General features: G+C 40.9%; 5 protein-coding genes and 1 long non-coding RNA gene across 18 annotated transcripts; 3 read left to right on the top strand and 3 right to left on the bottom strand.

Annotated features, from left to right (window-relative positions):
• Positions 1 to 2,612: 2,612 nt before the first annotated feature.
• On the bottom strand, positions 2,613 to 24,203 carry CNN3 (calponin 3). Its single transcript, XM_042820226.1, has 7 exons — positions 24,075 to 24,203; positions 7,561 to 7,682; positions 7,040 to 7,106; positions 5,595 to 5,732; positions 5,025 to 5,141; positions 4,220 to 4,366; positions 2,613 to 3,722 (listed from the first exon to the last, which is right to left on the bottom strand). Exons 1-7 carry the CDS (start codon positions 24,129 to 24,131, stop codon positions 3,375 to 3,377), a joined length of 996 nt encoding a protein of 331 aa, XP_042676160.1. The 5' UTR covers positions 24,132 to 24,203; the 3' UTR covers positions 2,613 to 3,374.
• Positions 24,204 to 37,179: 12,976 nt separating this feature from the next.
• On the bottom strand, positions 37,180 to 58,137 carry ALG14 (ALG14 UDP-N-acetylglucosaminyltransferase subunit). Its single transcript, XM_042819832.1, has 4 exons — positions 57,987 to 58,137; positions 56,318 to 56,469; positions 52,040 to 52,162; positions 37,180 to 37,556 (listed from the first exon to the last, which is right to left on the bottom strand). Exons 1-4 carry the CDS (start codon positions 58,135 to 58,137, stop codon positions 37,326 to 37,328), a joined length of 657 nt encoding a protein of 218 aa, XP_042675766.1. The 3' UTR covers positions 37,180 to 37,325.
• Positions 58,138 to 58,411: 274 nt separating this feature from the next.
• Positions 58,412 to 101,501, top strand: LOC122161060 (TLC domain-containing protein 4-B-like). 9 transcript variants are annotated; one of them, XM_042820168.1, is made up of 9 exons: positions 58,412 to 58,481; positions 67,104 to 67,268; positions 68,958 to 69,178; positions 79,491 to 79,656; positions 83,672 to 83,761; positions 87,922 to 87,980; positions 89,715 to 89,809; positions 91,911 to 91,984; positions 95,437 to 101,501. In XM_042820168.1, the coding sequence occupies exons 4-9, from the start codon at positions 79,502 to 79,504 to the stop codon at positions 95,750 to 95,752; spliced, it is 789 nt and encodes a 262-aa protein (XP_042676102.1). In that variant the 5' UTR covers positions 58,412 to 58,481; positions 67,104 to 67,268; positions 68,958 to 69,178; positions 79,491 to 79,501; the 3' UTR covers positions 95,753 to 101,501. The 9 variants fall into 9 exon arrangements, with proteins under 9 accessions (XP_042676102.1, XP_042676096.1, XP_042676100.1 ...); XM_042820162.1 differs by lacking the exon at positions 68,958 to 69,178; XM_042820166.1 differs by lacking the exons at positions 58,412 to 58,481; positions 68,958 to 69,178 and having other exon boundaries at positions 66,931 to 67,268.
• LOC122161061 lies at positions 71,986 to 74,503 on the bottom strand. 2 transcript variants are annotated; one of them, XR_006169069.1, is made up of 3 exons: positions 73,644 to 74,503; positions 72,290 to 72,436; positions 71,986 to 72,188 (listed from the first exon to the last, which is right to left on the bottom strand). It is a non-coding gene; the product is annotated as an uncharacterized LOC122161061 (long non-coding RNA). The 2 variants fall into 2 exon arrangements; XR_006169068.1 differs by having other exon boundaries at positions 72,290 to 74,503.
• Positions 101,502 to 103,297: 1,796 nt separating the features above from the next.
• On the top strand, positions 103,298 to 110,510 carry LOC122160799 (holocytochrome c-type synthase). 4 transcript variants are annotated; one of them, XM_042819694.1, is made up of 7 exons: positions 103,298 to 103,319; positions 103,881 to 104,031; positions 104,720 to 104,868; positions 105,498 to 105,646; positions 106,752 to 106,871; positions 107,786 to 107,872; positions 108,144 to 110,510. In XM_042819694.1, exons 2-7 carry the CDS (start codon positions 103,914 to 103,916, stop codon positions 108,340 to 108,342), a joined length of 822 nt encoding a protein of 273 aa, XP_042675628.1. In that variant the 5' UTR covers positions 103,298 to 103,319; positions 103,881 to 103,913; the 3' UTR covers positions 108,343 to 110,510. The 4 variants fall into 4 exon arrangements, with proteins under 4 accessions (XP_042675628.1, XP_042675625.1, XP_042675626.1 ...); XM_042819691.1 differs by lacking the exon at positions 103,298 to 103,319 and adding an exon at positions 103,407 to 103,502; XM_042819692.1 differs by lacking the exon at positions 103,298 to 103,319 and adding an exon at positions 103,642 to 103,728.
• Positions 110,511 to 114,963: 4,453 nt separating this feature from the next.
• On the top strand, positions 114,964 to 122,216 carry RWDD3 (RWD domain containing 3). The gene is made up of 4 exons (XM_042819695.1): positions 114,964 to 115,048; positions 118,929 to 119,413; positions 120,101 to 120,216; positions 120,315 to 122,216. The coding sequence occupies exons 1-4, from the start codon at positions 114,964 to 114,966 to the stop codon at positions 120,427 to 120,429; spliced, it is 801 nt and encodes a 266-aa protein (XP_042675629.1). The 3' UTR covers positions 120,430 to 122,216.
• The last annotated feature ends 10,902 nt before the right edge of the window (positions 122,217 to 133,118 follow it).

The following is a 133,118-nucleotide window of genomic DNA, read 5'->3' as shown; positions in this document are numbered from 1 at the left end:
ATACAGAAAATCAAAGCTCATTGGTGCTCTGAATGCCAGATCTGTTTTCATCTGGATACTTCGTCTGATCTGCTGCTGAAAAGAGTTGCCTGCCAGGAGATGCTCAGAAATACTTGCTTCTGATTCCTCTAATATGAGCCGCTTCAACAAGTCAAAGGATAAGTGATAGATGATGAGAAGGGAAAAGGAACATTAATTAATTTCTAGCTGGTAGGTGAAGTTGGATGGGACCCTGGACAATCTGAACTAGTACTCGATCTAGGGGCTGGCAGCCCTGCTGGCTGGTGCAAGGGGGTTGGAACATGGTGATCCTTGAGGTCAGGCCATACTACGATTCTGTGATTTTAAACACTTGGGTATTTCTGGTGCTTGGGATGCTGAATGAACAACAACTCTCCGTTGTTGAGAAAGCACCACAGACAAGGTACTGCAGAGGGACAAAACCTTTCTTCTTCCACACTAAGATTGTTTCCAGGTAACAGCGTCTGCACAGTGTAAAAATTTTATCAATATACAAAGCAGGGCTTTGAAGTTTCAATTACTACAGAATGGAGTCTTCTTCTGTTTGTATTCATGCTTATGCTGCATGTCTTAGCCCCTGACTTGGGAACTTGCTGAATGGTGGAAGGAGGGGACATTTTTAGAAGTGTATCCCCATTTATAGATAATCTGTACGTTGGACAATCTCTAAATGATTTCCAGTCTCAGAGGTTCTTTGGTTCATTGCAATTATTGATTCAGTATCACTGCCCCCAGTGCAGCTGCTGGGTGGAGAAAGGACTTCTAGATGATTACTAAGTTCGTTTTGCTTTTTAAAGAAGGAAGTTAATGAATTTCCCAGTTAAATTATATTTGAGTGTATTTCATGTAAGCAATGTTGTAGCCAAAGAGTTACAGCTGTGACAATCTCATGGTTTCAGAGGATAGTTCAGAGTGCATACCTTTTAACTAAGTTAGTCCTTTTAACTAAAATAGCTTTCAGGTGTGACGTGAGACTTCCTAATCATACACATGCTGCTAGTCATTATGTCAACAGCCTCCAAATGAAGCATTCCTGCCTGCCACAAATCCTCACCTGAGCTTGAAGAATAAATTACCCTTACAGAAACTGGTTGCTGTTCTGCTTCCCTATAGGATACCATGGTCAGGCAACTAAAGCAGGCTGAAAGTAGAGCTCTTGTGAATGCCATCAGATAATTGTCCAAGCTGCTTTAGGTATTTGCAGTGCCTACCTGGAGAGCAGCCCAATAGTGTGTGGAGCCTTGGAGTGATCGATGCAGTTTCCTGCAGCTACAGGTGACTGGATTTGGAGGAATTGAAGGTATGGTTGTAATTCCCTTAAAAAAACAGGAGCTGGGGCTATTTGAATATCAAGAGAAAACTACATATTGCAGCAGGTTTTAAGCAAGGCAGTTTGTATTTGTTTGGTGTCGTCTTCAAACTCTTAGGTACCCCTGGTGAGTGACAGAAATGGGCACACGGAACTGTTTGTGTGCCTTGTGCCTCCTTTCAGGTACATATAAAATAAATGCGGGCAAGTAGTTCAAAGCATGTTCTGGCTTCAGGAAGAGCAGGAAGGCTTTCAGAAGAGATCCTGCCTTTACCCAAACTACTGAAGTGTTTTGTTGTTAATCACAGTACTGCTTTTCAGCATCTAATACCCTAGGTGTAAGTTGCTGAATACCAGTATCTTGAAGGGGACAACAGCATAGCTCAGGAAGAGCAGGTCTAAACAGACATCTTGGTCACTCCTTCGCCTAAGGCGCAGGGCTTGGACTGACGATCACCAGAGCTCCTTTCCAACTTAAAATTCTATGAAGTAAATAAGCTAAGTCTTATTTCAACAAGTCATGTGAAAGTCAAATCACTACACCCTAAGATAATATGAAGAAATGGACTAATATTTCTAGTCTTGAGGGAAGAATCCTTTTCAAGTCCACTGCTTGCAGGTACAAAACATATCAATATAAATAACTTTAAAATACACAGCAAGTAACTTTAAGATATCTTCTATTCAGTGACAGTACTCCCCACCCTCCAGCAGAACCTTGTTGGTTTTTTTTTTTCTCCTGTTGCAAGAGCCCAGGTGAATTAGTACAGCCTAGCTGCACTCTGGCAAGAAAGAGTTTCCCACTTAGGAATAAAGTTCTGCTATTAGTATCTAATGAACTCAGACCAGCAGACATGCGGATCTGGGTATCTCATTACATACTCTGTCTTGTGAATTCTGCAAGTGATGGTATGAAGGTTATAGGCCAAAGGAGAGGCAGAGTTAAATATCTGTAGTTCCTCATTTGCCTTGAGAAAGGGGCAGGGATTTTGTGAACTTTGAAGGATCTCTAGTCATAATCTCACAGTCACGTAGAGGGGAAGTGAACTCTGCTATGAAGGAGCTACATTCCTTTCTTGTTAAGTCACTGTCACTCACTCCCAGGACATTTTTACTAGGCTGTTAGATTAAATCCTGCAGAAAAGAAAGAACTTGGATTGCAACAGACAGCAGTCCTACATTACCCTTAACACAGGCAATGATGGTGATGATTTGGGAGTAACTTCTATGCTATCTCTTCTTTAATTATGGTAGCATAACAAATGAGACGGGGTCTTCAACATACCTTTAAGAAAAAATATTTATTTATAAAAATACACTGGGATCAGTTTGAGAAGTGTGGCAATAAATACAGTTCAAGGAAGAAAAAGCACTTCTACATGGATATATTATGGCACAATATAAGGTAAATGCACCATCAGACATGGGACTTCCATTGGCTCAAGACTTTGTACAAGCTCCCTTTTTAGTAAGACAACTATTTCTAAGAGTTTGGTCAGTGTGAGTAATGGAATGAATTTGAAATCACAAATGCACACATCTAATGCGGGACTTACCATTAGCAAACAATACTTTAAAAACATAGTAATGAGATTTAAATCACTCACGTGATGCCTTAGGCTTAATTGGCCAAGACCACATTTAACTTTGAGCATTAAATTCTTTGATTTCATCTGGAAAACAGAAAAGCTGTAAATATGTAAAATGAAGGCTTAATGTGGTATGTAAAAACCTACTTAAGTAGATTGTAAAAATGCATAGCTCCTTATTAGAAGACCTGGCTGTACAAGAGCACTCCCCCTTTCACAGTATTCCTTTTTACTTCATATGCAGTTATTGGTTATGCTGTAGACTACAACTGTTACAGCACTAAAGGCAACTAGACAGGGAAAGGGCAGAGAAAGAAAAGAGGAATGTATGTAAGGCAGTATTTCTTTAGGTACATTAAGTATAGTCTGTAGGAAAGACAGGTAACAATTCCACAAGGCTAGTTTCGTTCTTACTGAATAAAATAATGGACTAATACTGAGCTTCAGATGCAAATCTAGTAATCAATGCCTTGGTCACTGTACTGACCATGGTAATCTCTTTGATAGTCATCTTGGTACTCTCCATGATAGTCATCTGGGTATTCTGCCTGATAATCGCTATCGCTGATTTCTGACCCGTTAGTTCCTGTTCCTTGGCTGCCATTATGAATGACGGGTTCTGTAGGTGCAGCACAGTACTTGGGGTCGTACACTTGCCGTCCAAGCCCATACACACTCATTCCCTTCTGTGAAGCTACTTTGTTGGTGCCCATTTGTAATGAAATAGTTGAGTTATCCACAGGTTGCAATATGTGCTTCTGATCATAGATGTCTCTTCTGGTACCTGGTGCCAGCATACCAGCCTAGTAAAACAGGATTGTAGAGGTTCAGTAAGGTCACGAGCTGTGATTACGAGGCCTGTTATTACAAGTTGTACAACTCACTGGAAGCGCTAGAAACTACAAGCACAACTGAACAGCAGCAAGCGTTCACTAGTAAAAAAGACCCTGCTGAAAGATCGATTTAATCTCTCTCTTTAAAAAGAAAATGCTTTGAGGTGCTGCCCAAGATGTGATTCTAGTGCTTAGTTAATGCTGGAAACACAGCTGTGGTTTTCTTCTGACGCAACACAGCCAGGTGAAAATTCTGAAAGTACAGCGTCATTTTTATGCCTGAAGATTTCCAGCACAGAACATACCAGTTAACGATGAAAAATTTAAGTTGTTCAATTACTGCACAGAAGTACGTTTGAATTGTACTTTCTTGCTGTTGTCAGCAAGACACTTCTGCTGCACTCTCCTCGCTTGCCCAGGCTGAGTGCTCAATCTTTTCTGGAAATGTCACACATAGTCCTCCTTACCTGACTGGCTCCTTTATTAGTGCCCATCTGTAGGCTGATTGTTGTCTGGTCAAATGGCTTATCAGTTTGCATTTTTGGATCGTAGAGATGTCTTCTAGTTCCATAAGCAGTCATGCCTGCCTGACTGGCACACTTATTGGTGCCCATCTTTATTGGGAGAAGCAAGAGGTGGACAGAAAAAGTGATTTATCTGTACAACAAGACAGTGTAAGGAAACAAGTACAGTTGCTAGCTGTGATAGCTGACAGAAGAAGTAATTCCCACGTGTGTTTTTCTCATCTAGCTTGATCACTACTTATAATAAGTTACCACTTCTCCATAATGAGCTTAGAAAGAGAAAGTAAAATTAACAGTCATCCCAAGGCATTTCATGACTGGCATTTGTCCAACTGCATATACAGTAAGAAATAGATGTGTGTATCAAAATACAATCATCAGCTTCTACCCTGGACAGTACAGACTCAGTGTCACTGCCAGAACTTGTCTACCCCAAGAATTGTACAATTTTGTTCAGCCTCCTTTTAAAGCCACTGTCAGGGACCAAGATGATACAGCTAATATTAGCTAATCTTTTCCTCCTTATTGCTCTTACTACAGATTTAAAACAAACACAAAAACCTCGGTGGTCACATGAGCATATAAACTCAATCAGCTGTGTACAGGAATTAAAACACCACACCTCCTTCCATGACAAGAATATACTGTAACAGTGCTGGTTTTGTTTTTTTTTTGCATTAGAAATATCCCTGTTAATTAAAACAAAGTTGTTGTGAAATGTAACTGCAAACAAGAATTTCACACTTACCTGTAGGCCGATTACACTTTGACCAGCTTTTAGTTTTCCTGCATCAAAACTTCGTGCTTGTTTCTCAGCATATTTGACACCAATATCAATTGTAGTATGAAAGCCTTTGGTTTTTGCCTATTTAGGGAGAAGGAAAATAGAGTCTTCAGCATTGAGCAGAGTTTCTGTGACTGGAACGCTTTCTTTATAGCGGGTATGGAGACCTAGGCTGACAGATAAGCTGCCTTTGTACCTGTCCTTGGTCTTTCAAGTGATGCCATAAGCAGGATTATCTCATGAGAAAATGTGGTGTCAGGGGTGGGAGGAGAGAACCATTTCTGTCACCATTTGAACGTGCACTCTGAAGCTAAGATACCTAAGGATCTTTGTCAGAGTGAGAAGGATAATCTGTAGGGATTAATGTTCTCTTGTGAGCCTCCCTAGTTCAGGTCAAAAATCCTAACTCTTAATTCCAAGCTTTTGCTCAAGGAATGACTCAGGAGCAATTTCTGCAGTTTCTCAGACTCCCAATACTATTATCCCCTCTTGATAGGTTGGACTTCTGCCAGCGCCAGAGGTACAAATACTTACCAGACCTGCTAGTGCCACGAGAGTAGTCTGTACTTGAGTCATATTTCCATTTTCAAAAAGATCATTGGCTTCAAAAATATCATGTGGCTTCATGCCGTAGACTTGGATCGCTTTGATAAAATTCCCAATGTTCTCCAGCTAAACAGAAACAAAAAAGCCCTTTTTTTATTCAGTGTTTTGATTTGAAAACTAAGTAATTAGTTTAAAATGGAACTTCTTGGTATTGGCTTCGTTTCGCTTTTTTACACACATTCTTTGCCTTGTGGGAATGGAACACCTCAGTTGGCATGGTTAAGAGTAACTACTCAAGAGTTTGAGATTACTTTTGTTAGTTTTAATGTGGACTTCAGAAATCACACTGAGTTTGTCTATCCAGCATCTCTCTATCAGTATCTGTTATTTTGATGACAAAACTCAACTGTGTCCATTTCCAGAGAAATCCTAATTCAGAACTTCAAGAATTGATTGTAAGATAATTAAAACATAGTTATGCGAGTAGTAAGAACATTTACTCTAGTCTGAAGGTGCTGTCCTGCTCACCTACTTGGACAAATTCAGAGAAGCTTTTGGGTTTTACTAGCAGTGTATGCTGTAGAAACTGGGAAGTAACATGGAGTATGTGAGTAAAGACAATCTTGCCTTTCCTTCAGGAGTCATGAGAGAGATTAAAATCCTCCACTGCATTTCTTAGCGTTCAAGACAATAAAAACAAGACACTGATACAGCAGCAGTAAGTTAGACTCAATGATAGTAAAGGCAAAAACCCTTCAAGTACATGTTCTAAAGGCACGTTGGTTTTGATAGTCACAAAGGGGATTTAAAAAAAAAAAAAGTGCAAGATACATTAGCCACAAAGACCAAACCTGGATGTACTGAAGTCCAATAGCTAGTGTATTTATTTGTATTTTCTGAGTTCTGTTGCAAAACATGTCCTCAAAGACTGTTCCCCATGACCCCTAGGGGTTTCTCAGGAGGATGCTGCGCAACAGTGACCTCGTATATCCAGGTAGAGGCAAGCTGCTGACCTGCAGAACTGCCCAGATGGAATATGCTAGCCGTCTGGCGTTAGTTAGGTGTTCTTGTTTGGTTGTTTGTTTTGATTTCATTGTATTTTCTTTAAACTTGGAAAAGACCTTGCTATATGGCTCTGTGTTCTTCCTCCACCTGAAACTTCATTTGTTAGCTAAAGCATTATTATGAAATATGTACAGTCAGCTGCCATTTACGAGCCATCTTAGCTGTTAGAATTGCTTTCTATGAAATGATGTTCACATATGCAGTAACCTCACTCAACTGTTGGTGCATGTATCTTGTTACACACGTACAAAACTTGATGCTATCAGGATTTAAAGCATAGACATTCACAGAAAATTTGTTAATGGAAAAGAACCATTTGGGAGTTGGAGGGGTTAGAGGTATAGTTTTGGGTTGTTTTTTTGTTTTACCTGGTGCCAATTTAGTTTTGATTGATTAATTTTCTTCACTGATCCTGGCTGCAGCTTATTTATAAGCCTAGGGAGTGAAAAAAAGGGAAATTCTTAAACAATATATCTCATCCATACACCATCTTTGTAGGCATTATATAATATTTTCAGTGACACTCTGTTAGTTGCATTAGTTTAATCAGAATGCTTAGGCTTTTTATTTATACAGCGTGCCTCGCTTAGACCTCGGTCTGATACACCTAACAGACAAGTCACAAGAATTGTTAGAATTGTTGTGTGCCATTTCATTATTATAAAAAAGAGCCTCATCATTACATTCAGATATATTTAGAAATCTTTGCAGAAATATAAAGGAGGTTTGAGTTAAATTCTGATTCTTCTCCACAGTTTTAAAAAAGCTGTCTCCCACCCTCTACTGCCAGCTATCTTTGACTCCCATTGTTGATGTGTTTGAAGGAAATCCATCTGCATTCTGCAAATGTAGAAAACTGCTGAAATAAGGTTACTTGATAAATGCTTACTCGCATAAAATGATGCCATCTTTCAGTCCCAGCTGAAAGTTTGCACCAATGCTCAGGCCTGTAACCTCTTCTATCCAGTTACGCAGGTCTTCTTCTATCTGGGGATCATACTTCAGGGCAATCTGTAACACAAGCAGTCACAAAGTTACTTCACAAGAAAAAACTGCAAGTCCTTCCCTAAGTGTTTCAGAGAGTACGTTCTAGCATCTATCCAGTACTGTATTTCAGTATCAGGGTACAGTTTTTGTTCCTTTTACTGTAATGGTTACGCCTTTACTAAATGTTTATTTGTAAGTACTCCTTTGAAGCACTTGACCAGTTCTCCCTACTGTAAGATTTGTTAGAACTTAAGCATAGTCTTTGGACAGCTGCAGAGGAATAATGACACTGTTGAAGAAGTATTTTACACATAAGTTGCACTTCAGCAGCAAGTAAAAACTGAAACAGTAGTTTATAAAAATAAAAATTCCAGACTTCCAAACCATCAGCACTACTGCTCCAACACAGATTTCCAGACAGGAACTTATACTTAATAGGTTTGATGTTATTTATGAGAAGATTATAGTGGATTTTCTGCTTTAGCTAGATTATGACTAATGGAGATGGATTGTTAGGTTTTCTCCATCACCACAACACCAGCAGTTACCTTTTTGGGGACTTGGGTGGTTGTGTGTGGTGACAGGGTCTTTTGTTGGTTTGTTGTTGTTTTTCTTCAATTGAAGAGTCAGAATCCCTAATGTATCTCTTTTGTTTGGGTTTGCTGGGAGACTCAAATGGAACAAGCAGAGATCTGGTGTCTTAATTGCAAGGTTGTTGCAAAGCACTGTTATGTTACAGAGAAAACCTGCAACAGTCCTTGGAATTCAAGGCATCAAACAGAGGCCAAGAGTTGTCAGCAAGGTGACTCTAAAAACTCCTTTCCCAGACACTCAGTCTTCACCAGTCAGTGTCAGTTGGTGCTGCACGTGCTGCAAGTCAGTGGGAAGCAGCACGCTCGAATCAGGCCAGCGGGGGCCAAGTTCAGCTCTGCCCTTTGTTCCCTGCTCCACTCAAAGGATGCTGAAAAGCAGCTCAAACTTCCTTTGGCTAAATCTGTTACTTCTTGCAATGCTCCCAACATAGGCAATTTGGAGAAAAGGGTTCACATCATTGAAAGCAATCTTAGTCCTACATAACTTGCTCCTTTTTGTGCAAACAGAACAAGTTATCCAAGCACATGATTTTATGTCACAACTAACCTCCACTGGTGCACAGGTTGGCAGCGCTTCTCTGTGTGCAATACAGGCTGTCCCACCTGGCACAGCAAGCAAGGCTGGGGATGAGCGAGCTGCCCCACCAAGGCTGAGCAGCACCTGCACTGCTGCTTGCTGACAGCCCTGCTGGCCACCGCTTAATTCCTTGTGGGAAACCTGGCCAAACCAGTCACATGCAGACCTGAAGTTTCACACTTGATGCAGACTGTCTTAGACTTGGGCTCAGAAAAGCTAGGTATCAGCAACCATTTTATACTGCAGGAGATTGCAGTTCCAACCTACGTGAATTACTTGGATTGAGGCAAGTACTACATCTTGGCTAGCATTGCTCTCCCCAACTCCAAACCGACCACACTAGAAATCACACAGTATGCCATTCTCTTCTTTCTTCTAAGGGAATGGAAAATTCCTATATCTCTGGCTTTACTTCAGAAATTTATGTGAGGAATATCTATTTTCCTTTTCCTTAACTGTTTGTAGTAGTGCTGCTGTGGTGCCTAAGTTACAGGTCAGGAGAATTCCCTCATTGATCACTGTGTAGAACTCTGGGCAGCGTTCTGCAAAAGCTCTGAGTAGCTCGGTGCTCAGGCCAGTGGTGGTCTGCCATCCTCGTGCTCTCTTTTCTCATGGCAGAGAAGAAAGCTCGAGTAATAAATACTGCCCAGGATAAGGAAAGTGATTTTTTTTTTTTTTTTTTTTTTTAATATCTTTCTGAAGTTAGAAGGTGAGAAATGGACTGGAAAAGTGAATTGTTAAGTTCACAGCTCCACAGGGAAAGCCTCCACACCTTTGTGTCTTTCTTTTTTAATTAATTTTAAAGAAGATAGTCATCTTGTCCTTTAGTTTAATGCCAGAAGCAGCACTGCTGTGTTTTTAGTGATTGTAGTAACAGTACAGAGCAGGCAGCCCCTTTTGCAAGGGGCCCCAGCCAGAAAGATTCATTGCCTCAAAAATGGCGATGAGGAAGCTGGTTATTGTCCTTCTCCTTCCTAACCTGGCAGTCAGCTCACAAACTAGTTTCATGGTTATTTTTGTTTCCTATGGAAACACGGCGCGTGTGATCACACCCTGAATCTGTCTTCCTGGTAACATCAGAACAAGCTACTCAAGTTCTGCCAAACTCACAGAAGAGCTGCAGTCATGGATGTAACTGAGGACGTAGCTGAGATTTTGTTTCTTTGTTTTTTGAAGTATTTTGGGCAATGGAAAAAGATCCCCAAAGTCTAAAACATAGCATCATATCATTATTCCACACTGAAGAATACACAGAGACCTTACTAAAGTGCCCAGGCAAAATCTGAAGTTACAGGCACAAAAACAGGCAAGTTTAGAAAAAGAACCTGCATGAAGGTCAGAGCATGGTATGCTCTGATATTCCACTGAGCAGAGAGCAGGCAGTTGGGACTGGCTGTGTGGATGGAGACAGTTTGTGCCACATTAAGATCACAGTTCTAACATGCACACCGTTCAGAGAGGGGCCAGAGCAAGTCTCTTCCTCTATTCTTCAGTAATACAAATACAATGTTATGCTAGCTGAACATTCAGGTGATTTGTTTCGCATTGGCTTAAAGACAATGCTAAGTGATAGTTTAGCCATCCTGCAGCTGAACTTATTGTCTCTTCCTCTTTGTAAGTAAGGAAATAACCAGGGCACAAACTGATCTTGCAGAAAAGTGGTGATTCCACCAAGGGACATGCTTTAAAGATCACTCGTCTCCTCCTTCCCCCAGTTTACAGTCAATGAAAATGGCAGTCAGACTAGAGTGAGTCCCACCAGCACTTGTGTGTTTGTGGCTGTCTTTGCAAGTATATAAAGGGAAACAATGGCAAAAATTTTCTCATTTAATATCCATTCCATATTTGAGATCACAAATGAGATGAACACTAAATAACTAACTAAAGGTACTTGAAAGGGATCGGATGGAATTTCATCCTGTCTCTTGAAAGATATTTACTTTGTTGGAATACTTTACATCATTTAAGTCCTCAGTTTCTCAAGAGGTTTTAAAGTATGTTGGGGTATCGTTACTGTGCTTATCTACAGATGGGGAAAAAAATCATATGAAGAAACTTGCATTTTTGGCACCAAAAGCATTACTATTAAGTCTACTCATTTTCTGAGTTGTCTTCAGTAAGGTACTGAAACTTGTTTGACTTAAACATGGCAAAGGGTTTGATGTCTTTAACAGGCAGGCAACTAGGTTACTGAATGTCAGGTGGCGGTGGCAGGTTTTGTGAATTATACTTGATCTATCTGAAAAGATAAAAGATGTGGAAATGCAGAACTCAGGCTAAGCAAGAGGGGTAAGTTAAGCTGGGCGGGCGCTGGGTCAGTGCTACTGGAGGGGAGGTGTTCTGCTTGCTTTGGGTTGAGCTCTGTTTTACTCCTGGTGTCACAGTTAGAAGTTACATAACACTAAACAAGGGAATACTTCATATTTTCCATGTATCTATCAGTTGTTCCAGCCTTTCTTTGATTGCTATCTGTGAGGGGAAAGTTGGAAGCTTTGTTATAAATGAAATATTATGGCTTTTTCCATTACTACAATTCTACATGCCATCATTTGATCCTTTTTAATGCTGAACTTTCATGGCCAATACTTAAATCTTGTATGTCCACAGAAGAAGACACCTTCTAGTAAGATGAAAGTGGTAGCTAAGCAGCTCATTTCAAAGAATTCATCATCAGTGCCATTAGAAAAAGCTGCTGTTTCAGAACCCTGTAGAAAAGATGAAATTGAAGCAATGGATATAAACACTAAAATGTGATTTAAAACCAGATAACAGGATGCCAACTGAAAATTTCTTTGTTTTGTTCTGATAAATCTTGAAGGATTCATAAAGCTATAAATGCTGCCGCTTTTGTAGACACTTCTGAGGTACAGATGTAGTTAGAAATCTCTCTGAGATGGAAGTCTATGCAAGTGGTCAAAGCCAGAAATGCTGTGTGGTTGTGGGAAGAAGCAAGCAGGTGTCACTTGCCTGTTAACAAGCTCCTGACTGCTAGGCCAGTTTGTAGTGTGAAGAGTTGGCTTCTGTTTCAATACAGAAAAAGCTATGTAAAATTTGGAAATTAACAAAATACAAAGTTTTTTTTTTCCATTAATTTTAAATAGAAATGGGATAGCTTCATAATAGGTAGCCTTCAGAAGACTGACATTATATATTACCTTGCTACTGGAAGTCACAAGAAGAGGCTGCAGAAAAATTAGGCTCAAAGCTGTCCTTTTGGACTGTGTTCACTTAATATACAAAATAAATTAAAATTACCCACTCATTTTTAACTCAAGCTGTACAAAATACTTCAGTTACATCTCTGCAAAACACTCCCACTGTGTCTGAATTGTTGGGAAGGGAGGTTGAAATTTGGAAAATTTCTGCGTGCTTTACAAGAACATTCTGAGCTTGACTCTTTTGCACCAGATGAGATCACAGACACTACCTCTGACTTTTTCCTGAGCTTCACATACCTTTAATAATACATTAAAGTTGTATTAAGAATATAAATTTTAATTCACCAGAAGCTGTTTCAGATGCTTATGTGCTTCTGCTGCTGTAGTGTCTGTCCTGTAGAACCAGGATAGAAGAGTGCCTCATCAATGATGCAGAGGAACAAGCAAAACCCAGGTTTATTAATGCAGTATGAAATTAAACTAAAATCTCTTCTGCCATCTTTTCTTACAGATCAATTAAAGAAAGCACTTTACTAACAAAGTGATGTGCTTCAGTCTTACAGGTGGAAGTCTTTTGGCTTTTGTTTCCTAGATTTGTTTTTTCCTTTGTGGAGTGGAAGGAGGGGAGGGGCAGAACTGGCTTTAGAACTTAGGACACCAGTAAGTCGGTCCTTCCTGCCTTTTACTAGGCAATTCCTGTTTCCAATGCCAAGTTTCATCTTGGAATGTCACACACAGATAACGCTAAGCAATCTGATACACATACATTTATGCCAATATCCACATTAGGCTTGAGTCCTCGAGTAAAACCTGATTCCTCTACAGCCTTCACAATTCCTTAGATGTGGGATGAAAGATTTCCCGGTGATAGTTTACACTGACTCTTCTTGCAGCATTTGATACTATCCATGCCTTCTTGTAATATATTTATTTTGGCAAATGGAGAATTCGGGATTCTTGGAACTCTGATCTTCCTGTCTTGTGCTGTGCAGGTAGGACTGATCTTAAAGCATACAAACCCTCCCCCCAAGTTTAATACAAGACTAGTAATCATCGCCTTATTTGTCAAGCGTATGGATTCCTTGTGAAGGTAACTTTGCCTTTGTTTCAAAGTTCAAGGGCCACAGGCAGATCATTAGAATTGCTCAGTGTGCCGTAGCGTGCTGAGTTGGAGAGATGTTAGCCAGTATTTCGCACCATAAATGATCTCATATGGACTTTCAGTTGTCCTTTCATACTAATCTTTTCCAAATTACACAGTACACACTGTACATTAAAAGCTACACCTGTGCCAAATCTCCAGTTTAAGAGTTCAGCTATCTTGCTGCTACTCTGGAAAAACACTGTAACACTTTTTCAAGATTAAGTTTAAACACGCTCCGCAGCTTTTACAAGTCACTGAGGCTAACAAACACACAACTCAGTAACTAGAAAGCAGTTATAAAGGATAAAGTCACCCATTGCCTTACAACAGCCGGCAACTGGTAGTGCTCCTGAAGCTTTCCCTTATGCCGCAGGCTGCGTGCCCGCGCTGCAGGGCTCACACGGCCAGCATGTGGCACATATGGCACATATGGCAGGAGGCACACTGCGTTCCAGGACCAGGCAGCACCTGAAGAAACTGATTTTTGTTAAAGTTGGAACAAAAGAAATGGGTGCCTGCCCAAGTGGGAGTGAGGCACGCTACAGCACTGATCCCAAATGATTCTCCAGCATTCCAGCTCTTTGCATCTGAGCTCCCTGTTCTGTTCTTTGTTTATTGTTCCATAACGCGTTGCCAAATCTCTCTTTTTCTAAAGATTGTCTAAATTTACTTTTTTTTTTTTTTTAATTATACACCTGAGTTGCAGTTGAAATTCTGAAATGTAAATAGGTCACCCTATATACTTAGACTTCAGATTCAAAGGTGAAGGAGTGTAATACTTCTTGTTGGAGCCAGTAAGTTTGCCAACAGAGCTTTAGTCATAGAATACAAAAGAGCATGATCTTTAAACTGAGACACAGAACCAACGGCACTGGGAAAATAGAGTTATGATTTTATGGAAAGTGGGGCAGAAGAGGCAGTGAAAGGAACTCACCATCGAGTGCAGCTTTTTGCCATCTGAGCTTCCAGCAACTCAGTGAACATTCACCATAAGTACAAATTAAAATTCCCTATTAATTGCATGTACATTGATCAGAACTACATGTGAAAATAGATATCGCAGGATTGTACATAAGAAACCCAAAGGTGAAAAGAAATGCAGGAATCCAGATAAAAACTGAAGAGAAACTTGAAAAAATGAAAGCTGCCGTTAAGTATGCCCGGCTAGTTGAGCATTTTTCTGTCATTATGGATTGTTTACAGAAAAGCAAGAAATCCACCCTGTTAACACTAATGCCATTGTATCCCACCACTACCCTACCTAGTACAATTTTTTTTACAACTGGATCCATTTTGCTTCATGGTAATCTTGTTATTTGTAGCATAGTTGATAACTCAGCAACATTTCCTCTGTAAATCAGAACAATCTTTAAAAGAGAGATGGATGAGAATTAATCCAAATTCCCCGGCATTACTTCCACGTGCACCAGCTTAAGCTCTGCAAAGTAGAAGCAAGCCATGCCACACGGTTTCCATTCCTCTCCTGCCCAAGGCACCTGAGGGCACGCAGGGCTTCTGTTGCCAGAGCAGCAGGTGGGAAGAACGCGGTGTTCTGCTCCATGGCTGAGCAGGAGGACTTTGGGACTGCTCGCAAACCAGTCAAGGTGTTCCCACGTCTTCCCTCTATTGCTCTAACAATTCAGATTTGTGCCTGCCCTCAGACTGAACTGGTTCCCAGTTGTGCTGTGCTGTTGGATTACTGCAGCTCTCTCTCGCATTCCCATTTGTTTTCAGTTTTTCCTCACATTCACATTATCTTTTCTTGTCACAGCCACAGGCCTCTGTGCCTCCTTAGCCATCAGCTCTGCTTCCAACTGCAGCAACATCTGCTCCTGTCATCACACATTCTTCTTGATACTGAGGCCCTTTGTGTTGCATTATTTACTCTGTATCTCGCTGAATACTTAAACTGTGTTCTGCAAAGAAACTCTGAGTAATATTCACTACCCATTATTTGAAATAATTTGAAATAATGGGTAGATTCAGGATGGATGTTAGGAAAAATTTCAAGTGTTGAAGAAACGTTCAGATGTTCTACTAAGGGATATGGTGTAGTGAGGAAATGGTGGTGGGAGATGGAGGGTTGGAGTGGATGATTTTGGAGGTCTGTCCACCTTTGGTGATGCTATGATTTTATGAAATCACTGCACAATCATTACACAAAAAGCTTAAGAATATAAAGTTTCTTCTCCACCAGGGCAGCACTGATTCCACACGATGCATAAAGCCTGTTACTTCTTGAGAAAAGGTTCTCCTTGCTTTTGAGCCCTGTCCAGTATTACTGAACTGATACAACACAGATCAGAGCACAGCATGCTATCAGTAACAGGAACAACTGTGTGGTTGCTGTTAGGCTGCTGAAATTTAGGTCCAGGCAGTCCCAGCGTGCTTCTGAGTGGGCTCACTGAGGCACCCACAACAAATATTTGTCAGGAAAATATGTGTTTCTCTACAGTCTGGGACAAAGATCCCAGCAGGTGACAGCCTGTCACCTGTTATACCTTAGGCATCTAACTGAATTTGCATCTCTATCTAAATCCATCTCTACTCACATCATACATACAGAACACAGCATAAAAAGATTGGAATCGGCTAAGAATCTAAAAGAAGATTAAGCTAGACACATGCTTAATTAATCACACAAAATGCATGACTACTGTACAAAGAAGCGTTATAAAGTTCAAGACTGCACTTTTACAGCAGCCGAAGTCCTTACAAAAATACCTACAGATTTGTTTGTATAAGCAAAACACATCCCTTGACTTATTTCTGCAGTTTCTTCCTGGCCAACTGACGTAAATCTGCCGTGAGCAGAGAGATTTTGCACCAAAACCAGTTACTGGTCCTTCCCTGCCACATAACAGATTGCATTTTACAGTTACTGTCAGCCTCCTGCTAAGTCCTTTTGCCCAGAGTGACTGGCACAGATCATACAATCTCGTTACTGCCACTGGATATCAGTAGTTAGTGCTGCTGGGGGTGTGCACAGCATCCAGAACTCTGGGTTACCACTACATAAGCTGTGGAATTCAACTGCAGTGAATTCAGGAACACAAGAAGCAGTAAGTGCAGGGCAATGCCGTATTAAAATGATGTGTAAGAGAGATCCCAACCCTGAAATATTTGAAGTTCCATCCTTCTTCTGTAGAACAAAACGCTCAGGTGCCATGACTGACCTCTCCCTTTGCTGGTCATGTTTGGTGCTAATTCTTTCCTATCCATCAGAAAAACAGCTCTTTGTCTCTGATTTTTAATCTTATTGTTTTTTTATTATTACTGAAACCTGCTGTGTTTTTTCAACATTATTGAAACCATTTCCATGCCATCGTTTGTTAACAATAAAAGGCTGCTCTCAGGACAGGCCATAGGAAAGGGACAACAGTCTTCTATTTTCTGAGAAAGTTAAGTGTACTCTTTACTTTTCTTTGGAAGTGATCTCTATGGTGATTCTGCAAGGTAAAGAGACAGTTTCTTGCAAAAACAAGCAAGCGTTTGGTGACATAGGTCTGAATTACACATACTTCATTGGTTCAACACACATGTTATGACCCAACTTCAGGCAGCAGCAGTGTGGCATTACAGGAGCTGTGGCAGCTCCCGGCTCTCCAGGCAGCAGGAACTGCAGCGTGCAGCCGCCTGCCCTGTGTGCTGCAGGGAGGGCTCTGTGGGGCTCCCCGCTCACTGCCAGGGCAGAGCTGCCTCTGTCTGAGCACCTGGGAGCAAGCAAATGCTGCCTGCATCTGTTCGCCTTCTGCGCCTTGTTTCTTGCTTGCAAGACTTGTTGTGTTCAGTCAACTGATTGGAGACAACAGGAAAGTGCTTTTCAAGGAAGTTAGTCTCATTCAGGCATAACCAGGAATAAATTCAAACTATCTGCCTGCAAATAGGAGGCTGTAGCTGTGGAAATATTGACAGGAAAACAGAGGGAGATCTTTCTTATCAGGGAAGCTGTGTGAAGCGTTCGTAGGAGCGGTGTCCAAGCTGGGTGAGCTGGGGAGGTTTGTCTGGAATCACACTGTGCTCCTCCAGCCCTCAGCACAGCAGCTCAGATCCCACCCTCATAAAAGCCTTTCAGAACAGCAAGAAAACTAAGGCAAGGAGATGCCAGAACAGTGTCTGCCTCGGGGGAGAGAAGGCTTTATAAAGGCAGCAGGGAGCTGTCGTTAGGTCTGCTCATAGCTACTCAACTCAGCACTGCTCTAAGAAAAAACAAGAGGTTGGCAGAGTTTGGCATTTATCTGTTTGTTCATTTTAAGAAAACAAGAACCCAGAACTGCCTACCTGAAGGAAGTCACAACCACTGAGGAAGAACACTGAGTGATTCAAGCTAAATAGAGACAACATACATTACTGAGGCAATGCTGCAAAACCAAAAATATTTACCAGAAGAGAACGCTGCTGCTGGATATGGCCATACAAGTTAACAGTTGTTTAGAATCAAAGAGTTACGAAAGGCATTTTTAAGCAAAAGAGTCCCTCTTACAGAGAAAAGAAGGATTTTCACATGATCTCACTTAGAAAAAATCTGTTTCAAATTGCCCTACGTGTCCTGGCCTCGGGCCCACTTTTACTGAAGGCTTTTCCTGTACCATTCCGTAGGGGATGGGAATCTCTAAAAAGTTTTCCTTAAAAGGATGTGTCAGATGCACAGTGTATATGGTGTTACGGAGCTACAGAAGCCAGCAGCTCTGAATACAGAGAAGTTTCTATCCTTTACTCTCCAAGGCAAATCACAGCCCTCTACATTCCCTCTGAATTAATATTCTTACAGAAGGAGGCGAGGTGAAAAACCCACCGATGTGCCATTGTCCTGAAACAACGCACGCACGCATCCATCTGCCTCCTACCGGTACTGACTGAGCATGGGGAATGTAACAGGGTCACTTTCTCCAAATTTCAAACTAGCCCTGAAACCACACAAAAAGAAACCAAAATCATTTGTACGATTTAAACAAGGATGTGTCATTGAAATGCAACTTAAATTTTCTATTTTCTGAGACTGCTAATCGTATTTAATCATCATGACTTCAGGCAGATTTGATTTGCTGTCCTCAGAGGTTTTCTGGCTGTAGAAGGATGCAGAATTTAAACATTAACCACAGCAAGTGATGTATTTTTCTACCGCTAATGAAAGTTATACTAAGAAGTTGATGAATCCAGCAGAAATAAGGTTGCTGTAATTCATTCTGTAAATGTACAGAGCTTTGACACTGAAGGCACAGCCAAAGTGCTGCCTCAGCTTCAGCAGGACGCGATCTCCCAGTGAGAATCCCCGCTGCTGCTTCCTGCAGCCTGCCCGGCTCCACCTCAGCCCTGCTGCTCAGGAGTTGAGCCCCAGCTGTGTGCTGCCAGTCATTGCCTTCCTCCCTGAAATGATGCGGTAAGCCAAGACATGCTTGTGAAATCACAGCCGTGGCTTGGGCTTTACTTGCAAAATCACAGCCATGGCGTGGGGCTTTACACCCGACAGCGATACCAGGCTTGTGGTTCAAGAGCTCCTGCTTGAGACCATTCCAGGCAAGCTGTAAAATGTGCCAGGGCTCCAACTGTCAACGTGACGACAACATGCCAAGGATCACTGGGGACTTACACCACTAAGAAGAAAATGACCCTCATGTCATCATTTACAGCAATCACTGCTGGCCATCACCAGGCAGCCGCCTGCTGGCCTGTCTGCACAGCCGGCAGCAATGCCGCATGCAGGGCGGCTTGGGGGCAGAGACCAGATGCTGGGTGGCAGGTGCTCACATCCTGGTCAGTGAGCAAGGAAAATGCTTCAGTGCCAAAGCATGTGCTTCTGCTATCAGAAAGAGATGTAAGTACGGACTGACCGTCAGCTACACAGGTGTCACTGCTATCAGTTTGTGCCTGTTAGCAGGCTTGCTTATTGCTGTGTCAGTATTAAAGCTGCTGTGAGAAACCTTCACTTGATACGTGCTCAGGAGAGCAGCACTGAGCAAGGGAACAGCCAGAGGGTCAGACACACGGAGACAGTGCCACGGACAGACAGCAAAGGGTGCAAATAAATACTGAGAGCGCAGTGAAGACTCCCAACTGCCAGAAGGCCTTCCTACTTTAAAACATCTAAACCAAGCACATACCTATTGATGGGCACTGATGCCGCCATAACTGGTGTGAGAACTGTGCACAGCCAGGATGCTCAGATACGTGAGGGTTTCTGTCCAGAAAGGGGCAAATGTGTGACTTGGAAGCAAAGGGAAGAATGCCATCATGTATTTTGTGGTACTTAGAGCTGTTGCGCCAAACGTGGACTGAAGGCAAGTTTGGCTACCCAACAGCCACAGAACAGCTATGGCTTGTAAACAGTTTTGTGTTGACTGTTATCAAAACCATACCGTTAAGTGCCATTTTCTTCTTACTTTGAGTACTTTCAATGTATCTGGTTTACAGATTTCTTCTCTAAATCTGTCGTGGAAATGTTCAGTGTTCCTTTTATCTTTGTACATCATAATTGTAAAGGAAGCTTGGGAACAGATATTAAAAAAAAAAACAACAAAACCAGAGATGTTTGAAGATTAGCACTCTGAGATTTCTGGAAGAAAACCAATAAAGAAGAAAGTTATGAGTAGAGAATTTGAATGGGAGATCTGTTACTAAAGCCTGAAGGCAGCTGGAAAAATTTCACAGTTCTTTGGAAAAGCAAGCAGAGATCGGGCACAAAGAGAAACTCTGCAGTCCTACGCATGGTGAGCCTGATAGCTAGCCAGTAAGTATTCACCTCAAGATCTAGAAGCAATTATCAGAAAGCATGAATTAATTGGAAAAAAATGGAGTTTGGTGCTTGATCCCTTAAAGCCCTTTTGCTGTTTCCTCATTCTCAGCATATCTATTTCTACTGAAGTATTTCTGAGATCATCAAAATACTGGACTTTTCATTTACTCTCCAGGCAACAAATTGTGAAAATATATATAAAGGTGATAGAGTCTGATTTTATTTTAAACTAAACACCTATATTTAATTCAGAGCTTGCACATTAAAGCTATTATTTAAAAAGGATTTAAGAATAGAATAAAAGTCAGACTGTCCCATACAAGAGGATGGGAATGCAGAAACCTTATGCTCTGTTATCACCACCTGTGCTCTGACAGCTAAGTGCTCATTGCCCTGATACTCATTACTGCCTTATCCTTCATTTTTATTATGTCATTCTAGATAATGTGAGTAGAAAAACACTTCAGCAGAAGCAAATATGCTTACAGAAGGTTTCTAAAAGAAACTCAGTGAGCAAAACTAGAGGTTTCCTAAAGGAAAATACCAAATACAAAGCGTGGAAGGGGAAAACTAAGTGTGCAGTTGAAACAGTTTATTCTAATGGTTACTTTTTAAGAAGGAAAGTGGTATTATTTCTATGTTGAAAGGAAGGAAGAAAGTGAAGAGGAAGGAGAGGACCTTGCAGACCAACTACACTCAGCACTTCACCTAGCTATCACTGAATCCCAAGGAGGTTGTGGATGCCCCATCCCTGGAGGCATTCAAGGCCAGGCTGGATGTGGCTCTGAGCAGCCTGCTCTAGAAGTTGGTGACCCTGGCCATGGCAGGGGGATTAAAACTATATGATCTTTGAGGTCCTTTTCAACCCAGGCCATTCTATGACTCCATGATTCTATGAATCACTGAGGTAAAGAACCTGAAAGGCATAGTCATCTGAACCTGGTTCCCAGTCAAATGTCTGTTAAAATGTAACTCCTGGACTAAGAAATTAAATGTGATTTTGTCCTATAGCAAGCAAAACACCATAAAAGAATTTTCTCCTCAGCAGTTTCAGGAAGAACACAGTCATGCACCTAGGCCTGGCTGGTCTCATGGAGCACAGACAATGCTCTATACCAGGCAGCTTCTGTTTGCCCTGAGAAGGAGAGCAGGATGGCATTTTGTTCCCAGGGTTCCCCTGCCTGCTGGCCTCCAGTTACAAGGCTGCCCCCTTCCTCTCCTGCACTGCCAGCAGGTCACTGCTGCAGTGACTCCCTCCAGCTACTCTGGTCATCAAACATGCAGGAAGCAGTCCTGACCTGGGCTGGTTTCCTGACTGCAACAGTGCAGAAGGAATGATGGAGACCAGAGACAGCCAGTTGCCAGGACAAGTTTAACTCTGCACACACCTTACTGTGCCCATCCTCCCTCACACACGAACAGTGATGGAGCTGGCAGAGTACCAGAGGTGACAGGAGGGCGCAGATAAGCAGTGCCCCGCTGTGTGCTCACAGGAAGGGCAGAGCGGGAAGAAGCAGCTGAGCAACTCCGCACCTGCCCCCGTTGCTGTTTGCTCCCAGCCTTGCCCAGCAAGACAGTGCCATGAAACCTTCCACCACCCCCTCCCCATTTCCTCTGTTAGCCATAAGCAGCTAACACCAGCCTACAGCTCTACTTCATGCTATCATCTCAAGCTACGCTAACTGTGGAGTACTGCAGACACTGCCCTGTTTCTTAGTAAGAAAACTATTTATTGCTACTACTATCCATTTAAATCAGCTTAAAAGGCTCCTTGCTGATTATCTGTTTGGGATCAAGTATCCTCTGTGATCTCACGTAAATAGGGAGTCAACTTCAAAGGGCTCACCCTGCTCTGCCCGCTCCTGCAGACAGCTTCCTCCTGGCGGGCTCCCAGTGCAGATCCCATCTGCATGAGTGGAGGGGAAGGAGAGTGGAGCAGGCAACTGGAAGTAAGGAGCCCAGGTAAGGAGCAAAACAACAAAGGGGTGGAGCCTCCAGAGGGAAAAAAAATGCAAAAAAGACCTGAAAGCCAAACTGAGCGAGGGTTTGAAGCTAGATGGAATCTGGGGTATAAATTTAAAAAATGTCTTACACAGCATCAGGATGTGTTATATTCATCTATTCAAATACCACACCAAACAAAGGTCGCTCTCAACACCAACACAATGCCAAATGGGAAAATGAAAAACAGCAACTAAAACCAAGACAGCTTTTTGCTCAGCCCAGCTATCAAGCATGTCTGCCTTCTGCAGGGGAAACTGCCAGGGCTGGCACCAAATGCTTCTGACATGGGCATCTGATACGGGCAGCGTTCAGCAGGGAGCACTGCAGCTCTGTGCACTGCACCAACACCATCAATAGCAGCACGGTGGTCTTCACCAAGGTCAATGTTTCAGAAATCCCAGTAAGACCAGTGCCAAAAAGGGTCCACTAGGAGCTGGAAAATGGATGTCCTTCTTCCAGTGTTTGATTTACGACACTGCAGGAGGTGAAAAATGGAACTTCTGGTCTTCACAGAGCTATTCTTGTCTGGTCCTCTGGACTGGGGGAAACAACAGAGTCAGGCACAGAGCTATGCAACTCCAGCTAGGAGGGATGCAGTGTATCTGTTCATATCATGATGCTTTGAAATGTGATTTGTTATGGTAAGAACAACATTCTCAGAGTTCCAAGCTATTTTTTTCTAGATTGTTTTTTAAGGGATGAATTCATGTCTTTGGAGTGCATGAACAACTTTTGAGGCTGTTCTGCACTGATATTTCCAGGACTGAAGAAGCCTACACAGAAACGGGAGCTGCCCACAGAGCCTGCCTCCCTACACCTGCACCGAGGGGAGTGATGAAAGCCTGCAGCTGACACCCTGCAGGGTGAAGCGTGAGGCTCTTCCACCAGTGGCAAGGCGGCTTTGAGTCCTCCATCAGCATCACGCTCTGGGAGCCCCTCTTGGGAGGCCCTACGGAAGCTACTGACAATAAGAAATTGTAAGGAAAGACAAAGAACTTCCCACCCTGTCTTCCTACAGGCATCGCTGTTAGGCCAATGTGATTCTGTCAGTGTGTTTTCAAAGCAGAACATTTCCATTCTTCCCAACTCAGGGGCAGAAGCACACACCTTGCTGTCTCTTTGTGCCACACAAGTGTGGTGGGGCAGCACCACAGGGCCCTCTGGCAGACATTCCCCACACAGCAGCAACCGGCTGTGCAGGCACAGCCCCGCAGTGCGTTGGGAATGGCCTCAGCACAGCCACCTGGGCACTCTGCACACATTTTGATGCTGCAGGTGGTATTTTCTGCTGTCCTCCCGCTTCTGCTCAGCCACCAGCAGAGCAGGGGCAGGGAGCCGCCGAGGCCTGAGCCAGCCGTGTGGGAGGTAAGTGGTTACTGAGCATCACGCTGAGGGCTGCTGCCTGGAGCAGACACACAGCACAGCTCATCCTGGGATGGCCACCGGTGTTTTTCTTACTGCTTCCCAACGGGCGGCTGTTCAGCGCAAGGCAGCGGTCTGCACAGCCGGGTACCGACATCAGCACCTTCTGATCCGTAGGACGTGACAGAAACAAATCAAAGCGACTCCGTGCAGCAACGCACAAAGGTGCGCACATCTACGCGCAGAACCGCGGCCAAAGGGAGCAGGGCAGGGCGGGCTCTCTGTTACGTTTTTTAAACCACAGCGCTGCCCACGACGCGCCGGGGCCCGGCCCGGTGGACCCTCACACGGCACGGACCCATCGCCGCCGCCGCCGCCACCCCCGCGCCTTTGTGCCCCGCGGGCGGGGCGGGGCGGCGCGGGCAGACAATGCGCGATCTGTGCGGCGCCCCGCCGATTGGCCCGCGCCGCCCGTGCCCATGATGTCATGCGGGTGGAATGCGCGGCGCGGGGGGCGGCACGGCACGGCTGCGCCCACCGTCCGCCGCCTTCGGCCCGGGTTTGTTCCGAGGGCCGGGGCGCGGCGCTCCGCGTCAGGGCGCTGGGAGCCGGGGCGGTCGCCCCGTACTCTGTGGCGGCCCGGCCCCGACGACGCCCCGTCGCGCTCCGAGCGACGCGCCGAGGACGGCGCCGATCCGGTGGCGGCGGGAGCGGCCCTCGTGCCTCGCCGCGGGGTGCCGGGCCAGTCCCGCTGCCCGCGATCTCCCCGCGCGCAGCCGCGCGTCGCGCCCCGTCCCGCCGCGGACAAAGGCGGGCTCGCCCCGCGCCGGCGGCGCCGCCCGTACCTTGTTCTTGACCTCGGCGGAGAGCCCATAAGAGGGCCCCTTGTTGAAGTGGGTCATGTCCGCGGTCTCCCCGCTGCCTGGGGGCGCTGGCGGCGGGCGCTCGCTGCGGCGGGCTGAGGCGAGAGTCCGCCCGCGGCCGCGGAAAGTTCTAGTCCCTCCCTCGCGGCCCGGCCCCGCGGCCGTTGGGGCCGCCCGCGCGCCAATCGCGGCGCGAGGTGAAGGAGCCCCTCCCGGGACGGCCGGGGAGGGGGCGCCGGGCCCGCCCCGCCACCGACACGCCGCTGGCGGGCGCCGTTCGGGGGGAGCGGGCCGCGAGCGGAGGGGTCGGGAGACGTCAACGGGAAGGAATCCGCCGCCGCCGCCGCCGCCGCCGAGGGCAGCGGCGCGGCCGGTAATGCCTACCACGTGTGGGTCGGGGGCCGCGGTGCGGCCGGGCCGCCGAAGCGAGGCCGCTCCCGGTCAGGGGAAGCGGAGCTCCCCGTGGGGAAAGGAAGAGGACGGGCTGAGGAAAAGGGGGGCTCGCGGACGCACCGTGAAAGCCGATCGGCGCTTCGGCGCTGCCGGGACGGCGCCGTCCTCGCGGCCCCGAGCGACGCGTGAGCGAGAGCCCCGAGCCTGCGGCCGGCGGGCACGGCGCCGCGGGCTGCAGCTGGAGCCGGGCTGCGGCTCGCGAGCTCCCAGGCATTCGCGGCGTGCCGCTCCCCAGAAATTACACATCTCATCCGTTCCAAAATAAAACGTTCCGATTAGAGCGGGGTAGTATTTTCTCGTTGGACCATCGGGTTTAAATTACGCGCATGTGAATCACGTTCAGTTTTTACTTTTACCTCATCTGATCGCGGCACGACTGCCGTTTGATGCGGTTCTTCTGACAGCCACGGGCCGCCAGAAGAGCTCCCAGCCTTTGGGCGGCCGCTGCCGTACTAGCAGTGAGCTCAAACCCCGCGGGAGGATCGAAAAGGGAAAAGCGCGTTCTGCGTGGCTTCCCTCTGACCGCACAAAGCCAACGTCGGCGCTCGGACAAAGCAGCTGGGGCGTGCGGGGCAATCCGGCTCATTATGTGGAAATCTCTTATCTTTGCCCTATTTTTCCACATTCTTTATTACCGGGGCTGTTTGTATGGAAAGAGGATTTGTACGAGAATTATTCCCCACCTGAAATGGTAATCCTCTTTGTGACATTGTAATAACTTCTTCAACAACCACATGTAATATCATAAACGTGTGCTGATGACTTCAGCTGGAAACCGGCAGAAACGAGCCACAAGGAGACACAATCTGTTTTCTTGGAAACATGGACTATAATCTTGCAAACATTCTTGCACATGAATTATTGTAAGCATATGTGTAGTCGTATTAAACTTCCCAAGCCTAAATTATCCCTTGTGTAATTCCACCACAATCTTATGGAATTAATGTGGCTCAATGGAAAACTATCAAATACACATTTCTATTTGCACTCGGATCAGTGGCAGAGGCCGTGTAATGGGGCGACTCTGCAACCGGGCCTGGCCTGGGAGGGATCTTCTCTTTCCTACCCATCTGATCCTGATGAAGTGCCTGGGTTTAATTATCAGGCTCAGCTGGGAAGGAGCTGGATGGTTTCTCTGAAGGTTGCTGGGTAGAGCCACACAGCATGTAAGAAGTTCATCTGGCAGTATGGCTCTTCTGGTGGGTTTCATCCTGGGAAGAGCAGAGCCCTTTGATGGGAGAGGGTGCTGCTAGCCACAGGGCTGGGAGAGAAGGTCCTTGGGGAGCGTGCACAGTTCTACCTGGAAAACTGGTATCTTCCTGTGTGGGAGCGACCCTGCTTGGGAGTTGCACAGCTTGGGAGTGCTGCAGTGGGATCTGTGCCCCTTAGTGAAGGCAATGGAGAGCTGTGCTGCTGTATGACTGATGGAGCTTGCTGGTCTGCAGGTAACAGACTGCGAGCTGGTGAAAGAACGTGTTTTCCAGTAACTCAGTGCTTTAAGACAGGGAATAAACTCTTAAGTTTTCTGAGTCACAATTGTTCATCTTTGAGCATTGGAGGCAAAAAAATACTGAATTCTGAGCTGGTGAGGCAAAGGACAAGGCTGTGCTCCTGCTTCCCTCTGATGTGCTTAACTGAAAGGAAAGGTGCAGTCCCCCTGAACTTGGTGGTGACTCTCCTGGGCTGCCCTGTCCCCTCTCAGTGCTGGTATTGTCAAATGGCTTGTCCTGTCCCATGGTGCTGGAGATGCAGCTGCTTGCTGAAATTTTAGCCTGATTAACTGAGGTGGGGGATTGAAGCTATTAAAAGTGCTGCAGATAGATACAGCTGGTGGCTGCAGCAAGGCTCACATCTCCCTGCTGGTTGATTCCTGTTCACAACAGCATGCAGTAGCAAACATTAAAAACTGCCTAATAAGAACTCTACAGAACAGGTAGTGGTGAACTCTATCAATAACCAGAACTGTCCTTCACCTTTCATTTATGAGGATTCCTTTTGAAAACAATCAGTGGTAAGTTATATAACATCTGCTGACCTCAAAGATCTATTTAAAACAGTGCTGTATTCATACAGCTAATTGTAACTATTCTGGAGGCTCTCAAGGGGCATGAAGTCCTGACCTCTGTGCTGTAATGAAGCACGGCACACTGTATGTATGCCTGTGTGTCTGTTTTAACACACTGTTCTCATCCCACCTGGGACTCATTTGCCTTGTAGAACAATTACAGATGCTATGAGGTGTTTGTAGCCCACTCCTCTTTCCTCTAGAGCAACTGTAGAAGACAACATTTTCTTGGTAGTCTTTACCTAAGAGGCTGGCATTTACAAGTGTTCCAAAGTCAACAGCAAGAAAATTAAATTTGCTCCCTTCTTGCACGTACTACAAACTGAAACATGGGGTCAGATCTAGCCTTGACAGAGTTCTCATCTGACATCTATATTCTGTGTTTTGCCTATATTGTTTTTGTAAATTCCCTTATATGGAGATGTCTTCAGTGATGCATGCAATGCCAAAATGTTCTGAGAATTGTAAAGGACCAAACCTAAAATACCACAGTAGAAAAAAGAAACCAAGACTCCCTTGAGAGGGAGTGGTGGTGAAAATCCCTGTTTTGGGAAGGGATTTTAACCATGGCTTTTGGAAGTTGTAAGAAAGACGGAACCCTAAATCTTCTCATTGGGAAAGATTCTCCTCTGTATGTAACTTTTTACAACGTAAATGTTATCCATGTATATGAGAAAGTAACTTTCTGAAGTGAAAGACTTACACACATTTGTACCTGTAGAGAATTGGCTTTTTTTAAGGTATTCAGTTTTAACATCTAAATGTTTGGTTCTTAATTCTTTGCTGTTTTTTTTTTCATTGAGACTAATGCTGAAATCCTTTTCTGTCCTCTTATGAAAATACTGTTTTATTTTGCTTTGCATCAAGTGTGGAGAGCTGCTGACCAATAAGCTTAAGGTGGATGTTTGTGCTTTTATTTTTGAGATTCACAACCTTCTCTTAAAATGTAACAGTTGCACTCTTATCAGTGGGAGGATAGCTTGACATTAGTGTAATGCCATATTACATTCCTGGATAGAGTTAATATTAAGAAAAATATATAAAAACAACAACAAAACCAAAGCTCATCTGCAACCCATTTGGTGTTACGGATTTCCTCCCCTCTACCCCACTCCTACATGTGAATGACAGGTTTGCTTCTTGTGTTGTTTTTTAATTCAATAAAACTAATACACAATTAGAAGGTAAAGGAGGACTTCAGACTGCTTGCTAAGCAAAATCACTGAAATCTCAGTTTCCTTCTCTATGGATCGTAACAGCAAGTAGGTTTGCTAGCTTACAGCAGATGGGAGGGATAAGTGAGTATCTTACCTATTTGGCAGCCTTCGTTTCTTGATCAGCAAGACCTAAAGCACTCCCAGACAACCTGTGACATCAGCATAAGTGTACTCGACTGTTTTATTCCATTTGTCAACAAACTGAAGGATAACAAACATCTGCTTCATTTCAGGGATATTTACCTACAAGAACACGGTAGCGAAGCACGCAAAGGAAATGCATGCATGAGTGGATAATATGTTACCATTATTTACCTTTGTGACTTTGTAACAGAGATGACAAACGTATCTTCCTTTTTCCTTTATGCTTGTGAAGGAGAGGAGTGCACTTCGACATGTCTCCATAAAGCAGGCTTTGGTAGGCAAAGTCTTGGCGCTGTCTTCAGGCTCTTGTTATAGAGCACACTAGACCCATTAAGAAACAGTGCCCATTTTCTCTTAATTATTTTGTTTCTGATGGCTCTTCTGACAACTTTCCGTGTGGAATGTACTTTCAGTTGCCCTCTTGCTCCCGAAACTCAGCAGGCAGCTCCTGGCAGCCATCAGAAGGCTGAGCTCCGCGCCTGCTGAGCAGCACACACAAGGACCCTTCCTCCCTGTGACAGGGAGCAGAGAACTTGTGCATACCCAGCAGAGGGAAACATCAGGTAGCTTTGAGATAAATTAATTGATCTAATGCTAGTACAGAATCCCTTTGAAAAGTGCTCCTGTGGCTGTGATGCATGTGAAGTGTACAGTGAACGTGTGTGCCTTAACTTGCTGTAGCCTGGAACTTTCCTTATTTTTTCTATTAACAAACTCCTGACTATTTCCTGACTATTGATTTTCATGAGTGAGTTTTCAGTCCAGTTTCTGCGGGGATCATCCTTCTAGGGAGTTAGGGGATATTTTGTGCCTCCATAGTTTTTGGCACTTAGCTACCGCTTAAACTTTCCATACGTGTAACAAGAGGCAATTGCTGGCTCTTCAGGATGTGGACAGACGTTTCACATTTACTACTTGGCTCCTGCCTGCTCAACATGACCTAAGCTTGATCCGAACACTTGATCTCCCTCTTCCAAACCCAATACTTGGTTTCCCTGCCACCTGAGCATATTGTCCTTACTTTTGTTTGTGTACAGCTCTTATTAGGGTCTGGACGAAGTGGTCAACGAGCTCTTAATTTAATTAAACTATATTGACCTATGAATAGGGTGGTATTTTAATAGTTGAAATCTTCACATTCGCTCACTGAAAACAAGGCTACACCTGAGCAGTGTTGATATTTTAAGGAGATGTTAAACTACACAGCAGTGCTGTTGTTTTCCTTGTCGAAATCTGAATGAGGAAAACAGAAATGGAAAACCTTTTCCTTGTTGTCTAGTTCTGTGACTTCTTTCAATTTTAATTATCTAGGCTGTATTTTCTAGGTGAGACTAATTTCAAATGAGAAGAACTTCCCACCCCTGGCACAGTGCACCTAAAAACTTGAGGAAATCTGCTTTCTTTTAACCTTAGTTCATAATGCTTCTTCAAACTTCCGTGGGAAGGCTTTACTGAGCAGAAGTTAGTATAAACAGCACACAAATAACATCCAGAGTCCTTACACAGACTGACATGGTGCAAAGGAGAAAAGGCTGACGAGTGCTGCACATGATGAGTGAATGGCTGAGACAGAGTGGCATTTAGCCAGGGGCTTACTGCTACAGAGAGGAGACTCAGTTAGCACAATGGTAAGGATCCCAAATCTGTTTGGATAGGAGAGCTTTCAAATAATCGATGTCACTGTTAATGTACTTCAGTAGATGTCAGAGGATGTGATTCAGACTTTGGGGGGAAAAAAGGGAATTTGCAATAGCTGATGTTCAGATAACTGAGACTGTACCGGAACACAGGATCATGAGGTTTTTAGCTGCTTCATCCCAGATCATCAATCTTGTCCATTTTATGCTTGTATTGCATCCCACAAAACTTCAGAATTTCCAGGAGATGTTGATTGTGGGTGGTTTGGGGATTTTTTTTTTTTTTTTTTTTTTGGTGTGTCTGTGTATGTGTGGTGAGGAGAACTCTTTTCCTTCCCAAACTGTTAAGAGAAGCTTAGTATATGAGTATGAAGTAGTGAACTTTAAATGAAACAGGTACTGAGTTTTAAACAATAGGTGATATTAATACCATGTACTTTGTGCTAGGTGTGCTCGCTCAGTAGGAAATGCAGAACTGGAGCCGCTTCTGTTCTGTACATGCAGTTCTCCTGTGTGTTTTGCCTGTTGACCTGCCTCCAAAAGGGGGTGGGAGGGAAGAGCTGAATGCAAGCAGAAAATATGGGTAGTGTTTATGTGCAAATACAAAGGAAGCTTCTAGTTACGAAGATTAAAAATGTTAAGTAAATAGCTTTATTTTGTATCTTCATTCTGGTAATATACTTCCTTTAGATAAAAAAGCTTGGAAAACAAGCATGGTATTCTAGAAGTATGACATCATAGCCAGCACAGCTCAGTGTTACAGACTGGTCATAAATTCAGCCTGCAAGGTATGAAAATCTTAATTGCTTTGTGTTACACATCCTGAATTTTTGAAAAACAAAACTAAAAGAAGAGGGGGAGGAAGGCGGCAAGGTGGCAGTAATAATTTATTTCTCTCCAGAATTATCTGTTAAATCTCCCCTTAAGTAGTTCTTTACCTAGAAACTGCTCTCTGTATTTCCTCAAGATTGATATTCCACCCCTATTCTTATTAAACCACGGTAAAAGCTAGATGGAGTTTGTCAGGAATTCTCTTCTAGTCTGGAGATAAATTAAAAATATGCTCAGCATTGTGATCTTGTTCTTAGATAATTATCTTAGCAAAGTAATGGAAAACTTCTAAACCTGTGACAGAAAAGCAGAGTAGTTTATCATGGAATCTGTTATATACCTAACTACACTGAGAAATCTGACCTGTATCCTTTCACAGACGTTGCTTAATGAATTCTTACAAATGTTAATGTAGAGCTGTTAAGATACCACTTAAAGAGCTGCATTATAATATTGCAGCATTATTTCTAGCATCTTGCTTTTCAACATAATTATTAAAAAAAAAATTAATGATTTCCAGCTTTGTCTTTTTTTTTTTTTTTTTTTGATGGTTGCCTGCAAAAACAGACCCTGTTTGCTTCCACTGAACAGTAATCTCTGGACTCCATCTTGGCAATGAATATTAGGGAGGTATCTTTTAAGCCATTGGATTTGAGGTTAGGACATTCATTTCTGTGTCAGCTAACATCCCAAGCTGGATCATAAATGAAAAGCAGTGGAGTTCAATTGGGCTGTATAACAATAAAGCAGGAAACAGTAATTGCCAAACTATTGGCAACACAAACTAGAATTTACAGTAATGCTAACTGAGCAGATCACACTGATGTAACACTGCAAATAGCCATGCTTTCTGAAATGAAAGAGAGGGGTTTTGTTTTTAAGAATACTGTGCACCAAAGCATGGAAGAGGCAGAATACTGCACAACAGTACAACCAGTTCTAGCTATCTACTCTCTTTAATTCTGAAATTATTTATGACTATTCTGATACCTGCAACTTCATGGCTGGGATTAAAATACTTCCAAAATCTTTATCTTGATTAAAAAACAGTAACAATAAAGGAGTAATGCAATGATCTGATGGATAGTGCAAGAACAAATTCATCTATGACTATTACCTCTTTCTCTCTTTAAGTCCATACAAAATCTGCTATAGTACAATTAAATCTAAACTAAGTACTTGAACCCTGTTCCAGAGGACCACTGTGTTGCGGTCATCAGTATCTGATCTCTGTGGTTTGAGAGAAATTCAAATGAAATACTCTGGGTGGAACAGTGACAAGAATATGGCCGTTCTGGATGGAGAGAACTGGAATGGTTCAGTCTTGAGAAGAGGAGGCTCAGGGGAGACCTTATCACTCTTTCCAGCTCCTGAAAGGAAGCTGTAGCAGGGCTGGCCTTTTCTCCCAAGTAACAGAGACAAGATGAGAGATGATGGCCTTAAGTTGTGCCAGGGGAGGCTCATGTTGGATATTAGGAGAAACTTACTATTGGAAAGACTGGTGAGATATTGGAGCAGGCTGCCTAGGGAAGTGATGCAGTCACAGAAAAGGGCAGATGTGAGGTTTAGTGGGCCTTAATGATTCTGTGATTAGTGTTCGTGCTACTGTTATTAAAGCACTCACTTGCAATAGACTTGTTGAATATGTATATTGTTTAAACTGATGAAGAAGTGGTGCAACTTGTTTGAAACAGGAAACGTAAATTGCAGAGATCCCCTCACTTTCCCCATTTTTGTCTGTTTAGTATTATTCTTGCTTCAAGACTCTTTCTGTTTGGATAATAAATGCCAAACATCTCCTTTAGCTTTGCTCCTTGGGTATGGGCAAAGATAGCAAAAGCATGTACAAAACCAATGCTATCAGTCAACAAATAAATCTTCTTAGATACGTGCAAAGTTAAAGCCTATTACTTGACTAAATGTGGAATTGCTTATTTTTGTTACATGCATATTTTGGTCTTGTCCACTAACTGGACTGCAGAATGTGCTAAACATTCTTTTATTGAGTATGGAGAGGTAGGGAAAAGAAGGCAAGACATTAATTGTAAAATTTTGCACTGTGAAACATAGTATTTAAATAACCATGTCAGCAAAGGCCCGTTTTTCTGTATCACATGACACTTTCTCTTTGTTCTCTATTACCCTGCAGTGCAAGGTGGAAATGCAGATGAAAAATGCTGTCCAAAGCCATTCCAGTGAAAGCTACTGGTGTGCCTGTCCCTTATTAAGCTGTTTTCTGCAAGATGACTTACCTTCTATTGACTTCAACAGTACTGGTCATGAGACTATCATTATGCTATAGGGAAGTCTGGTGATAAAAAGGAAGTTGCATCCAACTTCCAGAAAGGCCTAGGTTCAAATTGCCTTGCAGATAACCAGAATGTTTTGCTGCTTTCTTTCCTGGATCTCCACCTGTCTTCTGGAACAATCATTTATTGGCGTCGTGTCCAGCCTCAGCATGGGCCAGCAACAAGAGAGGAGTAGCAAAGTGCAGAATGAGCCAATGTTTCTTCAAACACTTTACATGGTGCTTTCTTGTGCTCTGGCTGACCGTGGGCAAGTATTAGCAGTCTTCCAAATTGTGACCGCCAGATGTAGAGTAAGGATATAGCTTAGTTTTGTTTAAATGTGAAAGGCCTTGCTTTCTGCTGTAAAATCTCAGGGTTTTTTTTCCTGTCCCAAAATATAGACACTCCCCAGTGCCATACTCAGCTGACAAATAAGCTTCATTTAAGTTGTCTGTGTTCATCACATGTAGGCCATCCTTTGTTCACGCGGCATTATTAAATGAATGAAAGCTGGAATGATAACTAAAAACGAATGTCCTAGGGAACGGCTATCTTAAACTCTACATTCAACAGCCAGTTCATAATTACTTTCAGATTCATTTCAGGAAATCAGGTGTAGATTAAGTGTTGTACAGTTATTCCTAGAGCTGAGAAGTCTCTAATACATACCTCAGTGATCAAAACTCTTGCTTCGTGGCTGGTGATGTCCCTTGTTTGACTGAAAGGGAAGACTGCCTGTGTCCAGAATAACAGCAAATACAATACAGGGATGGCATTAACTCATTCTGCTCTGATCTTCACAACTCAGAGAGCAGTTCTACAACCAACTGCAGGAAATGCACACGAAAAGAATTGCATTGTTTATCCCTGATATACCGCATTAGGTTTTTATCTAACATTGGCTATTTTACATTTCAAATCTGCAAAATAAGTTGTAAAGACATAATCTTTTAAGCTTCTTTTCTAATCTAGAATCAACTCTTCCCCCATATAATTATTTTATTGCAGTCCAACTGGTTCTCCTCTTTCATTTTCCCCCCTTTCTTTCTAAAATAAAATTAACCTGTTTTTAATGCATATACAATATATGTTCTCCCTTAGAAGACAACCAGGTAAAAAGTGAAACAACTCTGAGTATTTAATGCTTATCAACTAATGCATATCTAGATCAAACTATCTGATAACTGAAACTCATTTTGAATTTGGCTTCTAGGCTAGGACTCAGAGAAGGAATTTTTGGATGCCTTCTGTTCTCTTCTGAATTTTTGCCAGTTTTGATGATGATATTTCCATAAAGTCATATTTGTTTTCTTTGAAGAATGTATTTGTTCCCTATTTTGCTTTAGATCCACAAGATACTGCTTTCCTCTTTCAGAAATAGGGAAAGAAGAGATAATAGATTTTACTTCAAACTCTGTCATGTATGTAACATGAACATATTTGCCTCGAAGTTAGTATTTAAGGGAAAAAATGATACACAGCAAAACCTCAGAAGTTAAGCATTAGGAATTCAGTCAGGTACTTCTAAGTTTTTGGAGCAGGCCATCAGATGTGTTTTTTTTTGTGTGTGTGTGCTTCACTGTTAGGAGCAGGAAGAATGCAGTTTTCCTTCAGAACAATGACAGTTTGACTGTACCCACCTACTACAAACAAAAGATAAGAGCTATTCAATAACAAAACCATGGCTTGCTTGCTCTCTGCTGTGCTTTTGCAGAGAACTAGAGGTTACATGAGATGATCTTTTCAAGGAAAAGTTAATCTGGTTGATAACAGACTTTTCCTTACTAGAATTAAAGCCAGGAACTCTTTTCTACATTCTGTCCTCTATAGTTAGAAATGCAGTCTCTTGTTGCAGGCTTTCATCAAAGTTAGGTTGTGATGCATTCAGTTCTGAGCTGTCCTAAGTAGTTCTAGCTGCCTTAACTTTACAAAGTGCTGCACCATTCCTAACACAAGTTCTTACTCTGACTGATTATAACTTGCAGAAGTTTCCTTAACTCAAGTTGGCAACTGATTCTATAAGGAAAATAGTGACAAATACAAGGAAGTACTATCCCCCTCTCTCATACCCTCATATGTGAGCTGATTATTCAGGTTAAAAACTAGTTTAAATTCTCTATTTTGACTAGAATTTCCAGATTGACCGAACTGAGTAAATAACATGATTTTGGGCGAACATAGGCAGAGATCCTTCTGGCTTTGCTCTCCTAAAGGCTGTCAGTGAAATTAGGGGAACAGTGTCTTCCCAAGGCTGAAGATGAGACAGCTCCACATCACAAGGCATGAAGCAGTTCAGTTTTTCAGAAGGCACTCTTGTGAAGAGATCAACTCCTACTTTCTGAGCTTTTACAAGGGAGGTAACGAGTCCAAGCAGGCAAGTAATCCTCAAAGTAGTTGCTGTACAGGTGACAGGTGAAAGAAAATCTTTGGAACTCTCTGGTGTTCAACGCCATGAAGTTTATAAACCCATGGTTTGGAAGCACACCAAATCCCCAAATCCTGCACCAAGCAGGGCTGCTGTAAGGGGCAGTAGAGCAGCTGGAGTTGCTCCCACCCAGAGCTAAATCCAGAGCAGAGTGAAGGATGGGATCTGTTCTGCCCTACTCTAACAGAAGCAGCCTGTGAATGCGGAGCTGCCTGAGCCGGGCCTGTGTTTGTGTGCTTGGCCCGGGAGCCTGCCTTGCTGCCAGGCCAGCGGGCGGCTTGGGGCGGATGTAGAACATGAATGGGAGCATTCATTGCCTTTCTCTTCTCGTGCTTCTCTAAGCCTTGGGGCGTGATGCTGCACCGCTGCCCCAACCAGGGATAGAGGAGTGGGCTGCCTCTATCCTCCTTCCCCTCTACTCCAGTTCCCTTGCAAAACTAAAAGCAAGGTTCAGCCCAGAGAGCGCTAATCAAAAATAAAGTACCATTAGTCATAATAAATTCCAGCATATCTCAAATTTACTGAACTATCTGCAACTAGGCAGAAAGTCCTGATAAGGTTTCCAGTTTGGGAGAGGAAAAAAAGACATTAAGCAGGTCAAAATCACTTTAGTGGGGTCATTTTCAAGGACCCGAGTATGTACTGCACATAGATTCCTTCACACATGTTCTTAAGCTATTAACTGCTCCTTAATGTCAGACACAATCTGGGGTAAAACCCACATAAAGTGTCTGTTCTGAGCTCACATGTGCCCACATCAATGGACTCTCATCGTGCCTCTCCCACTGCTAAGGAGCTTGTTGGACAGGTTGTAAGGGCTGGTTTCCCCGCAGGGCCTCGCAATAGCAATTTTCAGCATAATGTCTTCCAAAAAGCAAAACATTCCTATAACTCCTGTTTCCTGACATCGGACATACATTTTCTCTTCAGCTAAATGCCATTCCCTGCCCAAGTAATGGCTGCAGCTTTTCTGACATGCGACTGAGATGGGGTTCCTTCCATCTGTGGTGGTGTGAGGGCCTTGCTACAATGGCTCTGTGAGGCAGCCTTGTTTTTCCCTGAGATTTTTGCTTTGTGTATGTTTCTGTAGCCAGACACATAGCTCTGTGTGTGCACAGATGACAGATGTGTTTATATTGCTTCAGAGGTAGAACAGTGTGTAGAGCTACATTTTGTTGGACTAATGTGAAATACTGAAGTAGGTTTTCACACACTTAGCTCCAACAAAACGTGTTTTAAAAATAGTTCCTATGTATAGTACCATTTTCCGTAACAAAATGTTAGGAGCATTTCATACTGATAAAAGTAAGGTGCTTAAAACATGAAAACAGAATATTCTGAAAGACAAATTCACTGTGTGAGGTAAAGGGAAGAGAATCTCTCTTCCTCTCCCTACAACAGACAGTAATATGTTTTTCCTCTATATATTAGAACCCAAACCAGTTAAATTCTCCCAAGTGATGGTCTGTTCTCTGTGATATAAACCTGATAGGGACTTTGTTGTGTAGGCTTTGAAGAAAGCGCTTCTTACGTCCATAAGTGCTGTGCCTGTAGCATGACACTTGTTACCTTTTTATTTAAGGGCCGGGCAAAAAATTTTCAGAAGGTGTGCTACAGATTATAAAGGACAGTTTTGACAGGCCCAGAGGAAAAATGATACTGGTTGAATGCTTTGGGGGGGGAGAGCTTGGAAGACTGTAGAGCACAAACTGTCAAGAAGCCAACTTAATATAACTGTTTCCTTTATACTCTAAGGATTCACAAGGGACTTCACTGCTAGCATACAGGAAATCAAGTCTGTTGTGCTAGAACAAGACTTTGTTTCTTACAATTTAGAAAACTACACAAAGTTTCCTTACAGGAAATGTTACAATTCATACAAATTCCCATATTTATTTGTAGACAAAAATTGCTATTCACATAGCAGGAAAACTAGATGAAAGCAGAAACAGCATAGACTTACTGCCATTATGGGTATTGGTGCACAGAACTTCATGATGGCAATAAATACAACTACACAAGTGTACTAAAACATAGAGATATCTTTATTACCGTCTGTTTTTCCAGTACTGGCCTAATTTTTAACAGGAATCCTTGAAAACAAATTATGTTACACTAATGAATTTTTTCAGTGAGGAACTTTAAGAGTTTATTTTAGGTAAAGCCTGTCCTGTTATACTATTCGACCAAGATAAACTGACTTAGGATATTTTTCCTTCAGAGCAGGCCATTGAACAATGAAGTAATCCGAAAAATAGTAAAGAATTTTTCCAGACAGGGATAAAGTTTCCACGCGGCAGATGCTTTCTACGTACACAATGATTGCTCTTTTCATTCCTAGAAGCCCAAGAAGAAGAGCAGATATACAGACAGGAACACATGTTCCTGGTCCGTTGCACAATATCTAAAAGAGATGAAACATTTTACAAAAGTGAAACATTATTTTGTTCATACAGTTAAGAATTGAAACTGTACGCATTCTTGTAATACTACGTTTACACCCCCATCCCCTGTAAAATAAATAAATAAATGAATAAATCCCAAAGATATTTAAAATAAACAGAAGAGGCAATTGAATACATTAAAAAAAGGGGGGGAGGATGGGGGGAAGTGCAATCCAAAGGCATTATTTCTAAGTAGCTGCCAAAAAAGATCTTCTTTCATTACATGTCAAGGAAGAGGAGAAGAGTTCTGAAATGGTACAGCCTATTTCTAGGAAGGAAGCAAAAAGAACTGCTGGACTTGGATATATACTTACAGCTTTGTGCTGTATCACTCATAAGATTTGTTCCAGATTAAGGCGTAATAAGGCCAACCAAATTTGAGTAATATTATTAAACCTTGCATTCAGTTATGAACTTCTTGAACTTTGGCTTAAGTCAGCAAAACACTTAAAAGAGTTCCGAAAAAAATGTGCTAATAAATTAGGATCTTCATCAAAACCTGCTAGCTCGTAGGCACAACCAGATTATTTATTTATTTATTTATTTTATTTTATTTATGTTAGTATTCACCTATTGGCCTTTTTTATGTATACCTATTTCTAGGTATATGCTGCATATTTGTAGCAGAGGATCTCAAATTCACTTATAAATATTAACAACAAAAAAAACTGGTCTTTCAAACTTAGACATTAGTAAATTGACAAAAATCTTGCTTAAAACAAAAAGCTTTAAACCAGGGTATGCATTATGTGCACTACTTGAGAACCAAAATTGATCTCAGGCAAGGAATTTCTTACTAAATTTAACAGCTACCATGTAATCAACACTTTTCTGCACAGCTGGGGGTTATGTGGAAATAAAGAGCTCTTTTACAAATCATGGCCCTATATCCTATGTACTTACATTTTTGTTCCAAGTTCACCAGCTTGTGAAAAATATTATATTAGTAGGGAGGGAAAAGAAAAACATCAGAATTTCTGTATCAGGGCTGTAGCGAATATTTCAGAACGCTTCCTTTCCTGCTTTGTGGCAAGATCCCAGTGACAGGCTGGCTGACAGCACCTTGCCTCAGTGAAATGCAGGCACTTCTGATACTGCCGAGTTCCAGACCTGACAGCAAATACTGTCCTTTGCCTTGGAGATGGCCCCAGAAATTTAGCCTGGGGATGTGATAACCATAATGTAATGTTTTCTTATCCGAATCAACAGAACTGAATATTGTATGTGAAGTTATTCTGATTTTATTGTTGCTCTTAATTGAACTACTTATTCACCCAAGACTTGCTGAGTTGCCCGGCAGTCCCTTTGAAACAACACACTGTCTACTATTTTAATCTTGAAATACTTGTATAAGAAAATCACAAATACTTGCATAAGAAAATTCCAACAGTGTAACTTTTATGTCAACAATTATATAGCTAAGAAGTGAACAAGCTGAACACATCCAATTTGCATACAACATTTCTGAAATGAGAATAATAAACTGGTTTCAAATCTCCCCTGCTGAACGTGCTTTCAAGTAAATCCATGCTGGAGTTTAAAAGCATACTCTACCATCTGCTGAGAATGAAAATCTGGGTCTTATATATTTGGCATGGCAAATAAGGACATGAACCAACCACACTCTGCCTTTTAGCATTTCAAAGAAACTGTTCCATACCTGTGAACTAAACCATGCATTTTGCCCTATTTCTTGCCAACTTTGATTAATTTGCTCTGATGTTGATCCTGTTACTGGTATACAGCTACTGATATCTAAATTTAAGCATGTTTGGGTAATAGCATTTGTTAATAATCGCATTCTTTAGTAATAGTATTTATTACTGTAGACATAGGCACATGAATCAACCTGGAGTGTTTTTGGGAGTTCACAGAGCAAGAAAAAACATCAGGGTTTTTGCTGCAGAACCACACTGTTTCAGGCAAATATATGAGAAACACGGAAACAGTTAAAAAAAAAAAAAGTGTTTACTGCTTTTTCTTGTAAGTTAAATATTCTGTCTGACTATTGTTTTCACATTCAAGATTCTACTTTAAATAGACAGATAAAAATGCATACCACTGCTAAACAGAAAATCCCTTATCCTTTCCTTGAGTAGAGCTACGTGCAGTACCATCACTGGCTTGTTCTTGCTGCTGCCCCACACCTTTCCCTGCTGCATTACACTCCCATTCCCTCCCTTGCCCTTCCCTCACTGTCTGCCATTTCAGCAACTCTGCACTCTGCTCAGCCCACGGAGATGCCTCCACCCATTCTTTCTTCCCTCATCTTTTTGCTTTCCATGCTCTTCTCCCTCTGCAGCCCTGCTCTCAGGCAGACTATCTCCTGGGCTTGCGCTGGCTCAGCCTGCTGTCTAAAGCAACAGTAGTTTCCCATTGCTCCCTTACTTTCCATCGTCTGACACAAAAAGTAACATTAGGATTCAGGTCTGGTAGAAATTCTAACATCCTCCTTGTCTCAGAAGCTGAGGGTGGGTAAAGCAGGTTTTATAAAAGCCAAATTATTATAGTAATGGTCTTTATCAACATTCTGTGCCGTACACTTCACTCTTCTCTAGGCTTTTTGACGTTTAGTATTCTTGTCTCAGGGTAAACACACACAAAACTAAATATTGGAATGAATTCAAACTAAGCATACTCACAAAAAACAGTGTAACAAAATAATATTTAAATAGGTCCATCTGCTAAGATCTATGTAGATCTGTAGACCACACTGAGATGGTGTTTTTGCTTTGCTGAGGTAAGAGCCAGAAAAGAAAAGATCAAAATGAAAATCACAATGAAACCTCTTTACTGCATATGTTTTTTGATATGACAATTTACATCTCCTACTAGCTGTTAAGAAGTCACAATCTGCTTCTCAGTTGCCCTTTGATTCACAGAAAACTATTTTCACAAGGAAAAGGATCAGGAAAATTACGGAGTTTCTAAAATAATCTGTAATAAAACATTATCTGACCACAGCTCTTTAGTCCTCTGCTCCTTCCCCTTCCACACATACCCCTTCAAACAAGACGGAGCTCTTGTGACAGGATCTCTGCATGCACAATGTCCATAAGGTGCCCCGGCTACAATGTTCACATTCTAAAATTCTGTTTTAGGAATCCTCCCCTGAAAGGGACTGGTATAAACCTGCTGAAGTCTATGGACAAATAGATCCCTATCTGACTTAAGGGTCGTGATCTATAAGTCAGAACTATGAATCAACCTTTCTCATCATTAAAAATTAACCTTCAGTCAACCCTAAGTGCATGTCTAGAGACGTGTCATACTGGAACAATCAGAGTTGCAAACACATAGGAGTGGCAATTCCCTTCCAAAAATCTTGTCTGGCCAGTTCTGCTTACGCCCTCTCACAGCCACCAGGAAGAGCCAACAGCATTCCCACTGCTTGGAATTCAGCATCAGATGCTCATCAGTAGATACAGGGGGAACTTCTGAGAAAATAGCATGTATGTTCTAATAAAGAAGAACCACTGCAGATCTGTAAACTAGAAATGCTGCTGTTCAGCTCATTCCAATGTACAAACTTGCAAAGGTGGAAGGAACTGGATCATCTACAGCCTTCCCAAAGCTCATAACAGAAGATGAGCTGTCCTGATAGTGCATTTCGAAACACTGTTCAGAAGTAAATTTTGGAGAATGATTGATGCCTTCCATCTTGAAAAAATCAGGGCTTCTGTTTTCCCTGCCCAGTAGAATCTGCTGGGGAATCTGGTAGGAAATATTAGTGTTCTCTGGAGCAGAAGCAGGCATCTATTGGGCAAGAAAGGAGAAGGGCCTCTCTAAGGTCGATCTGGCTAGTCAGGGCAAGTGTTTCCCAATATCTATTTACTTTAGCTACAAGGCTGCATGTAGAATATTTGCATTGCATGAGATGTCTCTAAAGACATCTCATTTACTCGGTTCAGCCTCCCTCAAAGAGGCGCAGAAAAAGAAGAGAAAAGGGTCAGACAATTTTTGTGTGGCTTTTGTGACCTTGAGCTGCAAGAGCCCAAGGACTTCCTTGGTCACTGGACTACCTCACCTTGCAGCCAACAAGCTGCATGGAATCACTGCAGATACCAGCAAGGCAGGTCTCTTTACACCTTTTGCATTCACCTTTAATATAAAGAACTTTCCAGATAACTCTTAAATAGGCTGCCTGGCATCACAGCAGAGCCTGTAAGCTAATGTCTACAAACCACAATCCTCATGCAGTTCAACATAAGCAGTCTTCTGAATGGTAAACAAATCAATCTGTTTATTAATGGCGGCTTGACAGTAAAGGGTCAGTATATAACATTCATACTTATTGACTCGATACAACTGACTTCATATTCATCACTTTCACATGAAAATGGAATCGTTCTTGCCTTTGTATTTCAGATATTTTCTACAGCTGCTGAAAGAAAAGAAGCTAAGCCGGCAGGCTGGCACGTGGGGAACTCTGGCACACGGCACCAGTGCAGATAAAAACTTCTTTAGAGCTGGTGAATGCAGCACTGTAGCAGAGTGACATTTACCAGCTAAAACACTGTAACACAGCTTCACTGGGACGAAATGTCAGGGCACTGGTTAAAAACAAAACCAAGAAAAGCAGAAAACTTGCAGTTTTTCCTGTAAAGATGTAAACATACATTTGCTGTATATCCTTAATGGACAAGCATTTGAGTACTGCTTGTATTCCCAAACTAAAATAATCAATTAGACCTCCCTGCTGCCCTGGTAATGCCCTTTCCTAACTGCACTAAGAAGCCTGAGAAAAGGATGTGGTTGGTAAAGACAGACAGCTACTCAAAGAGGCAAAGGAGAGGAGAATGATACAGGATTGACCCAAATCGGGTTATTGTATGATCTTTGTTTATCTATGCAATAGAAGAGACCTACTTTTTTAACGAAGTAAGAAAAAAAAATTACAACATAAGAAAAATTAGGCATTTTATGCTCCCCAGAAAGAAATGTGGGACTAAAAATGGTTACTTATAAATTCTGTTTTCTTCATATTTTTGCTAGACTGCTAAAACTCATCTTTGGTTGTAAACACTTCATTTAAACAGCTTATTAGCATTTGGGAACAGAAAGTAATGGTTCAGGCTGTGAAAGGCCAGAAGGTATCTCTGAGGTTTGTCAGAAAGGTCAAGGAAACCTAAACAGCCGTTCCTGATATTTTAAGGAAGGAAAGGGAAAAGGAAAGGGATTTAAAAAAAAAAAGAAAAGGAAAACAGGGGAGAAAGAGAGGAAGTGGGAAACTGGTTTGAACAACAATTGAAAAGCAGTCAGCACAGAAGACAAAGGAGTTTTCAAATATGACCATACTGCAATGTACTCACAGAACAGATTTGTGAAATAAGCTTTCCTATTTGCAAATAAGACTTTATTTAAAAACAAAAAAATTCTTAAATTTCTCTTTCAAGAGGAAGGAGCATAAATCATTCTTGCTCAGCTCTGAGAAACAGCTTGAACCATCTACAGATGTGACAAAGCTCTTTGGCCAAGGGTATTGCCAGTAGACCCTTGATTCAGACACTGATTTTTACAAGTTTCCCACTTCACCTTGGAACGCAAATTCTGGCTTTGGAATGGGATTTCAAACATCAGCAAGATGTAACGACTAGAGAAAGCTGCTAAAAGGCAAGTCAAGTCATCTGTGCATTTTCATTTTAACTGCATATTCTTAGCTGATGACAGACACCAAAATGTTGTGTTGTTGATAGTCTGTCTTGCATAACAAAAATAAATAATGAAGCGCGTTAGCAAGTTATAATGTATAAAACCTTGAGAAAATCGGCTTTAGAAAACTCTTGAGACAAGGACAGACAAAAAAGCAAGCCTTTCACAAACTCAGTAGAAATAACAATAAACACAATTCAATGAGACACAAATACAGAATTCTAACAGGGGCAGAATGCACTGTCTCAATACAAAGAAATCTCCTTCAGGAAACTGCAAATCTGACCATAGAATAACTTGAAGGATCTCTCAGAAACAAAGGAAATGGAGCAGAAAGAATGGTTACAATGACAGAGAAACCAAGCAGTCAGATTAAGTGAAAGCTATGCAAAGACCCTTGGTCTCTGAAGGGAAAACTACAAGAAAAACCATAATAACAAACTTATTTTTATGGATGGGCCAGTGTTGGATATTTAAGGAGTTTATTCCCTGTTATGAATTCAGAGCGTAATAAATGTCTTTGTGGGTGTTTTGCATGGGGGAGGGACGGGGGGCAAGAGGAGAGGAGTGAGTTAATGTTTTCTGTGGCACATGAAGTAGAATCTACAACGAACTCATTTGTACTCTGCCATGCAAATTATAGAATCTTACAAGCTTACCACCACTTGCTTGTTTTTAGTATCATCTTACTGTATTGAAAAATCCACATTTATGTACTGTAAACTACTCAGCTGAATAATTTCTTACTTCACCTACAGAAGTACCAAGTAACTACATAGGTAGGTGTAATGCAGCTGCTTGGTCTCAGCTGTGTTACCTTGTCCTGCCTGAAGATCCTCAGGGACCTGATTCAACTCACCTGGAGCCTGTGAGAAACACAACTGAGTGCAGTACCTGTGCTGCAGCTCTCTCAATATTTGAGACTCCTCTAATGAAAAAGTTAATGAAAAGTATTGGTGAACAAACATTTCAGCTTTTAATAGTAAATATATTTACTATATGAGCTTATGATTGAGCTGCGAGCCTGATAAGCCAAGAAACTTGGATTGTGCTCATGGCTCTGCTGTGGATTCAGCATGAGATTTAGTATATGATGCTTTCTCTTACATTGGTATTTTCTATCTTAACACCAGGAAAACAATCAATTACTTCTTAGAGAGGATGCATCAAGATTCCTGTATATCCCAAAGTTCTCCAGGTATGGTAAGAATTGCTTTTTTGAGCATGCATTTGTATGGATGGCTAACACAGAAGAAACTGTGACTTTTTCATAGCAAGTAACTCTAAAAGGTTTCAAAAATAAATTATTGGTGTATGTGGAGGTATTGCAGTTATAACAGTGATCAGATATTCTAGAAAATGTATGTCTGTTCAGTAATCAGAAAGGGGAAAAAAAAGAAAGAAATGTTAGAATTTACGAGAGAAAGGGATTTCTACTAAGCTTAATGTAAGTATGGGAGAAGGAGCATCCTTGTTCAGTCTTCTCCTATTTTAGCTGTTTAACATGTCTGAAAATTGAAGATTTGAAACTCAAGAAATACTACCTTAGTATTTTAAATCTTTTTTAAATCTTTAAAGAAAGCAAGATCCTTTTCCAATAATTCCTTGCTATTACTGTTATTGATGGGGGGAGGAAGAAAGTCACTTTCCATTTGAATAATATCAAGGTCAATGAAAAACCTACTAGTTTATTCCTTCTGAAGAATGAAATTACTACCCTGTTCACCTTCCCCTGCAAACTGTAAAAAAACAGCTAAGATTTCACACTATTTCCTGTTTAACTGTACTTACAGAACACAGACTAGGACAAAAAATCTACATGTGTAGTCTGGTGTAAAACAGGTAATTAAAGTAGAATGAATTATACCTGGATACACTTTTGTCTTCTACTCTCTCAATCATGTGACTAATCATGCGCACAAAAGATAGTTATAGTTCTCTATAGCAAGAGCTTGTGTTTGAGCTAATCAGTGGTTACAGCCTGTAGAACTGCTAGGAAAATATTTATTGTCCACTTCTGGGCGTTTTATTGCTAAATTTCATTGTTATTATCACATAATATCCACAGTAGGTGAGGTGCTCTTCAGAACGAGCAGAGACTTGTGTCATTCTGCAAGCAGATTACCCAACTAGAGCAAATCAGACCAGTGAATACCAGAATGGGAGAGAGATGTGGAAGAGTAATTACTTAAATTAGAATGTGCAGTTGGTTTCCTAATGTGCAGTACCTTTTCTCTGCTTTGATGGGAGTATTATTTTCATCGAAGACTAAAAAAGGTTGGAGAAAGCGAGACAGAAATCCTAGCTGGGGTTTTCTCTAGGGGAGAAAAGCAGTAGTTTCATGAAATACTATGGACAAATCCACAACAGGATTTAATTATGACAGCACTAGGTATCATCATTTCTGCCTTCTAGGCGTTCAGTTGCCTGGCTCCAAGTTCTCATCCACTGTACTCAGAAGCAGGGAGCCAGATGATGCGTTTCATGTCGATGTTGGTGCATAAAGCAGTAACAGAAGCTCCCAGTTTCTGGATCTTAGCAGAGCTCAGGAATGTGACTACTTGACACTGTCAAGACGTAAACAACTCAAGTCTGTTTCTGGGTGTGCCTAAGGGCTTAACTGTTGGAAAGAAAGATAACCTGGGTCAAGAAAAGCCTCTGGAGTTAGGCACAACAGCCTTGGGGAAGAAAGAGTTAGAATCAAGACTTAGGTACATGTAGAGATGTGCAAGTTTGACTTTTTTTTTTTTTTTTTTTTTTTTTTTAATGAAGCTAACCTTAAATTTAACCATCCTGTATTTCAGACCAAAAGTGGCAGGTCCACAAGTGGAAAAAAACAAAAAACAAGGTTTCTGGAGAAGTAATTTCCATCCATATATGATGCTTTTGTAGATACATGGAAGCAGAACGGGACATGTGAGCTCAGTGTATTACTCAGCATGGTTGTCATGTATAAAATAAGAATAACAGAAACAATCAATTGAAAACAGTAATGAAGGACAGGTAAGAAAACTGTACTAATACCCATCTGTTGGAATGTTTGTGCTGGTTATTACAACTTTAATTCAACACCAAGACTGTCAATGAGACCAGACAACATCATTACCTCTGTCAGGAGTTTGTGTGAAGAAACAGTGGCAGGAGTGACTTCCAAAAGAAACAGAAGGATAGAAGGTTGCTTAAAAAAGAACAAGATCACAACAGCAGATGCAGACCACAGAATGAACTCCCTACCTACGTTACCATGGAGTGGGCCTGTGGTTTATTGCCACTACTGCTAAATTAATGGGAAGTAAAATTTTGACTTTGCGTAGACGTTGCTCATAATGCAACTCAGCAAAGAGTTTTTGCCAAGTAAGTGAAATAGCAGTTACCAAGCCACACACACCATCAGCTACAAACAGTGAGTACTGTCTTTCAGCAAGCCGCCGTTAGTGCTCTAAGCATCACCTGAGTGTCAGCGCTTGACAAAGCGCTCGGTCAGAGGGCCATGAGAGATATTTCTAACCTTTAGAATCTATTTAAAAGTAAGGGCACAGCTCATCTCCTCATATAAAAAATACTGCTTATTATAGTAGATTGCTTCTACTTGGAAACAGTCCAGAGATTAGATTCAACCATACGTATTGCTAACTGACCTAACATAAGCCTTTAATTGTAAATATCAGTGTGTCTTTCATTAGCCAAGTATTCATTTAATTAGAACTTTAAAGTATGTGTTTTAGGTTATCTAAAACTATTTTCTATGCACATTAGTATCTTTGAAGCTACTGCAATACTAACTGCACTTGTTATAGCAAAAATGCACATGAAATACCTGCCTGAAATCTCAATTTTTACTTCTATTGCATCACCCCTCTGAAATGTAGTGTGTATAAGCATGTCCAATAGGCAGTCACAGGAGACAGAGCTACAAGCTGGCTTAAAGTTGGTAACTTGAACGGCTTTAGATGTCTCTGGGTGTTCAGCAGAGGGTAATTTATATTGTGGCTGCAGGGCAGCTGTACACAGCGTACACGGTACGAGGTGGAGGGGAAAACTAAATTCATATTCATTAACAGCGAGAAGTTAAACAGATTTGGATTGCTCAACTTTGTTTTCTTTTTATAATATACAGCTTATATCACTGACAGTGTTAATCCGATATTCTTGCTCTTGCCTGCTTTGATTGTTTTGATCTTAGAAGAACAATAGTAGATCAGAGAGTGTAAAATCTGAAGAGAGAAAGATTCAGTATACAAAAGAATGTACCAGATAGTCTTAATATTGCATTATACAAAGTTCACTTGTTATGAAGTGAATAGAGAAAAAAATGCCACCACCCAGATTTTGTAGTTTTCCACCAAGTTCTAATAAGAACCGTGATACATGGGACAATAACTTATTATTTGCCATAGTAATTTGTTGAAGTGCTATGAACTTAAGACATTCTGGGCAGAGCACAAAGAACGGAAAATCTTAGCTAAATGAAATAATGATCTCCTTTCACATAGCATACTGTGAACACTTCTGTAACAACTTGAGAAACTCGCTGCAGTGAATTTAACTGGTCTGGGGACCAGGCGTGTGTAATGGGATGTGCAGGCCTCACATGAGTCATACAAGAATTGGTAGGCTGCTGGAAGCATAATCAGCTGTGCAGATTTCAGGCTTCTATAAAAGTTTAAAAGGGAGAGTCCCATTCAGCTGACAGCTGGTGGGAGGGAGACAGCACAGCTTGCAGTACTTGCTGTGCAAATGTAAACTTCTTACTAGAGACTTCCCACGGGAAGGAGGCTCTAAAGTGGAAGGACCGCCTTCTTTGCCTGGATTAACCCCAGCTTTTCCAAATAGCGGTGGGCTGAAAACATCTGCTTATCTCAGGCCCTGCAGAATACTAAAGCAGCAAATGTAGGATCTGCAGTGCAGTAAGGAATGGACCTATGGAGCTTCACATAGCACTTCTACACAATTTCATTACACTGAAGGAGCCAAGGTCTGACCCAATAAGTAGACACCCCACCTGTGGCTGAAAATGAGGAGTGGATGCAATCACTGGACAGTGTTCTATTATGTGGTGCACTTGTAGCCTTTATTTTCAGCTTAAATTTCAAGTGTGCCAGAATAACTGGAATGACTGTGAGCCAGCCAAAGGGCTAGATCACATGAAGGTTTGTTTTCAGGGCTGGCAAATCTCAGAAACAACAAGGACAATGGTTCCGTGAGCAACAAGAAAACTGAAGACTAGGACCTTCTGAACTACTGACTGTAAGCATATCATAGTAAGGCTGTAGCACTATCCCCTTTTGGATATAAAATAATCTACACAAGATCCAATAATTTTCTCTGTCTTCGGGGAAATCTCAGTGTGGCTTGTCTACTTTCTTGTAACTGCTTGAGAAGGATTTGCATCTCTCCCTAGATAGCAGATCTTCCAACCCTTTACTTTGGTTTTAAGTTTCTTCTCATCCTTTCTCTCAGTGAAGGCAATAAAAATCGCTCTTCTCTGAGCAGCTGCCTGTTTTCATGGTAGGAGTTTGCAGTCTTTGAGGCTATGACTGCACATTAAATCTGGCTGTGGATGACGGTGTTACGAGTTGTTTGTGGGGGAATGAAGGTGTAGACAGAGTGTGCTGGCACAAGCCTTGCTTTCCTGGAATTTCAGGTCTCTGCACAGGAAGTCTATGTAAGGTTGACATGTTGTAAAAACTGCCCAGCAGAGATGTGCCTGCAAAACATTTTGACACCTATATTTCTGGAGTTCTGTATTTGGCTTTAAGAATATAAGACAATCATCACTTCTGACGTCTTAATTTTGTTACTTGGTTTAATACTTCTTAAGGGATTTAACTTTGCAGAGTGCAGATGCTCATAACTCAGAAATGGGCCTCTTGAAGATGATCTCAAACTGCACAACTAAACTAACTTTTACATTTCTTAAACTCTCTGAAGGCCCGTTTTAAGTGTGGGTCAAGTCCTGCAAGACAGTAAAGGTCTCCTGGAAGTTGTTTAATTCTTTCTGAACTCACTGTCTTGAAGGAGAGTTAGGTGAAACTGCTTTCTCATGCAAAGTTAACTAAGAAGCTTTGCCAGAAGATTTTGAGAGATACAAAGGGGACGTAATGCTCAAGTGAATAAGTACATATGAAGTAACTCCTGTGCAGCTAGGTCTGCTGTTTCCCCCTATACAGCTCTTTTGGCTTGATAGATAAGCTTGGGTTGGCATAATTAACCTATCTGCTCCAAATCTTGCCTTTGTGCACTTAAAAGGTTTCAGCTCCTTTTGCAGTACTTCTCTTATCCTGCATTCCTTACGCTGAAACTGCAACGCTTATTCTTTTCTCTAGATTTTGGGTGTCTGGAGAAGACTTCATTCAAAGGACTGAGCCTGTATTCTTCAAACTTGCAAATGTTCCTGACAAGCCTAAAAACAAGTGTAAGGATTTGGGGACCACATATACATACAAATGAATTAGAAGCAATTCAAATGCATCATTTCCTCCTGCAGTTCAAGAAAAAGTCTCCTTGACCGAAAATATACAGTACCTGTAAGTTCTGCTGTTTAAAATGATGAAGCTCTCAGCATGATGTAATCATGTGCTTGTTTCTTAACTCAGCATTGATTTCCAGGCCTAAAGTTTTTGATGGATCCTGTAAACTCCACCCTTTCTAGGTCTTTACTAATCATTTACATTCTGCCATGAGTGGGGGGAGAACATTTTCCTCTAAAGGCAATTAAATATGAACAGTTGTTTTACATATTATACAGAATCTTTTGACTGGCAATGGTGAAGCGTTTCAATTCACTTTACTTTGATAAGTGTTTTAAAATCTTTATAGCTTTCTGACTTAATATGTTTTAAAGAATTTCTGAACTATGAGATACATACACAAGCATCTTGTAGTACAGTATACATGTAGTATACAAGCTACTCTGAAGCGGAATAAGATTTGGAATAAAGCTAAAGATGTTTCTGATAGTGGCAGTACGAGCTGCTGTCAATGGGCAATGATGGTACCTGGCAAAAAAATCCTCCCCTTTAGCCCACTTTTAATTGTGGATACAGCAGAATCTTAGGACAGAAGCTTGAACTAGTGGTTTCCTTAAAGACTGCAGAGGTGTTAGGTCTTACAGGCCTTGATAAAATGTATTCTTAATTCTATGAGGACAAGTGTTTTATCGAAGTGTTCTATGGAAGCATTTGGCTTTCACTTTAAATTCCTCCCATAAACAAAAGAACCACAGAATTACATTTGTAACTTCCTGCTCTTCTCCTACAATGTATCCTGTTGACACTTTTAATAATACAATAAAGCTAGAGTGGGATTTTCCAGTCAGTTTCTTTTGCGTTATTTAGTTTTAGAAACATATATATATTAAATGAAACCAGTGGCGTAGCAAAGCAATTCCTAAACATTTTATGCCTTTTAATTATAAACTGTCTGCTTCATGTAAACATTCCCCTACTATTTCCCCCTGAAAATGAAAATCACTGTAAAAGGAAAAGTAACCCATTCCCTCCTCCCTCCCAACTTTATCTCCAATTTCCAGAACAGCCTTGGAAAACAAGAACTGGAAAGAAGACACTTCTGTTGTTCTGCACATTAAACTGCTCTAAAATCCAGGAAGCAAGGAGTTTTAGTTTTTGATCTCATAGGAGCTGACCAATATTACTAAAACTGATGAGATCAAATTATTCACAGCAGCTTCTCTAAATTTTCAAAACAGCTCAAATACATTTGAGCCTCTTTGTAAATCACCATGTAGTTCACAGTTGGAGCTAAAAAATTTGGTGTACAAACATCCTTTGTGTGTGTGTATGTAAGTTGCTACTAAATTATGCAAAATAACTTGTAACTGCACAAGTTCATACAGGTTTCACTGAACTATTATATTTGAAAACACATTAAAACGTTCATTTGAAATTCTGTTAAAATGCATTTTTAACAATGCGTTTGGATATCTGAGTCCTTAATATGACAAACTCAGCAGAAAGTCAGCTTTCACTGAATTTTTACTTAAAGAATTATAAGACTTAAACCTGGGAGCCCAACGTGCGACCTTTTGAGAGCTGCATTAATACGAAACTTTATTGATCAGATATGTCATATTACTTTATTTCTGTAATCTGACAAACCTGAATTCTGATTCGATTAAGTGTGTGGAATATTTAAATATATATTTTGTAATTAGCAGCTCTGGGGGGACTGCAGCTTTGTGAGCAGCTTGAAAAGATTACCGAAAGTGAGAGGAATCTGGTTGCCACTGCAGAAATGATGTTTTTATCATCAGATGAGATAATTAATTGTCAGACAGCCAAAGACTAAGTAAATATGCATGTAGTTGAAAAGTCTATGCAAACAGAAGAATTAAATCTGTTAAATCATATTCCTACTGCTCTGAACCTGTATGTTCCAGACTGGTCATACCATTTCAGGAGTGAAACCAGCTGACAGTATAACCAGGTTTTCAGGCAGAGTTTGTGCTGTTGCAATCCTGAAGAGATATGATCAAGAACCTGCAACCTTGTTTGTGCTAGCTTTGCCAGCATTAACAAGGGGGTGACAAGCTCCCTGGTGTTACCTGAAAACTCTGAGAAGGGAGACTGGTATTTGCTAATCTAATCCACGAACACTGCAACCCGTTCTGTTTCTTGGTATATTGCAACTATTCTTTCAGCTTGTAAAATTAAAAAACTTATGTCCTGTAAAATGCACATCTAAGCAGATATATGAGATCTGCAATGTCTTGGTATTCCAAACGCTTCTGTGATTAGATTATTATGTTCTTAGTAAATTAAAATGTACCTACCAAATCCGGTTTCAGTCTGTACGTCAAAGGAAGGGAATAAAGAATGGAGTATGCGGTTGTTACCACGGAGGAGGTCCAAGATTGTCTAACCTCACGGCTTCTGGGAATGCGATCAAGGGTGAACTGGAAGAGAGCACGATAAAGCTGAATTGTTATTTTTCTTAGACTGTTGTTCCTTCTATAGAGTTATTAGACCTGCCTGTGCCAACATTTTTTTAATTTTTAAGTCGAGTATGGAAATGCTTGGGTAGATGCCTTATTCAGTATTGTGCTTAGCACCCCTGGTGACGAGGTTAAACGAAATACTAGAACTATATATCAATTTTTTGAATCGTTTCTAATGTTACTTTAAAACATTCCTAACTTTAAAAACAATTCTGGAGCAATTCGTCTGCTGTACGTTAACTTTGTGCCCCTCCTAGTGGCCGCCGAGACACACTCACAGGTTTCAGAAGCCAGGGCCCAAACTAGGTGGCTCTCTTCTATTACTTGCTTCGATTCTCTGTGGATTTACACCGTAGAAAATAGAACAACATTTCTCAATTAATGTCCGGTGCATACTGTTAAAATCTAACAGCAGATATCTGTGTCCTTTAAATGAGTGCTCCGTAAGTATTCAGAAGAATATGAAGATGCATACTCAAAATGCAAAACATTTGCCTAAAGAAACAAGAATAACATCTCATAGAAAAAATAAGAAATATTTTTTCTTTGTTGTTTTCCTAGAAAAAGGTAAAGATCTTTCACTGTGTGTAACGGGTATCAAATTAACAAAATACAGATGTTTTCTGTTTGTCTGAGAACGCTGTGCACAAGCTAACTGTAGTCAGGCTAGTCAGGCTTCCTGTGCTCTTCTCAAGTGACACAGAATCCCACTTAAAAATTATTGCTGCAGCAGAGGTCAGTCCTGATGCCAATTAATTTTTTCATTGTTTAGATGAAAAATAAATACATTAAGTACAGTGCACTCTCCTCCAGTGATACTGATATTGTTTAGGTCTGGACGTGGTCACTAACTCCCTTCACATGGGACACCAGATCACTACTGCTCTGGCAGAACTCATACAGAGAGTGAGAGACTCTAAATATTATTAATATTTTAATATTTAATATTAAAATAATATTTTAAGCTCCCCATATTTAAAAACTCCCCATTTACTGCAAATGCAACATTTCTAAGTAACAGAGCTTAGTCCTGGTGATTTGTGACCAAGAGCGTTAGCAATAGCTGTGCATGAAATGCAAACTACATATCAGTCTTGAATAGCAGTAGCTGAGGGCTTTATCACACACAGTGGAAAGAATTAAACACAAAACCTTACAAAGGCAGAATATTAAATTAACTTTCTTGACTGAAATCTTGTTTCATTGCAATAAAGTTTTTTAATTGTAATAATGGAAAGCATTAACAGATGTTACAAACTGGTTGTTTTGCTCTATTTGCAGGTGTTGAAACTGACTGCATTAGTCTGATGACAAAACAGAAAAACAAACAAGGCCCTCGCTCTCCATTCAACAGGATTCTCTCTCTTTTTCAAAGGTTTGGAACAGATCAAATGATAAAAAGAAATGTTTGTAAGTGGAGTTTAGACTTTTGTGTGGTATTACATCCTGCAATAAATATGTATGACAAGGTAGTTTTAGACAGATCAGGCCTGAGTGGAACTATTCAGATGCTCCCCTTCACAGTAAGAATGGTGTTAAATAATATTTGCCAAAGACCTGCACATAATTTTCTTCTTGATAAGCAACTGATTTCAGCAAAACTTGGAAGGGACCCCAAATAGTATCAAAGTAGCAATTTACATGTAGCATTCAAGTAAACATCGAACTGATTTCATCTGTATTCTTCAAAACACACTTCTGAAACTTTTCATTCTGTGTTCTATATTACATGTTGGAACTTCAGCCCATGTGTCAGTCAATTATTGAGTATTAAGCTGGGGAAAAAAATTAGAATTTTGTTTAAAAGGTACTGCCAGGTGTTTCTCATCTAATGGAAACACTGTTAATATTCTGAACAAAGAGCACTCCTACATCTTTTGTTGGAAAACTGCACAGTGTGTACGCAGTATCAGACATAGACAAGCTATGCTCCTATCTTCTGTGGTCTCATACTATTGCATTTCTTTTCCAGCACTTCTGTAATGGAGTCAGAGACCTTGCTGTTTGAGGACAAACATTCCAGACTGGCAATTCAATAATGGTTGATGGAGTACTGTAATTTAAAAACCAGTAATGTAGTCTTTACCTAATTAATAGTACTGTTTTGCAAGCATGCAGACAAAAGTTGATGAAAAATCACCCCTGCTAAAATTATTGCAGTATTCTCAACTGAACATTCCGCAGACCTTCCAAATAACCTGGCTTTATGCAGTCTTTTTCATGCTGAGGAACAAGACTTCCTATCATGATTACTTTCATGAAACATGGGAACACAGAGTAGCATATGTGATCAAATTACACGAACGCTAGTGAATCAGGCTCCTCTTCTCAGACATGATGAATGGGAATATAAGATCCTGTGAAGAATGTGCGTTCTTCAGTCAATATATCTAAGTTGTCTTTCTACTGCTAGACTAGGTCATTGAGAGCTCACGTATGTTCTCTACGCTGAGTGCAGGAGGTAACCTGGGTATCAGCTGAGGGGGCAACCAAGCACAACAGCTGTGATTATGGGCTAGAGAGAAGCGAAAGGTAAGTGACAGTGGGACCAGAGATTCATAAAGAGGCTTTTCTGATTTTCTTTTCCAAAAGATTTAGTGGGTAGAGATGCAGCATTTTCTTTCTTGTAAGGAAGATGTTGCTTCTGGCTTCCTTTCCCTCTCTCTGAATTCTGTAGCTTTTAGAATTGGGATGAGCCATACATCAAAAAGAGAAATTTGTCATATCTGTGGGTCTTTTGCACAGTAATTCACTAAATGAATACAGTGATTTTCTCTTCAATCACCATTATAACCTGTCTTCTGCTCAGTTCTTAGTTCTGGAAAATATACTTCCTTGACAAGAAGAGGAAGAGAATGACTATAGATTGAAGCTGTCAGTTTTCCCCTTTGTTGACTCAAAACTACAAGAAGCCACTAACACATTAGCTTCAAATGCATATGATGCGTACATATTCCAGCACTCAATGCCAAAACATGTCTTGGCTGAGAGCATAATCTGAAAGTTAGCAAATATATGTGATAGGCACGTGACCTTTGCTTTACAAATTCATCTTCTATTTTTGCTCCGAATGTTTTTCCTCAGTGGAAAAAGAATGGCCAAAATAAAGAGCATCTGCTGTGCAGACAGCAAACTCAGATGCAGCCAACTATGTTCCTCTGGCTTTCAGTGCTCAAGGAAAATATAACTACATGATGTGTTAGCAGTTGGAGGGAGTCAGAACGTGAAGTTGCTTAGCAAAACTAAGTATACAAATGGAAAAAATGCCTAACCTTTTAAAACTGAAAATATTTTTAAGAAATGTAATGACCTAGGTTTGGACATTTTTCAGGTAAGTGAGCTGGGAGTTCAGCATTCACTCAGGTGATCAGTCAGAAAGCTACTGGCAGTAAGATGTATTACCTCCTTTTTAAACACCTCTCTAACTAATGCTCAGTTTTAAAACCATATCAAATCACCATTCAGAAACACACAAGAGGGATACAATTCCAAGTAAGTTTTTTTTAGATAAAACATTTTAGATAAAACATTTTTAGATAAAACATTTAAAACACTTATCTCAAAAATAATTTCACCAAGGGAAAAGGCCAAACTGAAAAACACAAAAAATAGCAAACCACCATATTTCTGTCTCCATACTTTTATAGCTACAAGCAACACGTCTAAGTCATTTACAAAACCAAAAGAAACTTATTCTTAGTGTGCTTTTCTTAAGCAACAGATTCCCTTCTTTCTATAATAACTTTCATTACAATTACACTTTCCCATTGTTTTTTATCAATTATAACGTTCACCAGAGGTAAAGATCATTTCAAAACTAAGTAAGATGGCAGTAAATGACATTCATTTTCAGGTATTTTGCATTTTCAGGGTCTATCTAGTTCAGCATTAATCAACTGTGTTTATTTGGCTCACTTTTAGCAACACAAGAAACAGTATATACAGAGTGGCACTTCAGCTGAGCTTCAGTGGCAGTGATTATCAATCACTAGAAAATCAAAAGCACGTGCTGATCTTAAAAATAACCTTTTAAAGAATTGCTTCCAAATTGCCTTGAATTAGAATGTTGCATTAAGATCAAATTATCTTACAAAAATATACTTAACAATTTACCTGGGAATTGGAGAACCTTTCAGCCCTTTTTTGTTCGAAAGAACGTATTTTAGCTTCACTCATCTTATCAGAGTCTGCAAGAACATAGCATCTAGGAGAGTATGACTCTGACAAACAACTGAGCAACCTCAGGATTTCTGTTGTGTGACCTCCTGCAAAACCGAAATATGTTGCTGTTAGTATATGAAATATTTTGTAATCTTCAATTTTTTCAGTTGAATTAGTCACTTTTACTTTTAAAGCTTATTAGTACTAATAATATTGGTAACACTCTTCTAAAATGAAAAGATTCAATTAAAGGATGATTGAGTAACACGAAGGCAATTCAGCTCCCAGTGCAGCTAAACTGATGGAAGTATTTCAGTTAAATGAGATCACAAAGAAATGAGACGTTTAATGTCCTGTACATGATGCAAAATTAATTTGGCAATTGCACTGTAGTCCATATTAAAAAACCACACCCTAGTGCGACTGTCCAAATAAAACTACATGAGAGCCCACTCGTGGCTGCGCTGTGGAGCAGAGACTCTCAGTGAGCACACTGAGTGCAGGCAGAATTCAGGGACTGTGCTATCCCAGCTCGTAATGTTGAAAACATATTGGCAATGATTTCTGAAGCTAAGCCAGGGTAAAAGCTGAGTGCTGGGACACAAACAGTCTGGCCCCTGCCTAAGGCTTCACCTACTGCCCTTGAATGGGTGTTGACAACCTTCTAACTGCAAGGTCACTTTGTTCAGGGAGCTGAGCTGGCAGTAAACCAAAGAGAAGGGGAGACCGTACTCTTGCTATGGCGTAGGGCTGATCTTTTTGTCAGTTTGGTTTCCAGAACTGAAGCCATGTGAATAATTGTAACAATGAAGTGGGGAGGGGGTCACCTGGGGATCAGTTTGGCTGGATCAAAATACCAAGCCCTGAAATATGTGCATGGCCATTTACTGGGTCTATTACCTCTAATTCTGCTGGAAGCTGCAGACCAAAATCATGAACGGAATGTATTCCTGCTATCTCAGGTTGTGTTTCATCAGCCTCCTAAGAGACCTTTGCTGTCAGAGACAGGTGTTCTGAGCTGGCAAACATCTGACCAGCACAGAGCCACGCTGCTGGGCTGGCACAGGAATTTGGCACTTTCCTGCATGATCTATGCAGTGTTTTACAAACACTGGAGGGCTTTTCTCTTGAGCAATGGCCTATTGAAGCCTTCAGTAATTTCAGTGCAACCATCCAAGTATTTCCAAGAGCAGGAGATTCTGAATTCAAAAAGTCTCGAACAATTGAAGATGACATAATGTTGGTCAGTGTTCTGGCAGCAGCACGACGGCAGGGTTAGTTCCTCACCGTCAGCGTGTGAAACTCACGCAGAGGTGATGAGCCCGGGGCTGCTCTGGCCACCTCCGCTGCCAGTTTGCAAGGAAGTCTAACTTATTGAAGGGAACGGACCGTTCAGCAGCCCGGGAAAGGTCATCGAGGTGCACCCGCAGAGCTCACGGGGCGAGGAGGCGGGCCGGGCTGGGGTCTGTCTGCCCCTCCTCACGGCGGCGCACCGCGACTACAGCTCCCGGCGTGCACCGCGGCACAACGCCAGCCCCGCGTTCGGTCTCGCGCCGCGCTGCGTGCCGGGAGCCGTAGTTCCCGTGCCCGCCGCGAGCTCCTTGAGCAGCGCCTCACTCACCGGAGCCGGCCACCACTAGCAGCCTGAGAGGGGCCGTCCGCCGTCCACGGCGTCTCCTCGCCAGGAGCGCCCAGGGGACGAGCAGCAAGGGCAGCAGCAGGAGGAGGAGGGAGGCCGCGGTGCCGCCCGGCGGCGGGAACGAAGGCTGCATGGCGCGGCCCGAGCGCCCGCCGCCCCGCGCGGAAGCGCCTCCCGGCAGACGGTGGCCGGCGCGGCCCAAACCTCCTCGCGCCTGCACGAGAGCCGGGGGGCGGCGGGGCGCCGAGGCGGAGCGGGGCCGGGCCGGGCCGGGTGCCGGTGGGGGCGGTGCGTGCGGGCGGCGGGGGCTGACCCGACGCTGCCGGACGGCGGGACAGACAGCGATGCGCGTGGCCTCGCACCCGTCCTCCGCGTGCGCCGCGCTCTCGCCTGCGTGCATCGGGAGGCGCGCACCGCTGCCCGTCCTCTGGCGCTGCACGGAGCGCAGGCCGGCACGCAGGAGCGAGCTTCGCCCAGGTATGTGTGCGCAGAGCGCCTAACGATGCGTGAAGTAGGAATAGCAAGGCTTTACTGCCGCTCACGATTCTCGGTTTGATTCGTTCTAATGCTTCAGCCCCGTATTTCTGTACGAAGCCTGCGGCACCAGATCCGCGTTCTTTCCATCGCTGCAGCGTCCAGCTTCGTGCGGGCGGCTGAGCGCAGGACTGACCTCGGGCGAGGGGTGCTGACAAAGCGAGGGTTGCGTTTGGTGATTAGGGGAGAGGGACCTCCGTCAGAGCCGCCTTCAGCCTAGCAGGTACGATCGCGCGCTCCAGAACTTCTCAGAGCGGTCCGACGCCGCGGCTTTGTGGATGGCGTGTCAGCCACGTGCCGGTAACCGCTGTGCGCGCCTGCCTCGTGTGCACGGGCACGGGAGCTCCAACGCTGCAGTTTTAGCCTTGGAAACTGGACGGTTCTCTGTCACTTGTCACAAAAACGTGTGCCAGCCATGGGCTCGAGTAACTGCTGCGTCATTTACAAATAAGGTGCGTGCTTCCCAGCTACCATCCGCCGGCTTAGGAGCTGCGTGAATCCTCCTGATTCATGGCCAGCATTTCTTCGCGTTGTGTGTTGTCCTTTCTTACGTCGCTGCAACGTGTAATTAGGCAGTTGTCTGAAGCAGACTATTAAAAGTATTGCCATAGCACGGTCTTCCACTCAGATGAGTAACTGTCCTGTAGACAGCCTCACAAAAGCAATTGCTACTTAATCATCACTGACATTTGGAAACAACAAGGCATTTGGAAACAACAATTAATAGTTCTGTTGAGGATGTATAAATCTCAGAAATTATTTTTGCTTTCCACTTAATTAGCTTCATAAAACTAATAATTAGGAACAATAGAGATGTGTGACCTTAAATTACAGAAGAAAGGACGAAAGCAATGGGGTCCTCTTTTGGAAAGTAACTACGATGTTAAAACGAGTTAACAAGTTGTATGGGCAATTTAATCCTATTTTTGTCTGTTTTGGTATCTTTCTCCTCTTATGCTTTTTCAGTGAAAAGAATGTCCTTAGTGTAAAATATATCCCAGATTACTACAGGGAGTGTAGACAGCAACTGTTTTTACTTAATAATTTCTTTTTTTCAGGGCTTTTCTTACAGCTTCTCTTTGCTCTATTTTTTTTTTTCTTTTTTTTTTTTTCTTCATACTGTAAGAAGTTTTAAGGAGCTGCCCTTTGTTGGGCTTTGTATTCAGAAAAACAGTCTTGAAACCTTGGCAGCAGAGAATAATATGAAAAACTTGAATTTATTTTCATCTTTTTGTGTTATTTCCGCTGTATATGTGTATTTCTCCTTTCTATGCTGAATATCTCTGTGAGGATGTTTTGGTGAAATTCATTAAAAACTGTTCTAAGCCTGGTAAAATTGGAAGATTTATTTATTTGGTTGGTTGGTTGGTCGAGCAAGTTGTTTAGAAACAAGAGGAAAAGGTTAGAGTGATACATACCTGTTCCTTGGACTAGGAAACTGAGAATCTGATGATTGCTTGGATACAAAGCAAAGATGCTGAGGTTTCAGGGAGTCTAGAAAGGTAACAACAGACTCCTAGGACAAGTGCTGGAAGTTTTAGTCATTGGGAATTCTGCTGAATACCAGATATAGCTTTCAAGAAGCAACTGATTGCAAAGCTTGAGGGAAGAGTCAGAGTTTGGTGAGGCCAGTTAAAATAACTGTTTAAAGACTGAATAGGCAATCTGCAAGCTGCAAACCTAAAGCTTTCAGATGTTTTATTTCTTTTATTCTTTTTGAAAACTGAGTAGAGTGAGCCTGTAGAGGTATCATCTGCAGTGTAACACTGCTAATTATGTCTTTTGTTTTTCAGTAGGACTTTTTTTCCCCACTGTGTTTGCATTCTTTCATATCGCAGCAACTCCCTGCTTACAGTCAGTGTCCTGGAGCAGGGAAATAGCAGGCTTAGTCCTCTAGGAGTTAAGTAGCTCAATAGATGGGGCGGGCAGGTTACTCTCCATTTGGCTGTGTTGCACACGCAGTCATCAGTTCCTTGTCCAAGTGCCTTGAGAATGCTTTGTCTCAGCATTGAGTATGCATGTGAAAGTTGATAACAGAAAGCAGCAACTCTCCTGAAGTTTAGCACATTGTGGTCACATTGACTAAATGATGTGAAGCAGGTGAGGTATGGGACTTTTACACGGAAGACCACAGTTAGTGACAGACAACAGTTTTTTTCAAGATTGTAAAATGAAAAATGCTGCCACTGAATGCAGAACCTATTTGTGTGAGAGAAGCAGTACAGTCGCCCTGAAATAATATGTCAGAAAGTGATGTCAGTGCAGTAATTGCAAAGGCTCTTTCCAGTACTTCTGCTGCATATGCAGAAAGTACCTTTGAACTTTGTTACTGAAGGAGAAATTATTCACATTCATTCTATGTAACTGATTGCTGTTATCCAAAAGAAAACTTTGAATCTCACGGGTAGGAAAAAATAGATTTAAAAAAAATGGTATTGCATTTTTTTTCCTATTTACTACTGTATAAAGAAAAACATGCTGCTGTCCTTTTTGTGTGTGAATATTCTCTGTGGAATATTCTTACTGGTACATTTGGTGCATGTCTCCAAGAAACTCTTTTCCAGCAACTAAAGTACACCTTGTGTTCATGCTTTCTTAACTGGCACTTTGATTGCTTCATTTCTCCTTCTAATGATAAGTTCTAGAAGTAGGCATAAGAAGTATTATGAATATAAAATTAATTAAATAGGAAAATGAAGTACTTGTGTTGTTCAGATGGTATTTTGCTTTTGGTGCCTTCTTAGATAAGTATCTTCTAAATTCCTTGTCCATTTGATGAGGTTTTTTCAGGTTGTTCAGTCTGTGATTTTTTACTCCAAAGTAACTTACAGGTAGGGTAAGTAGATGAAGTGACTCTGGACAGAATCTTCATACAGCATTCCTGGAGTTTAATGATATTACATTACAACAAAAATTTTCAGACTAGAAGGCTTGCTCAGGAGATTCCTGCCAGCCCCAGGGAACATGCCCCACACATACTTCTTGCACTTGTTTTCTTAAGTGCAGTCATTTTGCTGTGTTTTGAGCGAGAATGCAGCTCTACGAACATCTCCAGCAGCACAACTGGAGGTAAACTACCAAAACAGTTTGAGGTTGGGTGAGGAAAAGGGCAGGAACCTGTCAGCCAGGCTTTGCCACTGGAAAGATCGCCCTATGGAATGCTTTATCATGTTAAACCTCAGTCATGTTATGTATCTAAATATGTTGTCCGATTAGAGAAAGAACTTCTGACTGGGTTCCTAATCAATCTTTTCTCATGCTAGAACTGTAGAGCTGTGTCTGGAAGACTTTAGAACAATACCAGCATCATGGATGTTGTGACAAATTCTGCTGTTGGGAAGAGCAGGGATTGTTAAGGTTGTAGACTAGAGTGCTGTGCAGGAGCTGGGGACAAGGCGGAGCAGGCAGCTGGTCAGTGTCCAAATGAGAGATGTGCTCATTTAATGGCAGTATCAGGGTGTATCAGAGTCAGTCTGGCAAAATGCATCCCTTTTAGCTGCAGTTACTTTCAGCTACTTTGTTTGGACTGAGTTTACTTTTACTTTTTCGTGAGTCAGAAACTTAAAAAGCTGCTATCATTGCAATTATAGTAACGCAATCTTAGAAGTCCTGATTAGTATTTGGGATCAATAACATCTGTATGTTCACTTTACAGTTAGTACTGTGCTTCCTGGCATGACAATGTTTCTCATATATATTTAAGATGGTTCCCATTTATTTAAACACAAAGAAAAAACATTTGCAAACAGTTGAACAGTGCTTGATGCCACTGCCTGAAAAGCTGGAACAAAATCTCTCAAATAATGAGATTAATTCTCTGAATTAAATTGCCTTCTTTCTCCCATTCACATTTGCCATTCTTTCCATTTTGATTTCCAGTAGTGTGCATCGGTGGCAGACAACAAAGTGGTTGTTAGCTTACAGCTAAATAAGGAAGGTATCCTTCCCTGCAGCTGCCTGCAGATTTTACATTTCTTGAGAAATACCCAGATTTCCTTTCTGGCTGTGACAAGTTTCTGTATGTGGGCTGTGGGAATGGGCGAGGAGGGAAGAGGCAGCTTATGGAAGTCTCTTTGGGCCAAAGTACCACCTATGAGTTTGCAATCAAAGTAGCAATTTGTAGGGAAAATGTTTTTCTGTGCTAGGCACGAGGTGCGCTGCTACCAGATGTCCCATCAGCCCGGTCTGACAGCACACCAGCGAGCCAGCATTGCTCCAATGACCCCACATTTGGTAGCAGCGTGAATGTGTTCTGAATGTGGTTTTAGGAAGCATGAGCATTAGTGGTATACAGCACCAAAAGTGCATACTGCAGCTTGCCCTGATTACTGGGCAGTACACTTAGGGAGCGGTCCTGAAACATAATGTAAACTCGTGTTCTTTGATCTATTCAAAGTGTTGGGAGAAAGAGGCTATTGTTTCACAGCTCAGAAGTACTGAGCAGCCTGGAGTTCACTGGGTGCCTCTGGCTGCTCAGCCTGGACAAATAAGTCCCTCCCTACTCCTCCTTGCTTCTTTGTGTATATTTATATTCCTAAAAATAAGTATGGAGTCTGATACTACCTTCCTGAAAATAAATCTTCAAGTCTGCTCATAATGTAAAAAGGAATTTGCAGCATACTCGGTGGTGAGGTTGTAGGATTCCCTGCACGTTTCCTGCTTCATTAAAACTGGTGAGTTCCAGTGATGGATCTGTGAGCAGAATGTGGGGGCACACATTTGCTTTGCTTTCTTTGGATCCTTGCTGCCAGGAGAAATTTGGCCATTGCTAATGCTGCTGGTAGAGGGAGACAGCCTTATCCATGACCTCATCCATCAGTTTGCATCAGCATATTCTTCCTCCTCTCAGAGGTACTTGGAAATTGGTACTTGGATGACACTGCTGGCATCTCAGGTCTGTTTGTAGGTTCCAGTACTCTGCCCTCAGCATGTTCGGGTTTTAGAAAAATGTTTCTCACCCTTTTATGCTCTCTTCTTCCCCTGCTTATGCAGATATGAAGTGTGATGCTCTCCACAGTAAGGATGAGTTCCTGAGTTGAAAGAGGGAACATTTCTGAGCTGTTAAAATTTCTGAAGATCTGGCATTGAATTAGTAAAAATACTGGAGCTGGGAATGGAAAAAAAAAAAAAAAAGAGGTCATATAAAGAAGGAAGAGATGATGTGCTCTGGTTTTGTTCTATGCTGTATTTGGTTCTCATTTCTCTCCCTCCCCTTTTTCTTGTGTCTTTACAGTTATATTTTAAAATGTCATTTATTGACTGTTGTTTGGGGATGCTGCCAGGTATGGCTGGAGGTCTGGGGATTGGTCCAGACCCTGTTAGAGGCCATTTAGTGTAATGACTTCATGAGCTCTCCATGGAAATTGAATTCTTTGTAGGTTTATAAAGACTGGTCAAGTTACCTCAGTATTTTAGTTTGTACAAGCCTGTGTATTGATGTTGTAAGACAATATATTAAAAATTTGGAATCTGCCATTCCTTCTTTTGCTATTTTCTGTTTTGTTACAAACATGTAAGATGTGAAGTCCAGACAAACTATTAATGAAAAGCTCTCACAGTTAACAATCCAAATAAAACAAGATAACTTGCCTTCTGCACTACATTTTAAGTCTTCAATTATGTAATCAATACACCGTTTAAAAACAGGTAATTTTTTTTTTTTTTCCCATCAACCTCAGATGCATAATGTTGTTCTCTCAACGAATAAATGAATTGGGAAATTGTACACAATTTGCATCAACTATTGTGAATTTAGTGCATGTGCCATGAGGGTTGGTCCGTTCCTGTTGTTGTGAATTAAACAATGTTAATGAGACAATTGCTTAGAGCTAAGGAGTTATGTTAAGTATTTTGCTGACTGACTATTAGTGTATGACTGAAAAGAAGTAAAACTTATGCTTGTGAAAGCACTCAGGAGATGTCATGGTAGCTCCTGATTTATTAATGCTGGATTAAAGACAAGTTTAAAAAGTAGAATTTCAAAATAGAGATCTTGCATGTGATTTCATATTATTTTAAAAACACTTTGAAGACAAATTATGTTTTCTTTTCTTCTGGACCTTTGTATCTGAGGACTGGTATGATTGGAGATGCCAGCAGTTTTTACACAGGAGTTAGCCATGCCAAGAGTGTGTTCATGCACTGAAATATTTTTTTTTGTTTTGCATCTAATTGAGAAACCATCAGGTAAATGGCAGTCACCTTTCAGAAGTCCCATCCATGGGAAGAACAATTTGTTCAAAATTTGTTCTCCGTGTTCAAAACATGGAGAAATTCCTGGCTCTGGAATTCCCTTCCCCATGTGTTTGTTTTGGTAGTCAAGATCAGCATCAGCAGAAGCCGTGATCCTTGCAACTTCCACAGCATGGATGGGGAATGTGTTCTCTTCCAGATTATTTTTTATTGTAGCAGTATGCAGGAATTACTGGGACAGGTGCTGTACAAATGTAAGATGTCCCTGTTTTAAGGAGATGTAATTTTTGTGTTTTTTTTAAACAAAGATTAATTATGCGAAAAGCAGTGTATTGCCTGGCTTCTTGTATTTTCTTTAGGATAATTTGACAAATAAGCATTTTGTTTAGTGCCCAGATGGCCTACATTTGTGATGATCAGATGTTCTGAGTTCTGAACGTGGTGCACATGTAGTGCTGTGTGCAGTGAGTCGAGCGCTTGCTGTGTGCACGTGGAGTGCAGGGCGACCACAACGTCCCTGACCTGTGTGTGGCACAGTGTGTGTGTGGGCCTTGGGGCTGGAACATCGAGGTCCTGCTGCCCAGGATAGCTGGGATCATAGAATCATAGAATCATAGAATCACCAAGGTTGGAAAAGACCTAAAAGATCACCCAGTCCAACCGTTCACCTATTCCCAATAGCTCCTACTAAACCATGTCCCTCAACACTACATCCAGACTTTCCTTGAACACCCCCAGGCTCGGTGACTCCACCACCTCCCTGGGCAGTCCGTTCCAGTGCCTGACCACCCTTTCTGAAAAGTAATACTTCCTCATGTCCAGCCTGAATCTCCCCTGCCGTAGCTTGAAGCCATTCCCCCTGGTCCTATCACTAATGACACGAGAGAAGAGGCCGACCCCCAGCTCACTACAACCTCCCTTCAGGAGGTTATAGAGAGCAATGAGGTCTCCCCTGAGCCTCCTCTTCTCCAGGCTGAACATTCCCAGCTCCTTCAGCCTCTCCTCATATGGCCTGTGTTCCAGACCCCTCACCAGCTTTGTTGCCCTCCTTTGAACACGTTCCAGGGCCTCAATATCTTTCTTGCAGTGAGGGGCCCAAAACTGGACACAGTACTCGAGGTGCGGCCTCACCAGTGCTGAATATAGGGGAACAATCACCTCTCTGCTCCTGCTTGCAACACTGTTTCTGATGCAAGCCAGGATGCCATTGGCCTTCTTGGCCACCTGGGCACACTGTCAGCTCATGTTCAGCTGAGCATCAATCAATACCCCCAGGTCCATTTCCTCTACGCAGTCCTCCAGCCACACCGCCCCAAGCCTGTAGCGTCGCCTGGGGTTGTTGTGGCCGAAGTGCAGGACCCGGCATTTGGCCTTGTTGAAACTCATCCCATTGGGTTCCGCCCAGCTCTCCAGCCTGTCCAGATCCCTCTGTAGGGCCTCGCTACCCCCAGGCAGATCCACACTTCCAGCCAATTTGGTGTCATCTGCGAATTTACTGAGGGTGCACTCGATGCCCTCATCGAGGTCATCAATAAAGATATTGAAGAGGACAGGCCCCAGCACCGACCCCTGGGGAACACCACTCACAACCGGTCGCCAGCTGGATTTGACTCCATTTACCACCACTCTCTGTGCCCGGCCCTCCAACCAGCTCCTTACCCAGCCAAGAGTGTAATGTGAAGGCTCTTTCTGTCAGTGGGATGCTATTGTTTCTGCTGGGCATAGTTTCCGCATAGTTTTTATGTGGAAAGAAGAAAGAAGACATTGCCAGAGGAGCTCCAGATGTGTAACACCTGTAACTCCACAAATCAAGTGAACAAGTGCCGAAATGTAGCCGAAATTTATGAAATCCGGTAGTACCATTGTAGCAAAGTGTGTATATGAGCAGTAAAACAAGAAAAAATGTACAATGCTGGACAGAAAGAGTGGTGTTGTCATTGGTGAATATTAAATTTCCAGAAAAATGGCATTGTATACAATTACATTATGGTGTATTTGCTGCAATTCACAGAGACCTTTTGAACTCACTTACAATGTATGCATAGTATGTTTTATGTCGACACTTCCACCTTAGCTTTACTTACACATATTACATAGACAATTAGATTATTTTTCCTGTTTTCTTAACTCATTATTTATTATCTATGTATTTTAAATTCAATTTCTTTCCTAATATTTGTAGATATCTGAGTAAGTTGACCAGAGTGAGTGCTGCTTGTCTGTAAAGATGTTTATGGTGTTTGAATAGCACCAGTGGAAACGGAGGCCTAAAAACTTTCCACTCTGGGTCTGAAAGGAAAGCTTTAGTTCTGTGTTTCAGCATGAAATGATGTAAATCCAATGTTTCTTCTCTTTTTATATCTTTCTTACCAGGGCTGCTGTTTAGATGAGAGATTGGTGAGTTACAGAGCACGAGCTCCTTCACGTGACCAGAACTGCACAGGGACTTGTTTGAAATAATGTGCAGATCCAGGCTGTAGACAGAAGGAAAATCTATAAACCTGCTGGTAGCAATGGAAACTAAGAATTAAACTCTAGGTAAGAAGCTCATAATTGGTAAGAGTGCCAATACAAATTTGTTTTAAATGAATGATCATTGTGGTCCTTTTCAACCCAGGCCATTCTGTGATTCTATGATTCTATAAAATTACAGCATTAACAATTCCACAAGCAGGATTTTTGCAAAAAAAATATTATCAGCAAAAAATAAAGAATAGTACATTCTGGAGCTTTGAAACAGGTACATTTAGGTCATAAAGTATACTTCCTTTAGAAGCAATATATTATACCCATGAGTATTTACTACCCAAAAAGAAATTTAAAAGTTTTAATATGTAAGAGATCAATTTAAATATCATGTTGTTTTCTGAAAAGTTTACAGTAATTGTAAATATTTTTCAATATTGTATTAGCAAACCATGTAGAAAATGTTTTTTTGTTGTTTTTTTTTTAAATTTATTCAGGATTTTAAAAATGGATTTCAATAGCATTTAGGCATAAGTAATATGTCTGCAGGAGGTTTTGTTATTTCTTTGTGCTGCTGAGAAATTTTCCTTCATTTCCTCAAGACTCACAGGTTAGCAAAGGGTGGAAAACTCAGGGAAGATGGTAGATATGCTTTTGTAAAATCTTAAAAATTGACCAAAATATTTGGGAGGAGCTGTATTGTCTGAAGAAACTACATAGCATTTTCAGATTAAAGATATTTTAATGTCAGATACATTATAAACCAATCGTTTTGCACCATGGTACATTCTGAAAAAGGCCTCATTGGATGCAGGGCAGCTGCTATGGCATGTGCCAAAGCTGAGGCTGATCTACGAGAGGCTTAGAAGCTGCTTTTAGCATGCAGATGAGTGATAGTCTCCCAAGTGTGCATTCTCCCTCATTACCTGATGTGCTGCTTCTGAGTATCTGATGCTGTCATTTACAGTAGAATACCTAAGGTGAAAACGTGGTTTTATTCTCTACTTAAATTATGCTAATTTTAATTAACAGCCTGCCTATTAAAGAGGCATTGCTTTCTGACCCTTTGCATGTTGAATGGCTGGGAAATAATTTGCTTGGTTGTAGTGCTGCTTGGCTCCAATTTCATGCTTTTCAATCGCATGCCATTACAAAATACATCTCCCATTTTCTGCTGTTCTGACATCACCAAATTCCAGTCACTACCCCATTCCACAGTGCTCTTGTTGCTAAGAGCCTCAGCTATCACAATGCAGAAGGAAATATATGCATGCAAAGAAAATAGTCTTGAATGATCTCAGGCTTCCTCCTGCTGCTTTCAGTGTGCTTCATCTCGTGGATTAGGGAACCAAGAAGTAGCATTAATTTCAGAGCTCTCTAGGTTAAGCCTTTGGGAATTGAATGCTTTCTGCACCCTTAGTTTGCTGATCCTAAGGGTGCATCCAGGTGCAGCATTGTTTATTAAAGGGCATAAGTGACAAAGCTGCAGTGCTGCCTTTATTACTTCATTGCTCAGATGTGTCTTTTGGGCACATCGGGGGAAGAAAACGCATGGAGGAGTGTGAGGCCAATAGCGATAGAAAAAAATACTGTGACAGAAAAGGAAAAGGGGAGAGAAAACAGAGGATAAAGCAGGAAAGAAAAGAGGAAAAAAAAGAGTTGGTGTAATGCAGTTTGATGTTTTTTCATAATGCTGACATGATGTGTCAGCGTAGCGGTTTGTACTGCAGGACGATAAACTCACCATACGCCATTTTGCAGGTCCTCAGTAGCTTCTGGATGGTTATACTTGGGACAATAACGCCAGTAGAGAGGGTAATGCTGCAGGTGAGGTTAACTAAAGGAAGGAGGCAGTGTGTGTTGAGAAATAAATGGAGAAGACAGAAAAACTGGAAGAAAAACTGAAGAAGGGTGGCTGAGATACGGGAAGAGGTTAGCGACCAGACAGCTTTCCAGAACAAGCCTTTGTTTGAGCACTGAGAGTAAGTACTGCTGTCAGAAATGCTGTTTCAAATGGAGAGGTGACTGGAGCTAGGAGAGCTGAATTAACTGATCTGAGATGGAAAAGGGAGAGTGTGTTTAGAGGAAGTAAACTAGTGCAGGGGAAAACTAAGATATTGTTTAATATACTGTTACTCAAATACGTCTCAAGAAATGATATAGTGACCTGTGCTGGAAAGGTAAGATTTACATTCTATGGTACTCAAATCTGAGTGTGTATAACACAGCATGCATCGATGTACAAAACGTGCTGTTTGGAAAGAGTAGATATTGTACTTTTTTTCAGGCAATGCAGCTCGGTAACTATTAACTGGGAACATGCAGAGCGTATGTGGGGGAAGTATACAGAAACAGTGTGTTTTCTCTATGAATTTTTTGTTTTTTGGGGCGTGGGGTAGGAGGAGTTGTGGTGTTTTTTAAATGGCATCTTTTTTTCTGATTTGCAATCACCATTTCCCTCTCATTTTTCAGCTATTTTAGCTAACACCAAATTTAGGTCCTTTCTTTTCAGTGTCTTTTCAGCCATGGGTTGTCTATATTAAATGCTGTAACATTAGCTGCCTACAGTTACTGTGATTACGCTCCAGGGGTGGCCTGAACAATTTTCGTACAATGGAGTTGGCTCTTTTCTCACTCACACCTGTCTAACTGTTGGCTTCAGTGCAGTTGCTCTTGATTCACAACATTGTGAAGGGAGAATTGTGCTTGCTCTTTCATACATCCCTTCATCTCCACAATTTTTTTTGCTTACATGTATAATTGATTCTCTGGGAATATCTCCTGCTGCTGACAGGTAGATTTCCTAAGATGAAAATAAATTTAAGCTCTTCTTAGATTACTGAATTCAATCCATTGCTGCTACAGCACCACATTATATAATTTATTTCATAAACTGATCAGTTTGTGCTTTAAATGTTAAGATTCTACTCTTAATTCAGATGGAAAGGTTAGTTATGTCCTAAGTTCAAAGCCAGAACCAAAATAGTTTTCAGCTGCTCTGGAAGTATTGTGCTTTCTCACATATGCCTCACTTTTCAGTATGGTGGCTGTGATAAAAATTTCATACTCTGCAGAGGCAAGCTCAGCTCTGAGACAACACAGTTTTGAAATAACAGGCATACTTAGAAAGGTGCCGTGGGGTTTTCTATTCATTGTCACCTCTCAGATTTTAGTAGGAGATACAAGCCATCATCTGACAACACATTTCTGCCATACCTGGAGTGTCACTCTGTTTGTCAGTTACAGGAGAAGGATAAGGAACAGGTGCGTAAAACTTGGCTGAAGATGAGCTGCTACTTTCCTTTGACACCCCATCTTAGCAGATCCACTCCACTTCAGCCAGATTTGTTCTTCATTTGTTGAATTTTTTAGCTAGTTGGCATGAAGCTTAAGATCATCAGTGTAACCAAGAGGTTTTGTTGCATGGATGAAAGGAAGAGTCCATTTTTTTTCTCTTAGGTAGCGTAAATAAGAGGATTCAACTGAAACTAACAGAATGCTGTTACCTACAAATGTTACTGTAGTACCCCCATGTCTTCCCTGCTTTTCCAATGCTCTTTCAGCATATTTGCTCTTACATGAAGATGGAAAACGATTTATTTTTCTTGTCCCCTGTTCCTTTATCTCTATGCTACACCTCTGTTTAGCAACTCTGTTGCCCTTACTTCCTTTCCTAGCTGAAGCTTGGCTCCAGAAGTTTTAGTTTGTTATTGGGAAACCTCTTGACAGTTACGATTATTGGGGCAACCGCAAAGGGAGTGATAAAACTGCGTGTAAGATGTATAGCAGCCAGTTGGCTATGGCACTACTATGGTTACTGTTTATCCCACCCTTTGGGTAGTGTATTTCCAATGCAAATAACAGGTGCACTATATGCAGCTGCGGGCCTCCTGGTGCAAGTGCTGTGAGTAGTTGTGCTGCGAGTTCATCAGTGACTTGGATGCTGGACAGGAAGGTGTACTAAGTAAATTTGTGGATAACACTAGATTGGGAGGAGCCGTTGAATCCCTCAAGGATAGAGAAGCCTTGCAGACAGATCTTGGCAAATTAGGGAGCTGCATGAAGTTTAACAAGAGCAAGTACCAGATTCTGTGCCTGGGACAGGGCAGTCCTGCATATGTGTACAGACTGGGGGATGAGAGGCTGGAGAACAGCTCCATAGAAAGAGGTGTGGGGTTTCTGGCTGATGGCACATTGAATATCAGTCAGCAATATGTGCTGGCAGCCAACAGGGACAGTTGTGCCCTGGTGTACATCAGGACCAACACTGCCACTGAGCAAGGGGGGGGTGGGGGGGTGGGGGAGGGACTGTCTTGTTTTGCTCTGTGCTGTGCAACCTCACCTCTGTAAGCACTGTGGGCAGGTTTTGATGCCAGAATGTAAGAAGGATGGAATGCTATTAGAGAGCATCCAGAGAAGGACTACAAAGATGTTGAAGGGTCTGGAGGTCAAGGCATGTGTGGAGCAGCTGAGATCCCTGCGTTTGCTCAGCCCAGAGCAGTGGCTGAGGGAGGCTTCGTGGCGGCTGCACAGAGGGAGCAGAGGGGCAGTGCTGAGTTCTGCTGTCTGTGACAGGGCCGAAGGGAATAACATGGAGCTGTGCTGTGGAGGGGCAGGTGGGTGTTAGGAACAGGGTCTGCACCTGAGGACAGTGGGCATGTCTCCAAACCTGCATGAGTTCAGGAAGCTTTTGGCCAGCACTCTCGGACATAGGGTTTGGGTCCTGTCTGGAGGCAGGAATTGGACTCTGATCCTTCCAACTCAGGATATTCTGTGATTCATGCAACACTTTATGAGAGTGTAAATTTACTCTCTTGATTTTTGTTGGAGTTTCCTTGCCCATGCAGTACTGGCATAGTATGTTTGCACAGAATACTTCTTGGGGTTTGCGTGGACGTAGGACATCCAAGTTGAAGCTGCTGAAGGTATGCAGTAACATCCAATTCCAAATGTATAGGCAATGCTCAGAATATTCCTGCAGGATATTTCTAGCTGATAAAGAGAACAAATAACAAAAGTAAGTTAGCCTGAGCACACAGTAGCCATATTTAAACATGCATACAGCTTTTCCTTCTGCTGCAATGCTTTTGTACCTCCTTAGCCGGTTCTCTTTTATCTGTAAATCCTTTTTGTCAGAAGGATGAGAGATCCCACAGGGAGAGCAGTTGCCAGCCAGGAATTCTCAGTGCATCATCATCTGTCAGCTTTCCAGTCAGCTTTGCTCAACAAAGCACATGTGGCTGTTGAGAGACAGCATTGGTTCTGGTGTTTGACAGTGCTCATTGCGGGCCAAGGTGCAAGCAGCGAGACAGGTCAGACAAGTTTCACCCACACACTGTGCTGGGCCAAAGGAACTATTTGGTAAGATGTGTACTACACAGGCCTGATGTAGAGGTCTGGGGAGTGTCTGGCTTGTCTTGTAGATGCTTCCTAACTCTGTAGGTGATGACTTATTTTGAGGTTTAAAACTCTGATAGGTGGTCTGGCAGAGTTATCTGTTCAGATTAAGACACTACCATGCTCATCTGCCTGCTTTATCCTGCTGCTAGTACTACCACACTTTGATGGAATAGCCTCCAGGTCACAAGCTGGCATATTAAACAATTACCTCCTTTAATTGTTGTGCTCTGCTACAGCAATCATGACCTCAGGCAGCTGGGAGAAAGAACACCTTAAGACAAGGCTGAAAAATATACTAGATCTCGTTGGTCAGAGCTTCTGGTTGTGAGCTGTAAGCAGAGAGTCTTTGCCAGACCTGCCTCTCCATGTGTCCCTGTGGGCTTGAGAACAGCCACTGCTGCCTTTGCTGGTGCCACAGATTTTTGGTCACCCCAGAGTCCCGCTGCTCATTTGAATGGAATATGGTTATTGCAGTCATTTTGCTTAGGAAGGGGAAGGTATGTACAAAGTACGTACAAAATACGTACAAAGAAGCACATATAGGATATGTACAAATAAATTTTAAATTTGGTGATACAGGGCTAAGCAAAAATTGAGGCCTGCTCATTGGAAAGTGAATTTTTGAAGAAAATTCTCTTTGGGCTTTTCTAGTTTGCCATTATGAAAGTGGTTTAAGATCCCACCATGCTGTTCTTTGGCTTTGTTGTTTATTCTGTTTCATCAGAAGCCCCAGATATACGTAATAGAGGGCAGGTTGAAATATTCCACTATGTGAAGAATAAACTGATACAACAGAGTAAAATATGAGAGCTTTTTAAATCCCAATTTCATTAAGAAATTGTGTGTACGTGCTATTGCTGTCTTTGTTTGTCCATCTGTTTGATGCTGGAAGAAGGTTGGAAGCAGGATTAAGATCTCCTGCTTTGTTCAGCTGAGTATGTCATGTGGAATTTTGTTACCAAAGTGCTGCCAGAGTCAGTCAGCCGTAGGACACAAGTCCAGCTGAAGTCAAGCCTCAGCAGTCCGGATCTTTACACAAATTCTTACCTGGCGGTTGATTTATTTGTTCAGCAATGGATTAAGCTTTAAACAAGTACAGGTGCTGGGGATGTGCCCTGCCCACCTCCTACGGGTTTCCAGTAGGCAATGTCAGTTTCGGTTCTGTCTTTGAGCCTTTGTATTCCTGCTATGAGAGACATCTTGCAAGAGAAATTAACAAGCACAGCTGGGATAGATGGTTTCTTGGGCAACGGCAGCTGATCCTGTTGCAATTACATCTGAATACCTTTAAAGTTATGTTCGTTGAGAGAACTTACACATTTTTTATCTTAAAGATCAGGCATCCTTGCTGGAAAATGGAAGTTGGAGTGGTTTAGGATGCATTTGATGAAGGTTTCAAAAGGAAACAATTTTGAGCATTTTGTTTCCTGCTTGGTAAGATTTACCATTTCCTGGGAGAAGTTAACCAAGTCCATCAATCTTCAGTGTTTAATTTTGTTAATGCAATTTTGCTTTGATTTTCTATTTTTTAATAAATACAATGTAACGGCTCAAAGATGCAAAGTGAATAATAATTTAAGCAAAATCGGAGCATCTGATTTCAAAACCAGCAAGTATCAGCAGTACCTGCACTCTGCACAACCCAGGATCACGGGTACTGCACCCTTCATACGCACGGCGCGGTCGAGGAGCATTTTTCCCATGAAATATATTCGGCGGCAGGTCTAGAGAAAGGCGCGGTGGCTGGAATTCTATGGAAGGGCGAAACGCTCTGCGTAGCAGCCCTTTTTCCTCCCTCGACACGTAAGCCTTTCTCAGCCCCGCGCATTTAGTAGCAGAATTTGGGGTCCAGAGTCCAGCGCGGCGGAGAGGCGGTGAGTGCGCTCGGCGGGGCGGGCGTGGTGCTGTCGGGAAGCCCCAGGGCGGGAGGCTGCGGTGCGGCCGTCCCCCGCAGCTGACGGCGAGCGGTGCGGCCGTTCCGGTTCGCGTCGGGTTTTGGCTCGGCGCGGCAATGCCACCGCGGTGGGGCGGTGCTTGCTGGCCCCGCTCCGGGCGCTGCGGTGTGCCCGCACCCAGCCGCTACCGCAGCCGCCGCCGCGCCCCGATCCGCGGTGCCCGTCGGCGCCGCCTCCCGCGGGCGCGGTTCGCCGTGGGCTCCGGGGTCGGGGAAGCCGCACTCCCCTGGCGGAGCCCTGAGGCAGGTGGCGGCTCGGCCGCTTTAAGGCTGCGCCTGCCGTAACCCGAGCATCCCGTGCGGGAAGGGCTGGTCTCGCCGCCGCCGAGAGGCACGGCTGCAGCTCGGCCCCGGTAGCCCCGCTTTCAGGTGCGGCGGGCCGGGAAAAGTGGGCTCTCACTCGTCTTCTGTCTCCCCTCCCGGCTCCGTTAGCCGGCGAGGACGAGTGGACGGAGGCTACGAAGCGGAGGTAAAGGCGCAGGGGCGGCGCAGCTCAGTCCCTTCGTCCCCACCCCTGCCGGGCTGCGCGGCGGCTCCCTCCCTCCGTTACTCTTTCCTTCCCTCTCTCGGCGACCGCCCCGCACGGGGCCGCCCCCAGCCCGCGGGCCGCAGCCGGCGGCGCTGGGGGCCGTGGTAGCGCGGAGCGCAGCGGACGTCTTTCTCCCGCGGCCGACAGCAGCGTTGCCCTCTGCTCGGGCCGGCCCTGCCCCTGCCCTTACCCCCGCCCGCGGAGTCCCGCCGCTCCCGGCTGGGCGCACTCCGAGGTAACGCGGCCCCGGGCCGCTGCTCGCGCGTTCCTGCGGGGCTTCGGTGCCGCGCCTCGGGACCGCTCGGGCTGCGCTCGCCGTGTCTCCGAGAAGTTCTCTCTTTCCTTCCTTCTCTGTTTTCCCCCTTTCTTCCCCGCTGAGAACTTCTTGCAGTGTGTGAGGAGATGGATGTTTCTGATAAATGACATAGCAACACGTAGCTCGCTTCGGTACCAAACTGCGTCGCATAGGGTCGCTGCCACGGCGCTCCGGAGCATAGCCGTAAGTGGAGCTTGGCTGTAAATGTCCTTACATAGAACAGGGAATGTCTTAACCTACGATTGTTATTGCTTTTCTTCGTGTCTCCGTTCTTCTGCTGCGATGTGGTAGGGATATTTCCTGCATTTCCTACTGAGCTAACAAATGTAGTTCCAAGCTAATCAGGGCAGTAGAAACTGCAGTTCAGACCCAACAACACTTGAGCATTGCAGCTGGTTTATTATTAGGTTTAATATAATGTGTGCCAACAGTCAGCAGTAGCACAGAGTTCTTTGCAAATTACCATAGTAAGGTTTACAAGGGTTGGGTTGAGCTGTGAGCTTTAACCAGACCAGGAGAGCACGGCGCTGAGCGGGATGCCCTGGTATTGCTCGCAGTTTTACCACATTATCTTGTTTGGAAAGTGATCCTGTGTGTCTTGCAGTCCAGCCTGGCAGAGGTGAGGGCTGTGGGCCTTATGTCTCATGCTGTGCCTACACACTGGGTTGTGGCAGGGCAGCGTGTCTTAACTGTTTTGATGGGAAAGGCTGATGTGAGCAGAGGAACAGCAATCTGAGCAGGACATAAATGCCGAGTGCCATTGATGGTACAGGTGCTGGATAACTCTACTCCTCCTTTATGCTCTCAGTAAGTGCTGGCTTCTTGCTATCAGAAGTTGCTAATTGTTTCATAGTGGGGGTGAATGCATTCTGAGTTTATATATATCTACTTAATGGTTTTCTTTTCTGTGTTTTTTTGTTTTTTTTTTTTTTTCCTCTCTCCTTGATTTTCAAGTAGAAACAGAATGTGAGGAATAGCACGTGGTATTAATACCAGATGAAAGGATTGTATTTTCAGCTCTTTCTGAGTACGACTGAAAAGTGATGTTATTAGCTCTTTCAAAATTAGTGGGGTCGGTAGAACAGTTTGATACTGTGCTGCTAGAGTGGTGTCTGACTAACACCTTCCTCACTGTTGTCAGCTTCCAGTGTTTGATAATATTTATTTATCTGAAGTCTACTTTGAAAAATGCAGGAGTGAAGTTGTAATTACTGTCTAGCTCAGCGGTTGAGACAATAATCTGGGTAAGCCAGAAGACTGCTGTTCAGTAACTAATGGTGAGGATCCAACACTGTTACATTACTCTTTTCCTGTGTTGCGAAGTAGTTACACCAACTCTCCCCACTATCAGCTGGCTGAATGGTAATCAATGACTGTGCAGTTTGGGGGATAAAGTGTCTGCTCATATATAATCCATGCCATTCTGTGTCCAGGTCGGACTCTGCTGGAATGCTATGAGAAAATACTGGGGCAGAGAGCCACAGCATATTTGAAAGCTGCTTTTGATTTCCTAACTTTGGCTCTTCTCCTTGAGGCAAAGAAACTATATGTAATCAGAAGTGTATTATGGTTGGGTTTTTTATTTGTTTGTTTGTTTGTTTTTAAAGTTATAAAGTTTAGTTCAGCAAGGTGAATGACTTTTCTTACTTAAAACAGAACGTGGTAAGCAACACTTAATTTTCATGGTGAGTGGGACGCAGTTGGAAACAACTTAGACATATGAGAAAAAGTCTATAGCTGAACTGTTCTTCTGTCTCATATAAACATGGTGTTTGCAGGTGGTCCTTGAAGTGAATTAAAACACAGCATTCTTTACTTTACTGAAGTAAAATATGGAATTATTCCTGGACTTTGGCACTTGAACAGTGTTTTGATAAGGCACGTATGAAATCACCTTCTGAAATCAGTATTGCAAAACTCTTCTGAGTATCTGTCAGAGCAACCAGGCACCAGGCGACTGGTTTCTCCTCTGCTGCCATGGTACCTTCCTTGCCAGCATCCCATTTCTGTACTGCTGCTGTAAGTGCTGGGAGGTGTATGTACATCATACTTTAAAGTCCAAGCACGCACTTTCCAATGACTGCTTTTTCCTAAATTCCCCATACGATGTCCATAGAAGAAAGATTAGAAGAAAGGTTAACTCCTTGAAAGTCATTTCTTGCAGTGAATGGCTGGGAGTCTTCTGTTTAATTCCATCATCTCCTGTACTAAAATGAACACCCGCCATGCACTGAAATATCACTTATCTAATGAACTCTTCAGGTGCTGAGGAGTGCTGGTGCTGCAGGAGAAAACTTTTGGACAAAAGAAAGCCATGTTTATGTCAGTGCTTTTGAAAATCAGAGGTATTGCCGTAGCCATTGCAGGTGAATACAATTAGTAGCATGAGAATTGTTATCTTCTAGTTAAAAGAATGTAGGAGAGGACTTCCTACAAATTAAATAATGTGATAACAAAGTTCCAGCCCCAGGAACGCAGTCTGGAATGGGCGTCGCTCAGTGCTCCTCAGTGGGTTTACATCAGAGGCTATAAAATTGAGGTGATTGATCTATTCCTTTAAACTGAGTATTAGAAAATCAGACTTAGCCCCCAGACTCTCCAGTATTAAAAATTGCATAAAATTTGATTTGTTTTTTGTGTACTCTTTGTCAGTGGAGAAATGTAGGGAGAATGGTATGGAAGTGCTTGAGAAAACATGGCATGTATGGACTAGTGTTTGAAACCAAAGTTCCAGTACAATATGTTCTAGAGTAATCCACTGCTGAGCTAGAACTGGTCATCAGATAACCAGGGTGCATTGCAACATGTACGCTTTCAAATTTTAATTTGGAGTAAAAGTGCTCTTTGTGGACTGAACCTTCTCACTGTGCTCACTTAACTGCAGTTTGGGTTGGGTTGCACTGCAGACCTGGAGCGTGTAGGCTGACTTCTCAGTGTTAATGTAAAACATGTTTCCATACATTCACTCACCATTTACCCTACATACTTGACTGTACCTATTTTTTTTACAAGTTGCTATTTTAAATAAAGGACTTTTATTCCTTTCTTTCATTTGTTCTCCCTGGTGCTCATTTCTTTTCATCTGCAATGCAGATATAATTCCAAAAATCAAATGCATGTTCCCTCATTCCACAATGCACGTGAAGTGAATGTGGACAACAGTGTTTAATATCATTCTATCAGTTTTTTTCTTAATGTTTTTTTAAAATTTTTTTTAACCACCGGGTTGTTGTAGTAATATCAATTATGCTAACCTGTAAGCTTTCATTTTGTTTTTAGATGTGACAGCAGTCAGCTAAATAATGGTCTAAATAGCCATCTAAATAGTTTAAAACAAACCATTTGGATTGTGTTTTCCAGTTTGTGTTCAACTTAATACAAATTCACTTTTGTAAGAGTTTGTGGCCTTTGCGAGTCTTGGAATATAAAACACTTCACACACATCAAACTGGAAATGTGTGACAGATGTTTGTGACATCTGGGAAATACCAGTCTGCCTTGTGATGTGCTGGAGATGTATGAGAAATGACTGAAGCATTTAGTGACTGGCATTTGGGTTTGGTATTGTTTAGCTATTGATTTAGGCCTCATGAAGTAGCTAGGCCATCCAGCACCTGAAATCATTGGTTCTGATGACAGGAAGCTCCTTGCTATGTCCAAAGATTAGGCTTTTGTGTGAAGAAGAAGAAGAAAGCCCGAATGCATTGCCTGCATGATATTGCAAGGAGGAGCCCTCAGTTAGGCACAAAAGTGCAAATTGAGAAACCCTGTCTCTGTGAAGTGGAGAAATGTACAGCTGCAGCGAGGCTGATGCTTACTGAAACCTTCTCAGCTGGCCTGAAAATCCCTGCCATGCTTATGTGACTTCACTGTCACTTTTTGAAGTGCTGTCGGTAGCACTTTAAAAACAAGCAAAAACACTACATTAAAAAAAAGAAAAAAAAGTTACAACTTTTACATTAAAAAAAAAGTCTGGGAACACTTTTATACTTCTAGTGAATAGTGCTTCCATTGAGAAGTTAGTTGTCAAAGACACTCTGCTGCTTTAAGTTGAATGGTTGATGAACTGAAATTAACAACTTCTTCTCTTCACAGGCTGAAAAACAATGGCTTCCTTCAGCAACCTGACTATTGGTATCGCTCTTGCCAGTTTTACCATATTCCAGCTCCTGTTCCATGTTTTAAGCTCTTGGGTATCCGCGCGGATAACACCTGGTTTTAGCAATCTCAGCCAAAAAAGGAAGATTGAATGGAATTCAAGGTAAAGTGTTCAAAACAAATGGTAGCTAATGAACTACCACTTGTGGGCGCATGTATTGAAAACTACAGATAAGGATTGGTTAAACATGCACAAGGATTAGCAGGACAGTTCTATGTGCTTAACAAAGTCTGCATGTCGAAGAAGAATCTCCTTCTTGGACATGGAGTTGCAAACACCTGTGTATTAAATGCTTTTTTAGATCATGATGCTCAAGTGAAAAAGGAAGTAAAAGAAAATAGTGATTGGTGAGAGGTACTAAGTTAATGTGGATTAATTTTAGATGACTTCTCTATGATGCTTCTATTTAGAGAATGGGTACGAAATTCCTTTCACCCAGACATGCATGAAAATCATGCCTATTTCAATTTATTCTATGATCTTACTGATAGTATTTCTCTGGGTCGTGCTTTTGTGTGCAAAGCAAGTTACTCTTGTCTCTCACTACTAGTACACTGCATCCTGCTTTAGATAGGTTTTCCAAGTATCTGATAAATTGTCATTGTAGAACTGTGGTGAGGCAGAGTTATACTACAGCTTCAGGACAACTACATCTGTGTTTTGATGAGGAAGGGCAGGAGGATGTTGAGATGTAGAGTAAGTGTTCAGAAAGGAGTTGTGGAAAATTGGTCTAAAAACCAGCCTTGCTCCCTCTGTGTCTCTACAGACCTGCCACTAGGATGTGTGTACCTGTGCTACTCCTGCCCCTTGGGCAGGGCATAGGCAGCAGCTTGTGCAGCCCTGTAAACCTTTCCCTGGGTGGGTGCTGTCCTCTATTTTAAGCTATAAAGGAAGTATAGAGTAGTAACTGCAAGCAGGATAATCACTGAGGTTTTATTTCAAATAAACTTTGAAAGATTATATCTAGTACAGAAGTTTCTCCAACCAGAATGAATTGTTACAGTATAACTTCATGCTCAAGTGGCCTGTTAAACTTTTAAAATATTTTTCAGGTGTTTCTGAAATTCTGTGTTGAGAAGTATGTACTGTACAGTTGTTACTGCACTCAAAAAGCATTATCATTATCGCTCTCCCTCCCCTGTCCTCTTTAAAGGCATTATCAAGTGGATGCTTTTAAAGTTATTTCCTTGCCTGTGCAATATTAGTAACTCAAATAGTTTCGTCCTCCATTTGGCAAATGTCTGCCTGCAGTGCTTTTAAAGGCACCATCTTAATTTCAGTCCGATCTTTGAATAATTGTGTATCTACCAAAACATCTTTCTAGATTGCCAGCTCACGATATCAGTGCAAACTGAGTTTTATCTCTGTGTTAGAAATCGACAATAAAGTCCAACAGGGAAACTAAACTTTTATCATATCGGAGCTGAACTTTTGTCTCAAAGCCACATCAAGTGACCCCTAAATTGCATAATAAGGTTTTTGAGGACATACCTCATGCCTGGTAGCATTATGGTAAGTTGCAAAGCTTTGCATAACAACACACAAGTTGTTTCACAGATCACAAGTGTGCTTGGAAATAAGCTGCTCTGTAATCTCCGGGCTACTTTGCAGTAAGGTGTTTAATTACTCAAGTTGAAAGAGCACCTCATGCTGTTCCCTTCTTTTTAACTTCTTTCCACGATTTTTCTTAGAGCAGGATGTTGATGTTAGCGCTAGATTTTAGATAAATTGTGGTTCAGTTCTGGAATTAAGAGGCATGAAACGTGAGGCACAGCTCATCAGCAGTTTGTTGGTTTTGTATCTGAGGAGGGCACGGAGTGAAAGAAGGGCTGATGGTGCTGGTGATTCTGCAAGAGATTGGCTGTTAACTTTGCTAGCCAAGCACAGCACTTCACCACGCTGCTTCCTCACTTCAGTGTCTCACTGAAGTGAAGAAACGCCCCAAGGAATATCTTATGTGTTCATAGAATAGAGAGACACGTGTCTACCGTGCATATGGCCGTGCGTGTGGAGGAAGTTACTATCTCCTGTTAAAATGAGTTTGATTAGCTTAAATGTTTGAAAAGTAGATGTTTGCTCTTCTGTCTTACATTCAGCTGCTCTAGGGAGGGCTCAGACAAATGGTTCTGTTGGCAGTCCTGAAGGAAACTGGCACAGAGGATGGTCATGCATTTTTATCAGCTCAGCTGGGTCTGGAAGACGGCATCTGCCTGAAATGAGCTGTAGCGTTGAAAATATGCTGTTAGTTTGGAGGGTTTTGTGAGTCGAGCATTTGAGCTGCAGCTCTGGATCATGTTTTCCATATTGTCAGTTTGTTTATTCTGACCTTCCAAGAGCCAAGAGTCAAGAACCAATAAAGAAACTGATTCTGAGATCTTTCAATATGCACATTCTCAAATTGAATTAAAAGTTGCACTTCAACACAGATGTACTGTAACTAATTTGTCATGCAGAAGTTCCTGTCACCTCTTCTGCAACATATATTTGTACTACTATTATGCAGTTGTGGAAATGCGTAGATTTGGTAGGAAAAGAATAAGTATACAGTTTGCCAGTGCACCTGTTATTTTTTTTCTTTGCAGTTTAATGAGGAGTTAAAGGATGCAGGCTTTGACAGTAATTTCAAAGAAATGTACTGAGCTTGATAGCTTGACCTAGTTTCCATATTAAAATGGAGTATTTATCTTATTCTGTGGGGAAACTTCAAAGTCCAGAAATAAGGAAGAAATCTGCTTTTTTCTTTTTTCCTTTTTTTTTTTTGTTTTTCCTTCTTTTTTTTTTTCTTTTTTCTTCTTCAAGTGCTGTGTTTGTATATAGCTTGTAAGCTTATCTGAACTAAGGTTTGAATAAACAGTCACTCCTAAGACAAACTGCAACTGCAAGCTAATGAAGTATAAGCTAGGACAAATTTTACTTCTTTCAGCACTGTGCTCTCCTAAAGTTAAAAAATCCCAAGTATTTCTCAAGCACTAACCTTGCATGCCATGCTTTGTTTTTAAAAGGATGCAAAGTTTCTGGTCTTATGTAGTTCTGTGTTGTGAGAGTCAATGTTTTAATCAAACCACTAATTATCATTAAAATTCTGATAACAGAATTTTACTTTGTTTAAATTTTTTTTTTTTTTTTAATATATATGTAAAACCTATGCTATAATAGATATTAAATGTTCATACTTAGCCTGTTGCATTTGGATATTCAGACTGTTTTTCTCTCTATCCGTTTTCTGGTGTATGGTTGAAAAAGCTGTTGAAAGCATGATGACACTCCTTCAGCAAATGGTAAAAAGGGACATCTTTGATGAGAAGTGACAGAATTTTCTCATACCAGTAGAAGATAATACATCCCTTGGAAACAGACTAAATCCCTCTTTATTCAGCAAAGCTTCTAGAGGAAAAAAAGACAGGACCTGGCCATGCTTGGGGTTTGCCTGTCTCCAGTGCAGGGTGTGCTGCTCTGCCAGCACTTGTGGGCCTGGCTGATTCCTGTGACTTTGTGTAAGACAGGAGGAGTATGAAATAGTGCAAGTGAGTCTGCAAGCTGGTAGGAAGCTGCTGCTGTTACACCTTGGATATGCAGCCGCAGCTCTGGGTTACAAAAGTTTACTCTTTGAGGGCCAGAATCTACTTCAAGCGCTCTACAAATTCTTTCTGAAATTTTCACCAATAGGATTTTCACTTAATGCCCCTCTTTGCAAAACCCAGGCTCAGGAGAATTATTTTTGGGTCATCTTGGTGCCTGAAAGGAGGTACTCACAGGCCAGTCTGAGTATAAAATCAAGGCGCTTTCCTGTGGGTTTTCCATCAAACGAAGCACTGCAGTATTTGAGAACTGGATGTGGCTTTGTCTTTAAGTATTCATTAACAGTAGGTTAATTTGAAAAACAAAAAAACACCTGTAGATCTCAGTTACTTTAGTTTAAAACCACTCTTTCTCTTCAGTGCTCGTCCCCCCACGCCCCCCATCAGAAGATGCTTCTTTATGACTTCCTTTCTCACGTGTTACTGTGTAAGTGGTAAAGCAGAGATGCAATGGGGCATGGCTTTGGGTGTATCCTACCTGCAGTACAGTATAGACAGTGACTGGCAGTATCTCCTTGTGACTGTGATCTGTTTTTCAGGACAGTGTCCACATTCCATGCCTTGGTGGTTGGTGGATTTTGTCTGTATATTTTGTTGTACGATGAAGCTGTTAATGCTGACCATCTCTGGTAAGATGTTGTTATTTACATGTTGTGTTTACACGGTCAAGTAACATAATAGAGCATGGAAAAAGTATCCTGCAATGTATTAATTAGTGTAGTAAATGTTTTATTTCCCTTTAAAATACACAGTTTGATGTATTTACTTTTGTCCATACTACTTTACAATTCCAGATTATTTTGTCAGTGCTAATGCCCTTAGTGTATTGTCTCTGTGAAGTGGGATAGATACCATGCAGTCAATTGATTTGTAATTGCATATTACTAATCTATGGGATTGAGAGTCCAACTCAGTTGGCAAGACTGAAACTATGCTACTTAGTACAATTATTTTTAAATTGAATTGAAATGCTCTTTCAAATCATTGCGGGGGTGGAGGAAGTGGAGCCTACTATCTATATAAAATACATATGTAAAAGGTGAGAGGTTAGGATGTTATACTGTAGCCTCCCAAAAGGCTTCTACCAAGAAGTATGAAGGAGTTCTAAGGGATTCTATCTTTACAGGGAATAGAATTTTTTAATCAATAGATTTCAAATGTTTTCTCTATTCATCAAATATTCCATCTTAAGCATCCTTTTTTTTAATGTTTATTTCTATTGAGTGATATTGTCTTGTTTCATGCTTACTTTTTTGGGGCAGGATATGTTTCTTGCTTTGTGTAATTGGTATTTTGACATTTCATTCACTACCTTCTGGAACTCTCCCTCTGGAAGAGGCCATGTAGTAGTTAATCACTCTTCAGGAGTAACAAGTTTCATTTCATATTTCTGCCACAGGGTGCTGTTTTTGTTGTAGGTCTGCAGTATGATTCAGTTTAAACTCAGGTAAATTTAACACGTGATTCTTACTTTGCTTTTTGGTACTGTAAACTAATGATGGTACGGTATGGACTAGACAAGATTGGGTGCTTGAAGCTATGAATTCTGATGGTATCTCTGCCACTGATTTCTTATGTGGCTTTCTTAAACGTAACACTGATTCAGAAAGCAAATGTGAACAATGCTGGCCTCTTACTTTTGTAGTGATACATGATTAATTTGTTTTTTTGACTTTGTTTCATTGTATTCTGGTATCTCTGGAGTGACTGTATACAATCTCCAGTATCTTTTGAGATCATTAACCTTGTTTAAAAGCAGTAGGTTATTATAACTTGATCTCTGTATGGATTGTGGTAAGCTTTATCTTATACAAGCTTTTATCTTGGTTTGCTTGAGTAGACCTTCTTCTAAACAGTACAAAAGAAGTAATGAGTGATAGAAAGAAGTATGACTTGCTGGTGATAAATTGTCTGCACACTTACTAAATTATCCTGCTGTATAAAAAATCGAATTAAATAGAAAACTAAGTTCTCAAAAATTATCGTTAATTCTTAATAAGTTTAAGAAAGGCTGTGAGATATTTTTGTGTACTGCTTTGAAAACTTAACCTCCTTTATGGAGCCTTAGCATCCTATATTATGTAAAAGATACCATAGGACAAAATCAATTTTGGGGGAAAGAAATTAATATGTATTTCTACTTTTCCTTCTAAGTATTTTTTTTGTTTGGATACACTTATCATGATGATTATAATGAATTAAAACTCTGTGTTGTGCTTCTTCTGTCAGAAACTACCAGTGAAGCCAGAATCACAGGTCAGTTTCCTCAGAAATTGCAGGTGTATATTTTCTTCTAAGGCTAACTTTCATGTTACTCTTGAAAAGGAGATAGCTAGCATTTGTCTCTGCATTTCTCCATATGTGGTGCTGATTCCCTCTCTGTGGTGACTGAAGCCCTCACTGACCATACAGAGCTTTAATCAATTTTCAGTCTGCTTTATGACCTGGATGTACTTTAAATTTTAATCTGTCATTTTTCCATTGATTCATAGTTGAATTCACATAGTTTTGAATTTAACTGGATATGGCTGAAGAGGAAGATGCAAATTCTAAGGAACTGCTGTAAGGTTCTTCCATCATGGAAATCAAATGCCCTTTTGAAATGCAGTCATAAGCTGTGCAGCTCATATCTTCTGCAGATATGAAAGATGCATGAGCCTTTCATTAGGAGTATCTTATAAGCAGTGAAGAAGCATCTGAGTCTAGTTTCAACAGTCTGTGTGTGTCCAGAAAGCCTTAATGCTGCTTTTACTCATGTAGTCTGAAAGCATTACACTGGTGCTCCAATTTTAGACCACTGTCACTCTTGCCCTCTGTTTATTGCCAAAATCTTTGTATAGCCATTGATTGTATGATCACGTCCATTTATTCTCTGCAGGATTTGTGTCTTTTATATCAGTAATGGAAAGCCATAGGTTCCAATCTTCAACATATATCCCTTACTTCTGGGCTCATGCGAGGCTTAAATGCATGGTGATGACAATACATGCAGTTCTTGAAAGGGATCAGGACTCCTACTAAGGCATTGGATGCAATGGAGAGAGGATGTGGTGTTGCTGCCAGGTAGTGCCTGAAACTAGATACAGTAGATCCTAACAAAAGATGATAAAGATTGGACCATGCATATGCCACAGAGGTTCATCAGCCTGGTGTTTTTACACCTTTTTTGATGGTCTAGGACTTCCCCTAACACTTGCCATATTTTCTGTATGTTAAGAGAATAGCTAACTAGCATAAGTAATGTAGAAATTATTTTTGAGATGATGAGAATAACATGGTAGAAAATGTGTAGGTGGTAGAGATTAGATAAGGAGAGGGAGATGGTGTGAAGCTACGACTTAATTCGTGTATTTACAAGAGAGCAGGTTTCTTCGTATCACTCTCCACTTTGCAGTCATCAACCTTCTTTAAGTTAAAGTGTTTTTATCTAGTAGACTGTACCTGAAAAATATCTGCAAAAAAAGCTTGAAGAAAGTTGGCTGGGCATCCTTGTGTTTTATCTCCGTGTGTGTGTTCCTGTAGTTCATTTGCTGCACATTACCTCCCAAGCAGTTGTAAAGGAGACTTCTGCTTGTTCAGGTCACTCCCTGTTTGTCATTCCTGGCACTCGCCTGCGTCAAAACTGTGCTGCAAACACCAGGGCTCATAAACTTGACAGCATTTCCCATTTGAGCTGATAGATTGGGAAATCCTGAACATTTTAGACTGAATTCTATATTTTCTGTTAACTGAGATTAACTTGGGATTGTAATGGACTTTTCTTGAAGGTAGTGACAGATGACAAATGGGTAGCACAGCCGTGCATGCTGTCAAAATATTGGTCCAGAAAGTCTGGAGAGGACTTGTTGCAAGGTTATAATTCTCTCATTAATGCTAATGGGAGATTTTGGGCAGCCCACATCTTAAAAATCTGTTGACACGTCACTTGAAGCTCAGTGTATTTTTACACAAACAAATCTAGATTAGATGCACAACGTAAGCTTTTTTTTTTTTTTTTTTAATTTTAAAAATTTTAAAATTAATTAAAAAAAAAAAAAAGATCTTTGGGCGTAGGAAAGGAGAATTGCTTACTTAACTCCTCAAGGTAACAAGACACAGAGGACAGTGGAAGAAAGAACAAATAGTAGTTACTTGCTGTAATATGAATGCTTCTTCTTGAGCAGTGTTCACAGGTCTTGTGGTTTTGAACATACTGGGGGGACTTCATTTTTTAATTTGCTATTAAATGAATCTTTGGCACCAAAAGGGAAGGCACAGAAGATGTGAAACTGCTCTAAAAAACATTTTTGCTGAAAGGTTCTTTGGCTTCAAAGAACAGGCAAATAACTCCTTTAGTGTCTCCTTCTATTCTGTTTATTCATATAAGCATTTGTCCTCTCACAAATATGAAAAGCACTAGCTGAGGGAGATATTTTTGTCATCTGTCACAAAGTTTTAACACTGGCAGAAGAAAAAAATGGAGATGAAGACTGTCAATCAGAGTGCTGTGATGCTGCCTGGGCTGCTTGCTTCTATCTGCTGTTGTCAGAGAAGCCAGCCCAGGGCGATTGCTGGGTTTCAGTTCTGGTGTGTAGCCATGGGCAGGCCAGGGACAGCTAGCAGATGTCTTACATCTGCCTGGAAAGGAGTCCATTTATGTAACTTTGATCTGCGGCCAAGTCTCACGATGTCTTACTGTTGGGACAAACACTCGGTAACCTCATGGGCACGATGATGTTTGATACGTGCGCATCCTCTGCTAATTACCTTGTTTCCAAGGCTTAACCGTGCATTTTTGGTGTGTTTACAGGGGTGACCCTTCAATTGTGAAACTGAATATTGCTATTACCACAGGCTACCTCATTTCTGGTAATTATGCAACGTCATCTTTATAATGTGCTCAACATGTTTATTTATATTGAGTCCTATCTATTTACGTTTATCTTGAGACCCTGTTCTGGAGATGTGATGGGTGTAAGAATTTTAAAAGCCGCAGCAGAAGTTGTATTGTAATGGAGTTGTGGGGTTGTGGTGAAATCGCAGGATGTGAAAGATGGGAATGGTGTCTCCCCAGGCAGTAAGGGAATGCCATGGTGTGGCTTTGTGATGGTTTGGTACCCAATCACCAATTCCAGTTCAGATTGTACTTCAGCCACTTCAGAAGGTGTGGAAGGGGCTTGCTTCAGAGCACCAGAAACTAAATATATAACCTTCAATGCAAGTTGAGGCAAATGCTGCCATTGGATCTCACTTGCCCACCTTCTAACCTCACTTCAAACCAAAATTAAGTCACATATAAAACTTGAAAATTTAGAATTATTTTTTTAATGCAGCATTTACATTTAAATATGTTGATGTTCTGAATTATTGACTAACTAAAATTGGCATGGGAATTTTGCAAAAACACTATTTGGAACTTTTATTTTGTGTGGGGAATTGCTGACTTGCCAAAATGGAAACTCTTTAGCTTGGACTGTTTTCTGGGAAAACTTCCCTTGTTTGAATGGAGTCTTTCACCAGAGACTGCTCTGTATACTAAATTGTCTCTTGCAGTTGATTTCTCACTAATGGGTTTGGTGATCAGCACACGTGGTTCAAGTCTCTGGTTTGTCTGTAAGAGGAACTTCATCTTCCATGTTTAAATTCATTGGTATCTATTTCTAAATAGTGACACATTAGGCTTTCATTATGAATTAATGAATGCCTTTGAACAGAGACCTGAACTTGGCCACTCATTCTCTTCCTTATGTAGTTAATGTTTAATTATTTATATGTGGTGGAGCAGCTATATCAGATAATATGGAGTCCTGCCTGAGGACAGCTCATATAGAGAGATCAAGGCACTCACTGCAGATAGGAAAAGCATAATGGTAAGGTCTTTAATTCTGAACCTTGGTCACTAGTATTCCATTCAAAGTGCCGAGTATTCATTTATTTGGAGAAAGAAGAGGCATAAATTGCTTATTCCAGTACAGAACAGAAAATTTTCTGAAATCTCAGACAATCACAGGGCAAGAAGAAATTCTCTGTCAAAGCTTTCTTTACAGCAGTAACTCAAGTACACTGTATTGCTTTTGCAGTAACTGGGAAGGTCTGATTAAATAAAAGTGAGCATGCTTCTCATTCCACGTGTTTCTTGCACAGGATTAATGGTTCCCTGTTTGCAAGTATAAAGTTCTGAACTCACTAGTTCTCCATAGTAGATCCTTGCTTTTATTATAGGCATTTGTACATTGGCTATATATGTCCCTTCCCTTCCCACTCCTCTTTTTTTTTTGGTCAGTTGTTTCAAATTTGTGGATCTGTAATTGTGAGGTCTTCATATCAGATTCTGGATCCACCATTTCCTTCCAGAATACTTCAGCTAAAGGTATTGTCCCCATATTCCTGTTGATATGGAAGATAATTTATGGCAGCTGTTGGAATAACGTGTGCTTAATATTTTGTCAGAACTTTTACTGGAAAAAAATCTTTAGGATAAAGTGTGTTTCTACTGGTAGTGTGCACTGGCATTCATACCTCTAAAAACTAAGAGAAACACTATTCTCAAGTAAATGGTAGCATACTAACTTGCTGTTTAACATTATTTATTTTCTCTTGTAGATTTGTTGCTTATTATTTGCTACTGGAAGGCAATTGGTGACAAATTTTTTGTAATACATCACTTGGCAGCTCTGTATGCTTATTATTTTGTACTGGTGAGTGCTGTATTCTTTAGTAATGTAACAAGCAGATGAAAATGGAGACAGTGCTTTTATGAATCTCATTTCCTTAATGTTTAAAAAAGTTATTTGCTGGTTGGTGTGTTAACTTCATGATAGGCATATTTATATCTTCAATAAAGAGGTCACAAAATCACAAGTGTGAACACTTATATGGAAAACCAGGAGAAGATGATTTCAAATGTTTTGCTTGTTACTGTATTTTTAAGACTGTTGGTCAGTGATGTCTTGCTCTGGGCAGCTGGATGTGGTTCTTCTGGAGATTATTCTTTTTATTTAATTGCAGCAACAAAAGCAAATTAAAAACAACAGAAAAACTTTGTTTTTGTACACACTTATGTCACCCAGACATGAACACTTTATTATTATGGTAGGTAGGATTATGAAATGTATTTCTCTTCTGGATATTAAGCAGCTGGCATACAGCACATGTTAATATGCAATATAAGTATACTAATCTGAAAAATGAGCAATCACATGAAGTTCCCAATTGCAGATGATAAATAAACTATATCCGCTGTTTAGCTTAGACTAACGTTAAGCTTTGTTATAACTGAGACTTCTCAGTACGTGTATGTTGTTTGTTTGTTTGTTTTGTTTTTATGAAGGCTGATGCTGACCCTCTGAGACTTTTTCTAAGATTGCTGTGGTGGGGAAGCAGTTGATGATTCACTGTATATATCTTTCAATATCTGTGACATATGTACATGCACTGATGATAAAAGGGGAAGAAAAGGTTATTCTTCTAGGGCGAAGACTAACTCAATTACTCTTTGCTGCTGATTTACTGCTGGAATTGCTAAGATGCCTTTGTGATTTGGTAGAAAACCTGCTGACCTCCAGAGTAATGCTGCTAAAGCTCTTCTGAAAAGCTCATCCAGTAAATAAAGAAATCCTATAAAACACAATTTACTTCACTTACCACATCTCTTTCACTAGCTAGTTCATGAATCCCAGGCTTAAAATATTTAAAAATGTGTTGAGATGTCAGATTACTGCCAGATTTAAACCATCTAAAGGTAATGAAGTGCGCTGACAAGTAAATACTTTGTTTCGGGTTGGAGGTAATTAGATCTACTAATATTGTCATGGGTGAAACTGAATTAGAACTGGATATTAGAGAAATGAAAATATCACTCTTGAGACTAATCCCTCATGCAGAAAAATCAGTAGTTGTTTCTACTAGGAGTAATAATATAGCGTGAACTTTAAGCTCAATTTATTATTTGGATCCAACTCACCCACTGGATGTCTATGTCTGTGCCATGGGTTGTTCAGGAGTAAGGCTGAATTTTCTTTATCTCTACACCTGCCAACTGCTGCTTGCCCAGTCCTGGTGGAGTGGGATACTATTTCCAGCTCATGACACAACCAAAAGATAAGACAGAGAAGCCTGTGTACTTTGTCACTTAGAGGGAGGTGTTCAGTTACAATGTGTTTTGGTGGAAAAGTTCCATGCTGTTATCTGGATACCAACATAGGGAAGACAAAGTCTTCCAGCTTAGGGGATGTGGCAGGAACTGCAACACAACTGGTGGAAAGGATTTTCCTTTCAGAAGGCAGGAGAGAATTTCAAGGGCTTTGTGTGTCCTTTCTGCTGCCAAATAAAAGCTGATAATTTATCCTGATGTAGCTAAGTTGCATTCTTAAAACAATTCAGGGACATTCTTCACCTTACTGATTTTGTTTGAGTTTGTTTAAACGTGAGAAATCCAGAATATTTATAATCCCCTTAGACAGTAGCAGTACCATCATAGTTATATCCTACCAATTCTTGTGCCAGTCTCCTAGCTGGCTTCCCATTTCCTCTTATTTCTACGTCTTTTGAAGATTTATTTAAAAACAAAACAAAACAAAACCCTACTGATTCATGGTATTTAAAGGACAACAGCATCTTCTGTAGAAAACTTCATTTTGAAACTTTATGGAAGATTGCCACAGCTAAGAAACTGGCATACTGACCATCTTAATCAGGTATTTGGGTCATTGTATCATTCTGTGTACTCTTGAAGACTTCAATCAAGGTTCGTCTGCTAGATTGTTGATCTCTGTGTCTGCTTTGTCTTTGTCCAACTAGAGCAAAGGTCTGCTGGCTTATTTTGGGAACTTCCGTCTGCTTGCAGAATTCTCCACTCCTTTTGTCAATCAGCGGTAAGTAGCTGTGGAGTTTTTACACAGTTCTTTACATTTTTATCTATATTATATAGGAAGGATTTTGTCACTGAATAGCTGCTAAAAGTGAATTTTCATTTATTTAGAGTTTACTATCTGGAAATCTGTTTTGCTATGAAAACATTTAGCTGCTGTTGCTGCACAGCTGGTGTGCTCACTCCTGAGTACTTTTTTAAAGCAACCTTCATATGAAATGCCAGATTTTCATATTTCAGTTATAAAAATAGTTCTGGATTCTGAGCTCTTAAATTAGAAGAGTAGTAAAGCATTTAAATGCAGCTGTGGTAGTTAATCTTTACACTTGTGATCAGAGAAGAAAGTGGCAGGAGTCTCTTTAGCAGACTTCAGTGACAGTGGAATACTGCTGTGGCTTCTGGTTGTAGCATCACACTCAAACTGCTGCTGTGAGAATCAGGGAAGGCATGATAATGCCAAGGAGGACAGTCCCTGGAATTTCCCAGAGCTCTGGGCTGGGTGCCCACTTGCTCTGCAGCTGCTGTGACCTAACTGGAGACACCAACCTGCTCCAGGACTTCACCTCGAGAGCGGGACTTTGGTGTAGGATGGAGCTACTGTCATCTCCTCCTCCTCTTCCTCCCCCTCCTCCTCCATGTTTTTCTTTTGCTTGTAGTGTAGGATCAGATCTCACAGTGCACCGCATACCCATTCCCATCTTTTTTTGGGTGTTTCTACTTTACTGATCCTTCTTGTGTAGTATCTATTTTCCTTTCCAGGTGTCAGATACAGAAAGGGTGAGGGTGATAAGAAAAAGGGTCTATAAGCCTTCAGACAAGATGTCTAAGTATTATCTATTACTAGATTGTGATTGTCAGCTCCAAAAGAGTTCTTGAGACTGTAGCATTCCTCACATTTCTAAGAATATAAAGAACAAAAAGGAAGAATTGTGCTGAGGACTCTTCTGAATGTTAGCAAATTCAACTTAGAGGAGGGCAGGTAAAGGAGCTCTGCAGGGCTATTTCCATTTGTCCAAGAGAAGGCTGTTGTGGTCTAATTCAGGCTGTGCTCTGCTTGCACAGAGAAACCAAGGAATGAATAAACACTTCTTCAAGCTTGTTTTATAGGAGAGTAAGAAAGCAAGATGTAGTGTATTCTGAAGGTGGTATTATATTCTAGATTTCTCTCTTAGTGCTCATGTCCCAGTCATTGTTCTCATAACTGACTTTTATCAAGATATGATTTCATACTGGAAATGGATGCTTGCCTTTCAAATCTATTAAAAGTAGTATATATTATACTTTTAAATGCCTATGGTGAGACTGTGTCCTTGAAAACCCACATCTACTGCTGTCTGAGAAAAACAGAGGTCTCTGTGGAGACGATAAGGTCCTTCACACTGAGAAATGTCATCTCATTAGTGCATGGTTTTTTTTCCCATTACATTTGAAAAGAACCAGATGCTTAAGGCAGCAAGTGGTAGATAATGATTTACATTAAACTTCTGCTTTGCATTCTTAGTATTACCAAAAAAGAGCAGTATTAAAATATAAAATGATATTCTAATCTCAGAACTGAAGTATTTTCTTTGTTTTGGTGCTGTTAGGAGTATTTAATTCAAGGTTGTCCCCATGGCAAGCATTTAGATCTTTTTATGTTCATGTCAACATTTATGCAGTTAATTATAAACTGTGTTGGGTAAAATGTTAACAATCACTGAGATTTACTTATTCATATTTTTTGAATTTGCTGGGAGAGGGAAGTCTCTGAGCAGATGTCCAGTCACCCTTTTCTCCAGCAGTTACTTATCCTGGCACATTGCTGTGGACTTCAAAAGCTTTCTTTGATGTTACTTCTGGAATCTGCATTAAATATATTGAGGAAAATGCAGGCTCTGTCTCACTAAACATGCCAGGTCTCTATCAGCCCAGCGTTTTGGTGGGAAGATGTCCAGCTTCCTGATCAGGCTATCACCTGGAGAGCCTGGAGTTTGTATCTGCTGCATTCTTAACTGATTCTTGGTGTGTTTCCGTCAGAGCTGGATGTCTGGCAAGTCTTTTTAGTATATCAGTAATTATGTAGGTTGCAATCTGCAGATAATTAAAATTGACTTTATTTTTTACAAGTTTTCAACTTGTTATTTTGTTTAGTAGCTTTAACCCCGTGGCTTTTTGAAAACAAATTGATTATTCCACTTCCTTCTTCCCAATCGCTGTCATGAATATGTTGATTCATGCTATTTTCCTGTCTTTAACCTGGTGGTGTTGCTCAATTTTTCCTTGCATTTATTTATTATGTGCGGACGTGTCTCACTCCAATTATAGGAGAGAGAGAGAATGTTCTTTAATATATATGTGAACTCAACAGTGAGATTAAGACACCAGGGGTCAAATGTTAGCCTGACCAGCTTATTACAAATCCTAGTTGTTTACGGAGATGGGGAAAGGAAGACGGGCGAAAAAGCAAGCAGTTTTTGTAGAAAGCAAGAGAGAGAGTCACCACCATAGGTCCAGCGTGGTTTGTAGTGCATCTGTTGATCCCAAAAACTCATCTGGTCACCACAGGGCATGGGAGAAAGGCAGAAAGCTTTGCACTGTAGCAGCAAACAGAGCCCAGGAGGGGATTCTTTCTGAAGAGGTTTTTTTTCCTCTTAGGGAATTCCTCTGCCAAAGGTTCCTTCTCTTTGGGAGTTTCTCTCCTCCAAAGGTTTCTTTTCTTTGGGAGTTCTCCAGAGTCCTTAGTTTAGTGGGAACCTTTCATCCCCCGCTTTTCAGTTTCTTTTTTTAGTATTTTTTCTCTCTGTTAGCATGACACACTTGACCCAACAGATGAGCCAAAACGAAGTGGTGCCTCTGTTGCCGTGCACAAGCATTATTGCCTTTTGCAGTGGCCAGCTTCTTCAAGCTGCACTCCTGAAAAAGACTGCTTGCCCCACTTCTGCTTATCTTTACACTCATAAGCAGAAGTACTGTGGCATGGTGACACCCACCATTCGCCCCCCTGAGATCTATGAAATATTACGCCTCTATTTTATTACCATATCCAAACACAATGTTAGGATTGCTTTCAGGGCAGAAATATTTTTTAATTGTCTATTAATGCAAATTATAATAAAAAGCAATAAATTTGAATTTACCACCTTTAAAGTTACTTTAAATTATAGTGTAATGGTCATTGGCATACATACTAGTCTTGAACTGACTTACAATATGAACTGGGATTTTCTACGTGTTATTCTACACGTAATGTTCTTGACATCATGCAGTGCTTACCTGGGGGGAAAAAAAAAAGAAACCAAGCAGAAGAATTTGCAAGGTAAGCCAAGAAACTATGCAATAACTTAGAAATAGAAGCAATAATTTAGAAATGCAAGGTAGAAACAATTAAAAAAATACATACTTAATTAAGAGAAATAAAATCTTCTTTGATTAAGTGGACTTAAGTGTGCCTGCCGTCTGTGAATACTTCTTTTGCAGGTGGTTTTTTGAAGTACTGGGATATCCCAAATCTTCAAAGGCTAACATGATCAATGGTGTGCTGATGACAGTTGTGTTCTTCGTGGTGAGGATTGCCGTCATGCCTATGTATTACAGCCGTGTATTTTCTTCATTTGGAACTGAGGGTTTCCAGAGATTAGGATTTGCAGCCCAGAGTGCCTGGATTATCTCAAGTGTTGTCTTGGATGTTATGAACTTGATGTGGATGGTCAAAATTACGAAAGGTTGCTACAAAGTTATTTGTCTTGTTGGACAGGAGGAAGCCAAAACTCATAAAAATGGAAAATCTGACTAGAGATCATACTCATAAACAGAAATTTCTGCTATGAAAATTATTTGGGTTCACTGAACCAGTGCACATTTCTGCCATGGAATGCTCCTCTTAAGGAAACAAGGTATTACCTCTGTACTGACCTTACTCTTTCCCTAGCCACACTGCCTGCGCACCCAGGGCCACGCTTTAAGGATCTTCTCCAATGAGGAATAGAAGCAAACGTTCACAGAAATGAATGCTACATGTTCTGAGCACTTAACAAACTACTGAAATGAGGAAGGAGCAGACTGGTTACTTGGCTGTTGTCCACCAGTGTGTCTGAAGTGTTTCACTCAGGTTTCTCAGATTAATGTGTTTTATAAATCTAGTGAATATTGATATCTCTCTTTTATAAAAACATAAACAAAGCTCCCCAAACTCATGATATGGTGCAATTTTCCTGGCAAGTTTCTATATTTTCTTCTAGGAATAACAATCAAGATTTCATTCTTGAGAACTTTTTAATTTTTGCAAGAGATGCTAAAAGTCTAGCTCTGATTCTGTGAAGTCTTTTACTGCTTTTTGTTCTGCCTTGTAGGAGTGCAAACCATTTGGGGAAATTTATGAAATAATTTTATCTAAAATGCTGTATTATAAGACCATACGAGATATCTTAAGAGTGGTTAAAATTCTCTGATTTTTATAGGAAGGATTCATTTCTGCTTTTTTAGATTGCATGCAAGAGCACATCTACTAAATCAGCCGTGGAAATGAGTTCATAAGTTAGTATGGTAAATTATGTTTGGGAACAGCATAATTCTTACTGTAGTGCTTTTTTCCTTTGCTGCTACTGCCTTTGAGAAGTATTGCAACTCTGCTCAGAGTTAACCATTGACTTTTGGGATATGAAGCTTACTTAGAAAACGATAAAATCATTCTGTGTATGTGCCATGGAACTTACAATGAGCCTTTTTTTTTTTTTTTTTAATCACACAAGTGACCCATTAGATATGATTGCTGATTTTTATTGTCATGTTTTCCTTGTTAATCACATCTGAGCTGTTGACTAAAGAACACTTTTGAATTAACAGTGCCAAACTTCTTTCAACCTGTGACATACAGTGACAGCTCACATCTGTAGGCACAACATTTTATTTTCATAACTACATATTTGTCAATAGGCACTCTGTTCCTCCTTCTGCAGACTTAAAACTTGGAGGACATTGGAGAGAAATCTTAGTGTCTAGGAGGAATGCTCTCAATCCGAATTGTACTATAATTTGAGGAATTTTATTTTTTTATGATTTTGAGAGCGGTATTTGTGTATAGTTTTGGTTCTGTTTTGCTTACTTTTAATCATATCTGAATTGAGGTTGATTAACTTCTGTTTGTTTCTTGATTTTTTTTTTTTTAATTATTATTTTTTGGACATTGTGTTGTTAGTTATACCTTCTAACAAAGTGTGCTAAATGTACACATTTTCACTTGGTACTTCAGTACACATACCAAGTATTGTAGCAGACTGTGTGTAAGAAATTTATTTTTAAACAAAGAGATAAATATTTCTGGGATATTTTGTTTTCCTTTTTTCCTGTTCCCCTTAACAAAGCTGTGTGGAATCAGCCCTCACCTCTGCAGACCGCAGTGTCAGTGCACCAACACTACGATGCTTTTGGGCGACAAACAGGGTTTGTTTCCCAGGAATCAGATGTCAGGGAGCCCCAGAGAGAACCCCATGGACTTATAGCCAAGGCAGCTGTGTTGAGTTCCCAGTTCCAGGGATGTCAGAGAGTATTGTTTGATATGCACAATACTGGCTTTTATCCGCTTGGTTTCACTGGGCAGACGTTTTCCAGTACTGTTTCCAATCCTGCCCTCTTGAGGGAGATGTCTAAGATTGCTTGTTCAGTTCTACAATCACCTTCAAATGAAGTAAATTCAAACGTCTTGGAGAATATGCTTGAAAGTAGAAGTATCCTTGTATTTTATTCAGGAAGTAGGATGAAAAACTGGTAAGGAAGATGAGTTGAAGCAGCTTTTAAGATGAAAGCTTCTCAAAGTTCATCTCAACTTCACATTAATCTTTGACATCTCAGTATCATTTTGTTCTGCTTTATTTTCAGTGTAGAGCATTCGCTAAAAGTCAGTTTGCTTTACTTCTAGATAGATTTGTGCATCACAGGGGGGAAGTCAAGCTGTAATAAGGTTGTTTTATAAGTAGATTGGAAACGGAAAAACAAGCCTGCAGAGTGCATACTGGGCAACAACTCAAAATAGAAGGGCACTGAGGTAATTCTTTAGAAGATGCAATGTTTTGGATTGCTGCATGAAATTAACATAATTAAAACAACATTTTACAATGTGTTCAATTTCATTTTTGTATCGTGATATTTCAGTGTATTACTGTTCAGTTCTGATGCATCTACTACGTGTGAGAAGGCAACTGTCTAAGGAAAAAGCATTATTAACACTTGTCTATTTAGCGATAACTGTAGTCAGCAGTTTGCAAAATTATATTGTATTGAATACATTAGGATAGAGCACTCTTACCTGCCACTACAAGTTTATAACACAGCAAATTAGATGGCCTTGGCACCTATTTTTTCAATTACACCTTCTTAATTTAAAAATGATGTTGAAATATTGACATCATTTTACGTTTCAAGCTTGTCTCTTTGCTTTTTTTTATGCAAGAAGTGCATGATTAGTAGGATTTTCATAAATGTTGTCTCCAGAATGTAATATTACTTTAATAGTGACTTAAAACTTCTATTTTGACACTTGCATTGTAGAGCAGACAGTTGGTATATCGCCAGGTGACTTTACCGTGGACGTATTGAATGGATGGAATTAGCTCAGTAAAAATGCTCAAAAATCACATTTTATTTTTTATATTCTTCAGTACTGCATTACATAAAATTAGTGTGGTGATCATGAGAGCGTCTGTATGTGCTGTATTTAAGTATGCCAGTTTCTCTATGGTTTTACTTTGTCATCAGAGATGAATAAATACCGCTCTCAGAGCTACTATAGGGGAATGGTAGGTCAAGTTTTGCTTTTATAATTGATTTGTGGAAGCAGTGCTTGCAGAGGGGAAAAGTACTTCAAATCCTCGTTTTCTTGGTGAGCGTTCCAGCAGATTTCAGTGAAGACAAGAGCCTTATTGCTACAGAGATGTTTAATGGGTATCTGTACACATAGTGATACAAATTTTATCTCTGAAACCTACTCTACCTCTATAAGTAAATGCTCTTTTGGGTGAGCTCAGCACTTTCTTAATTGCTTAAAAATAGAATCTACTGAATAATGAAAGTTATTCTATGAGCAGGATAAATGAGAGGAGCTGATTGATGTATATAAATTCTTATCAATTCCAAATTTTATGTCAAAGTTTATTAAAAATAAATTAATTACAATTTTTGGAAGATAATTGCTTTCATCTTTACATTAAAAATTATGCTGAAGCATTATTCATACTGAAAAATTAATGTTAATCTCTGAGTAAAAGCTTACACAAGTGAGCAGATACGTTCAAGCATATTTAAAGAAGGGAGGTGGAGGAGATGCTGAGTACAACTGCTGCTGTGGCTGGGACAATGGTACAATGACAAGCAGCAGAAAGATTATGTATTCCTGTATCTCTGTAATGGTACAAAGTGAAACTAAAATTTCTTTTCAAGCTGTATAAAAAGGCTTCTAAGTTGTTGATTTCTGTATGAAGACGACTTGTGTGTGTTCAAGTATATGTACATACAAGCTTTCTGTGAAAGGTCTTTTAGTAGAAAAGTTTGTGAAATTGTTTTGTAAAGCTTCTGCTGAGCCATTCAGGGGAAAATAAAGGGCTGACTCAAAATTACTCCAGCTGAAGGTCTATTACAGTGTTCAGCAATGGGGAAAGCCATGTAGAGAGGAACTAGAATTTTCAGATGAGCAATACAAATGTAGAAGGCTGTGAGAAGTATGTGTAGCCCTCTTTCCCATTTAATAATAGCCTTCCATAGAACTTCATTAACCAGTTGCAAGGAACTTAACAAGGCAGGACTTGTTCCTGGTAAAGTGTCTCTACCCATGGAATGCATTTGACAGCTGGAGAAAGAACAGTACTTTGCTGCTGAGGTCCTGGCACCAGTCAAATGGAAAAAAAATTATTAATATTTACTAACTTTAACATTCATCCAAACCCTGGGTGAAATCTCTTTGCTGGACAGGTGAAGGTCATATGATTTTCTGAAAGCAACTTGAAAAGTCTTTTTATGGAGGAAAGAAAGAAAGATGTGCTGCTTGGGATGTTTAGAACTCTGGGATTAAGCATCAGATCAATACTTTTAGGTGACAACACTTATGATTTCTTATCCATTTAAAATCTCTACTAGCTACCTCCTTTGGCATTCTTGCTCTATTTATAATAACCAAGCACTTTATAGCTCAGTAAAGAATGGAAGGTAGCTATGAAGAATAACTTGTATTGTTTGGTATAAGAAATATTTTGTCAAAATTCCTTCTGAGATCAGCTTCATGATGGGGTGTCCTAAGAGGGCATCTGATAGCAATGTACATAAATTTTTAATCTACTTGTAATATAAAGGAAATGTCTTTAAGAGAGTGGTTTATGAGGAGTTCAGCATGCCTCGGTATCAACCATATAATGATGCAGTGTGCTATTTATAACTTTTTAGTCATTGAAATTGAAAATATAAAAACAAATAAAATATTCTGTAGTGTATCTTTATTTTTAGTCTGTGTGTGGGATGTCAAAAACTGTACTTGTCTTGTGGATGGCACATGCCTTTATGAGCCTATAAATATTTAAGTATATAAGAAAATGCACCCGAGTGGAACATGTTGCATGGAAATTGTCTTCTAAGTTTAAATATTTTGTTATTGAAAAAATTCTGATTGTTTAAATGCAACATTTAAATATCAACAGTAAGCTCCAATACAGAGCATAACACTTTGAATGCAGTACAGGAGATGTTGGTTTTGTTCATTGTAACACTATTCAAGTTTGACAAGAGAAATCCATTATATTATAGGGAAAGGGGGGAAAAGGGCTAATCCTGAGCTCTGGTATAATTTGCACACTTAATACACTTACATGCAAATATCCTGGATTTGTTTCTAGCATGCATAATCCAGTGTTTAATGTCTACAGATACCTATATGGGGAGAATGATTTAACATGTAAGCACAGTTAGACTGATGCAAAAGCAAATTACAATCTGTTGGGAACAAGTGAGTTATGATTTAGGCATAAGTAATAGTAATTTAAAAATGTTCATGTAATCTTCGAGAGAGACTCAACAAATATGGTATACCTCTGCTCTGATACAGAGCAAGGGTGAAAACTGGACGTTCTTCCAGGCTGATTTCTGGAAAACCATGACAATCTGGTCTGCAGAGAAAAGATTGATACTGTCACGGAATGTTAGGATCATATTATTAAATTCAAATAGTAATGTGGCCTGATTGTAGTAGCAATCCTTATCACTGCACAAGAACTTAAGAATGCAATATAACAATTCTGAAGATTGGATACAACAGTGAACAGGTGAAGTAAGGTGAATGGTTAAATACAATGCATTTAGATTTTCCTTTTGCTATAAAATTCTGAATTGTGTTTGCATTTCAGTATACTGTAGAGCATTTTTGTATTTGGTTTGCACAGTCTAGGAGCTTGCATTATATTGGCTGATTTTTTTTCTTTGGTATATGCAATAATGTCAATGAGCAATAAATTGCATGATGTATGCAAGGTATTGTTACTTCATAATAAAAAGAACAGAGTTGCTTATTTTGTGAATTTTTCTTTCTTATTGTGGTAATAGCTTATGTATCTATAATAATAAATGTGTCATGAAAGAATGACTTGCTTTGGGTTAAGCTGAGAAACAGTTGGCTTGTACAATACCTTGAAGTTGCTGCACTTTGCTTTATGTGCAGGGGAAAGAAGGGGGGGGTCTAAGCCAGGTGTGTAGAGTGGGTGGACTTAGGATGAAATGCTGTGTAGGACCTCACTGTGGCCAGGAATGTAACTGCAACTGTAAATTGTTGTGTACTGGGGAAAAGCTTATGTTTATATCGGACAGTATTAACTATAATGTGTTATAATACATTTCAGGACATAAGTCAACACTTCTCTGCAGGCTGTGGGTATAAAGAGCTGCTGTCATCTGTGTGTTATAGATGCAATGCATTACACAGTCCTTTCCTGAATACTGAGATATGCAATTAAGTTCCTTAATTCTCAGTTTCTCTATGGGCAGAGAATGTACGCCTGGGAACCACAAACTGCATGGAAAAGCCTGGTGATTTCTCTGAGCATGCTCAGAGGAAGTTGCTGCTGTTGTGTATCTTTGGCAATTTCTTGTATTTCTCTAAGCTTTTGAGTTATGCACTGATTAAATTTCTAGAAGAAAATACAGTGATTTTTACTACTTTTATTTCCTCTCATGTCTTAAGGGGAATTTTGTGCTATTTGTAAATGATATTCTTAGGTTACTCATTTTATACTTTCTGTAGAAAACTTGTCCTTAACCGGTCAATCTGTCTGCACTGACTCAGGCTGGGAATGTCTGGAAGCCTTCCTTAGGGTCAGATGCTATGTAGGTCATTTTCCAACTGCTTGCAAAAGGACAGTGAGGCTCGGTGGGACGCTGTTGTTCAGCACCGTATGGCTTTCAGCACTGAATGGAGGAAAGGAAGGTCAAAAGGTGCCTGAGAACAAGGGATGCCGTTCTGTGAGCCGTTCTCAACTGCACAAATTCAACAAATCTTGTTGAAAGCATGAGAGCCCCCACCTGAGATATAGAGGTGGATATACAAAATGCTTCCTATGTCATTTTCTGGTGCATAGCTCCCCCATTTATATATGGTTGGTTTTTTTGTTGTTTTTGTTTTGTTTTGTTTTTTAATTTTGTGTTCTTTCTGAAATTTTCCTTTGTTTTTGGTACTTGTATCGGTGCAATAATTCCAAATTAGTGGCTTTGCTCTGCTTGTTTTACGTCTTCACAGTAACAGGGCATCTGTCATTTTCTAAGGGATGCATATTGTGAGTATACTCTGGTTTTACTCGGCTTTTCTGGAGTCCATAGAGGAGAATACTTAAGGGCAGTGTGTACTTCCTTGTGGCTGTCACCCTGCTCTTTGCAAGGTAAAAGTATTTGCTGCAGAAATTCCGTGACGGACGTGGGAAGATGTCCCTGTATTGAGAGATGGTGCGTGAACGTGTTCATAAAAGCACTGAAAGATTTTTTAATTCGGGTGCTTAAAACGACTGTACTCTTACAGACTTGGCGTGCTACAGTTGAATGGCAGCAGCCCTGACCAGCGCAGGCTCCCGCCTTGCGCCCGCTACGGACTCCCTGGCGGCTCAAGGGAGCTCAGCCCGCCTTCCCACTCCGTCCTCAGCGTGGCGCCGTACCGGGCAGGCCGCCTCCTACCGGCAGCAGCCCGCGGCAGGGCCCAGCCCGCCGCGCCGCCTGGAAGAGCGGCCCGGGCACGACGGCGCCCCCGCGGTGGGCGGGAGCGGCAGTTGCGCAGGCGCGGGGCGGGCGGCGCTCTCGCGAGGCGCGCTTCTACGGGGTCGCGGGGGGGCGCGGGCCGGGCAGAGGTGAGCGAGGGAGAAGGGAAGGGAAGCGAAGCGAAGCGACGCGACGCGACGCGACGCGACACGACTCGACGCGGGAAGCGGCGGAAGCAGCGGCGGGGCGCGGGCCGCGGCACTGGGCCGGGTCCGGCCCCTGTTGGCGAAGAGGGGCGGGCCTGACCTTGCCTGCGGGTGAATCCGGTCACGGTGTGTGTTACGGGTCACGGATCGCTTCCTGCAGCGAGGCGAGGCCCGAGGCCGCCGTTCCCAGGAGGCGCCGGCGTGGCAGGAGCCCGCTGCGTGCGTGCGGCATCGCCCGGGGGCTGCGGGCAGCGCCGCGCTGAGAGCCGGGGAAGTGGCCTGAGCGGAGCGTCCCTCCTGTCCTCCGCTGTACGCGCTGTGGAGGCCGCGGCCGTGGGTTTTTATTCAGGCAGTGCGTTTATGGCTCGCAGTGGTTTTTTGTTATTTATTATGGATGTGTTTTTAAGCAATATGTGATGCTGTGGTATATCTGTATGTGCATTCCCTATAGTGAGTAGTGAACGTAAGTTTCTTTACAGGTGTTTGCTTTTTTCTTTTCTTTAGAAACTTGAACTGAAAAGCCTGATTTCAGCAGCCATGGGTCTGTCTGCATCCGCCCCAGCGGCCACAACTCAGTCAGCAGCCGAGCCATCCAAACAGCACCAGGCAGCCTCTCCACCTTCAGAATGCCCCATGCATCGGGAGAAAATGAGAGGTAACTGTGCTTGAAAGCTAGTGAAGTTAGCTCCTTACAGTGAAAGCTCAAAAGTATTTGTCAGGAAAAAAAAACAACTGCATTAAGAACTTGAGCCTGTTCCCCACCTAGGGTGATTTGCCGGTAGCAATTGGTGACACAAACTCAGTTGTCTCCCAGAGGAGATGCCTGCTGCAGAACCTATGGGCTGCTCCTCCTTGGCTTTCCCCAGAGGGGCCCTGCAGGACAGATCCATGTGGGGCCAGACTGGTGCCCATGTCCGTTTGGGGGTGGTCTCTGGGAGCAGATGGTTGTGCATCAGGGAAGGGGCAGCAGAAGGGTACAATGAGGTCAGTGTCTGGGGAAGGACAATGTCCGCTCTTTGTCGGCAGAATGAACACAAGTTGGATTCACGTTGCTTTGGAAATCTTGGTGACAAACAGCTTGGTGTAGCAGCCAGTCATAGAGCAGTGTGTAAGCATTCAGGGCCTCTGTGAGAAGCTTAGGTTTGAGCATAGTATTGGGTGCTAAAACAGGCAAGACAAAAATATTTACGAAAGTTGGAAAGTGTTCTAAAACTCAAAATAAGAAGTGAAATAGCATTCTTGTATTTACATTAGTATTCCATGAAGTGTTTTCCGTCTCCTGTCATGTTTTAGAGACTTCTTTTTGTAACAAAACATATATAATGCTTTTTCCTATATTTTAGGTTGTCCAATGCGCATGAAGACTTCTGACCGTAGGGCTGAGAACACAGACAATGTTCCTGCACATCAGGAAAGAGCATATGAATATGTAGCGTGTCCTGTGAAGTCTGGGACATCTCAAGCAAACAATGACATAGATCCTAGCAATATGGTAACTTTCACTTGGTTCAGATGTTTTCTTCAGTCTCATTTCTTCTGAAATGCCAAAAATGTAAATACTGATGCTGTGTAAAATGGGAACTCTGGCAAATAACGTTTTTTTTTCAATTTTAAAACTGCTTTTTCTGATTGTTCATCCAAATATTTTTGGATATTTAATTTTTTAATTTATTTTAAACCAATATAGGGTTGAAAGCTCTCTTCTTCGAAGTTGAATCATTTTTGATAAAAAGTAGTTTTGTAGTTTGTAAATATTTGATGCCATGTATTTCTGTTAGTTACGTACAAGCATGGTTCTTAAGTTACATCAGCGGTTTGTAGGTTCTGTGCAATAGTGGGATGGTAAGTTCTCATTCAGGTCTTTCTGACATTTCCTCTGAATACAAGAAGACTGCAGATTTGATAGTTGAAGTTTACACAAAAGATGTCCTTTGGTTTTAGATGACAAACTTACACAAAGCATTTTGTTGCAAAAAAGAAAGATGACCTCGCTGGATTTAATGTGAAGGCTGAATTTCTTCGTCTTGGATGCTTAATTATTGCTTTATTTTTTCTCAAAGATTTAATAATTTCTAGTTTATTTTTGCTTTTGTTGTTCAGGTGATTCTCTGTGTTTTCTAGATGCCTCCTCCTAATCAGTTGCCATCTCCAGATCAACCATTTCCATTGTCAACTGTTAGAGAAGAATCTTCCATTCCTAGGGCACACTCTGACAAGAAATGGGTCTATCCTTCAGAGCAGATGTTTTGGAATGCTATGCTAAGAAAAGGGTAAGTACACTGGATTTTCAGCTGAAGTCTCCATGAGCCTGGGATTTTTGAAATAGCATCATTAGTTATTAATTCATAGATGCTATTTAAGAGTTTCAAGCAGGAAGCAATTAACTTGAAAAAGTACTGCTTTTAAAAAAAAAAAAAAAGCTTTAACATTGTATATGAGCCAATCTCATAGACTTTCCTTCCCCATCATCAGCAAGGTGGCTGAGAATGTCAAGGCAGCTGCTACTAACTCAGAAGATTTTTTTAGAAGTCACTGCATAGGTGCAAAAAGACTTTGACTACCTACCTTCAAATGGAAGAGACTTCAGTCTAATCCTATAAACTGACAGTAAAAATTCTGTGAATCCAGGAGCATTCATTTGACTCTGTGATGCTGCTAAAAATTTGAAAATTATGTTTGACTTGTAGATGTTTTCTGTCTAAACAAAACTTCAGTGTAGGCAAGATCGAACTGAATGATAGATGATTCATTGGCCTATAAAAAAAAAATCTCTGCTGCTGTTTCTGCAGTTCTTTGTATTTATTTGTTTGTCGTTCTGAAACATCAACTTTAAATGCAGTTACTATTAAAACAGTAGCGATTCTTCGATACTACTTTTTGATTCTAGAGACAACATCGTGAGCAGTTTGTATTGAACACAAATTTTTATCCTGTAAATGCTTTCATGTATTCAATTTTATGCCTATTGGAAAGGAAGGCAACAGTCACAGTGCAGGATCAGAGAGATGGAAGGTGTTTCAAAGTGTATGCAAAATGTGTTGAGTAAAGGACTTTTGTGCATTAAGAACGCAAGTGGGATTTTTCCTGAGCATTTTTACAAATGCTGTGGATGTGCCATTGTTTGCACATCCCGATAACTTTCTGATCCAGTTAAGCTGTTAATTTAGCTAACCTGAAGTTGTGTATCTCTGTGATGATAACTTTGATAACTATCTGTTTACACAGAAAATGAAGTGGTACTCAGGATGATTAAGCAGATGAGCCAGAAGTTTCCATTCTTGCTTTGTGTCTTTGCGTAAACACTTAAATCTGTTGATTCAATGTCCATCCAATAAATTAAGGAATATGGAGGATAACACTTGTCTTATTTTTTAGGTGGAGGTGGAAAGATGATGACATAACAAGTGAAGATATGACTAACATCATTAAGATTCACAATCAAAATAATGAACAAGCTTGGAAGGAGATTCTGAAGTGGGAAGCTCTTCATGCTATGTATGTACATATGAAATGGGAAGCAAATCACTTGGTTTAGCATTTGCTTTTGTAGTTGTTTCAAAGTAGACTTTGTAGTTTTCATAAAAATATTCTGATATTGATACATTTCAGAAGTTACGGTCTTGTATGATCTCCCATTTTGATACAATTGGGGGGAAGATTACACAGGAGGGATGACTGGAACTGAATAATTACACCGACAAAACGGATCAGCCATCTAGTGGTGTGGCATATTATGTGGACTTGGAGGAAAAAAACATCTTAGTGTATTTATTTGAAGATCACCTTATTTCCATCTTTGTTGTGAAAAAGGAGAGGGACAGATTTTCTTTAAGAGGGAACTTGTGTCACTTTCGGTATAGTCCTTGTTCCTAGAAGACACAGACCAGGTAAACATGATGTATCTAGAAATCGTCCTCTGAAATTCCATGACCTTTGTTGCAGAGTGGTTTCTTTTATGATTTTCTGTTATTTAATTGTTTTCACTTCTGTAACCCATAACAAATTATTTTAGTGGTGTGTAGGGGAACTGCTAGGTCAGGGCTTGAACTAATGATTGAACATCTGGTGAAGGGCTGTGGCTGTTCTAGACAGCACAGGCAAATTGTTTGCAGCTGTGTGACTAGAAAGGGTGGACTTGCTCTGGGCTCACAAAGGGGCCAGCTGCTGAAGGGAGAGCACCTCTTGGCCTTAGGTTGCTTCCTAAGAAGGAGCGCAGCATAGCCAGAGAGCTTCTTCACCTGTTGGGTGAGGTCAGCTCTTCTTTCTTTATGTGACTGCTGGTCTACCTGCACATACTTTGCTTGGTATTGCCAAGAACCTATCAGAAGCAATTTTCCTTCATAGTGAGCAGAACATGGTGTAAACAGTTAAAATTAGACTTTGTTTCTCTGTTCTAATTGTGTCTGTAGGGAATGTCCGTGTGGACCGTCCCTGATGCGGTTTGGAGGCAAAGCGAAGGAGTATTCACCAAGAGCCAGAATACGTTCATGGATGGGGTACGTTGGCATGAAATAGGACTTCTGGTCAAGATGAAAGGTAGAGAGGCATGTCTGGAGAGAGGCATGTCTGGAGATGCAGTGTAGAAGTAATTTAGAGATGATACAAAAAGTGAATTGCAAGTTATAATCACCAGACGGTGCATGTAGTGGTAAGGAATCTTATGCCAGAATGTGAATAAATAAATCTTGCTTCCACTCCCTCTCCCAGGTTCATAATACCTATCCGTTACATTTTTCTGCGCTATTATCTATTTATCTATCTTTCCAGATATGAACTTCCCTTCGACAGACATGATTGGATTGTTGACCGATGTGGGAAAGAAGTGCGGTATGTTATCGATTACTATGACGGTGGTGCAGTGGATAAGAACTACCAGTTCACTATCCTGGATGTTCGTCCTGCGTTTGATTCTCTGTCGGCTGTGTGGGACAGGATGAAGGTAGCCTGGTGGCGTTGGACTTCCTAACTACTCCTGTTATGTGTGATCAAAAAGTAAACCACTTGCCTCTGTGGTTTGAGGGTGTGTGGACAGTAGGACATGAAATAGAAGTTGAGTAAAACTGTGATTATTTTCATCACCACTGTTCTTTGGGGGGGGCATGACCAGGGTGAAGAAATGCATTGTTAGGTATACCAATGCTTTATGATACTGTAAATTATATAATACAAGTACAGAAGCAAAAACATGTATCTTAATTAAGACCTGGGAAATCTTTTATTGTTACAAATCTTGCGTAAGATTTCCTTCTTTCATTTCATGCCTTTGGTGCTGTACCAAATACATTAGGCTTCTGGTTCTGACTGTGGTTTTGAGCAGTAAAAAAATTGTGAAAACTGGAAGTTTCGTGAATGGTTGCCCTTAGTTACAGTATCAGCATACTGAGATGATAAAGCATAAAAGTTGTGGGCTGTTACAAGCTGCATGTTTTCCTAAGCATTGAAGCTACGTGCTTGTTTTTACGTGGGCACTTTACCTGTTTAAATATGTTTCCTCAGAAAATTTTGGTCAAATCTATTCTGTTAAAGAAATAGAGTATTGCAGTGTGAGTATTTCTAAAAGTGTGTTCAGTTGAAAATGTGGAGAGTATATTTAAGCCTTAATTTGCAGTTTATCTTTGAACAGAAGAACAGCTGATTGTTACAGGCAGGAAAAGAGTGTGTTGGCTTCTCTTAAAGCAACACTTCTCAAAAGAGATAAGGTTGGTCTCTAATGAGTATTTATTTAATCATTTAAAAAGTTTGTTTTCTGATGTTAGAAAATTGTATTCTTTTTGCTGCACTTGTGTGTTTTTCTGTCTTTATTGTGTCTTCTCATGTATTCAGGACAGAAACTTTATTTAAAGAATGTGTCCGGCAATGCATCTGGATTTTGCATCGTAGTTTCATCACCTGTAGTGTAGTATTTCTTAATTCTTCTTAAAATATGTAACAGTTGCACAGAAGTGTATGACTATGTAGTCATAGCACGTTCCTTCATAGCAGTGATAGTGAGGTGTGGTACAGATGCGTGTATAACTTGACTAAAAGGGTATCCAAAGTGCAAGTAAATACTTTGCAAGTAAGCAAGGTTGAGTTGAGCATTTTTTGAGAGTGATGCTTGTTAATTCTTTGTGGATGTTTGTATTTAATAAGGAAAATAATTTTTTTCCCCTTTTTTTAAAGTCTTGTACTGTAATAGCTTTAAATTTGCATGGCTTGGCTGCCGCATTTCAGTTGCCGCATACCTGAAATTACATTACTCCTCCCTTTCAGCATACAGTACTGTTGAGGATAACTCCTCTGTGCAAAAGACTTGAGAACAGAAAGAATAACCAAATACCACATTGTAGTTTCTCAAGTCAGAGTTTCTTCTTGTAACTTTAACTGGCAACCAGTTGTACCTTAATTCTCTGAAAGTGGTTATTTTTCACTGATAACAGAAGCTTCTTTTTGTTTTCTCTCAAGGGGAGAACACCTTAGTACTTCAGTAAAGTAACTCTTCTCAATTAAGAAAATAGGTAGGAAATCTTCCGTAATTCATGGTACTAATGGAGACTAATCACTACCACTTCATAGGCAACTATCTGAAGGGTCAGAATAAAACTTCCCCAGAAGTCCAGAATCCTAAGAAATAACTCCTACTTTTACCTGTTTTCAATTTCCCTATTACTTTTCCCTTTTTTTCAGCAATTCATACGTGTGTCTGTATATTAATAAGAACAGTTTTGAGCAAGAAAACCCAAGCCTCAGTCTGAGTAGGCAGTATATATGTAAGATATAAGAAGTGTGTGATCTATGAAGTATTGTGTCTGACAAAGAGCTACTTCTTTCAGTTCTAATAGAAAAGGCAGAAGATTGCTGCTTTTTGAGGTGAGCTTTTTGAGTTGTATGTATGTGCTTGGTAACTTGATCTACGCACAATGGAGAGTGCTTTGGAAGCTTCAAAATGACCAGTCTGCACTGTTGGTTTTGGAAACTTGACATTAAGTGTGTTATGAAAACTGTAATTGCTACTAAATCTGGGAGAAGATGTTTCATGCTGCTCCATGAGTTTACTGTCTTCTGTTTCATCTTTCCTAGATTCAGAATTGTTCTTTTCTGTGCTGTTTTGTCATTCAAACAAAAAGGAGACTCAAATAAATATACTTTTCTTAACTTCGGTATTTGTGAGCATATTTGTAGTTCTAAGAACTGTTAATATGAGCTCTTGCATGGGCCAAATGAGATAACTTCTTTTGGCCAATGAAACAGATCTTTGAATAGGCACTAATATTTAGGTGAAGAGAGAATCGAAAAGTAAGGACTAACGTAAGCATTAGCCAGCCAAACCTGCAGGTTTTAGAACAAGAACATATGACAACAAATATTTTCATCCTCAGTCCAGATAACTTCTGCAGAATGGAAGGTTTTAGTTTTTTAAAATAATCATTCGAAATTAATTAAGTTTATATTCTACAAGCAGTGAGGCATAAGGAAATCTGCCATTTTCTGCTTTAGGTTGTCTACAGTTCACCTGTGTTCTGCTTTACCATGTCCAAGCTCTCCTTCACCTCTTGTATTTGGTTCTTGGATTTAACACAGCGGGTCTGCAGTTGAAAATGTGTTCTTCAAAGATACTGTGCTCAGAAACTGCAATCTCTGTGGCTCTTTCAAGATCAGTGGAAAAGGACTCTGGCATAGCAGTCCAGGTAATCAGGTCTTGGGTAATGTGCATGTAGCCAGGAGTAATGCTGATCTTCCTGCAGTATGAGACTGTTCTGCATTCAACTCCTCTGGTCTCTTGCCATTGCATTGCTTCAGGTGGCTGCCCTGCAGTTAACAGTGCCCAGCACTGCACTGCCAATCCGGAGGAACACCAAACGTGCCTGCTGGGCCGACTATGCTTTCCCTGCTTAGAGATGGCCTAGTTATTTACTGCTCCAAAAGGTTGTGTTGGTTTCAGCAGGAGCTGCTCACAAGACATGTTTGCAGCATGTGTGCATATGTTTATAAATGGACTCTGAATGGATCAGATTTTCAAAGGGTAATATAAATATACTGAAAGTGTTGGGATTACTTTTAGGCCCCATGTAAAAAATCTAAAGGAATAGATACTGTTTCCTGTATTGACATTCCAGTTTGGGTAATAACTTCTCTTACATACTAGAAACCATCATATTTGTTTTCAAAATATCAAGGAAAAAAACAGCAAGAAAGCATCACGGACTTGGTAATGATTTTTGCTTTCCAGTATTTTGCCCATTTTGTGGTAACTTCATAACATTTTAGCAGTTTTTCTGACATGCTGCCGTTCTTACTTCTTTCTGAAGACCACAACCCCATAGGTCTCCTATCTGTAGGGATAGCTAATGCTTTAATTGGTCATTAGATGTTCAAAATGAGTTTCCATTTCTCGAAAGATTAAGTGTCTTAGGGAATTGACTTGGAACAGTTTCATACATGGAGGGTAAATATGAGGGCCTTTAAAAAGCACTGCTAGTCCACAAATCCTTGAAAAACTTGCTTCTAAAATACAAGAAAAAGCAATAGAAAATGTTTTTTTCTCTCCAATTACATAGATCTTATATATGAGAATTTGTTAACTTTCAAAAACTAAGGAGTGAAATGCTATGAAAAGGCTGAATTTTACCTTAGGAAAAAATACTTTTATCAGTTTTATTTACAGAGTTAAAATTACTTTATTCCAACTATAAGGAGCCACAGCCTCCCGCTTTGGGCTCTAACCAAAATGTTCACATCAACCAATTTCACTGGGAGAGATACTAAGTCAAGTGGTGTTTGAGTCCGAACAGTATTTTCAGTATGTTCCCTAATAAACATTTTTGTTGAGGTAACATTGTTCCAGTGCTTGTTATGATGCTTACTCTGAAGAAATGAAACAGAATCTTCCAAGCTGATAATTTCTGGGTGTACGTTATAAATGATATCACAGAAGGCTGGATAAGTTAAGGTAATTTGTTTTCTCTTTTTATCCAAAGGTATAAATATAACGTATGTTTAGTATATATTTTACTCTGCCCTGATAACCAAGGCAAAACATTGTGGAGTAATTCAAAGATGATGTGAATCACTTGAGTATTCTTATTAGTCTTGGATTCATGAAGTTGTATTTGATAGGGTTCTAGAATGCTGTTATATAATGGAAGTGGCCCTTCAAATTAGCCATGTTTCTAGTTTAGAAGATGCCTATACATGTGTGTATCTAGGCATATAACTTCCTGAGCTTGTGTGGATGATTTTCTTACCTGTGTAAGTATATTTGGGTAAAATCTTTGCAAGTTCCTGGATCTACCATCAATTCCTGGGGGTGCATAACTTTCTATTTAAGTATCTGTGTCTTAGGACCAGCCTCTATTCCAGGTAAAGAACTGGCGCAAGACTTAGGCATAAACAGGTGAATTGGACCTGATCATATGAATTCTTAATGAGATCTGTAGAGATGCTGTCCTTCAGCTCTCTCTTTCCCAGCAGCAGCTGAGCCATCACACCTGTGCTGTGGTTATGGGTTTTTCATTATTGTTTGATTCATGAATGGGCATCTCAAGCGATTTTCAGGCTCTTAGTGGTTCTTTAATGCGTTCTAGAGTACATACTTTAGGACTGCTTATAATTTGTGATAGCTGGCACAGGAGGTTGAATGGCATGAAAATGATAGCAAAAATATGTAGATGGATGGTCCAGATCAATGCGTTTTTTTCGAATGTCTGTCTTCTCTGTCATTCACAACTTGGTTTAAGGGGAGAGTGGGTCTAAATGCATGCTTTTATATGTAATCGCTAGTGATTGTCAGCGTAACCCCTGATTGATTGGGAGTCATAATTACAGTGAGTGGAAAGGAAAGGATGCTACTTCTGCAAATAACACTGGGGAGATTAATCTTTCTGGTATATGAAAGGTTGTGTTCTGTTTGCCTTGTCAGGCAAAGTGGAAAATACTGATATAATCAGTGGTATATCAATTTATGACAGGGTGCTGGAGATGTTTTAATACAGAGTAACTCCAAAAAGTGGGGTTTTTGGACTTTATTTGCCATGTGTTGATGGGAAAGCAGCCATTTAGAGAAATGAATATAGCTAATGCTTTTCTATCAAACACTGCAATGTTTGAAGAAATTAAAATAAAAAAAAAAAAGGGAAAATAGATCTTGAGTTCCAGTTTAATAATAATGGAATATGAAGGCCAGATCGTAACTGTAGAAGTTCATTTCAAATTTAAATATTTAGCATTTTCACTAGTCTGTGAATACAAGAAAATTTATTACATTAAGATGGAATTTAGATCTTTGACATGAAGCTGATATTTTCATAGTGTGAAAAATATCAAGCTGACATTATACTGTCTCATTTGATGACTTCCAAATGTCAGAGTGCAGTAACTTATTCATAGGGACCTCAATGTCTTGTGATAGTGTCAATTTAGAAGACATTTACATCGACTTTTTTTATTTAAACATGTAAAATGGAATATGCAAAGTGGATGAGGAGAAGGGGGAAAGACCAGGGGCAAGAAAGTTCTCAGTAATAGAATGAAGCACTTCTAAGGCTAATTTCCACAAAGCCTTCTGAACAGCTGCATGGACTGCTGCTTTGCAGCGCTTCTGACGGCTCCAGGCTTACGTCTGTGCATGTTATTCACTTGTTCCCCGCTCAGCATTTCTTGGTATTTCAACAGAACTTAGGGTATTAAAAATAGTATGATATGCTTTGCTGAATAAATAATTTTGCTTCTAAGTGATTTGTAACAAACATCAGTGACGCATGCCCACTGCTCTCTAACCTTTCAGCCTCCTGTTGCGTTTCCAGCTGGGGGAAAGTGCCGAATAATACCCCTGAGATAGCTGTATGTGATGTCATTCCTGTAGCAGGCCTCAGCCAGATGAGAACCATCCAGGAGAACCATCCACGCACCATCGCTGACTGTGAAAGAGCAAAGTCCAGTTCCACAGAGGCTCTCTGTGTTGTGTACTGATGCCAACAGCTGGGGCTGACCTGGAACTCCTTGCCATCACTGCTGCTGTACCAATGTCTATGTATGTGCACACCTGTGCACGTCAGCATCTCTCTGTGCGGTTTGCTCAGCCATGTGGAGCTGAAGCACAGTTCTGATGGCATTTCTGGTATGCCCACTGCATGTTGCGTTTCCAAGCCGAGCTGTGGCTGCGTGGGGCAGCTCCGTGTTCCTGCGTGCGCCTCGGTGGGAGGGGAGGACCAGCTTCTGGCACATGGGTGGTCATCACACTAACTACTTATCGCAAGCGCTGTTGTGCGGTACGGCTCTGCGTAGAGCATACCAGAAATTGTCATGTTAACTCTTATACCTAGGAACCTTTTTTAAAAAACTGCCGGGCGGTGCCGGAGCGGGGAGACACCCGGGGGCTGCCGGACAAAATGGCGGCGGCGCCACGCGGCAGCTGAGGCTTTGCTTCCGCCCCGGTGCAGCCTGCGGCCGGCAGCTGGCTCGGGGCTGGCCCAGATCCCGCACCCTCGCACGTCTCTGCCCTTCTCACGGCCCTCCGCGCCCGCCTAAGCCGAGGGGAGGCGGAAGGCCGCGCCGTGCCATCGCCCCTTGGCGCAGCTGCAGGCGGGGCCGGCTGCGGGCGGGCGCGGCCATGTCGGAGCAGGCGCTGGAGGAACTCTCGGCCCTCGCCGCCATCTACTGCGAGCCAGGCGCCTGCGAGGTGCTGGCGACCTCAGGTGAAGGCGGCTGCTGTTCCGCACAGCCCGGTTCCCGAGCGCTTCCCGCTCGACCCGGCGCCGTCCCGCTGCCCCAGGCCCAGCGGCCGCTTCCACGGGGGTTCCGAGCGCCGCCGTCCGCCTTGGTGCGCTGCTGGCCACCCGCAACGACAGGAGGCGCTGCGGGGCCGCTCCTCGCGCGGGGCCGGGCTGCGGCGCGGGCTGCTCGGGCGGCTGTGCTCGCTGGGTTTACGGCGGCGTGCGGCTGGCTGGTGCTGCGCGTTTGCCATAGGGTGGAGAGCGAGCAGATCTGTAGCACTCCGGGATGCTGCAGGCCAGGAGCTCAGTGGCACGGGTTGTCTCGGGGTCCCCCTCCCCGGATCCCGGGCCGGGCCCTGGGCAGCCTGAGCCGGGCTTCGGGCGACCTGGGCTCGTCGGTCCCCGCTGCTGTGTGAACAGCCCTTGCTGCTTTGGTGTGCAGTGGCACGGGGCTGCCCTGCGGTGACTCGTTGTTAATGGTTACTAAGAAATTCATTGAATAAGCACCATTTTTTTATTTGAAAGTAGCCGTCGAAATAGATCCCCGGAGAACAGTAGGCCGTTATTTGAAAGGAAGGCGGGTAGACAGCCTCCGATGGACGCAGACATCAGTGCGTGCATGGAGAGCAATCAGCCGGGGTAGCCTACAAGTGGGGCAGGTGTGTGTCTACATCTGCAGCACACCTCTTGCCCTGGTTGTCTTTTTTTTTTTTTTTTCAGTGGGCATTTAGAGGTGTATTTTTCAAATGCAATTGATGAAATGCCTCAACTGCGTTTTGTTTTCTAAAAGACATTGAGTTCAGATGCATTATTTCAGGCGCTAATTGAAAATACAGTATCTAGGCTTAACAGATACTCGTAACAAATGTCAGCGTATCTGAACATTGTGTATGCACGGCTGTCTCTCCATCTCTGTGCTTCACATACAGCAAAATGTTTTCGAGTTAGTAAACTACCAGGATGTAAAAGGCTTAGAAGCCTTCCAGGGACATCGTGAAGTGTCATGGATGCTCAATACAGACAGGCTGGTATATCTGTATTAGTGTTGTGTGACCTCGTGAGGTTGTTCCCATGATATGTTAGGACCATGAATATCTGATTGATTTCCATTGTTTTCAGCTGGAATTGAAAAGCTTCTTTATAGGATTGTTGGAAGCTTTCTTATGTTGTGAATTTTTGTTTTGGAGTTACGAAAGCCGTAAGTTAGTCTAAAGTAAGGTTTTGCTGTATTTACAAACTTATATTTGCTTAATCTTTTCAAACCATAGAAATTGTCATTGACAAAACAGTACATGGGGGTAACTTCAGTGAGGCTGATTCTGCTCTCTCATATGTTAAGAGTAATTTGGGTGTAGATCTGTTGAATCAAAAAGGAGACTATTGAGGGTTTATGGTTTTGAGGAATAGAAGAAAATGCTTTACCTCAGCTGCCCAGCATTTGACAATGAAATATTCAGAATATAAAATATGTTTTTAACCAAACCAACATGTTGATGAATTTAAGTAAATTAATTATGGCATATCGTTCTTACCTTCCATGTCTATTTAGAAAGATTAGCATTAGAGATAGAAATCCATAATTTACTTTTAATCTGTTATTTTCTGGTTTACTTATCCAGTTTGCTATAAAATATATTTATATATTCCAAGCTCATACTTTAATAGATGCCATTTTCTGAATATAAAAATAGTCTGCGTTTGTTGCACAAAATGCCTTTGGGCAGGAGAGGAGGGGGATATCTGTCTGGCTGTCATGGAACATAAGGAAAAATCTGAAGTATGCTAGAGCTAAATATACTGATAAGCGTGCTGCTGTGGGTGAAAATAGGTTAAAATGTATTGAGTTCAGTCATATTAGCACATTAAATGCCAATAGGGGTCATACTCAAACCTTTATTTCAGAAATAATCACCATTTTGCTGGGAAGGCAACTCAGACCTTGCACTGTGTGCAAACAAAGGATACATTTCTTCAGAGCCTTGTTACAAAGGATGACAAGTGTCACTCTTTGTTCTGCCGGCAGTCTGCAGTGCAGGCTGGTGCAGAATGTGGGCACCACTGTGCTTAAATAAACTTTGCACACCGCATGTTTTGAACAAGTTCTCCTTTTTAAAAGTAAGTCTGAAGCAGATGTAAATGGACGTGGCCAGGCTCAGAGGAATCTGCTTTGGGACATGAGGCTGCACGATTGCTCTGAGACCATCGTGCAGGGAAAGATGTGAGGATGTGGCAGGCAAATGGGTGCATGCATGGCAGTGGCAGGTCCTTGCTGAAGGAGCAAGGTTGGCCTGGCTGCTTCTTCAGCTCACTTGTAGGCTTTGTGTTTCAAAGTATATAGGCAACATGGTGTAAAATGAAGCGGCTGTTGGGCAGGCATCAGGTGATACTGATGTTCAGCCAGAGGCTGGGGGCCTGGCAGCCCATGCTGTCGTAATGCTGTACTTCAGTTATTGAGTTTGGAGGGTTTGCTCGTTTTATTTTGTGACTGCTCTGCCTTTGAGTATTCTTTGTGTGAATCAGGAAGGAAGTTTGGAAGCAGACCTTTGGCTAAGCTCTCTCAAGTACATCTGTCTGTCCAAGTCACTTTTAGTGTCTTTCACTTCACAGTGTTTAAACATAAAGTCACAGAGAGCGCTGAGGTTGGTTAGCGGTGTCAGCAATGCTAATCAGACATAATTCAGCTAACTGTCATGTGAAGGAAGGTAAGGTAGGGGGGGAAGGCAGCACGTCACTTCAAAAGAGCTCCTCAGAAACTCATCTCAGCTCTCGTTTCCCTTTCAAATCTGGCTTCTCCTGCCCTTCCAGAGTGAATCAGCCTGACACGGTAGCAATTTTTGTGAGAATTGGGGTGAAGTGTTTGGAATGCATCAAAGGGGTGAAGCAGAGAACATGTGAGGAAGTTCACCTTTTATCTGATACCCTCTGTTTTGATTGCAGAGGAGGTTAGGTCTTTGTTCCCTCTTTTCACATTATCAAGTTTTGTGGTTTTTTTGTTTTTTTTTTTTCCTGTGAAACAAGAAGGGGTGTATTGCAGGAATTACTGTCCTTTCATATTCACTGATTTAAATTATGTGATATATCAGGAGAATGTGGTCTTTTCTCCTGTATGCTTACGCTGTATACTTTTCATGTTGAATATCATTCTGTTCTGGAGTACGCTGAGAACATGTTTTGAGTACCTATGCAGATGTATAAACATGAACTATGGATATATATATGGATATATGTATGGATGTGTGTAGTATTTTGGATCAAATGTACAACAGAGATATTTTGATTGTCTCAGTCCCACTGTTGAGAATGTGGAGAAGTTGACAAAATAACCAGATGTAATTTCTCAGAAAGTTGCAAGGGATGAAGAATTTGTAACTTTTTTTCTTTCCTTGTCTCTTTTCTGTGTTAAACTGCCTTTGAATGGTTAAATCTTCAAAAATACACAAGATTGTGCTGGCATTGATGGTAAAAGCCTTACTGTTTTTTCTAGGAGCACAGTTACAGCAGTGCTCTTTCCCTCTTTCCAGTTGTCCTTGTTGCTGCTACTGAGCTGTAGAAGCCGACTTAAGGTTTTAGGACAATTCTTTGTTACTGGCTTGAGTAGACTTCAAAGGAGCCAAGAAGTGTGAATGCTTTTTGGAATGTGTTAAATAATTTTCCTTCCAGTATGATATGGAAGTGTTTCATTTTAGGATTCCCTGCAAGTGAAGCTACAGTTATTGGTTGCACCTCCTCATCCCTCCAAGAAAAACACTACGTTTTTAGTACAGAATGACATTGAGTTGAATTGATAAAAGATGAAAGCAAAACTTAATAATGTTTTTCAACTTTAAGCAAACTATTAATGTTTATTTTTTGTACTTTCCAGAAACAGATGGAGTCACATTTAGAATTCAAATCAGCGTGAAAGAGCTACTGGATGCAGATATACTTTTAAAGCTGCTGTTTCGTTTACCAGTCAATTATCCATCAACTCTACCAGAAATTTCTGTTAGCTCAGACCAGCTTACAAGGGCCCAGTGTATGGACATAAAAGATAAATTACTTGAACAAGCAAAGAAGCATCTTTCTGAACCCATGGTGCATGAACTGGTTCTTTGGATACAGCAGCATCTTAAGTATATCATTAAGCAACCAGCAACAGTTTGCAATGAAAAAACCACTTTGTCAAAAGGAGCAAGTACAGAGGATGCTGTCTGGATGCTCCTTTTGCATTTAGATCACATGCGAGCGAAGGCAAAATACGTCAGAACTGTGGAAAAATGGGCTTCAGATCTAAAACTGACTGGAAGACTGATGTTCATGGGCAAGATAATATTGATTCTTCTTCAGGGTGACAAGAGCAACATTAAGGTGCAGGAACAATGAATGTTGACTAGTTCTATTGATTTACTACTGAAACCTGTGTCTGAATATTTTCTGTGTGTTTTTCCAAGATTAGCAATTTTGGAAGCAGATTGATCAATAGGAGAATAGGAAGGCCCAACAACTTGATTCCATGTTTAAGAAAAAAAAGTTATTCTGTAAGAAAGAAACCAGTGAAGCCTGTGGCTCATATCCTGTTGGATTCTGCTCTTGCATTCCCCTATGTTTCCTGACTGTAATATGCTAGAGTCAGTCTCCTTGTTTCTGAAACACCCCACGAAATAACCCCGAAGCCAGGAAATTTGTGATCAGAAGGTAATAACAGATACTAGTAGTTAATTCCTAGGTGTCTTCTTCCTTGTCACCAAGTACAGTGGTGCTCCTACTGTACTTTTGAACTTGTGTTTATGTAGTCCTACTGCATTAGGCAGGCCTTTATAAGGTGATACTGGAGGAGAAAGTTTTGATCTTTCAAACTCAATGTTTTCTAGATTATTTAAGACTGTGCTCAGCTTCAAGGTGATGTGTTGAAACAGGCATGCATTTTTTGGGATGAACTTTCAATATGTGATTACTGTGTTCTAAAAAGATCTTTGTTTCATATGGATTTCTGAGTTTCACTAAACTTCAAAGATGCTGGCTGACATTTAATATTTTGTTCTTTTTGACACTTAGGAGTACTTGATTCTTCAGAAAACTTCTAAGGTAGATGTGGACTCGAGCGGAAAGAAATGCAAAGAGAAAATGATTAGTGTACTGTGTGAGACAAAAGTACAGTCACAGCATAAAAGGTATAATTTAATACTGTTGTGGATAGAAAAGTAACTGAATCAATAATTACATTCTGACAAACCAAGGCATATTCATGAGTTTCTCTTGTACAATGTAGATTTCAGATGTTTGAAGTCAAAGAATATTCAACGCTGGATGAGCTACAAAAGGAATTTGAAACTGCAGGACTTGCAAATCTCTTCTCTGAGTTTGTGCCTCCTCTCTTAAAATAAAAATAAAGCACTGGACTCCATGAGAAAAGTAGTATTTGACTGGATTCTTCTGGGAAATAAAGACTATTTTGAAAAGCAAACTTATCTACAAAAAAAGAAAAAGAAAAAGAAAACAGGAGTTGCAATAATGAGAAAGCAACATGTATGTTAAGAATTGATTTTTTGACTTCTGTGCATACTATAACTTTTTCAGAAGAATGTGGAATTAATTATGATATTTGCATGATAAATATGAAATATTAGGAGAAAACAGTGTTAGAATAATAATCTTTCAATTGAACTGCTTTACAGTCCTGATTTTCAATGCTTTGTTTTTCATCTCTTGTGATGGTGGTCTTCCATAATGGCTTGCTAGAAATTGTGACTAATTTCATTTTGGAAGCCTATGTAAAGGTATTTTTCTAAAAAGCATAGCAAACAGATCTTAGCATGAGAGGACAGCATATACTTAACAACCTTTTGGTGTTTGTCTGCTAACATTTCTTTCTCTATTTACTTGAATCTATAAATACTTGAATGTTGATTTAAAGAAAGAGCTCATGTGACTTCGGATATAAAAATCCTAGAAATGTTTCTCTTAATGTTAGTTTTTATTGTAAAATGTATAAAACCACTGAAGTGGAGAATTTAAATTGATTTAAAAACTGTATATTGGCTGAGCTGAAAGCCAGTTGTAGTGTTTTCTTTGGTGGTTGTATGTCCTCAGCCAGATCTTTAAAATGCTCTGGTGTTCTGGAAATAGAACAGTAAGGAACTTTGTTCCAACCCATATCAACATCTTGGCTATTTAAGTCTAGCTGGGGCCTTACCCAGCTTGCATATAAATCAGCTGAATATTCTTTCTGTTAATTTTGGGAATTGAATGGCATGATTTTCCTTGTCACATGATCTCAAGTTGTGTATGACTGCAAAAGTAACTGAGGCATACAGTTATGGCTATCTTTCTTGCAAGTGTAGGTGCAGACTCTTCTCAAACTTCTTCCTCACTACTGTAAAAGCTATGACATTTAGCTGCTTTAGAAAAGCCATTTGTGGGGTAAGGGGCTCCAGCTCCAGTCACACTTGGTTGTAAACTCATGTTTACAACATTTTCTGGAATGTTACTTTTACCTGATGCCTTCTTGTTTAACTCTTTGGACAGGGCTTTTCAAAGAAGCTATGTGATTTTTGTATTCCAGGAGCCATAGAAAGAAATATAGAAAACAATCACGGTGCCATTATCACAGGTGACTTTTTTACTTACTAACTTACACTGGTCAAATAAACAAGTCTAGTGCAGAAAGTACTGTGGTATTTATGCTTGATTTTATGTGCTTCAGAAGAATTACAAATCTGATCAGCTTGATACTATTCAGACAGCAAAGAAGAACATGAAAACTGATGTCAGTCTGATTCTGTCAAAGCAAACGTTTTTGCCTACCCGTCAATCAGTCACTTATTTTGAAGGATAGGAGAGATATCTTGTGTTCAGACAAGTAAACAATATTTTTAAAGGTTGTTCTTTTGGAAGAATGTTGCAGCTGTCTGTTAACAGATGGTATGTTTGCATTTATTGGTAAAAGAGATGGGTAAGCCTGTGAGCCCCTGGGGCACAGAAGTCATCGAAATGCATGCTGTGGTGCATGTTCCTCCCTCCAAAGGAAGTGAAGGAGACATAGAAATACAAAATGCGAGGAAACGAAGCCAAAGCTCCCAAGAATTGCTATGTATTGTTATAAGAGGGCATGTCTCAGTGTCTGAAAAGTAAGTGAAATATATATACTTACTGGAGTAACACATTTTACTTGCAAAAAAAAAAAAAAAAAAAAAAAAAAGGGAAAAAAAAAAGAAAAAACTGCACAGAAAAATGTTTTAATAAATAAAAAGCTAACTTTCTTGTGAATATTACAATATAAACAATCTTTGAACAGTTTGTTTATTAAAGTCTTATTTCCTGTGGACTGGCTTGTGTCTAAATTGTACGCATGAAACCTTTCCTGTAGGCAAGGCACTCATGACTGCTTTCCCAGGGGGATTTCCCTGTGTCTGATACTGGCTATGATCTGCATAAATCATTAAAGGATCAGTAATATTTTTCTTCTCAGTGTGCTACCTGTGTTCATCAAACCTGTTAGAACTTCCTTCAGTCGTTAACCTCATTTTACTTGGAATGAGTAGAATTTAAAACTTAAAGAAAAAGTGTAGTAAAAGTATACATACTTCCTTATGGGCAGCACAGCCATGTAACCATACCTTGCTGTGGAAGTCAGGCTGTAATGAAAGCTGTAGCAGTAGGACTGATGACTTGATAAACAAGTTTTTTTAGGATAAAACTGTGGTTTAATTGGCCTCTATGAATCCCTTGTTTTATTAAGTGTGAAGAAAACAAAAGATGGAGTAAGAAAGGTACACTGACACTGGGGCAAAAACTCAAACTGAACATCAGCCCTACTTGCACAGTTGTTCTTATGTGAATGCACTGCATCCAGAGCATCTGTTCTAAACTTAATGAGATGTGCTCTGCTCCACAGAAGGATGTGCTTCCCCCAGCCTTGGGTGGGCGCTTGTTTTCCAGAGATGTATCTAGATGTCTCAGGCAGGTTTGTTACTATAAGGCATGTTTAGAGGGAGGCATTGGAATACAACTCCCTTCTCTCTTTATCATCTTTGAAAACATTATTTGTAATATATGTAGACTGTAGATAAGGGTTGTAATTGATAGATCTTGAAAAGGAATCTGTATGAGCAGCCAACCAGGATAGTTTCATGACTTCAGTGGAAGTAATGCAGAGTTCCAGATGAGGGAAGTACTTTTTCTGAGGGGCATCATCATCATGGGATTTTTGGGAGTTTGTAAGTCTCTTTCCCCTCTCCACCTATTCAATCTCATTCAAGATTATAGGTTCCTCCCTCCCTGCTCCCTATTTGTTTTTGTTATTCCAAGGGAGATGAGACACTGTAAGATGAAAATCATTGATTAAAAAATTAATTGAAAGTGGATTTTTTTTTTTTTGTGAATAAAGCTAATTTTTGTATTTCTATAGTTTTATGTCGTTTTCCCATAACAAGACTGTATCTTATTTCTGTATGAATGACACACAATATTAGAATGAATTATGCACAGAAGAGCTGTAATGAGCCTCAAATTAAAAACAAACAAACAAACAAAACAACAAACGAAACCAAGTCATAGTGGAAAAGTGTTTTGTTTACGTGGTTTCTTTTAGAAACAGTTTAATAAAATGCATGTATGGATGATTTAAAACCCAATGTCCCTGGTTTGTTCAGCTTATCTGTGAAAATAGAAACATAATGGTGTTAGAGTTCATTTGAAGTAAGATGATGAAATGTTGCACACAGTGTATTTCTCTCAGAGTTTAACACGGAAATGTCTTGTATTATGAACATAGTTGCAGCAATCAGCTTTCATATATCTCACAATATTACTAACCATTATTATCCTAGTTTCTTGTCCGTAACACATGAAGTGCTGGCTGCACTCTGTTCTGGTTTTTGTATTTTGTAGGTATACTTAATTTTTTGTTCTATAATATCATGAACGTTTATGTGCTTAAATATCAGCATAAATGGAGCTTGAAATGTAAATACACTGATAGCATTTTGCAGTTAGTGTTCTGAGCTATTGTCACAGATAGGCTTTTGCATCAACATTAGTTCATGTTTTCTAACCCCATAATGTAAACCTGAAGCAAAGACAACTTTTCAGTGAGACTGAAGAAATTGCCTAAAAGAGATGTTTTCACATTCATTTAAGAAATTCTTTGTACTCTAAAAATGAATACCTTGCATTTTCAGTCGATTAGGTATTCAGATGCTCTAGTTTTATGCTAATAAAGTAGCAATCATTACACTTTTGATTTTCTTTGCATTCTTTAAGCAACATAATGCAAGTGATTGGTTTGTATCCTCCATTAGAAAATGGCTAACTGGAATTGTGGTAAACATTTTATCACTATTTCCCATGATATAATAGCTTGGATGGGAAGAGCCACTTTAGGATTAAGCTTGAGACAAAAGATTTCTGCATAAGAACATTTTCTTATTGTCCACTCTGATGTTTCTAAGGATGAGAAATGACCGATTTATATGGGAAATAGTGAAATGATCACTGTTTTCTTGAGCAGACCTCAGCAGGTGATTCCCTGTTACTGCTGTAGGTCTGCATAGCTGCTGGCTGAAGGCAGGATGCTCTCTAGGCCCAGGTGGGGCCACTCCTGGTACAGGTGACACTCCTGCTACTCGCAAGGAACACTGCAGTGCTAAATCAAGGCCGTGATTTGAAGACCAAAGGTGCTAAAATCATTTGTGTACACGTGATGTTCTTGGGGTGCACTTAGAAAAAAGAAAATGCAAAATATTTTTGTTGGTCTCTGCTTGAGCACTGAATTTGGAGTATTTTACAGAAGCGGGGAACGTTTTTGTGGAAGTGTATGCTATGAATACCTTTCAGCAAAAATAATAGAGAAAGCAGTTCTTTTTAAAGCAAATGAAGATAATCGTAAGAGTGCTGCCCTTGTGAGAAGTTGAAGAGAAGTGGAGCTGTATGGACAGAGCTGTGCCAGAGAATGGTTTCTATTTGGTAGAAGTGGAGGTGTTAGAAAGAAACAGACAGCAGCAACAAGAACTGGTGATGTGGTTCTCAGAGAAGCCAAGAGAAGGATTTTTTATTTTATTTTATTTTATTTTTATTTTTTATGGATTACTCCCAGGAAAGAGTTTGGGGGATATAAGCAAAGATGTTGCTACTGTATCTAAGCTTCAAATGGAAGTGCTTGAAATAAATATGTAGCTTTATTGTAATTTTCTCTTTTTTAGCAGAAACAGCCTGCGCAACGGAGAACAAGTAATGGAAGGTTTCATGGATATAGAGATGACCAACATAGCTCAAGAGCTGTATGTTGTGCAAAGGAATTGAAGCAATTCTTAGAAATTTTCCTCAAATGATCAAGGGATGATAGAGGCTTTGTTGAGGCAATAACCTGAAAAAGTCTTACAATGTGGGGAAAGCAGGCGTTCCAGGTGGCTGGAAAGATTGGAGAGGTGAGAGGCAGCTTTCAGGGGCTGGTTGCCTGCAGAGCACAGGCATTCTGCAAAGTAAGGACCAGGAGAGTTGGCAAAAGAAATGTCTGCTTGTGTGTGGGATCAGAATACAGGTAAGTGTTTAATTTTTGTGAGACTTTCTGCATAGATACTATAGAAACCTGGACTGGAGATGTTGTGTTGTTCTTCTCAATTATGCAGTGTTTTGGGAGGCTTTTGTGCTTCGGTTCCACATAGATTGCAAAGGCAGTCTCAAATGATGATAGAGTGGTCGGTGGTGTTACAGGTTTAACTGCTGCAAACCTGTTACAGGTAAAAAATTTTGTATGGATAAGGGGTAAGATCCACCTTCTGAGTATAATTTAGGCATGACATATCTAGTAAGAACAAGGTGAGAGGGAAAGTAATAGCTTTTTACGAAGGGAAAGTTAATCTCTTACTTATGTAGTTCGCATATTTTTCCTGTAAATTCTTTGCTGAGTTGAAACAAATGACTTGTGGATAATTGTTTAGTGGCAAAAAAGTTTTCCTGCCTTAGGCAGAAAGTGTGATTGAAAGTCCTAAGAGGGAAAGAACTGTTACGTTTCTTGTGAATCTGAAGTAGGAATGTGCTACAGCTCTCAGAATATTTCTTGCTAACAGCACATCATTAAAAGTGCTGAAGCGAATGTTACAAAATTTCAGGGCCTTTTTAGGAATTGTAACAAGGAGGTCTAAGTTTTTTCTGGGTAGAAATGAGGATTTTTATTCCTGAGCCAGCAGCAAGAGATTATATTTATGCCATGTAGTTGCCACCTCATCATTTTCCAATAGTGCAAAGGAAAAAAAGTTTGGGATGTACTTTTGGAAGCACATCTTCAAGGCGTAACAAAATTTTTAACAGATTTGTAGATCACACTTGTAATTTTTTTATTTTTTTCTTTTTAAAGCATTTTAAGAAGTCTTTTTAAAGACTTCTTAAGACCTGAATGAAAGATTTTGTTGTTGTGAAACAGGCTTAGCTTTATGCTGGCTGCTGGCAAGCAGAAGAGGAACCGGAGGCCTGGGAAGGATTACTTCCATGGCAAAACATAGCTTGTGGCAATCAGAGTTACAACTCTTAGGTCATGCATGGCTGTACTTGAAAGGCTACTGTAAGGGCAAGGTTTTTTTTTTTTATTACTTTTTGCTTACTAAGGCTGGAGGGGATGCTGGAACACGCAAAACCTTTGAACAATAACTAGTATGTGAACTACAGAATCTGCAGCACAGCTCAGGTTTTTGCTCCAGGACAAACATGATGTGAATTGTTCCAAAATGTGGAACTTTACCTTTGGATACAAAGAGAAAAAGATAAGTTTTCACTGCCAAACAGAAACCCATGGCTCCTCAGAAACAGGAGAAATAGAGTTGTTGCACATTCTGTTGAACCCCAGAAATGTTACATATGCTACATGGACATTATCCTGTTAAATGTCCTGGTTATTACAGCGGTTGTTTCAATGTGAGAGCATTTCCAGCACTGACACTAAAGGCCGTCTGAGGGCAGGAAGACCTCACTCCAAAGATCTTGCTATGCCTCACAATCCTGCTTTCTTACTGTGAAATAACTTTCCTTTTGCCAAGTGTAAGAAAACGACCAGACACAGAGAGAGAACTGCACAGCCAAACACAGTGTGGGATGCTGCCAATCTGTGAGAAGCCATACACTGTCACTTATATAAATGGGACAGTAATTGTTTGCTCCTCTTCAGAAAAGCAGCTTATGCAGTCTATATAAAGGTGAATTATTTAATGTGGTGCAAGGAAAATTCTTCTATTTCTATCTGAAAGCAATTTAATGTTAACTGATGAAACCATTAGAAGATACCGAGCCCAATATGAATCCCTTTGGTGGAATATACGACATGGAGGAGTGGCTTATCTCACCAAAGCCTGCCTCCATTTCCAAGGTAATATTATTTTTTCACTCTTTTTTTCCCGCTTTCTTAATAATGGAAGAAGGGAGAGGGACAGATCTGCTAGAATATTGCCCTTATCATCTTTTCAGCCTATGCTTATGTGGAGAGGAGTAGCTGGGAGTTGAAAGGGGAAAAATTTGGACCATTGTGCTTTCTGTGAGATAAAGAATATTTTAGAATCCGTTGTCTCATGCATGAAACCCAGCAAAAGGGAATTATATTAGCATAAAGAAGAGTTTGGAGGAAAAACAGATCTTAGCCTCTGGAGCCTGCTTTTGGCTCTTGGTTTGTGCTTTGTGTGTCTTTGAAAATGAGTGCTGAAAGGGGACTATGAGCCATGTGGGCTCACATTCCTGCAGTGACCCAGAGAGGTGAAAGCACCAGTGGAACAATCTATTTTAAATGTTTAAGGAATTAATAATTACTGAAAAGTGCAGGTTAAGAGAAGAACAGGCATCTTCTGTGTTGCATTACTGACAGATCCAGCACTCACGGGAGACATTTGTGACAACAGTCTTTCAGTGGGTGACATTTATGTACACGATAAAGAGACAAGACCACTTTATATAAAATTTACAAGGAGCTTTCTAATGTCATCAGTTTTCTTAGGCTTAAAAATCCCTTGTCTAATAAAATTAACTCCTTGCATGCAGCGATCGGTTGTCCGGGGTTGAGGAGGATAGGTCCACAGGTGTGTGCAAGGTGGGATATTGCTGCTGGCTGTGACTGCTGCTCTTGGACTGAGAGTGACAAAAGAAATGAAGGGAAACGTGAGCCATTACGTGTTTTTCTGCAAATATGTCTGGGGGCTGGGAAAGCAGGGGTACCTGTTGGCAGTATAGGACCCAGCCACAGTCCTATTGAGTTCACAGTGTAGGATCTGATAATAAGTTTAAATAGAAGGCCATAAACATTGTGTCTCTTGAAAGCAGCAAGACATTTTGTCTCTTGAAACCTTATAATAAACTGAATCTAGTAATAACTAGAGGTGACCAATCTGAATTCAATCTAATAAGACAAGCACTTTGCACTCGTGTTTTTGCTGGGTGATGAATGGGCAAAGCTTCTCATTCAGTCATCACCTTACATTCTTAGCTTCAAAAGTGAGTACACTGTTTTAGGATATAGAAATGTGGGAGTCTGAAGAACAAATCCTGACACTGTAGGATTGCAGTGGGATGCACGTTGCTCTCCCACTTCTTGCTTGGAGTAGAGGATAGGAAGAGGCAGGCTGCTCTTTACTCTGTTCACTCCCTGCAATCCTGCAGTAGTAGTCACACGAGAAAGCTTTGTTTTAAGAGGTTTGTTCCCACTACTCCCCTCAAACATTGCCTTCTCACCGAACTTGCGGTGACCTTGATTTAATCCAGAATAAGCTACATTTTGGTAAGAAGTGACTATCCCATTCAGATACTGTCTTAGATCTGGCAGGCTGCAGTGCCTCAGAGTATTTTGATAAGCATCATGTCTCCTTGGAAACTACTACTTAGCAGAAACTTGACGCTCCGTTTGGAGTGTTATGATTAATTTAAGCCTTGCTTCTGCCAAGACACACGGTATGGGCCGCCTCCTAAGAAGTGAGTAGTCTTGTTGAGTTTATCAGGACAGCTCTCTTTGTTCAAATGCATCCCTGTGGGGCTTAACAGTTCTTCACCAGCACTCTTCAGGCTGTGTTTTAAGCTCATTGGTTATAAATCTCAGTTGTTATCTTTAGGTATGCTTTTAGGATTCTGATGTCTAATTCAATATCTTAAAAGCATTTCTAAAAATTCTACATCCACAGTTACTAATAAATGTAAAGCTCCTTCTGAGGCCATTAAATAGTATTTTAATTAGGCTGGCAAAATTGCTTTCGGCTTGTCTTTAAAGTCTTTAGAATCTTATTTCTATTAACAAAATGGTAATCAACATTGAATTCTAAAATGTAACCAAAGTAGGTCGTATTTTTATTAACTGAAGATGGATAATGAATGTGGCCTATATAAAGATTTGGATTAAATCATCTGAGATGCTGAGGATAGTGTTTTAATTAAAGTAATCCTTATTTGCATCTAACAAATAGTACTGCTACTTAGGAATTTAAGACCTTAGTGATGCATATTAGTGCATTATCTCAATGAATCTGATAGAGATTTAATACTTGTATTTGAAGTAGCAATCTGTCATAAATTAAAAGTGTTTGCATAATGCATTTAAATCATGTTATTTTTTGCAGAGTTGATACAATTAAGGAATATATTCAACTATATTTTAAAAAATTTTTGTAGTGCTAGGAAGGTGTAATTTGTTGTTCAGTTAGTCCTTGTAATATCCTATGATATGCGTGTCTGTATGATATGTATGATAAATATCTTAAAATATCATACAAAAAAAAAAAAATTGCTTGTAATACAGAAAAGCTCAGCTATAACAACAGTCTTACATCTGTGGATTAAGTTTCTCCTCAACCTCCTCAGGTGGTTCAGAATATTTTGGCAGCAGACTGACAGGGAGAGTTGCTGTGCAAGTTGCTCGGGTCTGCAGAGAAATGGGACTGAGCAGACTCCCACTGAGTTCTAGAGTCCTAAAAGTTTGAAGGAAAAGTTAATTGCATCACTGACAATTACAACTCCTGTGTTTGAAGTGGAGACTGGGCCTGTGATACTGGCAAAAGGACGGTGCAAAAGTATGGAACAGCCTGGTGGTGCAGATGTGTGCACGAGAGTGGTGTCCACACGATTTTAGTGAGAATTATCTTAGAAGTGTAAGTCATTTGCAAGTGTTAAGTAACGTAACTAGAGGTGTTAAAATTAAATAAATTCCAAGCATGCTTTGTCCCTAATGATCTTATCTTTCCTTTGGTTTCTAGGTTGCATTACCTAATTTTTGAGCCCCCAGGAGAGACAACTGTGAAGATGACAGACACTTTGCTCGTTGCTGTGCTCTCACTGTGTGCTGTGGCTCCTTTGCTCTGAGACATTGGGTCTCGCTGGAGTTTAGTAAGAGTTCTTGTAATACCCTTCACTGAGTTAAGATAAATTCTCATTTCTGAACCTGGCAAAAGAAATGGCCATCCAGAGACCACTGGGATCGAGCCTGCCTTAGCCCTTACCCCCTGAGAGCAGCCAGCAAGATGGTTCTGGATTGAGTAGAAGGAATGGGCATCATCTGCAGGGGGCTCTTCTCTGGTTAACCTCCTTGTGCTGTTTGCTTTCACTGGTTTCTTCCAAGGACGCCATTTGACATTTGGGTGATGTATGGGGACTCTTTAGTCAGGCTTGCTATTTACCATCAGCAGTACCCCGCTGGGAGGGAAGGGTGTCACAGCAAATCTGCTGTCTTCCTCCATTAAAAGTGCTTGCTGTTCTGATGTTGCTCTTGCTATGCTAGATCTTCTTTCCATTTCACAGTGGGGGAAGCACAGAAGAGACCCAAGGCAGCAGTGGGTGTGCTTTGCTGAGCTCCTGTGTGGGCAAGGATTTCCCTACTTTTAATTCTGCTCTTCTTGGGAAAATCTGTACTGATATTTAAAATTTCTTTTTTGTTTTTGTAATTTAACCCTGCTGCTGTACTGGGAACCATGCTGTGCACAGTTCTGGGCTATTTATGACCATCACAAACACTATCTTCTTTGCTTACAAACAAAAAGTGAATCAATGGGAAGATCATAAACATTATCTTTATTATCTTCCTCCCAGAATAACCCCGCAATCATAAGACAAGTGTCCTATAAATTAACATAAAAGAATGCTTCTATTAGGAGTTTCATATGTTATATGTAGCCAAGTAATATTTGATACTTTATTTATGTCAATGTGATTGAACATAACATTCTTGCTGTATGTAGATGATGATTACAGCAGTTACAGATGAGTCTCTTTTCTGAAATGAATGACTTTGCTGTATTATCTTTGATTTTCTAGCTGTACTTTAGGGAAATCGAGGAGAGGAAGACTGTATAGCACAAAGGGCTCTTTACTACCTCAGTACTTTATCATAAATGTCCTTTAAAATGGTAATTGATTTACGAAATTTATACTCATTTGTACTCTTTGCATTTGGCATCATTAGTTATCAAATTACAGTCTTTGCTACGTTATACTGTGGTTGCTGGTAGCAGCAATTCTGCCTCTGAGAACTGTTTATTTTAGTGTTCCTTAGATTGATGCTAAAAATTACATGTTATTTTTTCTTTGTTCATAAACCTGTGTCACAGACATTGAAAGACCTCAGATATTGAGATCAAAGGTTGTTAAACTTTGCTAGATAGTATGGCATCGAGTTCGGCTGATGAATGGTGCTGGGACTTGAAATAAGAGTAGCAAGTCTAAGAGCATGAGTCACTGTACTAGGTCTTCACGTCTGCAGAAAATTTGTGTGAACTGCTGGCTGAAAGCATTGACAATTCTCCATTAGTAATGAATTACAGTAGTAATTTCATTAATTTCTTCACCTCAGCCAGGATATGTTAGTGTAAGTTGCTTAACCAAGCATCAGAGGAGCCATTGCAGTTAACCTTTAGTCCTTTGCTGTGTAACCAGGACCAGTTAAGAAGTAAATTAACGTAACACCCCTTTAAAAAAATTACTTTAGATAAGCAGTGGACATAATTTTGCCCGTTTTTAATTTAATAGCAGGTTTATGGTTTTATGCAAAACCATTCACATTACATCTGACCCTCTGGGAGCTGGGTTTTTTCGTCTGTGTAATTTGGTGTCTTTAATAATCTGCTGTCTGTTAAATCCAACACAGGCTTGATTAATGAATTGTGATGAACCAATGCATTAATTTACAGGTTCGGTCTAATACCCTAAAAGGCTACATCAGTGCTTCTAGTTATTAATGCTAATAAATTTGAGAGAAAAAGCGATGTGAGGAGGGGTAAGGGAAGGCAGTATGCGACAAGTCTTGTCTTTATTCAAGCATTTGTATGCAGCTACTTTTCTTACAAGAGGGCGGCAAAAGCCTTTTACAACATGCAAAATCAAATCAAGAACTGCTTAGTACTGTTCAAAAATATTACAGAATTCCGGGAGCTGTTTGTGCTCCGCAGTCAAATCTTTATTGACTACTTAAAGTAGTTCAATAGTTTTTCATGCTGGATTTTTAAATACTGTGTAACAGCTTTGAAGTCATTTGCTGTTATATCTATGGCTGAAACACTACTGTGAATATAAATTTTACTGAAAAGTCACAGCAGAAGCCTGGTAGATGCTAGGTAGTTATGCACAGAGGTGTGTATGTACATGAGAATGGTGGGCATTTGGAACTAGCAAGCAACTCATTCCTAAGACAATGCTGAGGCTTTTGAGATGATCTTTTTCAAGACTTAAAATAAATCTATGAGCAGAATTATGTATATATGTGTATATATACACGTTTCAAAGCCTTAAAGTGTCTATTGTAAGGTTTCAAAAAAGTAGAGTGTATTTTGCTGAGTGAGTCTCCAAATGGGAAAGGAAACTAATTGATTTATTTACTTTTATTGAGACAGTGGAGTTTGGGAATGGGATAGCAATATGGTATGACGGTTTTAGGCTGGTGTAAAATGTATGAAATTTTGTCTTTGATGCTGAGCCTTTAGATCTTGAAAACATCTTAAAACAGCATAGAAGTTCAAAGAAGGGTTTTTTTGTCCTCTCTCTGTGGGTATTAGCTCACAATACTGGAGCTTAGGCAACTTCAAATTATAATTCCAGCCCTTCCTTGTTCTGATAAATATAATTTAAC

Source organism: Centrocercus urophasianus, unplaced genomic scaffold (genome assembly GCF_019232065.1).
Source record: "Centrocercus urophasianus isolate 14NV4802_14NV808 unplaced genomic scaffold, USGS_Curo_1.0 seq_18, whole genome shotgun sequence".
Classification (NCBI taxonomy): domain Eukaryota; kingdom Metazoa; phylum Chordata; class Aves; order Galliformes; family Phasianidae; genus Centrocercus; species Centrocercus urophasianus.
This window is presented reverse-complemented; position numbering and strand designations above follow the sequence as displayed.

What these genes read in the sequence shown, in the direction of transcription:
- LOC122161060 (XM_042820162.1), top strand. Translation starts at nt 79,502, where the DNA reads ATGGCTTCCTTCAGCAACCTGACTATTGGTATCGCTCTTGCCAGTTTT. An exon ending in ATGCTTATTATTTTGTACTG is followed by an intron (nt 89,810 to 91,910) that starts GTGAGTGCTGTA and finishes TTGTCCAACTAG; the next exon opens with AGCAAAGGTCTGCTGGCTTA. An exon ending in ACTCCTTTTGTCAATCAGCG is followed by an intron (nt 91,985 to 95,436) that starts GTAAGTAGCTGT and finishes CTTCTTTTGCAG; the next exon opens with GTGGTTTTTTGAAGTACTGG.
- CNN3 (XM_042820226.1), bottom strand. Translation starts at nt 24,131, where the DNA reads ATGACCCACTTCAACAAGGGGCCCTCTTATGGGCTCTCCGCCGAGGTC. An exon ending in TCGTGGCACTAGCAGGTCTG is followed by an intron (nt 5,142 to 5,594) that starts GTAAGTATTTGT and finishes CTCCCTAAATAG; the next exon opens with GCAAAAACCAAAGGCTTTCA. An exon ending in CTAATAAAGGAGCCAGTCAG is followed by an intron (nt 3,723 to 4,219) that starts GTAAGGAGGACT and finishes CTGTTTTACTAG; the next exon opens with GCTGGTATGCTGGCACCAGG.
- ALG14 (XM_042819832.1), bottom strand. Translation starts at nt 58,137, where the DNA reads ATGCAGCCTTCGTTCCCGCCGCCGGGCGGCACCGCGGCCTCCCTCCTC. An exon ending in GCTAGTGGTGGCCGGCTCCG is followed by an intron (nt 56,470 to 57,986) that starts GTGAGTGAGGCG and finishes TCGGTTTTGCAG; the next exon opens with GAGGTCACACAACAGAAATC. An exon ending in AAAGGTTCTCCAATTCCCAG is followed by an intron (nt 52,163 to 56,317) that starts GTAAATTGTTAA and finishes GCTCTCTTCCAG; the next exon opens with TTCACCCTTGATCGCATTCC.
- LOC122160799 (XM_042819694.1), top strand. Translation starts at nt 103,914, where the DNA reads ATGGGTCTGTCTGCATCCGCCCCAGCGGCCACAACTCAGTCAGCAGCC. An exon ending in ACATAGATCCTAGCAATATG is followed by an intron (nt 104,869 to 105,497) that starts GTAACTTTCACT and finishes TGTGTTTTCTAG; the next exon opens with ATGCCTCCTCCTAATCAGTT. An exon ending in AATGCTATGCTAAGAAAAGG is followed by an intron (nt 105,647 to 106,751) that starts GTAAGTACACTG and finishes CTTATTTTTTAG; the next exon opens with GTGGAGGTGGAAAGATGATG.
- RWDD3 (XM_042819695.1), top strand. Translation starts at nt 114,964, where the DNA reads ATGTCGGAGCAGGCGCTGGAGGAACTCTCGGCCCTCGCCGCCATCTAC. An exon ending in CGAGGTGCTGGCGACCTCAG is followed by an intron (nt 115,049 to 118,928) that starts GTGAAGGCGGCT and finishes TGTACTTTCCAG; the next exon opens with AAACAGATGGAGTCACATTT. An exon ending in GTACAGTCACAGCATAAAAG is followed by an intron (nt 120,217 to 120,314) that starts GTATAATTTAAT and finishes TGTACAATGTAG; the next exon opens with ATTTCAGATGTTTGAAGTCA.